A 115,000-nucleotide genomic window follows, 5' to 3' on the forward strand; every position below is an offset into this window, starting at 1 on the left:
TCGCACCGAAATAGCCACACCGAGCCACCTCCATGACTCCCTGCACAATCCCACGTGGAAGCCGTGCACCTGCACGCCAGGTGACTGTGGCCGGCAAAGAACAAGGAAGAAAGAGGCCAACTCACTCTTCTCCGCCTTCAATCTCCCAGGAGTTCCAGAAACACAGGGAGCACGCAGACAAGCCTGAGAAACCCCAAAGAGGGGAGCAAAGCGGAAAGATTGCTGTCGGCACAGAGCAGTCGGGCACAGACACACAACGTGATGAATGGAATTCATGACCACACGCCAGGAAAAGGACATGACTGACCGACCAGCAGAGAACCCGACACAGGGAGGGAGCAAAGCACTTCAGAGAGTCCCTTCTCTTGGGGCGGGAGGACGGGGAACGCGGGGGAATGAGCCGCCCAAACGCTGCGCACCCACTGGCATGAAGCTCGCACCAGGAAGGGAAGCAGACCCACACCTGCCTGAACGGTGACCGAGCCACGGGGAAACGGGCCCACCCAGCACCTCAGGGCCCGCACTCCCCGCTCCTCCTCCCTCCCTCCCTCCCTCCCTCCCTCCCTCCCTCCGGCCTCTGCCCCGCTCACCTCCAGCCTCACGTCCCCAGCTGCTCCATGGAGGCCCACCGTACGCTCGCCTCAGCCTCCAACACACGCCCGGGGGTCCTTTCTCTGAGCCGCTGAGGGCGAAAGCAGAGGAGGCGCCAAGCGGCCGCCCGGCCAATGCTCGCACCGTCCGTCCCCTGAAGCAACCACTGTGCGCTGCTGCGAGGACAGCTCCCTCTCCTCAGGGAGGGGACTGAATCCCCCGCCTCACACACCAGCCTTCTCCCTGACAGGACCCGCTTTCTCTGGGCAGCAGAGACGACGGAGCCGTAAACTGTGGGCCGGTCGGGGCCTCCCTGCTTCCGGTGCCTCGAGAGCCAGGAAAGGCGCGCTGAGGCGCCCGCTCTTTGTCATTGAGATGGAGCTCACCTGCGGACATGAGCGCTCCCAAGCAAGCAGCCCCCCATCCCGGCGGGAAAAGCTGAGCTGTTGCCCACGCCCCTGAGCCAATACCCAATAAGTCACCATGAAAACCAGTGACGCAGCTTCCGTCTGAGGGAAGCTCATAAAAGCAAGGTGCGCCCTCCTCGTCCCCTCTCCACACCGTGGCTGCACTCCTCTCTGGCCACGGCCCGCTCAGCCACCCAAAGAGCCGGCCACACAGAGCAGCGACATAGACGGCCGCAACCACCTCACGTCCACAACGCTTGCCGTCGTCGCCGGAAAACTCCAAGGAACGGAAAGGAAGCACCGTGCGCACTGCAAGCCCATGCCGGGATGCAACCAGGACCCCGTGACCCCGCCGACTGCCCGCCGCATCCGGCAAACCTGGGTAAGATTCTCCGTGCGTGCAAGGGGGACCCTCCGCTGCTTCTGGAGAGCATCTCGCCAAACTCGACCTGCACTCGGTAAAGGGTGGGGAGGGAGGGTGCTCCGGTAACCTAACGAGATAACGGCAGGAACAGCAATGGAGACACGGAGGGGAAGGACGGGCGGCTGCGGCTGCTTCTGGAAACCGATGTGAGGGAGTCTGAGCAGAGACGCTGGGCCACCCCAACGATAGCTGGAGGACCAGGCCCGGGAAGGTAAAAGACCCCCCCATCCTGAATGCAGAGCTCCCTAGTGTTTCTCGGGGCACAAGACCCTGTTTCGGAGGGGGGGGCATAGCTCATGGACAGAGAGGAACTCGTAGGGAAATGCCACCGACCGTGCATGTGAGGGACTGGAACCCCGCCAGGCCTCAGGAAGCAGCACCAAAAGCACTCTTCAGAATGGCACCCAGAAGGCTGCTGGAGACCATGACTCCCAGCGCTTACAACCTGCTCCTGGTAAATGGGGAGCCCTTGGGGGCTGGAACTTCAAAGACCGATGTGGAGGGCCAGGGAAACCTCAGGTAGCGCCACAAGCGGAGGAGGTAAGCCGGAGAAACAGGTGAGTAAGAAGCCCCAGGTGCCCCCTGTGCGTGCTGCCTGAGATGCCTGCTGCTGGATTCCACTGCACCCACCCGTTTGCATGCAGGCCGTGCACCTGTCGCCCTAGCACTCCCGGGGGATGCAGTGATGAACAGGCCTAACCATCCTGACACACATTCCTCCGGAATCCCAGCAGCTGCGTTGGGGGAACAGCCACTGTGAGGTGGAGGAACCCAGTAAGGGAACACATGCTGGAACCAGCAGCAGAGATCAGCACGTCAAGTGCATACCTACCTGAGTTCCTGCTGAAACCTGTTGGGCTTGCAGGAATCTGCAGGCACAACATGCAGAAACCACGCGCGCTACATCGGACACATGTGGGAACGGGGACACCAGGTGGCAGGCAGGACGAGAAAATGTGCTGCACACAACAAAAACCCTGCCATGATCCAGGATCACACTGACGGGGACGGAAACTGCAGACAGGCAATCTGCAGAGATAACCTGACTCACTGTGGTTCACAGGGGGGCCAGCTCCCAAGGATGACAGCAGACCAAGCTGAGGGGGACGATGCGATGGCTTCTTCGGGAATGCAATATGATGATGGCGATGACGTGCAGTGGCTGGGCTCACACCCATGCGCTGCTGAGCAAGGAGGTGAGTGCCTGTATGAGCACGGAGGGAACCACTGGCTGGCCCTCACAGCTGAGTGAGTGGGGGTAGGTCTGCAGCAACAGAGCGGGAGCCACCATTGGGGACAGACAAGAGGCAGACGAACATGCTGGGGTGTTGGGGGAGGAGAGAGGCTGCAAATGTCCGTGGCAGCATAAGGCAGAAAGGCACAGGGAGGAGGCAGGTAGAAGGAGGTGTCTTCAGGAGGAGGAAGAACCAGCATCCCTGGAGTCACAGCAGAGGGATAAATGCTCCCCGAAAAGTCCGTGGGCTTCAGAGGAGCTGACAGGGAAACTGACAGGCGTTGGTGGAGCCTCACACTTGCAGTGCTCACACAGGATTGTGGAGGATGGCGGAAACGGAAGAGCAGCTCCTGGAAGGACAGGCAGAGCAGGAAAGAGGACAGACAAAGAGGTGAGTGGTGGGAGTTGGCTCCAAAGGGATGGAGGGCTGACCTGCACGGCTCCAGGGAGATGGGAAGGCTGCTAGGGGGCTTTTGGGCAGACACTAGCTGAGGCTAGAAAAGGAAACATGGAGAGGCTTGTCAGAGACTGCTGTGGGGAGGCCAGGACTGGCTGTCTATCAGAAAGGTGCAGGACGCAAAGATTGCATGGGGCTCCTGCGGGCACAGCTGCTGACCAAGGCCCATCCCTTTCCACCACATGGAACAAGACTCAAGAGAGCATGATGATGCAGCTTAGGCCAAGCAAATGGGAACCACGGTGGTGAGGTAAGAGGCACCTTCCTTGGATAGGGCACCCTGAAACACAACTGGTCGCCATGGTGATCAAGGGGCACAGGGACACATCACCCTCCACGGGCAAACCTAGGAAGCACTTGTCTGAGCTGCAGCCTCCATTCCCAAGAAGCTCCACCGGACACGCTGGACTCCAAGCACCCCAAGACTGTGCCCTGCCACCCACGGCCTGGCCTCGCAGCAAACCCTTGCCCTCCATGCACCTCCCATGAACCCCTCACCCCAGCTTGTACCACACTCACTTGCTTGCCTGTCTCTGTCCCTGCCCTTCTCCCTGTGCCCACAACCCTTTTGACTGTGGCTCAGTGACTCCAACGAACACTGGGGACAAGATGCTGTGTGAGGCTGGGCACAGGGGAAAAGATAGAGTAGCAAGACATGCAACACACCAGGAGACACAGTAGATGTGGATGAGATGCAGGCAGGGTGATGGGGAGAGACCTCCAGGGGACAGAAGCCCAGGCTCCGGGGTGAGGCAGACACCAGCACATTCCTCCCTCCGTCAAGGTGCAATGGGGACGTGGCAATCGTGGAGGTGGAGATGACAGGGCAGCACTGGGCTGAGGGAAAACGTTGAAGAAACACCCTTGGGTGAGAGGGACACCAACACATCACTTCTATCATTGAGCGCAGCACACTGCAGTGGTGGAATGAACCACGGCGATGGGCAGGGGGGAGGGCGTGCTTGTCCACACACGGGCGACGCGGCAAGGTCCACCAACATACAAGAACTAATGAGACACCCATGAGGGGGCAGTGGGGACAGTGAGAAAAGACACGTGTGCATTGGGCTCAGAAGTCCATGGGCTTCATGCTTTTTGCAGACGCTGCCCAACCACATGGGGCATGCTCAGTCTGCACCCACCATGAACAGGCCTCCAATTCACAGGTTGAAGGCACATGACAGGGAGGAGAGGGGCGGGAGCACAAAGAACTGGACTCACTCAGTGTGAAGACAATGACTTCATTGCTTTTGGAAGTGTGACAGGCTCAAAGCAAACCCACGGGAGTCCACAGGGGAAACTGGCATCTGTAACATGGAGGGCACTGCGTTGGAGAACTGGGAGGAAGCCAAGTGGATGCGGGCGCGTTATCAGAGGAGGTGACTGGTGGGCAGGACGCCCGAGATCATTTCCCAGCGGGGAGGTGAGGGGGCTGCAAGGAGGGTGATGGGGAAGAGACGTCCCAAAGAAAAGGCCTGGCTCTTTGGCGAAACATGCACCAGCACAGCACTAGGGGCGGGACCACATACTGCTATGCATAGAGCAGTGCTGGGATGATGAAATGCAACTACCCCTCCATCGACCACAACGTTGGGGGGGGGGGGGGGGATGAGCGGAATGGTCGCAACGGAGGGGATTCACACTTTCCCGCGCACAGGCCAACATGTGAGGGCCGTCCAGCCCACAGGAATGATTCAGACACGCACACAAACGACACAGGATGGGGCGGGGACCGGCAGCTTCCTTTTCCACAGTGGGCGCTCCACCACGTAGTCCATGCAGCCTCTGTGGTGGCAGAAGGTCCTCTCAACCTCCAGCTTCGGGGCGCATCCTGGGAGGAACTAGCCGGGAGCACAGAGAACGGACTCGGGAGGTCTGAGAAAATGGACTGCGTTTATTTCAGCTCGAAGGAAACCCAAAGAAGCCCGGAGTGAGGCCAGCTCCTCAGAATGACGCGAGTGGCAGGGCCCTGAAGGAGGCTGTGCACGGGGTGGGAACCAGCAAAGCAAATTTCCGGGATGACGTGCATGAGCCCCAGCGGAAGCACTCGGCTGGCTGTGACCAAAGACTACAACCGCACAATTTTCGGGCTGTTCTTTTTTCACAAATGCGCACTGGAGTCGCACCTTTTCAGCCCTATTTGAAGCACACCCGGTCAGGGCGGCAAACAAGCAGCTAAACGCTCTGGCGACCAGGCCCTGAAACCCGCAGGGGATGAATGGAGCGAGGAGCCCCCATGCCAAATATCGGGATGAGCAAGGAGGGGGCGCTTGTGCAAGGTGCCGCTCACATGGACCACATGGGGACTTTTTCGTAGACAGGGGTGCTGCCAGTGCCGACCTTGCCAGGCCTGGCTGGGGACGGGACAAGACGGTTGTGTGTCTGTCACAGACGGCCTAGTAGTGAGGGAGGCAGAAGAGGTGGGGGCCAGTCAATGGCGAACTTTTGCGAGAGGGGGGAGCTTTGTGTTGGAGAGGGCGCCAACAACCTGGTGGTTGCCATTCGGCAGAAATGCGAACTGACTCAATACCCAGCTTTAGCTACGCTGTCCAGTCTGCTTCAAACTGCCCATCAACAGCGAAACCCCGGAGGCGAGGTGGAAGACTGCTCCGTGAAGGGGCCTGGGGACCGCAAAGCCGCCGAAAGAATTCCAGCACTCACAGGACTCTGGCATCAGACACTCCCAGATGTCATGTACACGACCGGTCTTTTCTTTGAAGGGAGTGGTGGGTGGAAGGGGGTGATGCAGGACTTCTGAGCCTTACTCCAAAGAGGGCCATTCACACTCTGGCAACCTTCTCTACAGCTGACCGGGTGGGGCAACCTGTACACCTGCGTGCTCAGCCAGACACCCAGTTAAATTGCAGCACGGACAAAGGCGGTGGGCGGAGTCAGGGGCTGCGCTAGGACACGAGGGGAAAAATTGCCTCACGCACCAACTTTCTGCAACATGTGCTGTTCAGCGAGGGGAGGGGGGCCGTTAGACTTGTTAAAGAAGAAAAGTGAGGAATCAAGTGGAAATCAACCAAGAGACGAATTAGACCTTGGATGACAGTGGGTCAGGTAGGGCTGTGTACAGGAAACGCGGGCAGCAGTTCAGAGACTCTCACATACGTAAAAGCTACATGTTTTAAAATGGACTCCTCAAACAATGAAAACCATGATGCCCAGGAGCATACTCCACCATGCATGTTTCCTTCAATGGCACCTGAGGCTAACACCAGGGTGGACTGACTTAGCAGTGCGTTCTCAGGTGTGCAGCAACTGCTGACCACAAGTGGACATTCTGCTGGCCCACCCTTGAAACGGAAAAGGGTGGAAGGAGGGATACTTGCTTATTAGAAACCAAGGACAGTGGAAGGGAGACGACACATGGACCGAACTGGGTGGGACGGGGGGGGGGGGGGGCCAGCTGGTGGAATACTAAACACACAGCTGCATTGGGGGGTGCCCAGGGTTTTGTGGAATTGGAAGGAACACCAGAGGGTTCCGCCACAGCAGAGCAGCATTCGGAAAGGTATTGCCCACCTTGACACAGGGGTCACCCCTGCAGGCTTCACTAATCACACACACAACCAACATCATGCCACTGAGGCACAAGATAAAATGAGGTGCATACAGTGTAACTGATAGAATGATGATGGCGACAGGAGATGGAGTCACTCAGGGCACATTGGGTGCAGGGGAAACTGTGCTGTTTGCTAACTTCTACACAGAATACAAACCACCCCCAACATTAGGAATCAGGAACCACACTTACCATACTCACTATCAATCGGATGTCTCCAATGTCCTCCCATCCACTCAGACCAAATACCCCTGTTCCATGGATTCGTGAAGACCCAATAGCCCCATAGATACATAGCTGCTCCCCTACATATGTAACTAAAAGTTACCTTCGAGGTAGGAAGGGGAAATGCACAGTAGGCAACCACAGCAAATACACAGAAAATAACTTGACGCTGGGCACATATAGGATAGAAGGTGAGGTGAATGATGACCCTGGAAACATCAAGGGCTTTGGGAAATCAAACCAGGTCTCCTGTGAACAACCACAAAGATAAAAACACTCACCCCAGATGAAACCATGTCCATGAAAACCAGACCCAACAAGACCCTGCAGCCATCCCAGCCCCCTGCATATCACTCACTCTCTGTGAACCATGAGTGGGAATGGACACACAAGGGACTGCCTGTAAGCTTTGCTGAACATGGCACAGGATAATGCAACACTTCCACACAACACAGTTAATGAATACATACAAGTATCCACACAACAGGTAACTACAATGGGCCGTACATAGCATGAGGACAGCCACATAGTCTCTGGCTGTGCTGACAGACCAGCCTGTGTTATACAGGGAGACCACACAAGACATGCTGTCAGCAGACAACTCCATGGATGCATCCCAGACAACTCTCCAGGTATGTCTTCGGGATCTCTGTCTTCTGTCCTTCCAAGGCAGCCATGCTGTTCAGGACCCACCCAACCCATACAGCAAGTTGGAAGTCATAGGGGCACAAATGACAAACCAAACAAAACTATTCGCACACAACAAACAAAGCTGTGCTCACAGGTCCTAAGGCAGACATCATCTCCCCACAGGCACAAGTGGCACAGATTCATGAGGGTTCACACAGAGTCACAGCTTCCCATGAGGTACCCTTGGGGTATTCACAAGGACAACAAACTTCGTTCAATGCTGGCAAGGGGAGTGCATGGGGAGCACAATGCACAAATCCCTCAGACCAACGGCAACCTCCATGGGGAGAACATGGCAACCAGGAAGGGGACAAAGACCTAGAAAAGAGAAATTTCTGTTAGCAGAATCCAGAGACAGCAGGTTCACAGGACTTCAACCACAACAAACCCATTCATGAACCCAAGCCAAGCAAACAGCCCACCCACCCACCCACCCAATACAGGCAGTCCAGGATGATCAAAAGAAAAATGGACCTAAGGGACAGCCCAAACTCTCTAGCCTACTCTACAAACCTATAAATTATCAAACATCAACACTACGACCTTGAAAACAGACTACAACACTTTCAATGACGTTTGGCTCCTTAGTACTGGGATGAGCTCTTCAACACTAAGGTGATGGCTTCCAACTGCCTTCACAGACTGGGATGACGTGGCACACTTCAGCACAACGTAGCCTGGGCTGCTTGCAATGACGGTGGCTTTCCAGAGCTACACAAGATTGGAGAAAACACTCAACTGCAGACACCGATGTCACTCTATGCAACATTAGCATACAAATGGCACCTGCCACCCTCCACAACATCCATCTGTTACTGGTGGACTCACTCTAGGGTGCTCTCTCCTTCACACTCCACCAGGCCCCTTCTACATGCATCTTTTCTACACGATCACACGACACTCAAACCTTACCTGACAATCATGGGAGAGCACATACCAGGATATCACTATGACCACACACAAATGGTCTGAGGGACCCCATGGCCACTGCAAATGCTGGCTCAACCAATACCCTTTCCACGGGTGACAGTCTCACCCACCCAACACAAACAAGAGACTCAACTCCTCCAGGGAGCCAGGAGACTTACAATCAACACATACGGTGGCACAAAAAGGACAAATCTCCCGTGGGTGGCCCTGAAAAAAACGGATGCACGATACTGAAAAGGACAAGGAGCTCACAGAAATAGGTGGGAGACACTGCTTCAGAGAGGACCTGCACAAAGGACCTCCTCAGACTGCACAACCACAGCTATGAGATTCACCTACTAAATCCTCCTCTCCTCCTCCTCCTCCTCCTCCTCCTCCTCCTCCTCCTCCTCCTCGTCCTCCTCCTCCTCCTCCTCCTCATCCTCCTCGTCCTCCTCCTCCTCCTCCTCCTCCTCCTCCTCCTCCTCCTCGTCCTCCTCGTCCTCCTCCTCCTCCTCCTGCCCCCCCCACCACCCCGCCCCCTTCCTCCTCCACAACAATCTGTGCATCTGGGCCACATTTCAAGCAAAACTTTCCATAAAATCCAAACACACAGATTATCTTTCCATTCAAAAAAATCAACATGGCCTCCCGTGGACCTGAACATACAAACAGGAGGGCAACGGAAAAATAAAAGCACATACATGCAACAAAACCACATCTACACATGGCCTGCCTCCTCTCCTACAGGGGACAGACACTGCAACTCCTATCGAACCTACACCATGGAGACGTACAATACACCACATGGACACACAAGACGCTTCAGGCCACAGGCACGAGCTGCACACACTCTCAACAAACCACTGGCTAAACCTCCTGCTCGGGGCACCCAACAGGGACACGCACCTTCTTCCTTTTCACCTGAGAAAGACATGCCCACGCTTCAGCGGGTCGACGTTGGACACGTGAACATCAATAAGCACATACACGGAATTGGACTCACTCAGGAACAACACTACAGGAGACAGCCTTTCTCAGAAAAACAAAAAACACATCCTCATGGGCTCACCGGTCACTCTTTCTGTGCCTCCTTCCGTAAAATCCTTCCACACACAGCATGACAATCAACGCTTCTACAACAGTCCATGGGCCACCTAACCAAACGCTCCTGCTCTCTGCACCTCATGTCACTAGAACCACCTCTCACCGTTCAGAACCAGAACACCTTCTTACCTCTTCGAGCAGAAACACCTCCACCCAACGACACGCTGGGTCACCGCACAGGGAAGCTCCGAACGACAATGACCTCCCATGGATGGCCAAACAGGAACTTCCACCTTCAATATCTGACTTCGCCTGAAAAAAAGCCACAAGCATTTCCATGGCAGCCTTCACCAGAAACGGTGGAAAGGAACCCAAAGCACACAACACACTGTGTTAGAGGTGTTGGAGGGAGGGCACTGTTGTGCGTTTTTCATCGTCCTTGCATGTACTTGGTGCACGGCAACGACACAGGACTGTCACAACTCACCACCACCTTCACCAGTCCACCACGACTCCCTCCAACAGATACCTGCACAGGTCCTGTGCAAACAATGGGACCAGAGGACGACCATCAAAATACCACATGACCGAGGATGACAGCACACACGGAACAACACCGATTTTCCCCACACCCACCATTCCAGGAGGACCCCACACAGAATCACACAAACACACACGACCTGCATCGGCCTACGGGCTCCCACCTACAACCATTAAAAACAAACACATGCAACATTCAACACAAGTCTATAAAATTAAAAATGACAATTCAACAATCTCTCACATCCATCTTTCTTTCTCTGCTCCCCTCCCTCCCTCCCTCCCTCCAAACCTCCCTCCCACATCAAAACCGACTACAACAAGGACACTGCCACGGCACCCACCTGGCCTCTTCCATCACAGCCCACAGCCAGCGGGGACATCGACCTTCCCTCAACCTTCTCACACAGAAGATGTGGGAACCACAGGCAGCGATGGAGGGACAGACAGGCGGAAAACTGGAAAAAAAACACCAAAGTCTGAAAGACCTTTTAGAAAATGGTCATCACACACTCTTACAATTCTACTACGTTAAGGGCACTTGCACACGCACAATGGAGGACCCATGGCCACAATAACACAGCCCGGACAACATCCTCTGTGGCTCAGAAACACGCTTATGCATCAACACTGCACGCACCGACCACCTACATTGCTCCACCACACACCCACAACAGACACACCTCTCCCTCACCACCCACTAAAAACCACACCCCAAAAACAGCACCGCCTGCAGAAGGAAGCACCCAAAACCAACACATGCACCGACTCCCACAGCTACGGGTCAACAAAATCACCACACGACTCAACCACTTACCTCTGCGGGCAACGGGTGGGTAGCCTGCCCCACGAAGAACGCAGGATGACACACGGCTCAGGCATTCAACACCCATCCCATCAGCCGCACAAGGCCTGGCTCAGCCGCAATGCCTGCAAGACACCAATCAGGGGAGTCGCCGGCTTTTAAAGGGTTAGGGTTAGGGTTAGGGTTAGGGTTAGGGTTAGGGTTAGGGTTGGGGATGGGCAAGGGCAGGAACTTTTCGGGGCGGAGACTTCTTCGCGCATACCCGGAGGGGACACATTCCAATGGGCCCACCCAACCTCAACAGTGCCCTGCAGCAAAACCACTGCCCACACGGAAATCACCTCAAAAGCCACTTCTGGAGAAGCCGGGACCAACTCCATGGCTCCATCCAGCAAAACTGCACCTATCCCTCCGTATCCCCTGCTGCTGCCAAACGGCTTCAGCGGCTGGGACACACGACTCCTCACTCCTAGGCAGTCGCATCTCACTTGCCCCATGACACCTACCCTTCTCCATCTCTGCTCACCCTAAAACGGACACCGCTGATGACACCCTAGCCCCGAATGGACCACGGGATACCGCTCGCCGGCCCTGGGACACACAGACCACCTGTCCTTGCAACACACAACACGACCTTCGGCTTCCTGACATCACTCAACTACCAACAGTTGTACCTTCCTTTGCTCCTCACAAACGTCCCTGCCATCACGCATCACAGACACGCACCACACTCAGCCGGCTCTGCCAGCCCACACGCACCTCGGGCCAGTGGACAAGCTCCGTCTGCCAATAGAACACAGGCGAACGCTGGACCCTCTGCACACACACCTCCACGGAAACGAAGGCCGAGACAACAGCCGGCTCCCTCACCAAACACAAAACCTCACCCTTCCTCCCCATTGAAAACCTAATATCATCCAAACATGGACAAATCCCAACCACACAGCACCATCGCCTGCCCTTTCTACATCCACACCCACACTTCCATACCAGCGAACATTCGCAAACCTCCGCCCTCATCACCTCAACAATGGCCCATCCACCGATCCATCGAGCTTTGGCCCTGATAAACCCCCCAGCGCTGGCAGGGAACAAGACCGTGCAAACACATTTCTTGGCCAAATGTCCAAAATGTCCTCTTCTGTTTTGCTTTGGGAAACGGCTGCCTTCTGCTCAATTGGACGCAACAGTGGGTGCACAACAAAACCACACACATGTATGTGACTCACTTCCTTCCCCAAGAATAGAAAACACTTACCACCCAAAATGCAGTAAGAAACATGACATCTTAACACAACAGCTGTCTGTCTCACTCACAGCATCACCAAACACGGACAAACTGGCCACTGCCTGACAGATGGACCTTCCCACACCACAATCAACGACTTCCAATGGAAAGGACGTGGAACACACTGCAAAGGAAAACACTTGGCCAGCGCCTCTCACTGGCTCATCGCACTCAGACTGATGGACCTGAAAACGGACCGGGCTCCCCTCATAGCCCACTCACTGAGGCCCCGACCACACCTCAGGTCGCACCACCAGGCCCTACCACGTGCATGCTCCCATGACACTGACATCCGCCTCACTGCTCGCCTCACAGACCTTCTCATCTCACGGACTAGCACCGCTTGGCCTCGGGAGCACACGGGACAACTCCTTCAAACACAGCCCGCCTCACCTCCACCACCACAGCGCCTCTACCCTCACAACAAACAGGAACGCCTTAGGGGTCACAGATGCATGACCATGAAAACTGGATCAACGACAAACACAAACCACATGCTCCACGAAACAATCTTAACACAAAGCCTATCTCAGAGGACCGTTCTGCTATAAATACATACAAGGACGATGCAAAACACACAACCACAACAAAACCAGGGACACATCTCAAGCACATGCACAGGAACACTCAGGGACAAGGCTGTTGGAAGCAACGTGACCCTCTGTCTGCGGATCCAACGAGAGGACTCAGCGGGTCCAAATACACAATCACGCCCCAAACACATACCTTCTGCACCACAAACCTTACCTTGGTCCTAAATAAACCTCCTCCGCCCCTTCCTTCCTTCCTTCCTCCCTCCCTCCCTCCCTCCTTCCCAGCAACATTAGGACCCTTGCAAATACCCACAGGCACTTCCTCCTTCCAACTCCTGACAACTCGTCTCAACTACTTTGCACCCCGATGCTGCCCTTGCTCTCTCCTTTCTAAGGACCTTGTTTTAGACATTGAACATCACACGACACCTCAATGCATGACTTCAAATCCATGCATGCCTAAGACGTGGGGTAGGAGGGACAAAACAACGTGGACGAAACCTCTGGGCTGAGACTAAAACATAAATACATAAAGTGAGGTGGCTGCAGGACACTTCAGGCTTAACCATTCACACAATCACAATACAAGGAGTTCTGCTCCGAGCCACGGGGCCAGGGCTAAGCCCTCAGGGGGACGGAAAAACGAAACTTCCAAGGGAAAGGAATATTTCACAACAATCTCAGCTCACACACAAAAGAACAAAAGCCTCCATCCACATGCAAATGCATCAGGCTCAGGGAGCACATTGCACTAGAAATTCCTTTGCAATTCAAAGGTTGGCCTCTCAGGCCATCCTTAGGGGGGGCTTTCGGCCTGCCACCTCACACATCACACAATTGCATTGCCAGCTACAAGCGAACCCTGCACAAAACCGGCTCGTCACAACACTGGGGACTGCTGGCCTCTTCCAACACACTTGCCCGGGGAGAGAAAAAAAATACACAACACAATGGACAGGGGGACCGCGGGCCTCAGGGAACATGACAAATGGAAAGACACCTTTTTCCTTAGCACCATCTGAGCTGGGACTCGGTCACACTCAAGCAGCAATTTCAGGGGGGGATGGAGCCAGCCTTAGGCATTTGGGAGAATTGGGGTCCATGGAAATAACACAGGGGCACACACGGGGAGAAGGGACATTACCACAACACAACCAATCCGGGGACACTCACATCTCCATCACACAAGGGAGCATCAACACTCGCATTTGCACAACACAAACGAAATGCAAATAGCCCACAAAGGTCAAGATTTACAAAATAAAGGCAAGCAAGTCCTTCATTTGGGTGGAAAAGGGGAAAGCCCACAGGGAATGAGGGGCGACAACCTCTGGAGGCCCATGGGAGGGTCACCCTTGGAGCCCAGGACTTACTAGAGGAACCAACTCCAAGGGGAATATGGACCCAGCACAGGGAATAGCAGGCACCACGATCTGCACCCTTGACAGGCCAGACAGAAAGGAACCCCCTGGGACCCTTTTCACCCTCCCTACGTGGCAGTCTGCACTTGATCTTCAACACAGCTCCACACTTACTACAACGCTTTCTGTCCGGGAATTCTTTCTACGATTCCAGCAGAAAAAAAATACGGGTTCCAGTACAAAAACGACGTAGCCACGGGATCCCCCTCCCCCCTCGCTTTCATACACCCGCTACCACGGGGCACCTCTGCCCTCAGTGCCCACTCAGGACCCTCACATCGTGCAGGGACGACAAGCCCATCTCTCCGTCACAAAGACACACACACACACATTCCTCCTCAGCGAGGTCTGGGCTCCACCTGCCGGCCATGCTGCGCTCCACATGCTGATCCTCACCTGCATCACAGGCTCCTGACAGGTGGACGGACCCACGGCAAAGGCTCATGGACGCCCGCCCGCCTCTCCAATTGGGAAAAACCCAGACTGGTTCCCGTACATCTCTCACCTACTGTGTGTCCGGCTCCCAAAATACCTTCTTTTACGAGGTAGGTGGACGCAGATGAGCTGAGGTGACATCTCCGTCAGCACACACAGCCCAGGCAGGCTCTGGGATCATTGACTAAAGCTTCTGTGCTGTTCTTCATGGACATGACATTCAGGCAAACAGCACTTGGGGATTTTCAATGGAAACGTTTTAGGAAACGGGGAAGGAAGCGGGAAAATATTGACAGAAACTGCAGCACACTTGGCAGGTTACACAATTTTTTATTTTTTTTAATATATTTTATTGATTTTTTTCAGAGAAGAAGGGAGAGGGACAGAGAGTCAGAAACATCAATGAGAAAGATTGATCAGCTGCCTCCTGCACACCCCCCACTGGGGATGTGCCCACAATCAAAGTACATGCCCTTGACCGGAATCGAACCCGGGACCCTTGAGTCCGCAAGCCGACGCTCTATCCGCTGAGCCAAACCGGTTCGGCAACACAATTTTTTAAAAGAGAAAAAAAACAACAGCACGTGCACAGCTGGGGGTGCTCCACAGCCTCCTGTCGCAGCCGGAACACCACCACGTTCCCCTCCTAAGAACAGGTATCGCCACAGACACACCTGAGGAACAAATGGGGGAGAACTAGAGGTTCATTCTTCACTTACATGGACATGTTCACGGCAACATGCAAAGCGCAAAACCTGGGGTCCTCTTTCTTCACACCTTTGGAAAGTTCCACACCCAGACGCTCCATCGGCACTCTGCAAACTTCCAACCTGACAGGATCCACAAATGTCCCCCCTTTCATCTCCACTCATTTTACAGACCATGGGGAACAGACAGCAAACCCCACAAACACCCGGACCTGGGACCACAGCCACAGCACCAGTCACCGGGCCATGTGCTGACAGCTAAAACACATCATTTTTAAGACAGCGTCCACTTCACCGGCGGAATGGGACACACAAAAGGGCTCAGCACACAAGACACAGGACAGACGGGGGGGGGGGGGGGGGTGGCTGTGGCTCCTGCCTCAGAAATCACAGTCGCGGCAACAACGGGGAACCAACGCTGAGCGGCCTCACCTGGGGCCCCAACACTCGTCCAGGGCACTGTGACACCTCCCGCATCACACGGGGGGGGGGGGGGGGGGTCTCTCCTCACCTCACTCTGAGCCTCACACCCGGCCGGCGCTCTAACCGCTGAGCTGTCAGGGGCAGGTGCAGATCAGATAGTTACGTGACGATTCATAACAGGAGCAACATCACAGTCATCAAGTAGCAACTAAAATCATTGGATGGTTGGGTCACAACATGAGCAACTCTATTGAAAGGGCCACAAGGGTGACAACCACTGCTCTACGTAAAAAATCAATCACGTATATATTTTTTAAAAATAATCTGGACCTTCCAAGCTCTCTCCACCATCTTCTTCAAAGGCTACAACAGGCACAAGAAAGACAGATACGTACATCAACACATACATAAGGTCTCAGTGGGTTCTACACTTCCATGACAAACAATTCACAACATGGAAAGCACAACAACATCTAAACAGCAGCCAGTATGCACACTCTGACCACCACAAAGGAAGCAGGGGGACCAACAGGAGGACGGGGGCCATGAGCGTGGGTCCCCTCAGGCTCCACGTTCACATACAGATCCGAAAACCCCGAAGAGGGGGAAATGGCAGGCTTGGCATGTTCACTGTCACACTGCTTCACCCACCGATTTCATGACCATTTCTTTGGGAATCAAAAGGAAGCTTCACTGGACATTCAACAACACCTTCTGCCTCTAGCCCTGCTGCTGACCTTCCAGCTAAAGCCACGTGACCGTGAACAAAAACTAGACCCACCATTTCAGCGAGGCTGTCAGGGCAGCCATCATGCCATCCCTGGAGCGAATGAGGTCAAGGCTCTGGGTCTGCACCACGTCCCTCCCAGCACTGACAAGGGGTTCGCCACACACTGCTGCACTGAGTGAGCACCCTCCCTGACTAGTATGTTCCTGGGGGTCTGCTTTCCCTACAGAGTGCTGAGGACTTCTGGCAACCTCATGCTCTAGCATTGACAAACACCGGCTACTGCTTCCATTCACTTTTTCAAGTGGCCATTTCACACCCTTCCCAGCCCCCTGGACCACAATACACATGTTCTCCTGCGCCTCTTTCTTTCTTTCTTTTTTTTAATGTATTTTTAATGATTTTTTACAGAGAGGAAGGGAGAGAGATAGACAGTTAGAAACATCGATGAGAGAGAAACATCGATCAGCCGCCTCCTGCACACCTCCCACTGGGGATGTGCCCGCAACCCAGGCACATGCCCTGGACGGGAATCTAACCTGGAACCCCTCGGTCCGCAGGCCGACGCTCTATCCACTGAGCCAAACCGGTTTCGGCTCTCCTGCGCCTCTTGACACCACTTGCTACAGGCCGTTGCCCGTCCTAAACGGAACTTTTACCAGCAGGAACCAGTGCTTGTTCATTCATGAACTTTCTCACTCCACCACCGTTCCATCCAGGACAGTCACTGACTGTGTGTGAAACAAACTGATGAAACACAACACACCTTTCACCATCACAACATGGGGGCATCCAGCTCTTCTTCTTCTCACTCCCTTTTGGAAATACATGATAGAAAAAGGGCTACAAGAACAGCATTGGGTCTTTCCGTCTCTAAAACATTCAGAATCGGCATATGCCCCTTCGAATTCACATCTTGACAATGGCATTAGGCTATTAGGAAACTTCCTCATCAGGAACCTCGACGAGAGCCCTGTGTGTCTGCCTGTCTGCCTGTCTGTCTGTCTGTCCGTTTGTGGTGCTGACATACATCCAGGTGCAAAGACCTGGGTCTGCTTCCACACCAGGGGAGCCAAGTCCAACTGCAGGACCAAGGTTGGCACAGCTCATGGTCTCTCATACACTTCCCTCTCACCCAGGATCTCATAGCACTCACTGGGCACTGACACAACAACAGCACCTTTGCAGGCTGTGCAACAAACAGGGGATCCACTCACTGCCTCCCAGCTCACCTGCTCTGAAAGACAAACATCTCCTCCTTTGGACAATGTCCCCTGAGCCACGTGGTCACCCTCTCTGCTCTGCTGGGTGCTTCAGCATTCCCCACAGCTGTCGTATACCTGGTCCCAGCGTCGCAATTCTTCAGACCAGCTGCTTCTGGACAAGGTTTCTTTTTAGAGGGGAAAGGAAATTGCATCAATGATCCCGTGGAACACGCATACAAAGGGAGTCATTGAGAAAAGGGTGGCATTTCCATGGGAACCTCTTTCCCTGCAATGATTGACGGCTTGGGTGGGTGACCTCAAACTCTCAGACACAACCATTGAGCCACCCCTTCACACTCCCCTTTTCCCACATCAACCCAATCCTGACACAGCACCTCGGGACCAGAGGAAATCTGACCATTGGGATATTGTTTTCTCTGGGTCTCAGCGGACTCGGGAGGACCAGCCTGGATGTATTCCAGGATTAGCCTTGATCTTCATGCCCAGCTTTCTCTACCATTTGTTCCCATTTCCACTGTGCGACATCTCACTTCCTTTGGAAGGAAATGGAAAATTCTCCAGGATGGGATGCTCTGCTGTTTGGGTGCAGATGTGCACACAGGTTTTAAAGTGAGATACTCTGAACATTCATGCACTGGAATTCTCACGATGACTAAGGAAGACAAGTGCTGGGTGTTCTCAGTAAAGTAGTAGACCTTTTGGGGGGACAATAGGAGCAGATTTCACAGTTTCCAGTTGTATTTTAAATCTCTTCTTCTGGATCTGACACAGAGACGGACAGGGAGACAAACAGAAACAATCAGGGGATGGGGGTGCCCTTACCAGGAATCAAGGGCACTTCTTGGTTCACAGGCCAGCACTCAGTCATTGAGCCTCGCTGGGCTGTGTGTTGCTATTTGGAAGACCTCTTTCTACGAAGACAATGCGGCCCTGGCTGGGTAGATTACATGCCAGGGGGATGAGAGCCTTTACCTTGCTGGTGTTCTCCTGCTGCTTGGACCATCAGGCCTGCTTCCATCATCACAGCAGGTGGGAGCTGTGGCATCAGGACAAGCCTGCTTCTACCTTCTGCCTATTGCTTCCTAACAGAATGAAGGTAAACCATGCAGGCTATCTCGACAAGGGGAGCAGTCATTGAGCAAACATTCTGCTCTGGTGACAACACATGACCCCCAACAGTTCCTTGGGCAGCGGTACACACGAATACTTACCAAGTTGCTAAACATTTCCCAAGGAAAACGTTCACACTTACAAAGTTTTTAACATGCTCATTTACTTACACTTAGGAAGGCAACTTTGGACAAGAAATGTTTTCTAAAATGAAATCTGTGTGTCGTACAAATGTAGAATACATCGCACAGATAACTGCTGGCTCTGATTCATTTTTCAGACATGTCATAACTACATACAATAAGTTGGACATCACTTCCCAAACCACTGCTGTGTGAATGGATGTACAAAGGGGGCTTGGGTCTTGGGCAGAGTCACCATGAACTGGTAGGTGCTGGGTGTGGAAATGGAATCCGGGCTTCTGGAGTCAAAAACCACGAAGAAGGTACCTCCGGGAGAATACAAGGAACCAGCACAGTGGCCACACGTGCCCAGATGTCACCTCTCCAGGCCACTGCGGCCTCCGTTAGCTGTCTGTCCCTCGGTCTCTCTGTCCCTCGGTCTGTGTGTCCCTTGGTCTGTGTGTCCCTCGGTCTGTGTGTCCCTCGGTCACTGACAACGGGTTGAGTCTCCTCCCATCTTCTCAGTGTGGGGGACTCTGGGAGCAGCAACACAACGCAGTAGACGGGAGTGCGTGCCGGACCCTCCTCTGTCCATTCCCTGCCTCCTTCACACCTCGCTTTCCCCTGAAACTCCCGGCCTCACCCCCTAAAGCCTCGCCCCTAAAGTGGGGGCTTGGGAAACCCTGCAAGGACCGCGATAGAGTGGCCTCGTCGTGTTGTGTCAGGACCTGGCCACCTGAGGGACACTCGGACAGTTTATTTTTATCTTATACACACATCGCCTTGAAAAACACCAGTGTAGCTGAATGCCCTGCTCATCATGGTGCCTTTCTTTAGGGGTGTGCTGCTTTTTCACGCCCTCCAAATCTTTTCCTTCTTTGTACTTTTTTCTTGTTTATGTTTTCGTTAATTCTGACCAGAGGACATGTTTTTTACAGAGAGAGGGACAGAGGGAGGGACAGAGGGAGGGAGGGACAGAGGGAGGGAGGGAGGGAGGGGATAGAGAAGAAACAAAAAAGCAAACATGAATATGCAAGAGACACATGGATCTTTGGCTCCCACAGGAGCCCAGACTGGGCTGGCGATGAAACCTGCATCCCAGGTATGTGCTCTGGACCAGGAATCCCACCAGCGACCCTTCCCTGGGCATCCGAAGGTCTAACCAGTGAACAACACTGGCCAGGGCCTATTCCTTCTGCTTAGCAGATGAGAACAAATGTCACTCTTTCTTCTGGCAGAAGGCAGCCAATCTAGGATGATCACTCATCATTGATCTTTCTCTCTTCCTTTCTGAAATAGTAGAAATGTATATTTCTAAAAAACCCACTGTGGCCTTGGCCAATGTGCCTCAGTGGGGAGAGTGTCAACCGGTATTGAAGGGTCCCTGGTTCGATTCCCAGTCAGGGCACATGCACGTGTTGCGGGCTCGATCCCCAGTGGGGAGGCGGGGATACAGGAGGCAGCTGATCCATGATTCTCTCTCATCATTGATGTTTCCATCTCTCTCCCTCTCCCTTCATCTCTGAATTCAAAAAATATATATTTTTAAAAAACACAATGGGTTTCAGCACAAAAGGATAGGAAGCAGCTGAGGGGCTGCAGAAACAGCACAAGGTGGACCTGGAGCACCGGCTCAGGAGTCTGTCTCCGGAAGAGTACGCTGCCTGCAGAGAGAGGACCTCTGGGAAGTGTAAGAACATGAACATGCGAAGAGGGGCCTGGCCCCAAGATCATCAGCACAGATGTGCAGTCTCCATCAGCAAGGACTCTGCAAGGAGGGCTCGCACGGGCACAGGGGCCACAGGCTCCCAGGATGGCGTCTTCAGAGACAAATGGGGACTGTTCTCATTCCTCACGGGGAGCTGAAGAAAAGAAGGAACATGGGGGAAAGGCAGAAAGCGGCAGCTCCTCAGACTCCAGCCGTAGCGATGAAGACGCCAGCAGCTCCGGCTCATCCTCCTCGGGGACACCTCTGACTCAGACTCCAACTCAGATGTGTTCATTCCTGGATGGTGGGGCAGACAACGTCCCAATTGAAGACTTTGCCATCTATGTACATGAAGGGCTCTTCTCCCTGTCCCTGTTTATTGCTTTGCTGCTTCCTTCCTTTCCCCTCCTCCTCCTCCTCCTCCTCCTCAATACAGAGTAGGATGCATTGGGAAGCAGGGAATCGGGACAGTCATCTCAATATCAGGTCCACACGCTTGCGAGGAGAGAATTCTCCTGGGAGAAGAAATAGATCTGTGCCTTGGATTGGGTCCCCCTAGACCAGCCGTGGGCAAACTATGGCCCGCGGACCGGATCTGGCCCGTTTGAAATGAATAAAACTAAAAAAAAAAAGACCATACCCTTTTATGTCATGATGTTTACTTTGAATTTATATTAGTTCACACAAACACTCCATCCATGCTTTTGTTCCCGCCCTCCAGTCCAGTTTAAGAACCCATTGTGGCCCTCGAGTCAAAATGTTTGCCCACCCCTGGTCTACACCATCAGTACCTCTCTCCCTAGGAGCCCCAAGTCATGAAGGATTTTGAAACAAACGGTGACATGATTGGGCAGCTGTGAGGAGCACACTGCACTGGACTGTGTATTTCTGAAGAAAGAAGTTTTCCTTTCCTCATTTTCTGTCTGCCAGGGCTGGTCGGGGGCCACCGTGAGCCTGTGACTCCTGCATTCTCTGCAAGAACTCCCCTCTGGACTCTTACGCTACATCTGGTGTGAGAAAGGGGTTGCCATTCTTTACGTGACAGTGGGCAGCATCATGTAGCAGGCGATATTCAGACATGTGTATATAACTCTGACATCTCCAGGAGACTTTCTTACTAATTTCAAATAAAATTGTATTTTCTAAGTTCAGCTGTTTCATTTGAACGAGGGGCTGCATGGAATAAATGTTTTATAATTTGGAGCACTGCTTTCCAAGTAGTGTCTGCATTTGTTCTTGGAAAATCCTTCCTTCTGCTCCAGGTTCAAGTGAATCTCCTAGTTAGCTTTCAGGGTTGATGGATGTATCAGTGGATGTATGAATAAAGGGATAGAGATAGAGATAGAGACAGAGATAGAGATAGAGATAGATAGATGATAGATAGATATATGATAGAGAGAGAGAGAGAGAGAGAGAGAGAGAGAGAGAGAGAGAGGATAGATAGATATAGATAGATAATAGGTAGAGATAGATATAGATAGATAGATAGATAGATAGATAGATAGATAGATAGATAGATAGATAGATAGATAGATGATAGATAGAAAGAAATACAAAGATACCTGGATAGCCCTGGCTGCTGTCCTCGGTGGTTAGAGCATTGGCCTTCACTCCAAAGGGTCTTGAGTTCAATTCCTGATCACGACCACCTACCCGGGGAGCAGGTTTGATCCCTGCCCCCAGTTGGGGTGTGTTTGGGAGGCAACCAACTAATTTGTCTCTCACATAGGTTTCTCTCTCTCTTAAAAGCAATGGAAAAATATCCTCCGGTGAGGATTAACAAAAATAATAAGGTATGTGGATAGATACATACGTAGATACAGAGAAAGCTATAGACGTGGAAATACACACTGTTCTGTTCTCCTGGTCTGCCTGTGGATTACTGTGGCAGGACCACATCTGCGTTTCCATTATTGATTTCACTGCATAACGTGTACTATTATTTGACACACAGTTTCTATCGTCCACTCAGAGTGGACCCAGGAGGAGCGCTGGCTGGTGTGTCTGAGCACCTGGAAGGGCGTCCCTTTTTTCTGATCCACTTGCAGGAGCATCTGAACTGCCTGGTGCTGGCCACGCTGCGGAGGTCCCAGCAGAGAGAGAGGCACAGATGTCAGCCAGCAGGTGGCAGCTGGGCCTGGGGGCAGCCGGGTTTTCATTCTGGATTCCTGTTTGTGTGCGTGTGCGTGTGTGTGCACGCGTTTAATGTTATCAAGTTGAAAAATGCAGAAAGCCCAGAATCAGGTCCAAGTCCCCAGACTCTAAGATACCTCAGATCTGCACCCACTGTAACCGCGGTCGGCAACCGGGGCTCCGCCGACCCATGGGGGGCCGCGAGGTCCGAAAGGTTGGCAACGCCTGCACCCACCGCACCCAAACCTCTCCTGCTGGAAGGCACGAAGGTGTGGCTCCCAAGTTGCACACGAGGTGGCAGCAGAGAAGCGCACTCTACTTATACCCGCATTTTACTGGAGGCCGGCGGCACGAATTCATGCACACTGGAAGGAAATTAATTAAAATATTTTAGAGGCCAGAGAGGCACCGCGGGAGGTTGGCTTCACGGTGCGTCCCCCCCCTCTCACCCAGTCCCCGCGGGCCAAACCCCAGCAGCAAGCTACCCTACTGGTTGGAGCCAGCATCTGCCCCCCCCCCCCCCCGGGGTCAGTGCACGTCACAGCAACTGGTCCAGTGATTGACCTATTGGTCGGACACTTAGCATATTAGGCATAGATAGATAGATAGATAGATAGATAGATAGATAGATAGATGATAGATAGATATAGATGATAGATAGATAGATACATATAGATATAGATATAGGTATAGATATAGGTATATACATATACATATACATATACATATACATATACATATGCATGTACATATACATATACATGTACATGTACATATGACCATGCAGTACTATGAAGAAAGTTTCCACAAACTTCAAAGAACTGAAATTAGATGCAGTATGTTTCTTGTCATTGCAGTTAATCTAGAAATCAGGAACAGAAGGCATCTAGAAACTCCTAATATTTACCAGTTATGAAACAGCCCTGGCTGATTTGGCTCAGTGGATAGAGCACCGGCTTGCGGACTGAAGGGTCCTGGCTTGGGTCCCAGTAAAGGGCACCCCAGGTGAGAGGGAGGTGCCCGGGGGTCACCTTCTCTCCCCGGAAAGCGCTGGGGCTGGGGTTCCCTCCTCCCGGATGGTTGGTCATTTCCGTTCACAGCCCAGAGACCGAGTGATTCACAGGGAGATGCAGGGGGCGGCCGAGGGGGACCCCCTCAGACCCAGCACCCCAGGAGCTGCCCGGGGTGGCGGCGGGGTCAGCGGGGACTCCCCTGCCCCAGGGACGTACCTGCAGGTTAACCTGAGGCCGTGGCTGCTGCTCCCTCATCCCCAGGTCGGGGTGGAGGTTGAAGGTTTTCCCAGTCAGAGGGCAGCCCAGTCAGGGTGGCTCAGTGGTTGGCGTCGGCCTAGGAACCAGGAGGTCACAGCTCGGCTCCCGGTCAGGGCACAGGCCCGGGTTGTGGGCTCCATCCCCAGTGGGGGGCGTGCAGGAGGCGGCCGATCCATGATTCTCTCTCATCATTCCTGTTTCTCTCCCTCTCCCTCTCTCTCTGAAATTAATAAAAATATTTTTAAAAAAAATAAAGACAGCCCTAACCAGTTTGGCTCAGTGGCTAGAGCATCAGCCTGCGGACTGAAGGGTCCCGGGTTCGATTCCGGTCAAGGGCATGTACCTGGGTTGCGGGCACGTCCCCAGTGGGGGGCGTGCAGGAGGCAGCTGATCGATGCTTCTCTCTCATCAATGTTTCTAACTCTATCCCTACCCCTTCCTCTCTGCAAAAAACCAATAAAATATATTTTAAAAAATAAAAAATAGGAAATGAAGACTGGGCGTTTAGGGGAGGATCTCAATGCATGTTCATCAGCTTCATGCTGACGTGCCCACGTGAGCGCACTCCCTTCCCTCCGTCCGTCTGTCCGTGGGTGTGGTGGGCCAGGGACACTGACGAGTTCTGCTCTGTCTGCCTCACTGGGTGGCTGAGCTGTTCGCCCTCTGGATGGGGAAATGCAAGCCATTGACGCTGAGGTGCCCTTGCTGGAGGGAAGGTGGGGTCACCAGGTGCTGCAAGCAGCGGTGCTTCTAGATTTTCTGTGGCTGCAAACAGCTGCTTCACTGTCCGCCTCCGTTTCCGATTCAGGGTCCTGGCTTCCCAGCCTCTCTCAGTGGGAGCCTGAGGCTGGGCTCTGGCTGGCGGGTCCTGAGGGGAGAAGGTGGGGGATGCCTGGACACCCCTGACTTCCCCAGAGGCACTGAGGCCTGGGGGACAAGGTCATGCCCCAGGTCAGCCGGCAGCGATGGGAGACACAGGTGAGCAGTTCTCCGGTTCGGGAGCAACACCTCAGAATGACTCACAGGCAGGGCCGGGAGGGGAGGGGGAAGCGTGGGCTGCGGCAGGTGCTGAGTCTTCCGGCTGCGGGGCTGGGGGTGGGGGCGGGGACGAGGACCCAGATGGGGTCAGGACCCAGGTGAAGGTCACCCACAAACATGGTGCTGTAGCATCACAGGCTGATTCACTCCCAGGCCCAGAGGGCACACGTCCAGGGGTGTCACAGGAGCCCAGGGGTCCCCTGGGCAAAGCCAGGGAGCCCCTCACAGGGCCTCACCCCCATCCCCATCACACCAGGGTGCCGGAGGCCGGTCCATCCTTGCTGCCTGACACAGTGGCTGCTGGGAAGAAACATCTGCACAGCATATGTCCCAAGGGACCTGGCGTATATGGCATCCTGTTCTTAATATGGTTGCTCCCCCTCTTAGCGCTATGGGTTCTGACCAGGGCCACCTCCCTGAGAAAGGTCGTTTCCCCAGGCGGGGATGTTTCCCTGGAGTTAGGGATGAACGGGGCTAGGGAAGGAATAAATCAGTAAAACCCCCTCGTGTTACAGAAATACCGTGTACCACTTATGAGGAACTTGGACTAAGACTGTTGGCAATAGATTTGGGACTTGCTGGGCCCACATCCCGAGGGGTCTGCCCACCAGAGAAAGCACCAAAGCCTATGCCCCTGGAGACCCACCGACACAGGGCAGCCCCAGGGAAGGCCACCAGCAGGGCTGAGAGGACATAACCTTGACTTGGATAATCTCCTTCAGTCACTTCCGTGTAGCTTCACAGTAGAGCAGTCGTAACCTTTGCAATAGAATGGACAGGATTAAAATCCACGGAGCGAGACGGAGATAAGACTTTTGGCAAAGGTCAGATAAGAAACTAGGACATGAAACCAGGAACTGCAGAAGGTCAGGGGAGGACCCCAAACAGATGATGATGTGACTATAGAGGCTTCTAGGGTCAAATGGCATAAATACAGATGTAACAGGGCAATAGAGAGCCTGGCTGTGCTGGTCATCAGAGCGCTGTCTCCGTGTCCTTCATTCTTCGCCGACTCCGTCCACACCTGTGGGAACCCCTGGACCGCCGGGGCTGGACCTGCACCAGGGCCCTGCCATCGCTGGATCTGGGGTCCTGCAGGCCCCCCCCCCCACACACACACACACAAGGCGAGCTCAGCTGGTCAGTGGCCTGGGCTTCCCTCTGCCGGGGCCCCGGGGGTTGAGCAAGTGATCCAGGGATTTGCACAACGTTGGGGCCCTTGTTCCAGCAGGAAGGTCAGGGCAGGACAAGAGCTGGGCGGGGGGTGGGGGGTGGGGGGGCTGCCGGGCCTGGAAGCCTGGACGAGGGAGGGACCGAGGGGAAGGGGGAGGGTCTCTCCTGGGAGCAGAGGGTCCCCGAGGATGGACGGGGTGGGGGTGGGGATGGGGGGGGACTGTGGGGGGTGGGAGTTCAGCTCCCACTTTACTGCCTCCCCCTGGGGCCTGGGGCTGAGTGTCAGGGAGGGAGGGAGGGAGGGGAGGTGGGGGTGGGAGCTGAGTGAAGGGCGAAGAGAGGGGGGAGGGAGGGAGGGGGGGGAGCAGGGCAGGGGATGGAGCTTGACCTGTGTGGGCGGAAAGGAAGCCCAAAGGGGTGGCTGGGCCCCGGAGTCCCCATCAGAGAAGAGTGGCTCCGGGCAGGGGCAGCCTGCAGCTGGGGGGGGGGGGTGCCTGCAGCAGAGGGGAGAGGCCTGCGCCCCCAAACGCCCAGCCTGCTGACGCCCTGAACGTCCCTCCTCCCTCGTCCACCCCGGGGTCTGCCCAGCGCAGGCCGGGTGCTCAGTGGACGGAACAGCGAGTCCCAGAGAGAAGGAGACAGAGGGGGAGGGTGCGGCCCAGTGAGCTGGGACAGGGGACAGGGGAGAGGGGACAGGGGAGCTCCCGGGGGACAGGGGACAGGGGAGCCCCCAGGGGACAGGGGACAGGTGAGAGGGGACAGGGGAGCCCCCGGGGGACAGGGGACAGGTGAGAGGGGACAGGGGAGCTCCCGGGGGACAGGGGACAGGGGAGCCCCTGGGGGACAGGGGACAGGGGAGCCCCCGGGGGACAGGGGACAGGGGAGAGGGGACAGGGGAGCCCCCGGGGGACAGGGGACAGGTGAGAGGGGACAGGGGAGCCCCCGGGGGACAGGGGACAGGGGAGCCCCCGGGGGTGGACGTGCCCGGAAGCGCACTCCCCCTCGGGCGACACACCGGTGGGTCTGGGTCAAGGGCCACTCGGGCCTGAGAGCCGGACACTCGGACACTCGAGGCCGCGCGGCCACTTGGGGATCCGGCCCGGAACCGGCGGGGCCGCGATGATGCAACGCGGAGCTGGGCCGCGTCCTGTTCGCTCCAGGGGGGGGGGGGGGGACACCCAGATGCCAGCGGGAGGCGCGGCCGGCAGCCCCGTCCTGACCGGTGACCTCCTGACCGGTGACCGCGGACCGGACCCGGCGCCACTCGGGACTCCCGCCTGCGCCGCCCTCGGCGCCCGGTCCTCGCGGCCGCGGTCGGGGCTCCGGACGGACGTCCGCCGGTCGGGCTGTGCGGGGGGGCCCTCCCCAGGGCGAGCCGTCCCCACGGGGAACCCCCCCCACCCCGTCCTGGACGCGGGGCTGCGGCTGCGGCCGCCGGTGCACGCGGGCCGGTTCCGGGGGTGACTCCGCCCCCCGCTCCGCCCAGAACCGTCCGGTCCAATCGCCGTCGGGGCCGTGTTTTCGGAAGCGCCGGCCGGACTCCCCGAGTCCCGAGTCCCGGGGGGAGCCGAGCAGAGGCCGCGGACCCGGCGGAGGAGGTGAGGCCCGGGAGGAGCGGGGCCGGGGTGCAGGGCAGGAGGGGAACCGGGGTCCAGGGCAGGAGGGGGACCGGGGTCCAGGGCAGGAGGGGGACCGGGGTCCAGGGCAGGAGGGGGACCGGGGTGCAGGGCGCTGAGCCCGCGGAGGGGGAGGAGGGCGGGGCCCGGGAGGGGGAGGGGGGCGAGGGTCCCCTGCGCTCGGCTGCGGGGCGCCTCCTGCCTCGGGTCGGGGTCGGGGTCGGGATCCGGGTCGGGGTCGGGGTCCGGGTCGGGGTCCGGGTCGGGTCGGGGTCCGGGTCGGGGTCCGGGTCGGGGTCCGGGTCGGGGTCGGGGTCCGGGTCGGGGTCGGGGTCGGGATCCGGGTCGGGATCCGGGTCGGGGTCCGGGTCGGGGTCCGGGTCGGGGTCGGGGTCGGGGTCGGGGTCGGTGTCCGGGTCGGGTCGGGGTCCGGGTCGGGGTCGGGATCCGGGTCGGGTCGGGTCGGGTCGGGCCGGGCGGGAGGACGAGCGGGGACGCGCCGCGCACTCACCTGCGAGCTATTTCCTGACCCGTCACCGCCCGCCCGGCCGGTGGGTCACCGCGAGGCTCACCCGCCCGGGCGGCGCCCCGACCTGCAGGGGGTCCCCGAGCTCAGGGAGGCTCTGACCCCGTGTGGGGGGCTGGGGGGCAGCTCCCCGGTGGACGCCGCGGGGTTCCCCCCCCCCTCCTGAGCGGAAAGGACTGAGCGGCCCAGGAGGCGCCGATCTGGGGACTGACCCCCCCACACCGGCTGCAGGTCCCCCCCTGGTCCCCCCTCTGGGGCCGCGGGGGCCGCTGGGCCCGGGCACAGGCGGAGCTCCTGGGGGGGCAGGGCCCCAGGACGGAGACCCCACAACCCAGACACTCAGCTCCTTCCCGTCCTGGGGGTTGGGGGGACCCAAGGGCGGGGGGCCCTGGACGGGGACACGTGCCACCCACCCAGCGAGAGTGGCCTTGGGCACCTGTCTCCCTGTCTCTCTGCCTGTTTCTGTCTCTGTCTCTCTGGTTTCCTGTCTTTCTTACATCTGTCCGTCTGTCCCTCTGTCCGTCTGTCCGTCTGTCCGTCTCTCCGTCTGTCTTTGTCTCTGTCTGTCTCTCTCCCTTTACACTCTCAACCTCTCAAACCGCCCTGGAGGGAAGTCTGTTTTTTTGTTTTTCCCCCAAAGCCAGTGCCCCAGCACCAGAAGGGCATGGCCGTGCCCCCTCCCCGCCCCCCTCGTCTAACTCCCTGTCCCTCTGTCCGTCCCCAGGTCGCTGGGCTCCCGTGCGATGAGTGGGCAGGTGAGCGCCTCGGGCGCCTTCCGGAGCCTTCCCTGCAGAGCGAACCCGAACGCAGACTGGATGTCGGGGCTGAGCCCGCAGCTGTGGGACGTGCCCCTGCACCACCTGTCCATCCCGGGTGAGGCTGTCCGTCTGTCCGTCTGTTGTTGGGTTTTTTTGTTGTTCATCCTCAGAGGGTGAGGGTGTTTCCCGTTGGTTTTTAGAGAGAGAGGAAGGGAGGGGAGGGATGGAGCCTGCGACCGGAATCGAACTCGAGACCCGTGGGTGTCCAGGCCTATGCTCTAACCACTGAGCCACTGGCCAGAGTGATCACATTATTGTTTTTATTTTAAATATGTTTTTATTGATTTCAGAGAGGAAGGGAGAGGGAGAGAAACATCAGTGATGAGAGAGAATCATGGACCGGTTGCCTCCTGCACGCCCCCCACTGGGGATCGAGCCTGCAACCCAGGCCTGTGTCCTGACCGGGAATCGAACCCGGGACCCTTCAGTCCGCAGGGTTCTATCCACCGAGCCATACCGGCCGGGGCGAAGACCAGCTTTCTTAAACCATTCACATTCGTCTTCTCTCTGCCCTGGAGACCAGGCGTCTGAGATCAGGGGTCCCAGGGCCGAGCTCCCTCTGGAGGGGGGGTCCCCCTGCCTCTCATTGCCTGGGGTTCCTGGCGTCCCCGAGCTGGTGGCCGCCTCTGCCTCCATCCGTCTCCACGTGGCTGCTCCTCTGTGTCTGCGTCTCCTCATCCGTCTCTGACAAGGGCCCTGTCCCTGGAGGGGGGGCGCCCTGACCCAGGACGGCCTCGTCCCCAACCCTTCACTCCATCCCGTCTGCAAAGGCCCTGTTCCCATGCAGGTCCCCCCAGCAGGCTCTGGGAGGACGTGAACTCTGGGCCTCGGTCCGCCCGGCTGTGGGTGTCCGTGGGTCAGCTGTCAGCCCCGTGGGCAGCTCCAAGCTCCCGGGCGGGACTCACAGGCCCGTCCGGTTCGATTCCAGGCAGCCACGACACAATGACCTATAGCCTGAGCAAGAGGTCGCCCGTCTCCCGCTCCGAGTCGCGGCTGCTGCAGCTGCTCGCCAAGCTCCTGCCCTGCATCCTGCAGCCCGTGGTGCTCAAGTGGTCGGTCACCCAGGTAAGAGGCCTCCGTCCGTCTGTCCGTCCGTCCGTCCAGGGGGGCTGGTTCCCGCGTCTCCCCACCCGGCCGACGCCCTACTCTCCAGGGAAACATAGCTGAGCCCTGGCCGGTTTAGCTCAGTGGAGAGAGCGTTGGCCTGTGGACTGAAGGGTCCCGGGTTCGATTCTTGTCAAGGGCAGGTACCTTGGTGCGTGCAGGACGCAGCCAGTTCATGTGTCTCTCACATCGACGTCTCCTTCTCAGTCTGTCCCCTCCCTCCTTCCACTCTCTCTCCAATCCTCGGGTGACGGGTGAGGATTAACAAAAAAATAACAGAAAAATCACAGAAAACATAGCTCTGGCCGACCCAGAACCCTCCCCACAGGGCAGGGGACCAAGGCCATGGGTTCTTGTAGAATCTGCTCCAGCCGGAACGGAGCCGCCGCTCAGGCTACAGCTGCAGGTGTCTGACCCCCTGCACCTGGGCGGGGACTGGGGGTGCCCGGGTCCCCCAAGGCGTCACGCAGGCCCCCGCTTCCCAGAGGTGCACATGCGTGTGAGCTGGAGTCAGGCCTTCCTCCCGGGGTCGCCTCCCGCAGGACACACTGGGAACGTGGACCGGCCACAGCCTTGCTCGAGGGACCCACGCGCGTGGAAAGGAGAGGGCCCCTTACCCGCTTCCTCTAGTAAATGCTCAGAGAGGGACGGAGGGGGCGTCTCCCCCACAGTTTTCGGCAGAGACCCTCCGGTCCACCCTTTATTTTGGGGGGCTGCCTCCCTCCGTGCAGCCCCGCCCCGTAGACAAACTGCAGAATTTAGGGCCACTGAGCGTGGGGAGCAGGGATGGAACCTGCAACCCAGGCACGTGCCCTCGAGCAGGAACCGAACTCGAGACCCTTGGGTGCCCAGGCGGATGCTCTAACCACAGAGCACGGCTGGCCGGGGGGGGGGGGGGTCACATTATTATTTAAAATATGGAAATACATAGCCCGGCCGGACTGGCTCAGTGGTTGAACGTTGACCCATGAACCAGGAGGTCAGGGTTCGATTCCCGGTCAGGGCACCTGCCTGGTTGTGGGCTCCATCCCCAGTGGGGGGCGTGCAAGAGGCAGGAGATCCGTGATTCTCTCTCATCATGGATGTTTCTCTCCCTTCCTTCCTCTTAGAAATCAATAAAAATAGCCCTGACCGGTGTGGCTCAGTGGATAGCGCGTCAGCCTGCGGACTGAAGGTTCCCGGGTTTGATTCCGGTCAAGGGCATGATATTTAATTGATTTTTTACAGAGAGGAAGGGAGAGGGACAGAGCGTTAGAAACATGATGAGAGAGAAACATCGATCAGCTGCCTCCTGCACGCCCCCCACTGGGGATGTGCCCACAACCAAGGTCCATGCCCTCGACCGGAATCGAACCCGGGACCCTTCAGTCCGCAGGCCGGCGCTCTATCCACTGAGCCACACCGGTCAGGGCGAATTTCAGTATTTTTACTTCCTATGTTTTCCTTTGCTGGCAATTCAGATGCCTTAGTCGCTCAGGGCGGCGCAGGCTGTGGGTGGGGACCCCCGCCCCCCCAAGACCCTCCCCCAAGCCTCCAGCTTTCTTTCTGCTCCCCGGTGACCCGCCTCATTTTGTTTGGGGCTCCCCCCTAGACTTTGGGGCTCCCGCCCTAGACTTTCCATGGGTTGCCAGGCAACCAGCACCCGCCCCTCCGCCAGTGCTCCGCCCAACTCACCCTCCGGGCGCCCAGGTGCGGGGGCGGGGGCAGGTCGGGGATCCACATTCCTGACGCCGTTAGGGCGCAGACGGAGCTGGGAACAGCCCCCCCCCCCCAGCTCCCGGGGTGCAGGGGTGGGCGCGGGTGTGGGGGGGCTGACAAGGCCGGGGCTGCAGGGAACCGGGTTCCCACACGTGGAGGCGCCGGGAAGCGCAGTGGCTCCAGATGCGCGACCTGCGAGGTGATGCGTCTGTGACTGAGTTTCCTGCGAAATTCCCGCCGTCACACGTCACGCCGTCACGCCGTCACGCCGTCACAGGCGGGGGCTCAGCCCAGAATATTCGCAGGAAGACGCCCCCGAAAGGGCGGGCGCAGCTGGAATCTTGTCCCAAACACCCGGTGATCACATTCTTTTTCTCTTTAAAATGTGTTTTTACTGATTTCGGGGGGAGGGGGGGGAGAGGGAGAAACACCCAGGATGAGAGAGGATCACGGCTCCGCGCCCCCCCCCCCCCCGCTCGCCCCCGACCGGCTGGGAAGGAGCCCCCACCCGGTGCCCTGACGGGAATCGAACCCTGACCTCCTGGTTCCCAGGTGGAAGCGGAACCACTGAGCCACCCCAGCCGGTTCCCGTTTCAGGTTCAGGGTTCGGGGTCCTATTCGCTCCTTTTCCTGAGGCCCCTGTGGGTGGAGAGCGAGCCCCGCTGTTCCCCACTTCCTGTCTGTGTGTGAACCCCCGCGTGGCTGCTCTGGGGGGGGGGCGGGGGGGGGATGGCACCCCCTCTCTTGCTCCTGTCGCCTCGGTGTGGCTCCCGCTGTCACCCTCGGGAGGACCAGCCCTTTCTCTTCTCCGGGTCCCTGTGCCTTTCCTGCAGCTCCTGGGGGAGGGGGGGGGCAGTGACCTTCCTGGGCACCTCTGACCCTGAGGGGTGCCCTGGGCCCCCCTGGACAGCTGCCGCCCAGGGCAGGGCGGGGGGGGGGGTCCTTCCAGTGAGGCCTGGGGAGGGGGGCCCTGAAGGGATGCCGGGACCCGGGGGATGGGCCTGACCCCAGGGGGGCCGCGGCTGCACCGGCCAGAGTGGGGGTCCCGAGCCTGGGGCCCCCGTGCTGGGACCGACATCGGGTGGCACAGCCCCGGGGACCCCGAGGAGGGAGGCCGCGAGGGGCCCAGAGGGGGGCCGCCTGCCGTCCAGGCCCCGACGCCACCTCCGCCCGCAGGTGCTGGACGTCACGGAGCAGCTGGACGCCGGCGTCCGGTACCTGGACCTGCGGGTCGCACACATGCCCGAGGGCTCCGCCCAGAACCTGCACTTCGTCCACATGCTGTACACGACGCTGCTGGTGGAGGTGGGTGTGGGGGGGCTGCTGGTGGAGGGGGGGCCCTGCTGGTGGAGGGGGGTGTGGGGGGGCCCTGCTGGTGGAGGGGTGTGTGGGGGGGCCCTGCTGGTGGAGGTGGGTGTGGGGGGCCCTGCTGGTGGAGGGGGGTGTGGGGGGCCCTGCTGGTGGAGGGGTGTGTGGGGGGCCCTGCTGGTGGAGGTGGATGTGGGGGGACCCTGCTGGTGGAGGTGGATGTGGGGGCCCTGCTGCTGGATGTGGGGGCCCTGCTGCTGGAGGCGCGGGTGCGTGGCCAGAGCAGCCGGCGAGGCAGTGGCCCATGGCCTTTCCCGGGGCTGTGCTGCCCTCTGGTGGTGGGCGGAGGGCGTGCCCGGCCACCGGTGTTTCTGAGGCCGCACCGCCTCCTTCCTCGGGCTCCTGGGGACTTGGGGGGGGTGGGGGGGCGGGGGGCTGCCCGGGGTTTGCACACGTGGGTCCCTGGCTGTGTCCTGCCTGCAGCGCGGACGTTTTCCGTCCCTTCTCCTCTCAGCTGCCAGACGGCTCCTTAGGTCAGACCGGGACGGGCCTCGTCGGCTCCACAGCCGCCCTCGGTCCCTTGAGCCCCCACTGCAGCCTCGGGGCTTGGAGGGGCCCCCCTGGACCGCCCCCTGCAGGTCACCTGCTGGCTCTCCGTGCTCCCTGGGGCTCCCAGGGCTGCTGTTTGCACATATAGTGTCTCTGTCTGGAGGGGACACATGCACATATATGCACACACTTACACACACATATACTTGGGCACACTGCACACACATGGATGCACGCATACGTGGGTGCACTACACACACACAAGATTGCACCACACACGTGCATATATACACATGGGCGCGCTGCACACTCATGCACTCACTCCCATGCACACTCATGCACACTCATGCACTCACTCCCATGCACACTCATGCACACTCATGCACTCACTCCCATGCACACTCATGCACACTCATGCACTCACTCCCATGCACACCCATGCACACTCATGCACTCACTCCCATGCACACCCATGCACACTCATGCACACTCATGCACACTCATGCACACTCATGCACTCACTCCCATGCACACTCATGCACTGTGCGCACACACACACACTTCTCCCCAGACAATGGCTCGTTGGCCCAGCTCTCTCCCCGGGCAGCTGGGTCCCGCGGGGGCTCGCTCAGGACTTGACCCCTTTGCCCAGTGAGCGTGGTTGGGGCGCCCCTTCGATGACGACAGGCGGCCCCATCTCCTGGGCTGCGTCTGACGGGGCCTCCCCCCCGCCCCCCCCCCCCCAGGACACGCTGACGGAGATCTCCGAGTGGCTGGAGCGCCACCCCCGCGAGGTGGTCGTGCTGGCCTGCAGGAACTTCGAGGACCTGAGCGAGGACCTGCACGAGTACCTGGTCTCCTGCATCAAGAACATCTTCGGGGACATGCTGTGTCCCCGCGGGGTGAGTCGGGCAGCCCCCCACGGCTCCTGGCGGGGGGGGGGGGGGGGCGCGGCCCGGGCTCCTCTGCCCGCGGGTTCCCCGAACGTGGGGCCGAGAGGATCCTGGTGCCGGCAGCCCACTAACACGGCTTCTGGCTGCTTCTCTCTTTTTCTAAAAGTTACTATTTGTGTTGATGTCAGAGAGGAAGGGACAGGGAGAGAGAAGCATCCACGAGGAGAGAGAATCGTGGACGGGCTGCCTCCCGCACGCCCCCGACTGGGGATGGAGCCCACAACCAGGCATGTCCTGTGGGGTCAGGGCACCCAGGGGCCCCACTGACCTTCACCTCCTCTGGGCAGACCCTCCACATACAGCCCCGCCCGAGGCTGGGGGTCAGGGCTTTGACCTGTGAACTTTAGGGGCACAGGTCAGCCCTAGCCCCACCTGCAGTTTAGTGAAGCAGGTGAGTTGGCCGTGGCCGGTGTGGCTCAGTGGATAGCGCGTCGGCCTGCAGACCAAAGGGTCCCGGGTTCGATTCCGGTCAAGGGCACGGACCTCGGTTGCGGGCTCCTCTCGGGCCGGGCCCTGGTCGGGGCGCATGCAGGAGGCAGCCCATCGAGGTGTTTCTCTCACATCGTTTCTCTGCGTCTCCCTCTCCCTCCCTCTCTCTCTGAAATCCACGGGGAAATCGGGGAGAATTAGCAGCAAGAAGAGCAGGTGACTCTGCACGGGCCGGTGCGGCCAGGGCGAGCCCTCCGTCCCCAGGGAGCCGAGGGGTTACATCCACGACTTCATGTCTGTGCACGTCAGCCCTTGTGTTTGGCGTTTGTCCAGGTGCATCCTCTGGGGCCCCCGAAAGCCGGTCCCGGCAGGTTTGGCTGGAGCAGCGATGAGGGTGCTGCCGGGGGACACCCAGCCACTGGGCACCCGAGAGGCACCTGGGGGAGAGGCTGCCCTGTGTGTGTGTGTGGGAGGCGGGGATGGATGAGGAGGTGGGGGGTAAGCAGGCGGGGGGGGGGTGAGCCAGGTGGGGGGTGAGCAGGCCGGGGGGTGAGGGGGCGGGGGGTGGGGGGGTGAGGGGGCGGGGGTGTGAGCGGGTGAGCGGGTGGGGGGGTGAGGGGCTGGTGAGCGGGTGAGGAGGTCGGGGGATGAGGAGGTGGGCGCGTCCACGGAAGAGGGACGCCGTCCGGCCCTTCATGGGCAACACAGCTCCTGGTGCCCCTCTGGTCCGACTGCTGACCGGTGGTCAGTCCTCGATGACGGGAAGCGCATGTCGTGTCCCTGTGATGATCGGGACACAGGCCCCACGCCATCGCTGCCCCCCTGGGCCCCGGTGCCCCCCCAACTCTGTCCCCACCCCCCTTCCCGCAGGAGGTGCCGACGCTGCGGCAGCTGTGGGCGCGGGGGCAGCAGGTCCTGCTCTCCTACGAGGAGGACGGGGTCGTGTCCCGGCACCCGGAGCTCTGGCCGGGGATCCCCTACTGGTGGGGCAACCAGGTGTCGGCCAAGAAGCTGATCCGCTACCTGGAGCGCATGAAGGGCTGCGGCCGCCCAGGTGGGTGCGCGTCCGGGAGGCGGGCGCCGTGGGCCGGACGGGAGCGGGACTGAGAGCTGCCTGTGGTGCGTGTGCATCGGTGACCGAACATGTGTGCACACGCGTGTCTCTGCGTGTGGATACGAATAAGCACCACACATCATACATGTACACACATGTGTGCGTGCACACGGGTGCACACGGGCACACGGGTATACACGGGCACACACGGGCACATGGGCACTCACGTGTACGGGCACACACGTGCCCAGGGTGGCTCCGGTGGACACTGAGCGCCCCCCTGCCCCTGCCCTGCCCTGCAGACGGGCTGTTCGTGGCGGGCATCAACCTCACGGAGAACCTGGAGTACGTCCTGGCGCACCCGGCCGCGTCCCTGAAGAACATGACGCTGCCCAGCCTGCCCCGGCTCAGCGCCTGGGTCCGCGAGCAGCGCCCGGGGCCCGGCCGGCGCTGCACCAACATCATCGCGGGCGACTTCGTGGGCACCGGCTCCTTCGTCAGCGACGTCATCCGGCTCAACGACAAGCTGCTGGCCTGCTGACCGGCCTCCGCGGGCGACGCCGGGGCCGGCCTTCAGCGCCCTGGGCCGCGGCGTCCTGGCCACACACGGGCGAGGAGATGGGTGGCAGGGCCCTCGCCTCCTGGGAACCCCCTGGCGGCCTCAGTGCTTCTGGGTGAATCCAGTGACTTCGAGGATTGGAGGTGGCTGTGGGGTCGCCTCCCCACGGGCAGCGTTCCCGTGAATCGTGGGGTTCAGCTCAGAGGTGACCCCTCACCGGGGGCTGCTGGACGGCTCCGTAGCATCACATGGGCTGGACGGGACCGAGCGCGATGGGATCTACTGAGCAAACCCTTCGTCAAAAAGCCGGGAGCCTGGCCGGTGAGCGCAGTGGTTAGAGCACCGGCCGGGTATCCAAGGGCCTCGGGTGCGATTTCCGGTCAAGGTCCTGGGCTGCCGGCTTGATCCCCGGGCCCGGCTGTGCGGGAGGCACCCCTGCATCGATGTGTCTGTGTCACACCCACGTTTCTCTCTCTCCCCTCCCTCCGTCCGTCCGTCCGTCCGTCCGTCCGTCTGTCCGTCCCTCCCTCTAAATAAATCAGCGGGGAAGTGTCCTCACGGGAGGGTCAACCCCCCAAAATGTAAACAAACAAATAAACAAACAAAAACAAGGACTGTTTCCAATTCCAGTGAAATCAGGGCCCGTCCCCTTCTCCCCCCTCCCCTCCCCGTCCCCCCATCTTGGCCACAGGCTTCCCGGGGCGGCTGCTGTGACTTGTTTCTGGCTGTGAAGGTCGAAGGAACTTCAGGAATCGGGGAGTCTCGTAGGATGAACGGGAGTGGTTCTGAGCACAGGCCCAGCCCCCGCTTTCCCCCCCCCCCCCCCCCCCCCCCCCCCGTTCCCAGCGGCCTCCTGAGCGCTTCCCCACGCAGGTGCACACAGGGGTGGGCGGCCCCTCAGGGGTGGCCGCCGGCTGGGGCTGCCTCATCGCCGTCCCGTCTGCTCAGGCTGCTCTCTCACGCGGCCACGCAGGCCCTCCGGGTCCCCCTGCCCCGGGACACGCAGACACACGGGATCTCCGGGTCCCCCTGCCCCGGGACACGCAGACACACGGGATCTCCGGGTCCCCCTGCCCCGGGACACGCAGACACACGGGATCTCCGGGTCCCCCTGCCCCGGGACACGCGGACACACGGGCCCTCCGGGTCCCCCTGCCCCAGGACACGCGGACACACAGGGTTAGAGGTCCCCCTGCCCCGGGACACGCGGACACACAGGCCCTCCGGGTCCCCCTGCCCTGGGACACACGGACACGCAGGCCCTCCGGGTCCCCCTGCCCCAGGACACGCGGACACGCAGGCCCCTGGAGCTGGTGTGGACCCACGGGGCGCCCGCCTCTCAGGTGCAGTCACGGCAGCCCTGCCCGCGGGGTGCCCGCTGCCCCCGGGGTCCCTCGAAGCCTCGAGCTCAGAGGCCCCGGAGGAGCGTGTCCCGTCGGGGCCGACGGACAGGCGGGTGCCCTGCAGCCAGGACGGGCTCACCCCCAGGAGGGAGGTCCTGCCCCCCTGGAGCCGGGCGGGCAGCCTGAGCGCCCCCTCCCCCGCGTGGACCGGGTGGCACAGCCACGACCACGACCCGCTCCCCACACGGCCTGCAGGGCGGCTGGCCCAGCTCCCAGGCGGCTGGGTGAGGCCGTGTCCCCCGTGGGCGGCTCTTCGGCGCCCCTGTCCGGCTCCTGGGACCCCGCGTGTGTGGCTGTGCGGCCGCTGACACAGGCCCACGGCCGGCAGCTCTCAGCAGCTCGGAGCACCTTCAGCTCTGGAGTCAGGAGTGGGTCCCCGGGCCTGGGGGGCCAGTGTCCTGGGGGCCAGTGACCTGAGGGAGTGACCTGGGGGACAGTGTCCTGGGGGGCCAGTGTCCTGGGGGGCAGTGTCCTGGGGGCCAGTGTCCTGGGGGGCAGTGTCCTGGGGGGCCAGTGACCTGGGGGGAGTGTTCTGGGGGTACAGTGTCCTGGGGGGCAGTGTCCTGGGGGGGACAGTGTCCTGGGGGGCAGTGTCCTGGGGGGACAGTGTCCTGGGGGCAGTGTCCTGGGGGTACAGTGTCCTGGGGGGCAGTGTCCTGGGGAGCAGTGTCCTGGGGGGGACAGTGTCCTGGGGGGCAGTGTCCTGGGGGGCCAGTGACCTGGGGGGAGTGTTCTGGGGGTACAGTGTCCTGGGGGGCAGTGTCCTGGGGGGGACAGTGTCCTGGGGGGCAGTGTCCTGGGGGTACAGTGTCCTGGAGGGCAGTGTCCTGGGGGGGACAGTGTCCTGGGGGGCAGTGTCCTGGGGGGGACAGTGTCCTGGGGGGCAGTGTCCTGGGGGGGGTCAGTGTCCTGGGGAGCAGTGTCCTGGGGGGGCAGTGTCCTGGGGGGGACAGTGTCCTGGGGGGCAGTGTCCTGGGGGGGACAGTGTCCTGGGGGGGACAGTGTCCTGGGGGTACAGTGTCCTGGGGGACAGTGTCCTGGGGGACAGTGACCTGGGGGGGACAGTGTCCTGGGTGGCCAGTGACCTGGGGGGGACAGTGACCTGGGGGTACAGTGACCTGGGGGGGGGCCAGTGACCTGGGGGTACAGTGACCTGGGGGGCAGTGTCCTGGGGGACAGTGACCTGGGGGTACAGTGTCCTGGGGGGCCAGTGACCTGGGGGGCCAGTGACCTGGGGGACAGTGACCTGGGGGGGCAGTGACTTGGGGGGCCAGTGACCTGGGGGACAGTGACCTGGGGGGGCAGTGACCTGGGGGTACAGTGACCTGGGGGGCAGTGTCCTGGGGGACAGTGACCTGGGGGTACAGTGTCCTGGGGGACAGTGACCTGGGGGGCCAGTGACCTGGGGGGCCAGTGACCTGGGGGACAGTGACCTGGGGGGCTGTGACCTGGGGGTACAGTGACCTGGGGGGGCCAGTGACCTGGGGGGGCCAGTGACCTGGGGGGGACAGTGACCTGGGGGGCCAGTGACCTGGGGGTACAGTGTCCTGGGGGACAGTGACCTGGGGGACAGTGACCTGGGGGGGCAGTGTCCTGGGGGGCCAGTGTCCTGGGGGGGCCAGTGACCTGGGGGTACAGTGACCTGGGGGGGACAGTGACCTGGGGGGGACAGTGTCCTGGGGGGGACAGTGTCCTGGGGGGCAGTGTCCTGGGGGGGACAGTGTTCTGGGGGGGACAGTGTCCTGGGGGTACAGTGTCCTGGAGGGCAGTGTCCTGGGGGGGCAGTGTCCTGGGGGGGCCAGTGACCTGGGGGGGACAGTGACCTTGGGGGGGACAGTGACCTTGGGCGTACAGTGTCCTGGGGGGGACAGTGTCCTGGGGGACAGTGTCCTGGGGGGACAGTGACCTTGGGGGTACAGTGACCTGGGGGGACAGTGACCTGGGGGGGACAGTGACCTGGGGGGGCAGTGTCCTGGAGGGACAGTGACCTGGGGGGTACAGTGTCCTGCGTGTACAGTGACCTGGGGGTACAGTGTCCTGGGGGGACAGTGACCTGGGGGGGCAGTGACCTGGGGGGGACAGTGACCTGGGGGGGCCAGTGACCTGGGGGGGACAGTGACCTGGGGGGACAGTGACCTGGGGGGCCAGTGACCTGGGGGGGACAGTGTCCTGGGGGGACAGTGTCCTGGGGGGGACAGTGACCTGGGGGGACAGTGACCTGGGGGGTACAGTGACCTGGGGGGGCAGTGTCCTGGGGGGACAGTGACCTGGGGGGTACAGTGTCCTGCGTGTACAGTGACCTGGGGGTACAGTGTCCTGGGGGGACAGTGACCTGGGGGAGCAGTGACCTGGGGGGGACAGTGACCTGGGGGGGCCAGTGACCTGGGGGGGACTGTGTCCTGGGGGGACAGTGTCCTGGGGGGGACAGTGACCTGGGGGGACAGTATCCTAGGGGACAGTGACCTGGGGGGGACAGTGACCTGGGGGGACAGTATCCTGGGGGACAGTGACCTGGGGGTACAGTGACCTGGGGGGGCAGTGTCCTGGGGGGGACAGTGTCCTGGGGGGGCAGTGACCTGGGGGTACAGTGACCTGGGGGGACAGTGTCCTGGGGGGGCAGTGTCCTGGGGGGGACAGTGACCTGGGGGTACAGTGACCTGGGGGGACAGTATCCTGGGGGACAGTGACCTGGGGGGGACAGTGACCTTGGGGGTACAGTGACCTGGGGGGCAGTGTCCTGGGGGGGACAGTGACCTGGGGGACAGTGTCCTGCGTGTACAGTGACCTGGGGGGGACAGTGCCCTGGGGGGACAGTGACCTGGGGGGGACAGTGTCCTGGGGGGGACAGTGTCCTGCGTGTACAGTGACCTGGGGGGACAGTGACCTGGGGGGACAGTGTCCTGGGGGGGACAGTGTCCTGGGGGGGACAGTGTCCTGGGGGGCAGTGACCTGGGGGGGCCAGTGTCCTGGGGGGGACAGTGTCCTGGGGGGCAGTGACCTGGGGGGCCAGTGTCCTGGGGGGGACAGTGACCTGGGGGGACAGTGACCTGGGGGGGACAGTGTCCTGGGGGGGACAGTGTCCTGCGTGTACAGTGACCTGGGGGGACAGTGACCTGGGGGGACAGTGTCCTGGGGGGGACAGTGTCCTGGGGGGGACAGTGTCCTGGGGGGCAGTGACCTGGGGGGGCCAGTGACCTGGGGGGGGCCAGTGTCCTGGGGGGGACAGTGTCCTGGGGGGGCAGTGACCTGGGGGGGGACAGTGACCTGGGGGGGCCAGTGATCTGGGGGGACAGTGACCTGGGGGGACAGTGTCCTGGGGGGACAGTGACCTGGGGGGTACAGTGTCCTGTGTGTACAGTGACCTGGGGGTACAGTGTCCTGGGGGGACAGTGACCTGGGGGGTACAGTGTCCTGGGGGGACAGTGACCTGGGGGGGCAGTGACCTGGGGGGGACAGTGACCTGGGGGGCAGTGACCTGGGCGGACAGTGACCTGGGGGGACAGTGACCTGGCGGCCCCTCCTGCGTCTGCTCAGCCAGCACCGCGGAGCTCGGCTATGACTCAGCTTCTGCTCCGTCCTCACGTCCTGTCCGCCCCTGACCTGCAGCCGCCCTGCATTCCGTCCCCCTGATGACACTGGGGCACCGGGGAAGGCAGTCACCCCGTCTCAGGCCTGACCTGGGTCACACCTGTGGGTCCCTTTGCCATTCAGGTGACATCACAGGTGATGCGGGTTGGGAGGTGGACGTCTCTGGGGACACTGTTCTGCCACATGGGATTGGGGTGTCCGCGTCTTGGGGGACAGTGTTGTCTGTCACATGGGGTTGGGGTGTGGGCATTTGGGGGACATTGTTCTGCCACATGGGATTGGGGTGTCCGCGTCTTGGGGGACAGTGTTGTCTGTCACATGGGGTTGGGGTGTGGGCATTTGGGGGACATTGTTCTGCCACATGGGATTGGGGTGTCCGCGTCTTGGGGGACAGTGTTGTCTGTCACATGGAGTTGGGGTGTGGGCATTTGGGGGACACTGTTCTGCCACATGGGATTGGGGTGTCTGCGTCTTGGGGGACAGTGTTGTCTGTCACATGGGATTGGGGTGTGGGTGTCCTGGGGGACACTGCTCTCTCACATGGGGATTGGGGTGTGGGCATTTGGGGGACACTGTTCTGCCACATGGGTTGGGGTGTGGGCGTCCTGGGGGCACTGCTCCGTCGGCCACACCTCCCCAAGGTGAGTTTCCAGGCGGCTGAGCTCCCCGCCAGGTGTGGGCGGCAGGTGTGGGCGGGAACAGGTTTGGGGTGTCGTGAGGGCCTGTCGGCTGCGTCACGGCGTCTCACGGAACAAGAACCGCGCCCCGCCCCGCGTGGGGAGGCTCACCCGGCCTCCTGAAGGTCAGGGAGACCAGGGTTCCCCTGATTTCTGTGGGAAACGCGCACCCGCCCGAATTCTAAACCGACTCGGAGACAGAAGTGAGGCTGAAACGAGACTTTTTCTGCCTCCTCGAGAGCAGGAGCCCGAGAGCGGGTGTCCGGTCGGATGGCAAGGGAGCTGCCATCGCAGGCTGCTGATCGGGGGGCGGGGGGTGGGGGGTGGAGTGTGGGGTGGGGGTGCGAGCCCCTCCCGGGTCCTCGGGGCCGAGCGCCTGGGCCGCCTGTTCCCCCGCAGCAGCCTCCTCTCCGCCCCCCACTCGGCCACAGACACGGCGAGGCCTTTTCCAGTTGCCTCCCCTCCCGTCTGGCTGGGGGGCGGGGGGCGGGGGGACACCCATAACCGTTTCCGGGAAAAGCTGACGATGCTGGAGGTGGGTCCGGGCCCTTTCCTACACCCCAGGGAGCGGGTGCTCGGGGTTGGCTCAAGGACCAGCCGGAAACGGGGGGCACACGTCTAAGAAAATTACATGCAAGCTTTCGGGGTGAGGCCAGGGAAGGACACCCCTTCCCTGAGCGTCTCCTTGGCAACACACTCAGCTCGCGGCCTCTCGGAGAAGCACGGAGTGTCCAGGACCGGATGGACCTGGGCCGGTTCTGCAGCTGGGTCCGGGGTGTAGGCCTCCGTCCGGGATGCAGGCGTCGGTCCGGGGTGCAGCCGTCGGTCCGGGGTGCAGCCGTCGGTCCGGGGTGCAGCCCTCGGTCCGGGGTGCAGCCCTCGGTCCGGGGTGCAGGCCTCGGTCCGGGGTGCAGGCCTCGGTCCGGGGTGCAGGCCGCCGTCCGGGGTGCAGGCCGCGGTCCGGGGTGCAGGCGTCGGTCCGGGACCCCCGGCACCTGGAGCAGCCGATGCTGCAGTTCTGCTGCAGGAACCGACTTCCTGGTGTGGACACGAGGCCCGAAGTCTGGTTTCCTCTGGACACGAGGGCCCGGGGGAAGCGGCCGGTGGCAGAACCGTCAGGAGGGAGGCGGTCCCCTCCGTGCGCCCTCGATGCACCGCCGGGCGGGTCGGAGCCCGCGTGTTCGCCCACCGACCTCCGCCGGGACCACCCGCGGGACCTGCGTCCTCCGGGGACCGGCCGGTCATCCTGGAAAGAGCTTCCGGAACCGGCCGTAGGCCGCGTCGCTGATGATGACGGTGACGTCGGCCACCCCGGCCTCGGGGACCACCTGCACGTCCTGCACCGCGGCCTCGGCGTGCAGCCAGCTGGGGGGCGGGGGGCGGGGGGCGGGTCAGGAACGCGGTCGGGGAGCAGGGAGCTCGGGGTGACGTTTGCCCCGGGCACCCGGCCACTCTGACCTGCACGTTCCCGGTGGGTCACCCGCGGGCCCGGGACGCACGTGGGGATGAACTCAGGTGTGAGCTCCACACTGCGCTGTGCGCAACCGCAGGTCCCTGGGAGCAGCCACCGGCCCCGCCCCCGCCCCGGATGGCCCCGCCCCCTTCTCCAAGCCACCGCCCTGCCCACCAGGCCCCGCCCCCTCAGACTCGTCACCCCTCCGTCCCGCAGCCCTAGGCAACTGAGTGCGGCCCCGCCCCTCGATCTGATGGCCCCGCCCATCCCCAGACCCCGCCCCCTCTGCCGGTTGGCCCGCCCCTCCCAGCCCCGCCCCCTCCGCCTTGTCACCCCTCCGTCCTGCAGTCCCGGCCCCTTTGCCTCGTGGCTCCGCCCCTCCCCAGCCCCGCCCCCTCCGTCACGCAGCCCCAGGCACATGAGCTGCGGCCCCGCCCATCCCCAGACCACGCCCTCTCAGACTCGTCACCGCTCCGTCCTGCAGCCCCGCCCCCTCCGCCTCGTGGCCCCGCCCCTCCGCAGCCCCGCCCCCTCCGTCCCGCAGCCCCGGGCACCTGAGCTGCGGCCCCGCCAGCCGCACGCGGAGGGTCAGCACCCGCCTCCCGGTGGCGCTCAGCACGGCGGCCTCCAGCGCGGCCTTCAGCTCCTCCAGGCCCAGCCCGCGGAGCGCGGACACGGCCAGGGCGCGCGGCCCCGACGGCCGGTACCTGCGCGGCGGGCAGACCCCGCTCAGCGAGGACGAGGCCCGAGGCCCCCACGGCCCCACCTGGGACCCGAGTCCTCCCGGGAGAGGAGCAGCGGGAGGGGCAGCGGGTCAACCGGGAATGGGGGCGGGGGGAGCGGGGGGGAATGGGGGCGCGCGGTGCGGAGCGCGTCACCCCAACTGGCCGCTCTGGGGCGGGTGTAGGGACAGACGGGGCTGTGGGAGGGTTAGGGTAGAGCCGGATCCCCGGATGGCGCCCAGGTCCCCTCGGACGGGGAGCCCCAGGGGGAGAGCGGGCGGGGCGGGGCGGGGCCCACTCACCCAGCACCCGGTCCCCGCGGATGGGGAGCCCCAGGGGGACGCCCCGCCCACTCACCCGGGCACCAGGTCCACCTTGTTGTGCGCCTCCAGCACCGAGTCCAGCAGCGGCGCGGGCAGCCCCAGGCCGCGCAGGGCGGCGAGCACGCTGAGCTTCTGCAGCTCGGCCTCGGGGTGGCTCACGTCCCGCACGTGCAGGATCACGTCCTGCGGGCAGAGGGGCTCGTGGCCGGTGGGCGGGACCGGTCTCCCCCCAACTCGGGACCCGCAGGACGCAGGGGGGCTGCCCCAGGCCGGGGGGGGGGGGGGCGCCCGAGACCACAGAGCTGAGCTTCAGGTCCTGCCCCAGCTGCTCCGGGCGCTGGGACTCGGGGTCCCTCCTGTACAGGGACTGGGGGGCTATTCCTGGGACTCAGGGTCCCTCCTGTAGGGAGACTTGGGGGCCATTCCTGGGACTCAGGGTCCCTCCTGTACAGAGACTTGGGGGCCATTCCTGGGACTCAGGGTCCCCCCTGTACAGAGACTTGGGGGCTATTCCTGAGACTCGGGGTCCCTCCTGTACACCACTTGGGGGGCTATTCCTGGGACTCGGGGTCCCTCCTGTACAGAGACTGGGGGCCTGTTCCTGGGACTCGGGGTCCCTCCTGTACAGGGACTGGGGGGCTATTCCTGGGACTCGGGGTCCCTCCTGTACACGCACTTGGGGGGCTATTCCTGGGACTCGGGGGTCCCTCCTGTACACGCACTTGGGGGCTATTCCTGGGACTCGGGGTCCCTCCTGTACAGGGACTGGGGGGCTGTTCCTGGGACTCGGGGTCCCTCCTGTACAAGGACTTGGGGGCCATTCCTGGGACTTGGGCCCCGCTAGGCCTGTCTCCACCCCCACCCGCAGGTGCTGGCCGACCAGCCACCTAAGGGCTTCAGTCAAGCTTTGGGCTGTTGCACCCCCCGTGACACCTTCAATCCGTTCACAATTTAGGGAGCTTCCTGCCCAGTTTTAAACAATTCACGGGCTGGTCTCTGTGCAACAGGAAGATGCAGAAAAGCGACTTGAGAGCCCCACCCCCCGGAAAGGGGCCCTGGTATTTGGGGTGTTCGCTTCTGGGCTCGTTTTCAGGGGAGACTTCCGTTATTAAAATGTTTTATCTCGGAAAAGCCTCAGATTTTCAGAAAGCGGAGGCAGGAGCGCTGCCCAGGGCCGGTCCCCGCAGCTGAGCCTGAGGTGTCCCTGCAGGTGGCGGCCACTCCCAGGGGCACCGACGTCCGGAGCAAGCCCAGCGAGGCCGATGCCACTCACCCTCCTCCGACCTCCCGTCCGGGACCCCATCCAGGGCCTGGCCTGTGTGAGCACCTGGTCCTGTGTGTGTGTGAAGGTCCTGAGTGTGTCCTGTGTGTGTGTGAAGGTCCTGGGTGTGTCCTGTGTGTGTGTGTGGGTCCTGGGTGTGTCCTGTGTGTGTGTGGGTCCTGGGTGTGTCCTGTTTGTGTGTGAGGGTCCTGGGTGTGTCCTGTGTGTGTGTGAAGGTCCTGAGTGTGTCCTGTGTGTGTGTGAGGGTCCTGGGTGTGTCCTGTGTGTGTGTGTGGGTCCTGGGTGTGTCCTGTGTGTGTGTGAGGGTCCTGGGTGTGTCCTGTGTGTGTGTGTGGGTCCTGGGTGTGTCCTGTGTGTGTGTGAAGGTCCTGAGTGTGTCCTGTGTGTGTGTGAGGGTCCTGGGTGTGTCCTGGGTGTGTGTGTGGGTCCTGGGTGTGTCCTGTGTGTGTGTGAAGGTCCTGAGTGTGTCCTGTGTGTGTGTGTGGGTCCTGGGTGTGTCCTGTGTGTGTGTGAAGGTCCTGAGTGTGTCCTGTGTGTGTGTGAGGGTCCTGGGTGTGTCCTGGGTGTGTGTGTGGGTCCTGGGTGTGTCCTGTGTGTGTGTGAAGGTCCTGAGTGTGTCCTGTGTGTGTGTGAGGGTCCTGGGTGTGTCCTGTGTGTGTGTGAGGGTCCTGGGTGTGTGTGTGGGTCCTGGGTGTGTCCTGTGTGTGTGTGAGGGTCCTGGGTGTGTCCTGTGTGTGTGTGAAGGTCCTGAGTGTGTCCTGTGTGTGTGTGAGGGTCCTGGGTGTGTCCTGTGTGTGTGTGTGTGGGTCCTGGGTGTGTCCTGTGTGTGTGTGTGGGTCCTGGGTGTATCCTGTGTGTGTGTGTGGGTCCTGGGTGTGTCCTGTGTGTGTGTGTGGGTCCTGGGTGTGTCCTGTGTGTGTGTGAAGGTCCTGAGTGTGTCCTGTGTGTGTGTGAGGGTCCTGGGTGTGTCCTGTGTGTGTGTGTGGGTCCTGGGTGTGTGTGTGGGTCCTGGGTGTGTCCTGTGTGTGTGTGTGGGTCCTGGGTGTGTCCTGTGTGTGTGTGAGGGTCCTGGGTGTGTGTGTGGGTCCTGGGTGTGTCCTGTGTGTGTGTGAAGGTCCTGAGTGTGTCCTGTGTGTGTGTGAGGGTCCTGGGTGTGTCCTGTGTGTGTGTGTGAGGGTCCTGGGTGTGTCCTGGGTGTGTGTGTGGGTCCTGGGTGTGTCCTGTGTGTGTGTGAAGGTCCTGGGTGTGTCCTGTGTGTGTGTGTGAGGGTCCTGGGTGTGTCCTGTGTGTGTGTGAGGGTCCTGGGTGTGTCCTGTGTGTGTGTGTGAGGGTCCTGGGTGTGTCCTGTGTGTGTGTGTGGGTCCTGGGTGTGTCCTGTGTGTGTGTGAAGGTCCTGGGTGTGTCCTGTGTGTGTGTGTGAAGGTCCTGGGTGTGTCCTGTGTGTGTGTGAGGGTCCTGGGTGTGTCCTGTGTGTGTGTGAAGGTCCTGAGTGTGTCCTGTGTGTGTGTGTGAGGGTCCTGGGTGTGTCCTGTGTGTGTGTGTGAGGGTCGTGGGTGTGTCCTGTGTGTGTGTGTGAGGGTCCTGGGTGTGTCCTGTGTGTGTGTGAGGGTCCTGGGTGTGTCCTGTTTGTGTGTGTGGGTCCTGGGTGTGTCCTGTGTGTGTGTGTGAGGGTCCTGGGTGTGTCCTGTGTGTGTGTGTGGGTCCTGGGTGTGTCCTGTGTGTGTGTGAAGGTCCTGGGTGTGTCCTGTGTGTGTGTGAAGGTCCTGGGTGTGTCCTGTGTGTGTGTGTGAGGGTCCTGGGTGTGTCCTGTGTGTGTGTGTGGGTCCTGGGTGTGTCCTGTGTGTGTGTGAGGGTCCTGGGTGTGTGTGTGGGTCCTGGGTGTGTCCTGTGTGTGTGTGAAGGTCCTGAGTGTGTCCTGTGTGTGTGTGAGGGTCCTGGGTGTGTCCTGTGTGTGTGTGTGAGGGTCCTGGGTGTGTCCTGTGTGTGTGTGTGGGTCCTGGGTGTGTCCTGTGTGTGTGTGAAGGTCCTGGGTGTGTCCTGTGTGTGTGTGTGAGGGTCCTGGGTGTGTCCTGTGTGTGTGTGAAGGTCCTGAGTGTGTCCTGTGTGTGTGTGTGAGGGTCCTGGGTGTGTCCTGTGTGTGTGTGTGGGTCCTGGGTGTGTCCTGTGTGTGTGTGAAGGTCCTGAGTGTGTCCTGTGTGTGTGTGTGAGGGTCCTGGGTGTGTCCTGTGTGTGTGTGAGGGTCCTGGGTGTGTCCTGTGTGTGTGTGTGAGGGTCCTGGGTGTGTCCTGTGTGTGTGTGTGAGGGTCCTGTGTGTGTGTGTGAGGGTCCTGGGTGTGTCCTGTGTGTGTGTGTGAGGGTCCTGGGTGTGTCCTGTGTGTGTGTGAGGGTCCTGGGTGTGTCCTGTTTGTGTGTGTGGGTCCTGGGTGTGTCCTATGTGTGTGTGTGAGGGTCCTGGGTGTGTCCTGTGTGTGTGTGTGGGTCCTGGGTGTGTCCTGTGTGTGTGTGAAGGTCCTGGGTGTGTCCTGTGTGTGTGTGTGAAGGTCCTGGGTGTGTCCTGTGTGTGTGTGAGGGTCCTGGGTGTGTGTGTGGGTCCTGGGTGTGTCCTGTGTGTGTGTGTGGGTCCTGGGTGTGTCCTGTGTGTGTGTGAGGGTCCTGGGTGTGTGTGTGGGTCCTGGGTGTGTCCTGTGTGTGTGTGAAGGTCCTGAGTGTGTCCTGTGTGTGTGTGAGGGTCCTGGGTGTGTCCTGTGTGTGTGTGTGAGGGTCCTGGGTGTGTCCTGTGTGTGTGTGTGTGGGTCCTGGGTGTGTCCTGTGTGTGTGTGAAGGTCCTGGGTGTGTCCTGTGTGTGTGTGTGAGGGTCCTGGGTGTGTCCTGTGTGTGTGTGAGGGTCCTGGGTGTGTCCTGTGTGTGTGTGTGAGGGTCCTGGGTGTGTCCTGTGTGTGTGTGTGGGTCCTGTGTGTGTCCTGTGTGTGTGTGAAGGTCCTGGGTGTGTCCTGTGTGTGTGTGTGAGGGTCCTGGGTGTGTCCTGTGTGTGTGTGAGGGTCCTGGGTGTGTCCTGTGTGTGTGTGAAGGTCCTGAGTGTGTCCTGTGTGTGTGTGTGAGGGTCCTGGGTGTGTCCTGTGTGTGTGTGTGAGGGTCCTGGGTGTGTCCTGTGTGTGTGTGTGAGGGTCCTGGGTGTGTCCTGTGTGTGTGTGAGGGTCCTGGGTGTGTCCTGTTTGTGTGTGTGGGTCCTGGGTGTGTCCTGTGTGTGTGTGTGAGGGTCCTGGGTGTGTCCTGTGTGTGTGTGTGGGTCCTGGGTGTGTCCTGTGTGTGTGTGAAGGTCCTGGGTGTGTCCTGTGTGTGTGAAGGTCCTGAGTGTGTCCTGTGTGTGTGTGAGGGTCCTGGGTGTGTCCTGTGTGTGTGTGTGAGGGTCCTGGGTGTGTCCTGTGTGTGTGTGTGTGGGTCCTGGGTGTGTCCTGTGTGTGTGTGAAGGTCCTGGGTGTGTCCTGTGTGTGTGTGTGAGGGTCCTGGGTGTGTCCTGTGTGTGTGTGAGGGTCCTGGGTGTGTCCTGTGTGTGTGTGTGTGTGTGAGGGTCCTGGGTGTGTTCTGTGTGTGTGTGAGGGTCCTGGGTGTGTCCTGTGTGTGTGTGTGTGAGGGTCCTGGGTGTGTCCTGTGTGTGTGTGTGTGTGTGTGTGTGAGGGTCCTGGGTGTGTCCTGTGTGTGTGTGTGTGTGTGAGGGTCCTGGGTGTGTCCTGTGTGTTGGGGGGGGGGTCCTGGGTGTGTCCTGTGTGAGCACCTGGTCCTAGATGTGTCCTGTGTGTGGGGGGACCCAGCCCGGCTGGTGTCCTGTGTGTGTGGGGACCCAGCCCGGCTGGTGTCCTGTGTGTGTGGGGACCCAGCCCGGCTGGTGTCCTGTGTGTGGGGGGACCCAGCCCGGCTGGAGTCCTGTGTGTGGGGGGACCCAGTCCAGGTTGAGTCCTGTGTGTGGGGGGACCCAGCCCAGCTTGTGTCCTGTGTGTGTGGGGGGACCCAGCCTGGCTTGAGTCCTGTGTGTGGGGGGACCCAGCCTGGCTGGTGTCCCATGTGGGGGACCGGCCCCCACTGCGTTGTGTCAGGGGATCGGCCCCTGGCCCGGCACCGCCAGCCGCCCGCCCGCCCGCCTGCTCACCGAGTGGGCCACGTCCTGCAGGGTGGCGGAGAAGGACGCGATGAGGCTGTGGGGCAGCTCGGACAGGAAGCCGATGGTGTCCATGTAGACGACGGCCAGGCGGGACGGGAGGGAGCCCGCGTGGGCGGTGACGTCCAGGGTGGCAAACAGCTGGTCCCGGGGCTGCATGGCACCGTCGCCCGTCAGAGCCTTGATCAGCGTGGTCTTCCCTGCACGTCGGGGACAGGACACACGTCGGGGACAAGGACACACGTTGGGGACAGGACACACGTTGGGGACAGGACACACGTTGGGGACAGGACACACGTCGGGGGCAGGACACACGTCGGGGACAGGACACACGTTGGGGACAAGGACACACGTCGGGGACAGGACACACGTCGGGGACAGGACACACGTCAGGGACAGGACACACGTCGGGGGCAGGACACACGTTGGGGACAGGACACACGGGGACAAGGCCATACGTCGGGGACAAGACACACGTCGGGGGCAGGACACACGTCGGGGACAAGGACACACGTCAGGGACAAGGACACGGGGACAAGGACACACGTGTGTGAGAGTCGCCCACGCCCCCTGGCTCCTGCGGAAGGAGGCCCAGTGTCTGTGTGACAGCAGGCCCAGTACTTGCACTTCTGGAGGGTGAAAATTCGGACGCATATACATATGGTTTTTAAAAAATCACATTTATCGACTTATCTATTTCTCCCTGTATTTGGTTACTTGAGCTATACTTACATACCTACGCTAATCCTCACCCGAGGATATTTTTCCCATTGATTTCTAGAGAGAGGGGAGGGAGGGAGGGAGGAGGAGGAGGAGGGGAGAGAGAGAGAGAAACATTGATGTGAGAGACACATCAATTGGTTGCCTCCTGCCTGCACCTGACCTGGGCCGTGCTCTAACCACTGAGCCCACTGGCCGGGCACTAATGACTTTTAAGCCTGGATGTACCCTTGGTGACCCCGGTGGCCCTGTCGTCTTTGTGGGTGGGCCCCCTAAAACACAGCAGCCACACAGACAGGCAGGACCCCCCTCCTCCCCACCACCGCTCACCGCAGTCGGTGTACCCCACCACGGAGACCCGCTCACCGCAGTCGGTGTACCCCGCCACTGAGGCCCGCTCACCGCAGTCGGTGTACCCCGCCACGGAGGCCTGCTCACCGCAGTCGGTGTACCCCGCCACGGAGGCCTGCTCACCGCAGTCGGTGTACCCCACCACGGAGACCCACCCACCAGTCAGTGTACCCCGCCACGGAGGCCCGCTCACCGCAGTCGGTGTACCCCGCCACGGAGACCCGCCCACCAGTCGGTGTACCCCACCATGGAGGCCCCCTCACCGCAGTCGGTGTACCCCACCACGGAGACCCCCTCACCGCAGTCGGTGTACCCCACCGCGGAGGCCCGCTCACCGCAGTCGGTGTACCCCACCGCGGAGGCCCGCCCACCAGTCGGTGTACCCCACCATGGAGGCCCCCTCACCGCAGTCGGTGTACCCCACCACGGAGGCCCGCCCACCAGTCGGTGTACCCCACCATGGAGGCCCGCTCACCGCAGTTGGTGTACCCCACGACCGAGACCACCGGGAACTCCCGCCGCCTGCGCTGCCGGCCCAGCAGCTGCCTCTTCTGCCGCAGCCGCTCCAGGGCCCTGCGGATCTTCATCTCCTTTTCCTTCATCAGACGCTGCTGCACCTGCACGAACGACTCTCCTGGAAACAGCCAAGACGGGGAGTCGGGGTGCAGACGGGGAGAACGGCAAGGCCAGCCGTGTGCCGGGCCTGAGGGACGCGGGCCGGGGCGCCCACGGCCCCAGGCAGCTGCCAGCCCAGCACCTCTGCTCTGAGGCCCAGCTCTGCCCGGAGAAAGGCAGTCTCGCCACCCGGCCGGTGTGGCTCAGTGGTTGGGCGTGACCTAGGAACCAGGAGGTCACAGCTCCATTCCTGGTCCGGGCACATGGCCGGGTTGTGGGCTCCGTCCCCAGTGGGGGGCGTGCAGGAGGCAGCCGACCCATGATTCTCTCTCATCACGGGCATGTCTCTCTCTCCCTCTCCCTTCCTCTCTGAAATCAATAAAAAATATTAAAAAAAAACAAACAAGAAAAAAAAAGGTGGCGGCACCTCCAACTTCTGCCGTCTCGGAGCCCCGATATCCTCAGTGGACTGAGTGGTTCCCCCAACATCCTGACCCCCAGAACCTGGGAACGGGTCCTCCTATGGGAGCGGGGTCTTTGCAGGTGGGATGGGGTGAAGGGTCGGAGACGAGGCCGTCCTGGGTCAGGGGGGGCCTCCCTCCAGGGACAGGGTCCTTGTCGGACACAGAAGAGGAGACGCAGACACGGAGGAGCAGCCACGTGGAGACGGAGGGAGGCAGCGGCGGGAGGGGGGTAGGCGGCCACCAGCCCGGGGAGGCCTGGAGCCCCAGGAGCTGGGAGACGCAGGGGGGACCCTCCCTGGAGCCTCTGGAGGGACCGGCCCTGGGACCCCTGGACCTCAGACGCCTGGTCTCCAGGATGAGGGGAGGGGCGGGGGTGAATGTCTGTTGCTCCAACCCCAGGTCTGGGGTCCTCTGTCGCACCCGCCCGAGGCCCCCTGGGTCCCTGCTGGCTCGATGTGTCCGCGGACCAGGCGCAGGCGCAGCCGGGCCCCAGCAGGGTCGTCTGGGGCCTCGTCCCCTCCCCAGAGGCGGCCCTTCCTTCCCGCCCCCGAGACGCGCCCGGGGCACTCACCCGACCCCATGATGTAGCGGGAGTTGCCTCCGTGTCCGTCCAGGCGCGCGAGGTCGTGCTTCATGTTGGACCTGCCGTGGACACAGCAGCTCAGTAGATGGAGCGGATGCGGAGGCCGTGGGGGGGCGCGAGGGGGCGCCTCACGCCGTCCCAAGTGAGGGGGGGCAGAACGGGGGGCGGGTGTCTGATAGGGGGGAGTGCACCGGGGTCCCCCCTCCTGCATGGGGTCCCCCCGCCTGCGTGGGGTCCCCCTCCTGCGTGGGGGCCCCCCTCCTGCATGGGGCCCCCCTCCTGCATAGGGTCCCCCCTCCTGCGTGGGGCCCCCCTCCTGCATGGGGCCCCCTCCTGCATGGGGTCCCCCCTCCTGCGTGGGGTCCCCGCTCCTGCTGGGCCTTCGCTCTCAGGGACACAGGGTCGCACAGGGACGGGCCCTCCTGGAGGGGAAACCCCAGCAGGCGTCCAACAAGCTATGCTGCCCCCCCCATGAAGTCCATCAAGAAAGACCCGCCCCTCAGCTCCCGCCCCTGAGACCCCGCCCCCTGTTTCAGCCCGAGGCCACGCCCCCTACACCCGCCCCATTAGTTCCAGCCCCTGAGGCCACGCCCCCTACACACGCCCCATTAGTTCCAGCCCCTGAGGCCACGCCCCCTTAGCTCCCGCCCTCAGTTCCAGTCGCTGAGGCCACGCCCCTGCTCCCTGCCCCATTGGTTCCAGCCTCTGAGGCCCCACCCCCTCTGCCCCCCAGAGGCCACGCCCCCTCTGCTCCCGCCCCGAGTCCTAACCCTCTGCCTCCCTTCCCCTCAAGCCCCGCCCTATGGAGTCCATCATGAATGCCCGCCCTTAGCTTAGCTCAGGGGCTCAGCGTGGACCAAGGAACCAGGAGGTCCGGGTTCGATTCCCGGTCAAGGGCACAGGCCCGGGTTGCGGGCTCCATCCCCAGTTGGGGGCGTGCAGGAGGCAGCCGACTGTGATTCTCTCTCATCACGGATGCTTCTATCTCTCTCCCCCCTCCCTTCCTCTCTGAAATCAATAAATATATATATATATATATTTTTTTTAAGAAAAGAGAAAAGGAAGGGGGCTCCTGTGTTGCGACCCCCGGTTCGGTGCCCGGTACCTGAGGAGGGGCAGCTCGGCCAGGGCCACCTGCAGCCGCGCCTCCTTGGTCCGGGCGTTGCAGCGGAAGATGTGCAGGACCACGGTGAACCGGTCGAACACCTGCACGCGCCAGGCGGCCTCCAGTTCTTTCTAGAAAAGGAGAGAACCCGGCCGGTGTGGGTCAGTGGGTAGAGCGTCGGCCTGTGGACTGAAGGGTCCCGGGTTCGATTCCCGGTCAAGGGCACAGGCCTGGGTTGTGGGCTTGATCCGCAGTCGGGGGCGTGCAGGAGGCAGCCGATCCGTGATTCTCTCCTCATGGATGTTCTCTCTCTCCCTTCCTCTCTCTCAAATCAATCCTGTGTAATAAAAGGCTAATATGCACATCGACCACATGGTGGGACGAGTGATCGCTGTGACATGCACTGACCACCAGGGGGCAGACGCTCAATGCAGGAGCTGCCCCCCGGTGGTCAGTGCACTCCATGGGGAGTGGTCCTACGAGGGACCCCCCCCCCAAATGTTGCGCACTGGGCCTCCAGTAAACACATAAAAAAGGAGCCCACCCCATCCCCAGACCTCAGGTGAGGGGGTGACCCCAGGCCCCAGCCAGGGAGTGGACAGCACCCCGCGCCCCGGTACCTTCGTGGGCATGGACATCCGCTCCACGTTCAGAAAGACAGCGGTGACCTCTGACAGGCTCCTAATTTTCTCTAAGGGACAGAAGCCTGTCAGGGGCTCCGCCCCACGGGCACCATCACCCTTTGCTTGGCTGCGTCCCCAGGAGGCTGGGGTGTGGACGGGGTCCAGGGGAAGCCGGGGTCCGTGTTCAGGGCGCGTGGGTCTCACAACACACACGGAGGGGACGTGACCCCGGGACATGACCCCGCGGGGAGGGGATGCAGCTAAGACTCGGGGAGACAGGCAGGGTCCTGCCAGCTCCATGCTCTGATCATGAGCCCACAACTGGGTGGGCGGGGCTGTCAGGGGTCCCAGGAGAGCGGGGTTCACGGGCAGGACCCACATCAGGCGATGAGGCTGGGTGGCTGGGAGGGGGGAGGAGGGAGGAGAGAGGGGGGAGGGGGACACGGGCAGCCGACCCACCCGTCAGCTGCTCCAAGGTGCCTTTGCCAAAGATGAGCTTCCGGTCGGGCGCCTTGGTCGGCACCACCATCGTCTCCACCACCGACCAGTGGTCCAGCGTGTGCACCAGCGCCTTCGCCTCCGCCACCTGCCACTCGGCTTTGGGGAGAGACGCGGCTTCAGGGGCGGGTAGGAAGGGGTGCAGCCCCGGCCCCTCGGAGCCCTGCGCCCCACAGGGACCCCCGCCTACAAGCTCCAGCCTCAGAGTCCAGCACCAAAGCTGGAGCCTCAAACTTCCACCCTCGGAGCTCAGGGACTAGGGGTCCGGCCTCTGAAGCCACGCCCCCTCAGATCCCCGCCCGAAGCCACGCCCCCTGAGCTATCCTCCGAGTTCCAGCCCATGAGGCCCCGCCCCCTTGGCCCCCGCCCTATGAATTCCAATCCTCTCCATCCCTCCCTCAAGCCCCGCCCTCCGAAGTCCATCATGAGAGCCCCGCCCCTTAGCCACCTATCCTATGAGTTCAGCCCTTGGCATCCCCGCCTCCGAGGCCCCGCCCCTCAGCTCCCAGTCGACTTCCAATCCCCGAAGCCCCGCCCCAGTCTTCCCGCCATCGGAGCCCCGCCCCATAAGGTCAATTCACCGAAGCCCCGCCCACACGGCTCGTCCTTGCTCCCGAAGCCCCGCCCTATGAGGTCCAGCCTTCAAACCCCGCCCGGATTTACAGCCACAGAAGCCCCGCCCCCGTGAGCCCCGCCCTCGAGGCCACGCCCCCTCCCCGCCGGGTCACCTCGAGTCAGCGTTGGCTTCCTCGGTCCCCCCTTGATCTCGGGGTGAACCAGGCACACGCGCTGGGTCCCCGAGGGCAGCAAGGGCTCCCTCCGCAGCAGTTCCTCCTCCTCTTCCTCCTCCTCCTCATCTTCCGGCTCCTCCTCCGCCTCCCCGGCTCCGCTAGTCCCGCCATGCGCCCGCGGCCCGCGGCCTCCGCCTCCGCCTCCGCGCCCCTGCAGGCCCCCCGCCTTCCCGGTACCGAAGGCGGCGAGCGCGCGCCCTGGCCAGGGCGGTGGCGGCAGCGGCGGCGGCGCGGCCCTCGGAACCGGGCGGCCGCGAACCAAGCGGGAGAGCCAGGCCCCCCGGCGGACGGCGGCCCGCAGGGTCCACATCCCGCGCGCGGCCGAACGCCAAGGGGCGGGGCCTCGGGGGCGTGCTTCCGTGCGGGCTCCCCATTGGCGGGCCGTGTCACGTGCTCGCCGCCGTGTGATTGACGTGCGGTCGCGGTGTTCGGGAGACGGAACGCGGGGCGCTAGGGGACCCTCGAGGGGGCGAGGCTCCGGCCCCCTGCTCTCGGCGCCCGGTTTGACATGGTTTCCATGGTTACCGGCGGGCTGTGTCGGAACCGACGGGGACCGGGCTCTGCAGACGGTACCTGTCAAGGATGAGCCTAAAGGAAATGGGTCACGTGCTAGACTCGGCCCGGCGTTGGCAGGGAAACCGTGGACGAGCTTGGAAAACGTGGGAGCATTTTGCTCCAGGAAAAGGTGGCACCTTCCTGCCGATCGGCCGCAGGTGCAGGACCGGAAATGAAAGTGACTCGGCGACCACGCGGAGCTGCCGCGTGAGGTTTGGCCGTGTCTGTGCTGGTCCTGCCACGGCCGGGCGCGCGTTCGGAGGCAACCAGTCCATGGCCTCCCCCTCCCTCCCCCTCCTTCACTCTCTAAAAATAAAATAAAATAAAATAAAATAAAATAATAATAAAAATAATAATAATAAGTGTTCCCCGATAAGGATTAATAATATTGGAGGAGTTGCTGGGTTGCGCTATTTACCTTTACTATTTTTTAAAGACACGGAGGAATTTTATTTTACTTTTTAAATATATTTTTAATGATTTCAGAGAGTAAGGGAGAAGGAAAGAAACATCAATAATGAGAGAATCATGGACCAGCTGCCTCCTGCGCGCCCCCCACTGGGGATGGAGCCCGCAACCCGGGCCTGTGCCCTTGACCGGGACTTGAACCCTGACCTCCTGGTTCCTAGGTCCACGCCCAACCACTGAGCCACACCGTCAGGCTAATTTGGGGTTTTAGCGTGAACCGGAGCCTTTTAGTCACACCGGAGGCTGCACGGGGTGGGGGTGCGGAGGACCCGGCCGGCTTGGTGCCCGCCAGGGGGAGCGCTGGGCGCTGAGTGCGGGGGGAAGGGGAGGGGTGGGGGGCGGGGAGGAGGAGGTGCACGGGGTTAGGGGGCCGGTGAGCAAGGGGGTGGAGTTGGGGCGCCCTGGCACGTGCGGGACCTGCCCAACATCTATCCGCGGGGCGTCCCCCGAGCGCACCCGCTCGGGACGCACCAGCCGGGCTCCCGCCTCAGTCCCGGGGTTCCTGGGGCCGCGGACGGGCCGCGTGGGGCTCCCCGTGTTCATTCACCAACGTCTCCCGCGTCCAGCGGAGGAAACGTGTTATGTGTCCGCTTTCCCCGCGTGAAACGACACAATTGTCCGGCCGCCTGTCCCCACTTGAGGCCAATCCAGCGGCGACGGGGGTGACCCTGTAGGAGCGTTTATTCTCTCTGCGGGCAGCGGGGGGCCCAGGTCACCCACAAAAACCTGCTCCGAGCCCCTCGCTACTTGGCTGGTTATCGACACACGAGGGAGAAGGCAGCTCCGTGCAGCTGCGAGAAAGTGTAACAGGAAAGGGGGGAGGGGAGGGGAGGGGGAGGGGAGGGCAGGGTCTGCAGTCCCGCCTGCAGGAGCTCTGAGCCCGATGACAAGGGGCTCACCTGTGACGTCACCCGCAGCTCAGCCCGCGCCCGGGGTGCCGGGCTGGAGAATGGACAGCGGCTCCCGGAGCGGTCAGGCCACGGCACAGCCACCCGGTCAAAGCGCGCCCTGTCCTTGTTTTTTTTTCCTCTAAACGTGTTTCCGTTCTGAGCCATGGACCCGTGGAGGCATCTCATCCTTTAAAAAAAAATTTTATTGATTTCCGAGAAGAAGGGAGTGGGACAGAGAGCTAGAAACATTAATGATGAGAGAATCATGGATCAGCCGCCTCCTGCACGCCCCGCACTGGGGATCAAGCCCGCAACCGGGCATGTGTGCCCTTGACCGGAATCGAACCCGGGACCCTTCAGTCCGCAGGGGGACGCTCTATCCACTGGGCTACACCGGCCGGGGCAGCATCGTATCCTTTTACAGCCTCGTCGCACCCGCCGAGCCCCGGGGTCGGTAGGAAAATTCCGTCTGTAGTTGGTGCCGGAAGAACCGTCAGCCGAGGGGGTTCTGTCCTCAGGACGCGCCCCTCCCCGTCGGGGCAGGAGCTGGAGATGCGCCGCGCAGGGCGCACGTGGTCCAGGCGGGACGGACCTCGGAGACCTGGTCCCGCTGGGCTCGCCTTCCTCCCGTGGGGTCTCCGGAGCCTGCGGTGGGGCCGCTGGGGTTGGGGGGCTGGGGGATCCCTTTGCCGGGGGGCGGGGACCCCGTAACTGGAGGTGAAGAGCCCCCTGTGGGGGACGTGGGAATGTGCGTGCACCGGAGAGGTGACCGGGCCTCCGAGGGGCGCAGGGCGCGCCAGGTGTGGGGTGGACGAGGGCAGGTACCAGGGTGTGGGGGCAGCAGGGGGTGTGGGGGCGGGGAGGGCTGCGGCTGGGGGGGCACCTGGGAAACCAGTGGGCGTGGCGCTCCGGCTGGAGACGTCACAGAGGCTCATGGGGGTGACGCCAAGGGCCACAGGGGCATGGAGATGGGGTGCAGCGGGAGACGGGGGACCTGCCCGTGGACACCCACTGGGCGCCCCACATCTGCTGGTTTCCCGATTCCCATAGCGCGAGCAGCGCGCAGGGTGAGTCCGGGCAGGTGTCTGGTGGCGACGGCTGGGCGCCCGGAGGTGGGGGGCGGGGGTGCGGGGCCTGGAAGCCGGGTCCCCGTGACCCTGGGGTCAGGGTCTGTGGGGCGTGTTGGTTTCCCCCAATTTCTCTGCTGAGGTCGCAGGTCCCGGAGAGACCCCTCCCCTGGATGTGGTTCCGAAACCCGAATGAGGGGGTGCTGTTCTGAGCCATCAGTGGGGGGGGGGGGCCTTCTCCTCTTTACAGTCCTCCCCAGGGGGTGTTTCCCCATTGACTTTTAGAGAGAGGGGAGGGGAGGGGAGGGGGAGACATCGACTGGAATCGAACCTGGGACCTTCTGTGGGAGGGGGTGCTGTAACCACTGAGCAGCACCAGCCAGGGCCTTCCCCCGATGAGAAGGGGACAGGACCACGGGGACCAACTCCTGTGGGTCCAGGGGCTGCCGGGAGGGCAGAGGCCCCCCGCTGGGCGATGCCTCAGCCACGCTCTGCGGCCTCCGTGCAGGACACAGCCGCCCGGGGAGGGCTGAGGCCACCAGGTCATGTCTGTTCCCCGGGGCGGGTCCGGGCCCGTGTGCATGGGGGGGGGGGGGGGGGGCTCAGGCCAGGAGGCAGGCAGGCGGGAGGCTGGAAGGGACTTTGGCAGGAGGGGGAACCTGCTCCCGGGCAGAGAGGAGGCTCAGAGCTCCTATTTTAGGTTTTCCCAGGAGAGGGGGTCCCTGAGTGGGGGGCACGCGGCTCAAGGGGAGTGTCTGACCCGCAGGTGTCGGCCCTGGGCCAGTCCTGTTTCTCCGTCCCCAGGACCCGGGATCAGGTAAGACACACCCGTGCCCCCAGGGGGGACCCCACATCCCGGGACCCAGGGATCAGGTAAGACACACCCCGTGCCCCCAGGGGGGACCTGCTCCCAGGTCCCAGGCCCTGAGATTACGTAAGAAACACTTGGTGCCCCAAGGGGGGACCCCACATCCCAGGACCCGGGGATCACGTAAGACACACTCTGTGCCCCCAGGGGGGACCCCGCATCCCAGGACCCAGGGATCAGGTAAGACACTCCGTGCCCCCAGGGGGGACCCCACATCCCAGGACCCGGGATCAGGTAAGACACTCCGTGCCCCCAGGGGGACCCCACATCCCAGGACCCGGGGATCACGTAAGACACACCCTGTGCCCCCAGGGGGGACCCCGCATCCCAGGACCCAGGGATCAGGTAAGACACACCCTGTGCCCCCTGGGGGGGACCCCAGGTCCCACGACCCGGGGATCACATAAGACACATCCCATGCCCCCAGGGGGGACCCCATATCCCAGGACCAGGAGCCGCGGGGACGGGACCTGCACCCCAGGCCCCCGAACCTCTGTGTCAGGGGGGCCCTGGGCTGCTGGCTGGGTGCGAGGAGCCTAAGGCTGAAAACCCTCAAGTTATTTATTCGAAAATACAAATGTGATCTCGTAAAACGTTTTAAAATCGCTCTGCACAGCAAATAACAGTTCACTTTACACGGTCTGTACACTCAGGAGGACGCGGCCACCTCAGCGCCCGTGTGGGAGGCCCCGTGCCCGGACACGCGTGCAGAGGGACACGCGTGCAGAGAGCCGCGCGGCTCCAGCTCGGGCACTCGGCCGAGGTCAAGCAGGGCATCCCGGGCTGACGCCGGACCCTGGGGTGCGAACCGTCCTGGGCCCGTCTCTGCAAACACCTCCCCGGGGCAGCCAGCCAGGGCTGTGGGGGTCCCACCGCGTCCCCGGGTCCGGGGCGCCTGCTCTGCCCGCCAGGGGGGCGGGGACACAGCCTCCGGGGACCCCCTGGGACCGGCCTCCGTGTGAATAAACAGGTCGCCGTCGCACACGCAGCTCACGTCTGTAGAAGCTCAGCCACCCACACGCACACGCTGTCCCCCCGGGGCCGGGCCGTGGACGCCCTCAGGACGCCCGGGCTCAGGACTTGGGAGTCAGGACGGCTGCAGCTCCTCGTCGGCCTCGCAGTCGAACAGGTGCACCGCGCCCAGCGCCGGCGCCTCCAGGAAGGGCCTCTGGGCCAGGGCCGTGCGCAGGCCGCCCAGCTTCTGGTCCACGGGGCTCAGCTCCGCCTCGTACCTGGGGGGGGGGGGGGTGCGGTGAGTGCGGGGGACATGGGGGACACGGGGGCCTGGACTCGTGAGGAGACACGGGGGGGGGGAGTGGGGACACTGGGGGGGAATGGGGGCCCTGGACTTGTGAGGGGACATGGGGGGGAGTGGGGACATGGGGGGGTGAATGGGGGGCCCTGGACTGAGGGGACATGGGGAGTGGGGACACGAGGGGGGAATGGGGGCCCTGGACTCCTGAGGGGACGTGAGGGGACACGGGGGGGAGTGGGGACATGGGGGGGGAATGGGGGCCCTGGACTCGTGAGAGGACATGGGGGGGGAGTGGGGACACGAGGGGGGAATGGGGGCCCTGGACTCCTGAGGGGACGTGAGGGGACACGGGGGGGAGTGGGGACATGGGCGGGAATGGGGGCCCTGGACTAGTGAGGGGACACGGGGGGGAGTGGGGACATGGGCGGGGATGGGGGCCCTAGACTAGTGAGGGGACACAGGGGACACGGGGGACACAGGGGGGTCCAGAGTCAGGGATCCCAGGGAGGATGCCGGCCTGGGCGGTGCCTGCCATCAGGGGGCCGTGGAGCCGACGCCCACAGGCCTGGAGCTGCCCCCCAGGGCCCCGGACACCCCGAGGCCAGGCGGACCCCCCCCTGCAGGGGACCCGCCCCCGGCTGCCGTTCGGCCGCCAGGTCTCAGCCCCACGAGCAGGACCCCCGGGGGGCTCGGGGCCCGGCTGCCGGTCGGATCGGGGACGGGACGCAGGCGAGGACCCTCGGGGGCAGGACAGTCCCCCGTCCGGGGGCCGTGACCGTGCGGACGGGAGGCCGAGGCCCCACGAGAACCCAGACGGAGGAGGGACGGACGGAACCGAGACCGAGGAGCCGCTGGCGCCCACCCGGCCCGCCCGTCGGTGGTGACAAGGACAAGCAGGACGCGGCCGGGCTGCCCACCCATCGCTGGTGGTGAGGACCCGCTGGTGCCCGTCCCGGACTCGCAGGGATGGGGGGGGGGGGGCCGCCCCGAGGGGAGCACCCCGACCCGGGCCCAGAGCCGCGCCCGTCCGGGGCGAGAGGAAGACCCACCCACACGAGGGGACGACCCTGAGGCTTCGGTTCAGGAAACGCCCAGAACTGAGGCAGGGGCCCCCCAAGGCCGCCGCCCAGAGAGTGAGGACCCGCCGTCCCGTGCCCAGGACCGTGCGGTCGAGAGGGGCCCTCGTCCGTCATCCCTGGGTGCTGGCCCCCCCTTGTCTCCCAACTACCGCCCCCCCTTTATCTCCCCCATCCCCCCCGTCTCCCCATCCCCCTCCCCTGTCTCCCCCCCATCTCCCCCCTCCCCCGTCTCCCCCCTCTGCTCACCCGTCCTCCCAGGGCTCCCCCGCAGCCTCCTCGGCCACCAGCAGGTCGTACTCCTCGGCCGCGTACCGCTCCCAGTCCGACAGCTCGGGGCCCTCCGCCTCCGTCTCCTGCGGGGCCCGCGGGTCACAGGGGGACACGGCCTCAGCGCCTGGCCCTGCGGCTCCGGCCCCCTCCCCCCCACAGGGCCCCCCCTTCCTCACCCCCACAGGGACCCCCCCTCAGGGCCCCCCCTTCCTCACCCCCACAGGGACCCCCCTCCCCCCTCAGGGCCCCCCCTTCCTCACCCCCACAGGGACCCCCCTCACCCTGAGCAGGGACCCCCCCTCCCCCACAGGGACCCCCTCACCCTGAGCAGGGCCCCCCTCCCCCCCACAGGGACCCCCTCACCCTGAGCAGGGACCCCCCCCTCCCCCCCACAGGGACCCCCTCACCCTGAGCAAGGACCCCCCCTCCCCCACACAGGGCCCCCCCTCACCCTGAGCAGGGACACCTGCTCCCTCTGCTCGTGGTCCAGGTACTTCTCGATGTTGAAAAAGGTGTCGAAGAAGATGTGGGCCAGCCGGCAGCGCTTCAGGTCCCGCAGCGTGATCTTCCCTGGGGGGGTGTCACGGCAGCGCCCTCAGGGTCTCCCACCCGGTCGCACCCCAAACCCCGGCACAACTGCGCTTCCTGACACCCCCCGAGACGGACGGACACACGGACGCGGGAGGGCGTCCAGCTGAGGACAGGGTGGGGGTGGGGGGGTGGGCCTGGACATGGGGAGGCCTGGGGGGGCCAGAGGGGAGGATGGGGCCTGGATGGAGATGGGGGGAGCCTGGGGGGACAGAGGGGGGATGGGGCCTGGATGGAGATGGGGGAGCCTGGGGGACAGAGGGGGGATGGGGCCTGGATGGAGATGGGGGGGACAGAGGGGAGGATGGGGCCTGGATGGAGATGGGGGGAGCCTGGGGGGACAGAGGGGGGATGGGGCCTGGATGGAGATGGGGGGGACAGAGGGGAGGATGGGGCCTGGATGGAGGTGTGGGGGAGGTGGGGGGACAGAGGGGATGCCCATGCACATCCCACATCCACAGGCAGAACAGGAAACAAGAGAAACTGGCCACCAGGGGGCGCCACAGCCCTGAGCTGCTGGGACCCGGGACCCAACAGGAGGGAACGCAGGGCCCCAGGGAGGTTCGGCCCCAGGCCCAGATCCACCCCGAGACGGCGCTGAGGGCACAGACGGCCCCTCGTCTGTCTGTCCGTCTGACCTCAGGGGTCCTGGGACCCTCCCGGTGGCCCGTCCAATCCGTGCCCCCCCAGAGGGTGTCCCCCCCCAGGGCTCCCCGGGCGCGGCCGACCTGGGCTCTGGGGCTGGACCAGGTCCAGCATCTGGCACAGACAGTCCTCGAAGGGCAGGGCCTCGATGCCCATGCTGTCCAGCCGGCGGCTCTGCTCCTCGTAGAAGTGCTCCAGCTCGAACATGGACAGCGCCCCGTCCCCGTCCAGGTCCATGCAGCGGAACCAGTACTCGATGCTGCGGGGGCGGCCGTCAGCCAGCGCCCGCGACACCCCCCCCCAAGGCCCTCCCGGGACCCCCCTCCCAGACCAAGGCCCTCCGGGACCCCCCTCCCGCGATCCCCCTCCCGGGATCCCCCTCCCAGACCAAGTCCCTCCCGGGACCCCCCTCCCAGACCAAGGCCCTCCCAGGACCCCCCTCCAAGACCAAGGCCCTCCCGGGATCCCCTCCCAGACCAAGGCCCTCCCAGGACCCCCCTCCAGACCAAGTCCCTCCCGGGACCCCCCTCCCAGACCAAGTCCCTCCCGGGACCCCCCTCCCAGACCAAGGCCCTCCCAGGACCCCCCTCCCAGACCAAGTCCCTCCCGGGACCCCCCTCCCAGACCAAGTCCCTCCCAGGACCCCCCTCCCAGACCAAGGCCCTCCCAGGACCCCCCTCCAAGACCAAGGCCCTCCCGGATCCCCTCCCAGACCAAGGCCCTCCCAGGACCCCCCTCCCAGACCAAGTCCCTCCCGGGACCCCCCTCCCAGACCAAGTCCCTCCCAGGACCCCCCTCTCAGACCAAGTCCCTCCCGGGACCCCCCTCCAAGACCAAGGCCCTCCCGGGACCCCCTCCCAGACCAAGGCCCTCTGCCACTCCTGACCCTCCGGGGACTGAGTCTGCCTGGCGATGGCCCCCAGTACTGATCCCACCTGGGACCGACCCCCCAGTACTAATCCCTCCTGGGACCGATCCCCCCATGGCTCCCAGGGGCACCCCCCGAGCAGGACAGGGCGCAGGGCGCTCGCCCACCTGGTGGGGGTTCTCTTGTCCTCCTCAGAGATCAGGAACCACACGAAGTCGGCGTAGCTGATCTTCCCCTCCTTCTGCACCTTCCGGCCCCTGGAGCCGGGCAGCAAGACGGACCGTGGGGAGCGGCTCCAGGAGGAGCCTGTCTGCTGCTGGGAGCTCGGTCCCCGGGTGGGGGTTGGGGGGGGCGGGGGGGGCCCTGGACCCGGTGAGTAGTGACGGCCGGGGCCTCGCTCGCAGCCTCTGGGGCGGCCCAGGGTCACTCAGGGTCACGCAGACGCCCGGGCCTGACACGCCAGCACCACGGTTCCCTTACTAACGACTCACGTGGCCACAGCGTGTCTCCTTTACGACCCGTGGCCCTGGGTGCCAGGCGTGTCCTCACCTACCGCCCTGGGTGACAGGTGTGTCCCCGTGACCTCAGGGCACCAGGGTCCTTATCTATGACCTTGAGTGACATGTGACGGTCATTTGTCCCGTTGGGCCCTCAGGAGACGCCGGAGGGAGAGGGAGGCCGGGCTGGACACAGAGAGGGGCCGACCGCGGAGGGAACGCGCCTGAGACGTACCGCGTCACGGCTCCCGAGAAGATCCTCTCGATCATCTTGGTGGAGATGGCTGGGGGGGGGGGGGGGGGGGGGGGAGGAGACAGGGTGAGTGCCCCGCACTGTGTGGGGGCATCTGAAATGCCGAGGCCGGGGTGCACCCAGGCCCCCAAATGGCCCCCCACCCCCCGCTCTCCAGGCCCAGGGCTGAGCCGGCCGGGAGGCACAGGAGAAGCTGATGGGCCCACGGCCCAGAGGGACCCAGAGGGACCCAGAGGGGCAGGTCTGCAGCCACCCCTCAGGCTGGGCCTCCCTTCCAGACCCTGCCGGTGCGGAGACGATAAATGCAGCCCAGACCCTGGTGACGGGGAGGGAGAGCAGGGGCAGCGGTGACGGAGGCCCCGACGGTCATCGAACGAGACGTATCCTCGTCCTGGGTCTGACCAGGTGGGGGCGGGGCTGGTCCCGCCTGAGGCCTCTCCTTGGCGTGTAGACGCCGTCTCCTCCCCGTGTCCTCACAGGGCCGCCCTCTGTGTGCCTGTGTCCTCACCTCCCCTTCGAATAAGGACTCCCATCCCCCCTGTGCACACACCTGCCCGTCCCCTGTGCGCACACCTGCCCGTCCCCTGTGCACACAACTGCCTGTCCCGTGTGCGCACACCTGTCCGTCCCCTGTGCACACAACTGCCTGTCCCGTGTGCGCACACCTGTCCGTCCCCTGTGCACACAACTGCCTGTCCCGTGTGCGCACACCTGCCCGTCCCCTGTGCACACACCTGCCTGTCCCCTGTGCACACACACCTGCCCATCCCCCGTCCCCTGTGCACACACACCTGCCCATCCCCTGTGCACACACACCTACCTGTCCCCTGTGTACACACCTGCCCGTCCCCTGTCCCCCGTGCACAGCTGTCCGTCCCCCGTCCCTAATCTGCCGTGTCCCCCTCGTCCCGCTCACCGTGGTCGTTGTGCCGGGCCAGGTCCTGCTGGCCGATGAGCAGGTCGTGGTCGGTGTCCAGCTCCCAGAACTTGCAGTAGATGACGTAGAAGTGCTCGTAGGAGAAGAACTCCGTCAGCTGGTTGATGTCTGCCTCCTCCTCCAGCAGCGCCACGTTCTGCAGACACACCCGGGCGTGGGCTGGGGTCCCAGGCACGGCCTCCCGCGGGGGGTGGGGGGATGGGGAAGGGGGTGGGGGGGTGGGGGAGGGGGCCCCAGAAGCTCACAGGGAGCTGAGCTCAGGACCGTTCGGGACCCGTTCAAGGGTCAGGAGCTCAGCGCTGGATCAGGGCCGCCCGCCCCCATGGACGGTGCTGGGGACCCGCACACAGGCAAGCCTCGTCCTCATCCCCCGAAGCCCACACCCTCTGCGTGGGCCACTCCCAGGCCCTCAGCTGTGCCTCCTGGGCCGGCGGAAGGAAGGACAGATGGACGGACGGATGGGAGGAAGGAATGATGGATGGGCAGATTGATGGAGGGAGGGTGGGTGACGGTGGACGGCTGGTGGGTGGGTGCTAGCCCTGTGCCCCCACCGGCAGAAGGAAAGACGGACGGATGGAAGGAAGGGAGGTGAGGGTGGGTGCTGGCCCCATGCCCCCCCCCCCCCGAAGGAAGGAAGGACAGACAGACGGGTGGACAGACAGGTGGGTGCTGGCCCCATGCCCCCCCCCCCCCCGAAGGAAGGACAGACAGACGGGTGGGTGCTGGCCCCATGCCCCCCCCCCCCCGAAGGAAGGAAGGACAGACGGGTGGACAGACAGGTGGGTGCCCCTCCCCCCCCCCCCCCCCCGCAGCCCCACCTGCAGGAAGGAAGGACGGACAGACAGACGGACAGATGGGTGGACAGACAGGTGGGTGCCCCCCCCCGCAGCCCCACCTGCAGGAAGGAGCTCCTCCGGAGCTCGGCAGAGGTGATCCTGCCGGACCAGGACCTGTTGACCGCGTAGAAGATCCGCTGGATGACCTGCGGGAGGGGGAGGGGGCAGCTCAGCGCGGGGGCTGCAGGGACCACGGTGCCAGCAGGGGGCGCCCGCTCCCCACGGGTGAGGCTCGGCCAGGAGGAGGCACCAGGGAGGAGGCACCAGGGGGCAGGGGGCGGCCTCCCCACACGAGGGGGGAGGGGGCTGGGCTCACGGCGCTGCTGACTGTGGACACGAGGCCGGACCACGGGCTCTCAGAGCCCACGGAGCCCACGGAGCCCGGGGAGACCCGCTGAGCCCGGGGAGACCCGCTGAGCCCGGTGCTTGGGGCCCGGAGGCCCGCCCTCATCACCGGGGGCCTCGGCGGGGACAGACGGCGGGGACAGACGCCGTGCACCGGGTCCTCCCTCCCGGGGGGCGGCCGGCACTCACGGTGGTGATGTAGCGCGAGTGGAACTCCGAGGCCGCCTTCAGGAACGCCAGGCCCGGGTGCGTGTTCACCACGTCCTGCAGGGGCCGGCGCCGGCATGAGGCACCCAGAGCCCCACAATCCCCGCTCCCCCCCCCCCCGGGGGCTCCCACACTCCCCCGCTCCCCCCCGGGGCTCCCACAACCCCCCGCTCCCCCCCGGGGCTCCCACACTCCCCCCCCCCCCGGGGCTCCCACACTCCCCCGCTCCCCCCCCCCCCCGGGCTTCCCACACTCCCCCGCTCCCCCCCCCCCGGGGCTCCCACACTCCCCCGCTCCCCCCCCCCCCCCCCCCCCGGCTCCCACACTCCCCCGCTACCCCCCCTCCCCCCGGGGCTCCCACACTCCCCCGCTCCCCCCCCCCCGGGGCTCCCACACTCCCCCGCTCCCCCCCCCCCCCCCCGGGCTCCCACACTCCCCCGCTCCCCCCCCCCCCCCGGCTCCCACACTCCCCCGCTCCCCCCCTCCCCCCCCCCCGGGGCTCCCACACTCCCCCCGCTCCCCCCCCCCCCCCGGGCTCCCACACTCCCCCGCTCCCCCCCCCTGGGGGCTCCCACACTCCCCCGCCCCCCCCCCCGGGGCTCCCACACTCCCCCGCTCCCCCCCCCCTGGGGGCTCCCACACTCCCCCGCTCCCCCCCCCCCCCCCGGCTCCCACACTCCCCCGCTCCCCCCCTCCCCCCCCCCCCGGGGCTCCCACACTCCCCCGCTCCCCCCCCCTGGGGGCTCCCACACTCCCCCGCCCCCCCCCCCGGGGCTCCACACTCCCCCGCTCCCCCCCCCCTGGGGGCTCCCACACTCCCCCGCTCCCCCCCCCCCCCCCCCCCGGGCTCCCACACTCCCCCGCTCCCCCCCCCCTGGGGGCTCCCACACTCCCCCCCTCCCCCCGGGGCTCCCACACTCCCCCGCTCCCCCCCCCCCCGGGGCTCCCACAGGCCACCGCGCCCTGCACCGCCCCCCCCCCCCAGCAGTGTGCCCGCTGCCCGGTCACGCTGCCCAGTCACAGACGTGAGGGGAGTGAGACCAGGGGGCCCACGGGCCGAGGGCCGGACGGGCTAGGGAAGCACCTCCCTCCCTGTCGAGCTCACGCACACACAGGGCCACCCCTCCCACTGGAGACCCCCCCATAGGAGAACTAGTCCCAGGGACACCCCGTGCACCCCGAAACCCCGAGTGTGAGTGGCACACGGCCCTGGACCCCAGCAGCAGCATCTGCTCAGCCACGTCCTCTGACCCCGCGACCTGGTTCAGGGAGCGAGCCAGGCCCAGGGGCGCTCCTCCCTCCTCCCTCCTCCCTCCTCCCACGGACACCAGCCCACAGGCCAGGGTTTGGGGGGACGTGTGTGCCCTCCGTGCACATGACGTTTGAGGGGCTGTCCCTGAGCCAGCTCCCACACTCCACCCGGGCAGCACGAGGGGGGGGCCCGAGGGGGAGCCCGGCTCCCAGCCTGTGTGGTCTGCGCGCTGAGGGCACGGGAGAAGGGGGAGGCGGTGGTGTGGATGCGGGGTGAGGTGCGTGCGGGTGTGGGCACGGGGTGCGGGCACGGGGTGCGGGCACGGGGTGAGGCCGGGGAGGACCCACCTGCAGGAAGGGGACGAAGTCCTCCTGCACCAGGTAGTTGCAGCCCGGGCTCATGAGCAGGTGCACGAACCGCGTGGCCTCGTCGTGGCAGTTCTGCAGGATCCTGGGCAGAGGGCGGCCTGTCCTCACTCCTGGGCGTCCACGCACCGCCCGTCCAGCAGGAGGGGCCCTGACGGAGGGCTGGCCTGGGCCCCCTCCCCTCCTCTCCCGCTCCCCAGCCCATCCCACCTCCGCCCCGCCCCGCCCGGAAGAGGCCCCGCCCCGCCCGGAAGAGGCCCCGCCCCGCCCGGAAGAGGCGCGCACTCACTTTCTCCACATGGCCACGAACTTGTGGACGGAGACGGAGCCTGTGCGCTCTCCGCCGGCGGCACAGAAGAGCGGCCCCTTCCAGTACAGCGGGCAGCCGCAGGCCTGCGGGGGGGCGGGGGGGGGGTGAGCGCTCCGTCCGCTCCGCCCCCACCAGGGAGACCAGGGCGCAGAGCGCAGGGTGGGGAGCGCTCCTCCACACCCCCCCCACCCCGCACCCCGCACGGGGCGGCTCAGATGGTCACGTGATGCTGGGACACACCCCGCCCCCCCTCGGGGACAGACGAGCAGGACAGCAGTGGACCCCGGCGGGCCCAGGTCAGGAAGGAGGCGGCTGTGAGGATGGAGACTGCGACAGCGCGCGCATCACACGTCGCGGACGCAGCCAGGACTGAGGCTGGGACATGGGGGGGCAGGACTAGGAAAGGGGGGACACCCAGCCGTCCAGCTTCTCACAACAGCAAGAGAAGGTGGGAGACTGAAGGCGGACAGGAGAGACAGCCAGACGGCAGGGTCCACGGGAGGAAGCCACGGCCGACAGCCCGCGGGTCAGGGCAACGCCGGGGCCTGGAGGCCAGGAGGGGGTGGGGGGGCGCACCCCCCAGGCCCGGGGCAGAGGCTGTACATGGGGACCGCCCCCCTTCCCTGCATCTCCTCCCTGTGCCCCCTGTGCCCGCTGTGCCCCCTCACACAGTCACGTGTGGAATCGGCTGTCCTGCCCGGGGCTGGGCGGCGGGAGCGTCAGGCTCAGCACAGGCGGCGGTTCAGTCCCTGGTCTGGTGGGGCCAGGACGGGGGCAACCGCACCCGCCCCCACAGCCAGGGCGGGACCCGGGCCCACACACGTGGTCAGGAGGTGTGTGAAGCCGCCAGGCAACGGGGGGTGGGACACACACACACACACACACACACACACACACTTCTCCATGGCTGAGGTCCACACGCAAACATGTATGATGGCCCGCCTCCCCCGTCTGCAGACCACTCCCCCCCCCCACGTGAGGCACAGCCCTCGGCAACCGGGACTACCACCTCCGGGACACGCAGCAGGTCCCACGGGGACACGGATGAACCCAGACGCAGCCGAGGGCGCGGGGCCTGGTGTGCAGGCCCACACGGGACACGCATGCATCACCCAAGAAGAGGGTGGGCGGACCCACAGCTCCATCAACACGAAAGACGTCTGCAAACCCAGCCAGGGACGGGACGGGAAGGTGCGCCCCAGTCATGTTACCAGCGGACACGAGAGGAAGCTGGAAACGGCCCTGGTCGGGCAGCTCGGCGGTTAGAGTGTTGGCTCAGGCACCGGACGGTCTCGGGTTCGATTCCCAGTCAAGGGCACGTACCTGCACATTTGACCCCCGGCCCCAGTCGGGGCGCGTGTGGGAGGCAACTGATCGCTGTCACATGATGTCCCCCTCACCCCCCCCCCCGTCACTTCCACGCTCTAAAAACTCGATGGAAAACAGACTCTTGGGTGAGAATTAGCCAGAGAGAGAGAGAGAGAGAGACAAAGACGAGGGCAGATTCATGGGACGAGTCACAGTGACCCCTGGGCTGGGAGAGGCCGGAGGGGACCCGTCCAGCAGGCGGGTCACACGGAGCAGAAACGAGGACGCGGGAGGGAGGGCCCCGGGGCAGGAGCCTCAGGATCGAGCATCACAGTCGAGAAGGAGGAGCCTGAGTGTCCAGGGTGGACCAGGCCCGCGGTTCTCAACCTGTGGGTCGCGGACCCTTTGGGGGTCGAACGACCCTTTCCCAGGGGTCGCCTGAGACCGTCCCGCATCTCGGATATTTCCGCGACGATTCGTCACAGGAGCAACATGACAAGTGATGACGTGGCAACGAAAGTGATTTCATGGTTGGGTCACAACGTGAGGAGCCGTGTTAAAGGGCCAGAAGGTTGAGAACCACTGGACTCGGCAAATGCGGTTTTAGGAAAACGTCCCCCACAGGCTCCGGACTCGGAATCCCAGGGGAGCGCGTGCTGGGGGGGGGGGGGGGCGGGCAGGAGGAGGAGGAGGAGGAGTGGCCGGGAGGTGGAGGGCAGGGACATCATCCCCCTGCGGCCAGGGAGTCGGGGGGAGAGGGAGGTGCCCTCGTTAACCGTGACCGTGACCACGGCCCTCAGGCACCTGGACAGGCAGGAGGAGGTGCAGCTCTCGCCTGGCAAACTCGACGACTTTCACAAACGCTGTCCCTCCCGAGACGGGCAGCCAGCCAGCGCCCCAGGCGCCATTCCCACCAGGTGAGCGCAGACCCCGGCCAGGGACGCCTGCCGGAGCCGCACAGGACTCCCCACACCTGACAGTGATGGGGTGCGGCCTTGTGGGGTGACCACAGGGTCACACGGGCGGTCACCCCGGGACGCGGGACCCTCCTTACGGAACACGCTCCCGGGACGCGGGACCTCCTTACGGAACACGCTCCCGGGACGCGGGACCTGCCTACGGAACACGCTCCCGGGACGCCGGACCCTCCTTACAGAACACACTCCTGGGACGCGGGACCCTCCTTACGGAACACGCTCCCGGGACGCGGGACCCTCCTGACGGAACACGCTCCCGGGACGCCGGACCCTCCTTACAGAACACACTCCTGGGACGCGGGACCTGCCTACAGAACACGCTCCCGGGACGCAGGACCTCCTTACGGAACACGCTCCCAGGACGCCGGACCCTCCTTACGGAACACGCTCCCGGGACGCAGGACCTCCTTACGGAACACGCTCCCAGGACGCCGGACCCTCCTTACGGAACACGCTCCCGGGACGCAGGACCTCCTTACAGAACACGCTCCCGGGACGCGGGACCCTCCTTACGGAACACACTCCCGGGACGCGGGACCTGCCTACAGAACACGCTCCCGGGACGCAGGACCTCCTTACGGAACACGCTCCCAGGACGCCGGACCCTCCTTACGGAACACGCTCCCGGGACGCGGGACCCTCCTGACGGAACACGCTCCCAGGACGCGGGACCCTCCTTACAGAACACACTCCTGGGACGCGGGACTCTCCTTACAGAACACACTCCTGGGACGCGGGACCCTCCTTACGGAACACACTCCCGGGACGCAGGACCTCCTTACGGAACACGCTCCCGGGACGCGGGACCCTCCTGACGGAACACGCTCCCGGGACGCGGGACCCTCCTTACAGAACACACTCCTGGGACGCGGGACACTCCTTACGGAACACGCTCCCGGGACGCGGGACCCTCCGTACGGAACACGCTCCCGGGACGCGGGACCCTCCTTACGGAACACGCTCCCGGGACGCCGGACCCTCCTTACAGAACACACTCCTGGGACGCTCGCACACGGCGTGACATGTCACACACAAGCTCCACGGCAGCGTCACCGCCACAGCTGACAGCTGTGAAAAGGAGGGACCCTCCTCACGCGAGCTCCTCGCCGCACAGGTCACTGTCCACGGCCGGTGATGCCCACCCCCCCCCCCATGGCTCCCGTCAGCCACGGGCACAGGGTCTTAGTGACGGTGCGAGGCGCAGCCGCTGCTGCCGGCCATTTGCTCCCGTCGCCGTGGAAACCAGGCCGGACGAAGGAATTGCCAGGCAGCTGGGAACCGGTATCATGAACGCAGACGCAGAACCGGCAGCACGGGGAGGGGTCACCGCTGACCAGGCACTCGCTGCAGGAAGGCAGGTCGGCTGGACCCCGAGGGGACCGGGTCCTGGGGTCCGTCCACGACTCGGCAGGATCAGACGGACACCGGGCCCAGGCGGAGCCCCTCACAGACACAGCGTCCTTCCCGGGGCAAACGCCAGCAGCCGGGACCGGGAGGGGCGTCACCTGACGAGGGGCAGGACTGAGCCCCCCACCCCACGCTCACACACACGCTCACACACACACACTCATGATGCTCGGGGGGAGGCCGGGGCAGGAGTGAGCCCCCCCCACGCACACACACACACCCACACACGCACACACATGATGTTGGGGGTCGGGAGGACGGGAGGTTCCCCCGGACGAACAGCCGGAATCTCCAGGCTTCCACTCCCGCCAACAGGAGCCGCGGGATGCAGCCCGAGTGCGATGCGGACGAGGACATAAAAGGCACCACAGCCCGGCCGGGTGGCTCAGTGGCCGAGCGCCGACCTAGGAACCATGCGGTCAGGGTTCGATCCCTGGTCAGGGCACAGGCCCGGGTGGTGGGCTCAGTCCCCAGCAGGGGGCGTGCAGGAGGCACCGTGACAACACAGGTCAGGGTGAGTCGACCCACCGTGACCTTACACGGACGGTCACCGTGACAACACGGGTCAGGGTGAGTCCGGACCCACCGTGACCTCACACGGATGGTCACTGTGACAACACGGGTCAGGGTGAGTCTGGACCCACCGTGACCTCACACGGACGGTCACCGTGACAACACGGGTCAGGGTGAGTCCGGACCCACCGTGACCTCACACGGACGGTCACCGTGACAATACGGGTCAGGGTGAGTCAGGACCATGTGACCTCACACGGACGGTCACTGTGACAACACGGGTCAGGGTGAGTCAGGACCCACCGTGACCTCACACGGATGGTCACTGTGACAACACGGGTCAGGGTGAGTCAGGACCCACCGTGACCTCACACGGACGGTCACCGTGACAACACGGGTCAGGGTGAGTCTGGACCACCGTGACCTCACACGGACGGTCACCGTGACAACACGGGTCAGGGTGAGTCAGGACCACGTGACCTCACACGGACGGTCACCGTGACAACACGGGTCAGGGTGAGTCAGGACCATGTGACCTCACACGGACGGTCACCGTGACAACACGGGTCAGGGTGAGTCTGGACCACCGTGACCTCACAGAGGTCACTGAGACAGACATAGGGCACAGGAGAGGGAAGCAGGGGGTGGACCCGCATGCGCTGGGCTCAGGCGACACGTGAGGAACCTGCCTGAGGAGGGAGGTGAGGGCTGCACCTCCAGCTGAGCCGCAGACAAACGCCAAGGGGCCGGCACACGGCTCCCTGCGGCACAGGCACCCGGGGAAGGAGGTCGGCCGGGTAGTCCCCCAGGGACAGCGCAGACGCTGAAGAACCTGCTGCGTCCGCACGTCCACACGGCGGCCTTAAGCCACACACGCGGCTGGAAGGAAAGCCCAACCCCAAGACGGCGACAGTGACAGATCCGGGCGCGGCGACCATCACACGCGTGGAGGGAGGTCCCTGTTCACGCGCCCAGAACTCCAGCGGGCGGGGGGCCCGGGTCAGGATGGCAGACAGGCCTGGGAGCTCAGGGACCTCCCTGAGAGCCGTGAACGTCACCCTCCCCACAGGGGGAGGGGCACTGATGCGTCTGCTCTCCCGTGTCCGGGACAGAACGGGCGCGTCTGCCCTCCCGTGTCCGGGACAGAACGGGCGCGTCTGCCCTCCCGTGTCCGGGACAGAACGGGCGCGTCTGCCCTCCCGTGTCCGGGACAGAACTGGCGCGTCTGCCCTCCCGTGTCCGGGACAGAACGGGCGCGTCTGCTCTCCTGTGTTTAGATAAAACTCACGCCAGGTCCTGCGTGTTGGCTGAAGGCCTGAGGCGGGCAGGGCTCAGACCCCAGCCTGGCCGTGAGGATGCACAGCCATGAACAGGCCGTGCCAGCCGTGGGGACCCACCTTGGCCACTTTGCCCATGTCCTCCATGGTGGCCCGCTCGTGCGGGAACTGGGCGAAGGTCCGCTCGATCCTGGCGATGATGGCGTCGCTGTCCGCCGTGCCCTGCGGGCGGCCCCGGGGGAAGTAGAAGGTGGGGATGCTCTGGCTGGCGGCCGGCGGCCGGGGCTCCTCCTTCTTCGTCTGAACCTGCGAGGAAGACAGGTGACACCTCGGTCAGAACCTGGGGCGGGAGACTCCTTCTCCACACGGATGCGCGATGGGGGGCGCGGAGCCATCTACAAGTGCACGCGCCAAATCCACCTGGCCAGGATCTGCCACGAGAACGGAGCCATGCACACCTGAGCTGACACAGGTGAGGGGACCACAGGAGCGGACACACCTGAGCTCAGAGAGTGAGTGCCACCTGCCAAGGTTGCTAAGTGGTTAGCGTCAACCTAGGAACCAGGAGCCACGGCTAGATTCCCGGTCAGGGCACAGGCCCGGGTTGCGGGCTCCATCCTCAGTGGGGGGCGTGCAGAAGGCAGCCGATCGATGAGTCTCTCTCATCATGGATGTTTCTCTCTCTCTCCCTCTCCCTCCCTCTCTGGAATCAATAAAAATATATTTTAAAAAAAGAAAGAAAAACAGCCACAATAAAATGAAACAAAAAGAGGATCCCATCCAAGGAGCAAACGACTTTCCGACAGAAGCAACAGGTCCAAGAAGCCGGAGGGAGGGCTGCCCACCTGGCCCTCCACCTGCCGTGAAGATGCCGTGAGAGGAGCTGGGAAGTATGTGCACACCAGGAGAAAGAGCACAAAGAACTAAAAGCAAACAGGAAAGAGGGAGTCTGCCATCAGCAGACACCGATCCACAGAAATGCTAGGGCTGTGCCTCAGGTTGGAGCAAATACTCCCAACGGGAGGCCCAAACTGCAGAGGGACGGACAGCCAGGAAGCGGGTGGAGACGGGGTGAATCAGTCACGAGAAAGTAACTTATACATACACATGCGGCCGGCGGCCGGGACAGGCACAGGCACCCAGAGCTCCAGCGGGGGGGGGCGGGGGGCCGGGTCAGGATGGCCCAGTGCACAAAATTCACGCATGGGTAGGTCCCTAGCGGCTGCTGGCCGGGGCCTTCCTTCGTTCCGTGCTGCCCCCTGGTGGTCAGCACACGACATAGCAAGCGATCAAACTCCTGGTTGGTCGAACGCCCGAGGGGACACTTTGCACATTAGGCTTTTATATATACAGATATGTGTGGTTTATTGCTTTCAGAGAGGAGAGGGAGAGACATGGGTCAGCTGCCTCCTGCACGCCCCCTGCTGGGGATCGAGCCCGTAACCCGGGCGTGTGTCCTGACCGGGGAATCGAACCGTGACCTCCTGGTTCAGAGGTTGATGCTCAATCACTGAGTGCTGGGCACGGTATTTCCAACATAGGGTGGGTTACCGGTGTGTAACCCCATCTGTGTACGGACCCCCACAGGGCAGGCAGAGACGTGGACGTTGCTAGCACGGCCCCCACCCCATGCTGAGAGGGTGGGTGGTGGGACCTGCAAGGACCCTGAGCCGCCCGGCACCCGGCACCAGGGTGAGCGCTGGCGGGAAAGGCAGGGACCCAGCAGAGAGGCCGAGCCCAGCTCCCCGGCCCAGCACCGAGCTGACGGATGAGACACAGAACAGGCCGGTGCGGACACGGGGGATTTACGGGCTTAATCTCCGCGACATAAATAGCCCGTGTCCCGGCAGCTGCGGAACACATTCCTCTCCTGCACCCGGCGCCGTGGGGAGCGGCCCCACAGGCTCAGCAGATTGGAGGGACCGTGCCCACACGCCCGGCCGCCGCGATGAGGCTGCAAAAAATCAGCAAAAATACGTGTGTGTGCACGTGTGTGTGCACGTGGGTAAGAGCAGCTCCAAAGCGGCCAGGGCCTCAGACAGGAAGCCATCGAGGGCTGAGGGTTTGGCCTCGGCGCTGCCCGCAGCCCTACTCCGCGCCACACGCCGCCCCTGCGGCCGCACCGGGCGGGGGGAGGACACGCCCGCCTGCCCAGCTACGTCCCGTCGCCTTCCCGGGAATGGCAGTCACGCCCGGGCTCCCGGCATGGGCTGCAGGCGCGTGCACACCGACCACAAACGAGCGCCCGTAAAGCCGTCTGCTGGTTGGGGAGCCGGGGCCAGGCGTGCAGGGGGGCCCCGAGACGTCCTCTGGGGGTGCCCCCGGGAGCCCAGCCTCAGAGGGCAGCCCCCGAGGGTCCCACGTGCTGGACACGGGAAGTGGGCTCGCTCCACCTCCAACCACAAGGGCTGTGCAGCAGGAGCACACGGGTGGCCAGGAGGCCAGGGGGGTGCAGGGACGGCCGGGAAGCTCCATGGTGCCCGGGGCAATGCCCGCCTGAGCCAGGTGAGCCGATGCCCCGGACCCCATGAGTTCAGCGCCCACGGGGACGGCCCTCCCCACCCTGATGGGAGGCCCTGCACACGGGACGGGACGGGGAACAGAGTGAGCAAAGCCGGAAGGGAGGGCGAGACAGCCGGGCGTGCGGACGTTTGTTTACAGGCCTCGTCCAGGGGAGGGCCTCTCGGAGGAGGTGACAGGAGCCAGGACAGCGCCCCGGGGACAGGGCCGCACCCCACGGGGCTGGGGAAGCGCCCCGGGGACAGGGCCGCACCCCACGGGGCTGGGGAAGCGCCCAGGGGACAGGGCCGCACCCCACGGGGCTGGGGGAAGCGCCCAGGGGACAGGGCCGCACCCCACGGGGCTGGGGGAAGCGCCCAGGGGACAGGGCCCAGGCGGAGACCAGGCCTGGCTGCCCCATGGCCCGGCCACAGGGACCTCAGCTCTGCTCGTGGCCCACGGCCTGAGCACAGGTCCGGCGGCAGGACGGACGAGCACCCACAGTGACAGGATGGATGGACGGGAACCGACGGCCAGAGGATGGACGGACGGGAACCCAGGGAACAGACAGACGGACGGGATGTGTGCAGGTCCCTCCCTGCTCGGCACTGGGACCCGCTGACCTGTGACCCTGGGACAGGGACTCCCGTGCACGGTGGTGGCAAACACGGACCCACGGTCACGCCCCGAGGCCCTCTGGCCCCGGACACAGCGGGACACACCTGGCGGCAGGGCTGCCCCCATCAGGTCTGGAGCCCCCGTCACCCTCCACCTTCTCCCGCCCCCCGTCTCCCGTGACCGTGGGATTCTGTGGAGGCCACGGGGGGGCTCCCCCTCACAGTCTGTGGCCCCTTAAGGGCGTTCATGTGCTCCGACGGACACAGACTCTGGAACCCCTCAGAGTCGCGGTGAAGTTCACAGCCATCAGTCACGGAAGGACAGACAGACAGACAGACGGACGGACAGGGCCGCACGCACCCGTGTGCCGCATGTGAACATCGCTGAGCCCCCGTGAACCCCCCGACCCGGCCCCCGGCCCCCGAGGTGAGTTTCCAGCCCCTCGTGTGTCAGCGGCTCCACCACAGGAGGGGGGGGGCGCGCTTTCTAAAGAGCTCGGTCCCTGCAAACTTCAGAGGACGTCCTCCAGGCCCGACCTCCCGGGAACGGGCGAGGGGCAGGTGTCACACACGCGTGCACACACTCGCAGACACACGCACACACGCGTGCACACACGCAGACACAGCAGACGCGGCACCTGCTGGAAGGCCTTGAGCCTCTTCTTGAAGCGCGAGGGCAGCACGAAGTCGCAGCCGCGGGCCAGCGAGGCGAGCTCCTGCCGCAGGTCGGGGTCCTGGCGCAGGGACAGCTCCCGCAGCCGCATGTCGGGGCGCATGGGCCGCCCGGGCCGGGCGCCGGGCTCGCGGGGCGGGGGCTGGGGGGGGCCGGGGGGGCCCGGGGGGTCGGGGCGGCAGCCGCTCCGGGCGGGACGGGCAGGGCGGCCGGGCTCAGCGCGCTCCATGCGCGGCCAGGGCCAGGCGGGCGCTGTGGGGGCCGGGCCGGGGCCGCACGCATTCCACAGGCTGAGGGCACATGCTGGGGCGGGGGCGCCGGGAGCAGCTGAGCAGGATGGGCGGGCGCGGCGGTGGTGGTGGTGGTGGTGGTGGTGGTGGTGGTGGCGGCAGCGGCAGGAGGGAGCCGGCTCCCCGCGCTCTCCTGCGGCCGCCGGGGCTCCGAGACCACACGTCCGACTGTCCTGCCTGTGGCTGAGCAAGTGAGCAGTCGGAGGGACAGCTGGTCTGAGACGTGGGCCGTCTGGAGGGAGGGGACAAAGGGTCCCTTGGCTCCTGGGAAGTGAAGTCCCTCCGTCCGTCCATCCGGCACAGACTGGACCCCTCAAGGAGCTGGGCGGATGATGGGTGCTGGCCCCTCCCCAGCACAGAGCCGGTCAGCCTGCGCCCGCCCCTCCCTGCAGCAGAGAGGAGCTGGAAGTAAACTCGGGCCTGGCGCTCCCTCCCCCAACGGGGAGGCGGGGAGTGGGGGGGGGGGGGCACTGGGCCGTCCACCCCGACACGTGCCCTGCAAGGCAGAGGACAGCGTGGAATGTGACCCGCGATTGCCCTGCAGACGAGGGGGTGGGGCAGGGGTCAGAGGGACCTGCCCAGCTCACAGCCCAGGCGTCCGCTCCCCTCCCGCCGGGAAGGAGACGGGGCCACGCTGGGCACCACGGGCAGAAAGGCCCCCCCAGGTCCCGCCTGGAGAGTCCGAGGGGAAAGCTCCCAGCAGTGACGGGGGAGCCACACGGGCCCAGGGCAGAACCCGGCACCTGGAACAGAACCAGACCCTGAAGGACGCAGCACAGAAATAACAGAAATGACGCCGCCTGGGAGGGAAGGGGTTTGCAATCGAAGGGAGGGGAGGGGAGGGAGGGAGGGGAGGGAGGGGAGGGAGGGAGGGGAGGGAGGGGAGGGGAGGGAGGGGAGGGAGGGAGGGGAAGGAGGGGAGGGGAGGGGAGGGGCGTGCCCTCCGGCCCTGAAGCGGCCGTGGAGGTGGCCCTGCACCTGAGCGTGGGCTCGGCCGGGTCGTGGGCGGCCGCCCGGGGCTGGCGCAGGGACAGGAGGACGAGCCATGACGTCCGGGCGCCCGGCCAGCCTGGAGGACGCCGCCCGGGACGCCCTGCCCCCGGGAAACGGCCGTGGTGAGTGGGGAGGACGCCGCCCGGGACGCCCTGCCCCCGGGAAACGGCCGTGGTGAGTGGGGAGGACGCCGCCCGGGACGCCCTGCCCCCGGGAAACGGCCGTGGTGAGTGGGGAGGACGCCCGCCCGGGACGCCCTGCCCCCGGGAAACGGCCGTGGTGAGTGGGGAGGACGCCGCCCGGGACAGCCTGCCCCCGGGAAACGGCCGTGGGGAGTGGGGAGGACGCCGCCCGGGACAGCCTGCCCCCGGGAAACGGCCGTGGTGAGTGGGGAGGACGCCGCCCGGGACAGCCTGCCCCCGGGAAACGGCCGTGGTGAGTGGGGAGGACGCCGCCCGGGACAGCCTGCCCCCGGGAAACGGCCGTGGGGAGTGGGGAGGACGCCGCCCGGGACGCCCTGCCCCCGGGAAACGGCCGTGGTGAGTGGGGAGGACGCCGCCCGGGACGCCCTGCCCCCGGGAAACGGCCGTGGGGAGTGGGGAGGACGCCGCCCGGGACAGCCTGCCCCCGGGAAACGGCCGTGGGGAGTGGGGAGGACGCCGCCCGGGACGCCCTGCCCCCGGGAAACGGCCGTGGGGAGTGGGGAGGACGCCGCCCGGGACGCCCTGCCCCCGGGAAACGGCCGTGGGGAGTGGGGAGGACGCCGCCCGGGACGCCCTGCCCCCGGGAAACGGCCGTGGTGAGTGGGGAGGACGCCCGCCCAGGACGCCCTGCCCCCGGGAAACGGCCGTGGTGAGTGGGGAGGACGCCGCCCGGGACGCCCTGCCCCCGGGAAACGGCCGTGGTGAGTGGGGAGGACGCCCGCCCGGGACGCCCTGCCCCCGGGAAACGGCCGTGGTGAGTGGGGAGGACGCCGCCCGGGACGCCCTGCCCCCGGGAAACGGCCGTGGGGAGTGGGGAGGACGCCGCCCGGGACGCCCTGCCCCCGGGAAACGGCCGTGGTGAGTGGGGAGGACGCCGCCCGGGACACCCTGCCCCCGGGAAACGGCCGTGGGGAGTGGGGAGGACGCCGCCCGGGACGCCCTGCCCCCGGGAAATGGCCGTGGGGAGTGGGGAGCACGCCCGTCCGTAGGAAGTGTGGCCGGGTGCCGGGCAGAGCTCACTGGGGCTCCGGACCACGGGACCCCACGACTCCACGGGGACCCCCCCAGGCCCCAGGAGCCCACGACTCCACGGGGACCCCCCCAGACCCCAGGAGCCCACGACTCCACGGGGACCCCCCCAGACCAGAGGAGCGGGCCTGCTCACCCCGCGGCCCAGCCTGGCCGGGCGCCTGCTGCCTCTGTCCCGACTGACCCGGCCCCGGCTGTGGTGCCCGAGGCCCCGGGGCCGCTGCGGACAGGGTCTCTGGTTCAGGGTAACGGACAGGGTCTCTGGTTCAGGGTAACGTGCGCCCAGTGACCGCGGTCGGGGTCCGTCAGGCAGGAGCCGCACAGCTCACGCCCGCCCTGCCCCACGGACGTCTCGCCGCAAACCCAGACTCTCACCCCAGAGAAACGGGAACGTCCTCATCTGCCCCCGTCTTTGTTTCCCTTGGCTAACCGTCACCCAAGGACGTTTTCCGTGGATTTCCAGGGCGAGTGGGAGAGAGATCCCCCACACGTGTTCCGACCAGGCTGGGGGTCGAGCTTGCAACCTGGGCATGTGTCCTTGACCGGACTCGAACCCGGGACCCTTCGGTCCGCAGGCCGGCGCTCTATCCACTGAGCCACACCGGCCAGGGCTGAGGACTTTCTTTAAGTGTTTTCCCACGATCAACGCAGACACTGAGCGCCCGGCAGGAGGCTCGTCACGGCTGCCCTTACAAAGGAGGAAACCGAGGCACTGGGTGAAGGGGGACGAGGCGACGGGCAGGCCCGGGACAGGCAGGCAGGGCCCTGGGCTGGACGGACCCGGGGACCCCTCCCTGGGGGAGACCCCGTTCCAACAGGGCAGAGCCGGTCGGAAGCGAGAAAGGGGCTCACGATTCCCAAAACCGCTCAGAGGCTGGCTGCGGAGGGGGAGGGGCGGGGGGGCCCTTCTCCAGCCGTGGGCATCGCGGCCCGTGGGCCCAGGGGTTGAGCACCGACCTAGGAACCAGGAGATCAGGGTTCGACTCCCGTCGGGCACATGCTGGGCCTGCAGGCTCCACCCCCAGTGGGGGGCGTGCAGGAGGCAGCCGGTCCATGATTCTCTCTCATCACAGATGTTCCTCTCTCTCTCTCTCTCTCCCTTCCTCTCTGACATCAATAAAAACATGTTAAAAAAAATAAAGGTCTGACTCAAACCAGTTCCAATAAACTGATGCAACGAAAGAACAAAAAACAAACACACGTGTCCACACACCGACCAGCCGGCCACAGTCCCTCACCGGATGGTTCTGGGTGACTCGGCCTGAGGCAGGCCCAGGGCCCCGACAGGCACGAGTGCGTGTGCACACGGGAGGGCAGGCGGGGACTGCAGGGAGCTGTGGGACTGACACGAGGTGTGTGTGCACACGGGAGGGCGGGCGGGGACTGCAGGGAGCTGTGGGACTGACACGAGGTGCGTGTGCACACGGGAGGGCGGGGACTGCAGGGAGCTGTGGGACTGACACGAGGTGCGTGTGCACACGGAGGGCAGGGACTGCAGGGAGCTGTGGGACTGACACGAGGTGTGTGTGCACACGGAGGACAGGGACTGCAGGGAGCTGTGGGACTGACACAGGTGCGTGTGCACACGGAGGACAGGGACTGCAGGGAGCTGTGGGACTGACACGAGGTGTGTGTGCACACGGAGGGCAGGGACTGCAGGGAGCTGTGGGACTGACACGAGGTGTGTGTGCACACGGGAGGGCGGGGACTGCAGGGAGCTGTGGGACTGACACGAGGTGCGTGTGCACACGGGAGGGCGGGGACTGCAGGGAGCTGTGGGACTGACACGAGGTGCGTGTGCACACGGAGGGCAGGGACTGCAGGGAGCTGTGGGACTGACACGAGGTGTGTGTGCACACGGAGGACAGGGACTGCAGGGAGCTGTGGGACTGACACAGGTGCGTGTGCACACGGAGGACAGGGACTGCAGGGAGCTGTGGGACTGACACGAGGTGTGTGTGCACACGGAGGGCAGGGACTGCAGGGAGCTGTGGGACTGACACAGGTGCGTGTGCACACAAGAGGGCAGACGGGGACTGCAGGGAGCTGTGGGACGGACAGGAGGTGTGTGTGCACACGGGAGTGCAGGCGGGGACTGCAGGGAGCTGTGGGACTGACACAGGTGCGTGTGCACACGGGAGGGCGGGGACTGCAGGGAGCTGTGGGACTGACACGAGGTGCGTGTGCACACGGGAGGGCAGGCGGGGACTGCAGGGAGCTGTGGGACGGACAGGAGGTGTGTGTGCACACGGAGGGCAGGCGGGGACTGCAGGGAGCTGTGGGACTGACACGAGGTGCGTGTGCACACGGGAGGGCAGGCGGGGACTGCAGGGAGCTGTGGGACGGACAGGAGGTGAGTGTGCACACGGAGGGCAGGCGGGGACTGCAGGGAGCTGTGGGACTGACACGAGGTGTGTGTGCACACGGAGGGCAGGCGGGGACTGCAGGGAGCTGTGGGACTGACACGAGGTGCGTGTGCACACGGAGGGCAGGGACTGCAGGGAGCTGTGGGACTGACACGAGGTGTGTGTGCACACGGAGGACAGGGACTGCAGGGAGCTGTGGGACTGACACGAGGTGTGTGTGCACACGGAGGACAGGGACTGCAGGGAGCTGTGGGACTGACACGAGGTGTGTGTGCACACGGAGGACAGGGACTGCAGGGAGCTGTGGGACTGACACGAGGTGCGTGTGCACATGGAGGGCAGGCGGGGACTGCAGGGAGCTGTGGGCTCGGTGGGCGGGGCCTGCACTCGGGCGCTGTGAGTGCGCTGACCTCTCTCAGGGGCGCATGGAGCTGCAAATGGCAGTGGCCCCGCGGGGCAGACGGGCGCTAACACTGACACAGCCTTTTCGTGTGTGAATCCTGGAGGGAAGCAGGAGAGCTAACCCCGTCACTGCCCTGACAGCCCGCGTGTCGGTCTGGTTCCCGCGTGGCCCTGCTGGGCTCTCCCGTGGCAGCGACATGGACGCCCACAGAGGGCGCACGGACAGTCGTCCCAGGTAGAGAGAGCTGCCAGCATCTCAGGAGGGCACCCAGCATCGCGGGAGGGCACCCAGCATCGCGGGAGGGCACCCAGCATCTTGGGAGGGCACCCAGTGTCTCAGGAAGGCACCCAGCATCGCGGAGGGCACCCAGCAGGGAGGGCACCCAGGTTGGAGGTCACGTTCCAGCCGCCGTGAGGCTGGAGGCAGCCCAGGCACCCATCCGTCCGTCCGTCCGTCTGTCCGACTAGGGCCCTGAGCTTCGCGCAGTGGGCACGGCCAGGGTGGGGCTGACACGGCGGCGCTCGGGGAAGGTCACACGCCCTCGGCCCCGCTGCCCAGGCACTCCCCACGGCGTCTCACCCTCGGCGAGGACAGGACACCCCCCTGTAAACGGGCGAACTCTGAACAGACGCTCCTGTACGGACCAGCTGTGTGCAGCCGCTCGACATCACTGAACTCGGGTGGGAATGGAGCCGGAGACGCACACGTTGGGAGCACGGCTCACCCAGAGGCCACGGCTCACCCGGAGGCCACGGCTCACCCAGAGGCCACGGCTCACCCAGAGGCCACGGCTCACATGGAGGCCACGGCTCACACGGAGGCCACGGCTCACCCCAAGGCTGCGCCACCCAGTGCTGAGGACGGGGAGACTCCACCCCGCTGGACGCAGCGCACACCTGCCGGGGCACAGCACGGGCGTCCGGCCGGCTGTTCTTCCTTTTCCACTTACACAAACCACAGAACCCGGCAGCTCCACGCCGGGTCCGTCTGCCCACGAGACACGGAAACGTCTGCCACACACAGACCCACAGCAAGTGCAGCAGCTCCAGGCCCAGCAGACAGAGGCCCCAGACAGACAGACAGACGGACGGACAGACGGACTGAGCAAGTTTAGAGAGAGTCCCACTCAGAGATACAACCCAGAGGCCCCCGACTGTCACCTGATAGACAGACAGACAGACAGACACACACACACACACACACACTGGCTGGTCCACACTCTGCCCAGCCTGAGGCTGCAGGGCAGGAGACACTGGACGGGGACGGGGACGGGACCAGGGCCCCCCAGGCACTCGGGACACGGAGGGGGTTAGGGGGCAGCGAGCACGACCAGACACCCAGCACCCCCGTTCCACACACACCCAGGTCCATGTGGACGCAGACAGGGGGTGGTGGGGGCCGGGGGTGGGGGGCAGGCTGGAGGGGGTCGATGGGGGGGAAAGGGGACCTATGTAATCCTTTCAACAATAAAGATTAAAAAATAAAAAAAGATCGAGGGTGCAGCCAGGCCGGCCCGCGGTGGCACGGCTCCCGGAACGGCTCCGATCAGGAGGGATTCCCCAGGACACCGGCCCCAGCAGGGCCGCAGAGCTGACCACAGGCACCCGTTCCCGGGGTCACGCTCTCCAGCACCAATGTTACAGTCCGATGGCTGCAGCGGTCGGGCCCAGACGCACCGGATGTGCGAGGCCTGGCCGCCTCCTCGCACACGCACCCAGGCTGCCGTGTCTGCGCAGGGCTGGCCTGCAGGCACGCCCGGTCCCCGGGGCTCCGTCACGGGTCCCAAGACACAAGGCCGTGCCTCTGGGTGGTGTGGGCGCTGCCGCTGAAACCCCCTTAGCGGCCCAGGAGGGACGCCACCTGGCCCTGCTCACACAGCCACTGCCGGGGGCAAGGGAGGGTTCTGGTACCAGCTCTGGCCACGCTGAGGCTGGGTAGGGCTGTGAGAAAGGGGACCGGCCCGAGGTCAGGGGTGGGCCCATTGGCTGAGCGTCCCCAGAGATCCAGGCCAGCCTCCTTCTGGGCGTACAGGTTTTCCACTTCAAATTGATCCTTTTGCAAAGAAAATCCACCCTTTTGCAAAGCAAATCCATCCTTTGCAAAGAAAATCCACCCTTTTGCAAAGAAAATCCACCCTTTGCAAATCCTCAGTTACTTCAAATTTTTTTTTTTTTTTGCCAATTTCTCTGCAGGCGGCTGTGGGAAGTGGATGAAGACGTGATGGAGGATGTGCAGTTGGTTTGGGACAAGGTTACCCTCCGCCAAGCCCAGGGAGTGTGTGCCCTCGTTGGCCGGACGAGGCGTCCCTCATCCTCCGACGATGAATCCCACGGAGGTTTCTTCAGGAGTTAGGGTCTGCGTGAGAAACGTTTGGCAGGTCCTTCGCCCATGAGAGTTTAAGGCAGTGGTTCTCAACCTTCCTAACGCCGCGACCCTTTAATACAGCTCCTCATGTGGTGGCGACCCCCAATCTCATTGTTACAGATTGAACATCATTAAAGCACAGTGATTCATCACAAAAACAACGTGTAATTACAGATGTGTTTTCCGACGGTGTCAGGCGACCCCTGTGAAAGGGCCGGTCGACCCCCAAAGGGGTCGCGACCCACAGGTTGAGAACCGCCGGTTTAAGGGATGTTATTAGCCATTTTGTAGCAATTATCACTCCTCAAGGTTGTCACAACTGCTTTATGAATATGTATATGAAGCTGCCACAAGCAGCGGTGGGAGAACGATTATAAGGGAAATTGACAAGCAAATAAGTATTTCTGACGCTGAGAAAGTGTTGTGTGTTTGTTACTACGTACGTGCAATAAAATACTTAACTGTCACAACAACTTTGCATAACATCTATTTTTGTTACAAAACTTGAACTTATTTTAGTGGGAAAATTTGCTTTGCCAAAGGGTGGATTTGCTTTGCCAAAGGGTGGATTTGAAGTGGAAAGCCTGTATCTGAGGGTCTAGCCAGGGTGTCTCTGAAGCTGCTGCCAGCTTCCCCCCGGACACGTCCTTCCCAGAGAACGTCCTGGATCCACGAGAGCGTATCAGAAACCCACCAATCACTTCCGGCCAAAGGCTTCTCCTTGGACGGACTCCGCCTGTCCCTGACCCCTTAGCAACTGCTTCATTCTGGCTGGGAACCCCGTAGACTAAGTGATTCCAGTCGTGATGAGCTTAGTGCTGCTCCCACTGAAAATGTAAAATGTGGCCGTAGCCAGTTTGGCTCGGTGGATGGAGCATCGGCCTGTGGACTGGAGGGTCCCAGGTTCGATTCCGGTCAAGGGCATGTACCTGGGTTGTGGGCACATCCCCAACAGGGGCCGTGCAAGAGACAGCTGATCAATGATGTTCCTCTCTCATCGATGTTTCTAACTCTATCCCTCTCCCTTCCTCTCTCTAAAAATCAATAAAAACACTAAAAAGAGTATGTTAACCGCAAGTTGCAATAGGCTGTTCCAGGTATACAACACGCACCAGCCACACCTTTTCCTACAGCACCAGGAGGCAACATCTCAACAAACAGACCCTGTGCTAAGCGGCAGGAAGGCCCGGACCATATGCTCAGTGATGGAGCGTCGGCCTAGGAACTGGGAGGTCCCGGTTCGATTCCAGGTCAAGGGCACAGGCCCGGGTTGCAGGCTCCATCCCCAGTCGGGGGTGTGCAGGAGGCAGCCGGTCCATAATTCGCTCTCATCATGGGTGTTTCTATCTCTCTCCAACTCTCCCTTCCTCTCTGAAAAAATCAATAAAATATATGTTAAAAAATACATTTTTATTGATATCAGAGAGGAAGGGAGAGGGAGAGATAGAAACATCCATGAGAAGAGAGAATCATGGACTGGCTGCCTCCTGCACGCCCCCTACTGGGGATGTGCCCGCAACCAAGGTAGGTGCCCTTGACTGGACCCGAACCCGGGACCCTTCAGTCCGCAGGCTGGCGCTCTATCCACTGAGCCACACCAGCCAGGGCTATAAAAATGTATTAAAAACATTTTTAATTGGAGGGAAGCACCCTTTTTCTTATGACCCTGCTGTCCAGCCCTAATGATAGGAGACGAATCAGGGCTGAAACCTCCAAGTTCAGCAGTCGATCCACATTAAACTGCTGAGACGTCACCAACTCAAACCAACGCAGACCCCTCAAATCGAACCCCCAAATTACAGCCAACGGGGGGCTCTGTCGAGGGTAAGAAGACGTTGTTGCTGTTCATCCTCACCTGAGGATGTATTTTTTCCATTGCTTTTTTAAAAAATATATATTTTATTGATTTTTTACAGAGAGGAAGGGGAAAGAATAGAAAGTTAGAAACATCAATGAGAGAGAAGCATTGATCAGCCGCCTCCTGCACACCCCCCACTGGGGATGTGCCCGCAACCCAGGTACATGCCCTTGACCGGAATCGAACCCGGGACCCTTCAGTCCGCAGGCTGACGCTCTACCCACTGAGCCACACCGGTCAGGGCTATTTATTGCTTTTTAGGGGGAGGGGCAGGGGGAAGGGAGACACGTTGACTGGTTGCCCTGGACCCGACCCAGCAGGTGCGTGACCTTGACCTAGAATTGACCCCGCGACCCCTCGATGCGGGGCAGGCGCTCTAACCACCAAGGAACACCTGCCATGGCAGGGACCACGTGTTCCCAGTATGTGTGGCTTTTGGGGGTAAAAGAAGAGGATACACGGATGGGTGTTTGCGCGTCGGACATCCCCACCGGCCTCCCGGGCACCTCCCCCACGTTGCTAGGCGACGGGAGTCACCTGCGCCGGCGTCCAGGAGCCGGAAGCGGAACTTACCACTCGGGTCCCTGCGGATCGGCGGGTCCCTCGGACGTGCGGCCCGATCCTGGGGCTCGAGGCGGCGCCCAGGGGCAGCGCGGAGGACGCGGGGGCCGGGCCGGGCGCCGGGGGCGCCGTCGGGGGCGCGGGCTGCGCGGAGTCGCCGCTGCCCAGGTCGGCGCGGCCGGGCGCCTGGATCCTCCGCAGACAGTCGCGGAGCATGGCCTGCGTGCCGGCCTCGCTGAGCCAGCACAGGAACAGCTCGTCCACCTTCATCTTCAGCACCGGCTGCAGCACTTTGCCGGGCGGCATCGCGGACGTTCGGCCCCGGCGGCCCGTGTCCTCACGCCCGGCGCAGGGTCCGGCCTGCAGGGGGCCTCGGGGTGCAGACACGGCCGCCCGAGGGGCTCCGAGCCCCGGCGGGGCGTGCACCCGAGCTCCGCGGTGCAGGGGCGCCGGCCGGGCTGGGGTCGCAGGCCCGGGTCCGGGTCCGAGGTGCAGGGGCGCTAGGCGGGGATTGCGAGTCTACGGCTCAGGGCTTTGGAGGAGGCGGCGGCCGGCCTGACGGGGGCCCGGGGTCCGGGAGGTGGGGTCACCCGCGCCTCGGGGGGCTGCACAGACTCGGGGTTTCGGGCGGAGGAGGACGTGACAGACGGCGGCTCAGGGCAGCTTCAAAACGGCCGCGCCGGGCGCGCTCCCAAACAACGTCGTCTACGTCGCGCGTCACCGCGGCGCGTGGCGTCATCACGTCGCTGCACGCCGGCACGCACGTCTCCATGTTTGCAGAGGTAGCCAGCTGCCCCGGTGTTGCCGGGGGGCTTTGGTGGCGCCAGGTGGCGTTTAGGAGCTGGGGTGGAGGCGCGGATGGGGGTAGCGGCCGCCCCACGCCAGGTTTTGGAGCTTTTAGGCTTTCTTTAGGGGAGCGACCCGCGCCGGCGAGGCAACCCTGGAGCCTGGGAGGTGCGAGCATGCGCGGTGCGTGCCCACAGACAGCGAGCTGGAGTGCGAGGGGGAGAATGGGCATGCGCGGTGCGTGCTTGCCAGGGTCTGGGTGGGAGGGGGAGGTGGCGGGTGGATCGAGCCTGCGCACTGCGCACCCACTGAGGGAGCCGGAGGCCTGGCGGAATGCGAAGAAAGGGGAGGGGAGGATGGGCATGCGCACTCCGTGCTCTCCGTCTTGGGAGGGGGAGGGGGAGGAGGACGGTGGAACGAGCATGCGCACTGTGTTGCCCACAGAGCACAAGCTGGAGGCCTGGCGGTGGGCGCGGAAAGGGAGGGTGAGCATGGGCATGCGCGGTGCGTGCTCGCCTGGGTCGCGGTGGGAGGGGGAGGAGGCCGGTGTATCGAGCATGCGCATTGCTTGCCCAACGGGAGCGAGCTGAGGACTTTGCGAGGGGATGGGCGGGGGAGAATGGGCATGCGCAGTGCGCGCCCACCGGAGCCAGCGGGTTGCGCGGTGGGTGCCCCCCGGGAACGGGAGCGAGCATGCGCGTTGCGGGGTCGGGAGCGAGCGCGAGCCTAGGGCTGCAGTTTTGAGCTCAAATGGGCAACTTCTGACCACGGGAGCCTCGAATGCGTTAATTTTGTTTTTCAACCAATAGCGATGGGGTGGAGGCGTGCAACTGTTTCAAACGCCGGCCCCTTAGGATGAGAATGAGCTGCTTGTGTAATTGCAAAAATAAACGTGTTCCGATGGAGGGAGGTTCACGAAATGACCTTTCTGTGCCCCCTGCGTGGCTTCTTTCGACGATCCCTGTAACGGGGCCGGTCACCCATCCGCATCTCACAGATGCACCTTTTCCCTTTACTCATCTTTTTAAGTTTAGTTCGATTTTTTAAATAAAATTTTACTGAAGTGTTTGCTTGGTTTGGCCCCTTTTTGGGGGGTCCTTTGGGGTCTAGTGGGCTGGGTGCTGCTACTTGTCAGCAGGGAAAATGTGTCGCCAGACTCGTGGAGTAACTCATTTACATATGGTTTTGGCCCGGCTGGTGTGGTTCAATGGTTGAGCATCGACCTGTGAACCAGGAGGTCACGGTTCGATTCCTGGTGCGGGCACATGCCCGGGTTTCGGGCTCAATCCCCAGTGTGGGGCGTGCAGGCGGCAGCTGATCAATGACTCTCTCTCTCTTCCTTTCTTTTTTAATTAGTTTGTTAAAGTCATTTTTTTAAATATATACTTTATTGGTGATAGTATTACAGATCTTCCATTTTCATCCCCTTCCCCACCTCCCTCCAACTCCTTCCCCCTCCCAGCCCTCAGTTCTCTACCCTATTGCCCATGTGCATGGGCTATACATGTCCTCCTATCTAATACAGAGGGGAATATGCTAATTGACCATCACGCCCTCACAAGATGGCGACACCCAGTCCCCTCAGCCCGACAGGGGAGGGCAGTTCGGGACGATCATGCTGGCAGGGCAGTTAGGCATCAATCAGGCCGGCAGGGGAGCGGTTAGGGGGCTATCAGGCAGGCAGGCAGGCGAGTGGTTAGGAGCCAGCAATTCCGGATTATGAGAGGGATGTCCGACTGCCGGTTTAGCAGTTGGACATCCCCCGTGGGGTCCCAGATTGGAGAGGGTGCACGCTGGGCTGAGGGACAACCCCCCCCCCTGTGCACGAATTTCGTGCACCAGGCCCTTTAGTCTATATATATAAAAGCCTAATATGACAATTGTCCCCACGGGAGTTCGACCGGGAGACCGATCGCTGGCTAGGATGTGCGCTGAACTCCAGGGGGCGGTGCGGAACGAAGGAAGGCCCCGGCCAGCAGCCAGGAGGCCCCCATAGGCCCTGATCGCCGGCCAGGGCTAGGGACCCCACCCGTGCACCAATTTCGTGCACCGGGCCTCTAGTAAGGATTTAAGTTCTCTGGTTTATCTCTTCTCGTCCCCGCAACCTCACGTGTCGGTCTGTTCCATGCCTCCCTGCTTTGGGTCTTACTTTGTTGGTCAATTCATGTTGTTCATTAGATTCCACAGACGAGTGAGGTCATGGGATGCGTGTCTTTCTCTGACCGGCTTATTTCCCTCAGCACCATGCTCTCCAGGTCCCTCCATGCCGTCCCCCCCTCCTCTCCGAAATCAACAACAAACATAGATATTTAAAAATAAAATAATACGCTTTTATTTTGCAAACAGAACGACCTCAAACTCAGTGTGTATGTCACAGCCAGTGGGACAGCGCCGCGGGCAGCGGTCCGGTGACGTCCCGCCCACGAATCAGGACGCACACGCCTGTCTGTGCATGAAGCTGTCAACCGCTGCGGAGAAAGCAGACACCCACACCGCGTCCGTCCGACTTTATCACAGACAGACCTCTTGTCCGAGAACAAACGCCCCTTTCACGCTGCGTCTGGAATGAGCTGCCTGTGAGAGTCCCATTCATCCGCGGTTTGGAGGGAAGAGGGTTTGGGGGGCTCCTGCACAAGACAGCTTTATCCGCCCGGGTGCAGAGGGGCGAGCCCAGGAGACAGAAATAAACGGCCGGACGGAACACAGACAGCACCTTCAGTCTGTGCTGGCACAAAGAGGGGCTGTGGGCCTGGGGGGCCCCGCCCGCCCCAGCGGGAGCAGGCGTCTGCCCTTTGCATGTGTGAGAGCTTAGCTGGATCCTTGCGGTAACGCAGGGAACGTGCAAACCTGTAAAGAATTTGTGCGAGTTTATTGCAGCCGAACTGTCGACAGTTGCCGGAAGCAGGGTCTCAGCGGATCGAGATCATGCTCCGGAGAATGGCGGTTTTCCACCGTGTTTTATTGTTTAGTATATTTTTATTGATTTCAGAGAGGAAGGGAGAGAGAGAAACATCCATGATGAGAGAATCATGGACCGGCTGCCTGTTGCATGCTCCCTACTGGGGATCGAGCCCACAACCCGGGCCTGTGCCCTTGACTGGGAATCGAACCCGGGACCCTTCAGACTGAAGGCTGATGCTCTATCCACTCAGCGAAACTGGCTAGGGCAGTATATATATATATGTGTGTGTGTGTGTGTGTGTGTGTGTGTGTGTGTGTGTACTAGAGGCCCAATGCATGAAATTCATGCAAGAGTAGGCCTTCCCTCCCCCAGCTGCCGGCACTGGCTTCCCTCTGGCACCCGGGACCTGGGCTGGCTTCCCTCCAGCCCCGGCTTCGTCTGGAAGGAGGTCCGGAATGACATCCAGAAGTGCGTCTGGTCTAATTAGCATATTACCCTTTTATTATTATAGATATGTAGATTTCATAGAGGAAGGGAGAGGGAGAGAGAGAAACATCCATGATGAGAGAGAATCATGGACCGGCTGCCTGTTGCATGCTCCCTACTTGGGATGGAGTCCACAACTCGGGCCTGTGCCCTTGACCGGGAATCGAACCCAGGACCTCCTGGTTCAAAGGTCGACGCTCAACCACTGAGCCACGACCCTGTTGTATACGTTACAATCAAAAGAGGAGATGTTAGTGGGTTTCATGAAATCCGTTGCTGATAGATTAGTGAGGCGGGAGAAAGCAAAGTGGGGGGTGGGGGGGGAACTTCTGGGATTGGATGAAACGGAAAATGATTGACACTTCCTTTGGTTAGGTGAGTGCAGGATAGTCAACAGTCAACAATGCAATAGCCCTGGCTGGTGTTGCTCAGTGGATAGAGCGTCGGCCTGCAGATTGAAGGGTCCCGGGTTCGATTCCCGGTCAAGAGCACAGGCCTGGGTTGCGGGCTCGATCCCCAGTGGGGGGCGTGCAGGAGGCGGCCGATCCATGATTCTCTCTTATCATGGATGTTTCTCTCTCTCCCTTCCTCTCTGAAATCAATAAAAAAGAAATAAACTGTGAAAAAAGAGAAAGTGTCTTCACATTAAAAAACAAACAAACAAACAAAAATGAGGGGATTTGTGGTCTCTGCCCTGGCGCATCGGTTCTGCCCCGAAGGGGCCGGAAAAAGGGGAGTGACAAGTGACCCCGACATTTCAGGGGTGTCCTCTCCTGGATGCAAATCGACAGTCCGCTCAGGAGAAATCGGAGTTAGTTGATCTTCGTCCGGGGAGATGCTGGCGGGGGCCATGACGGCCTGAACTAGAAACCGCTTTTAATGGAAAGGTTTCCATTCCAGACCATCCTGCGTGCTTGCTCTCGGTCCCTCGAGTTTGCAAGGTCTCCGCTGGGCCAGTCGGGGTAGCCCATGGCCCCCTTTTCCGGTGGGCGGGTCTGGGTGCCCCTTAGGAAATCCATCTTCCTGGTTTCCCATTTCTGCCGGCTTTACTGCTGACGGATGGCTCCCTGTTCAACATGTGGGTTTCGTTTGTGGCTCCGTCGGCCTGCCTTTCATGCAATCTTTTATTTTTTTAAAATATATTTTATTGATTTTTTACAGAGAGGAAGGGAGGGATAGAGAGTTAGAAACATCAATGAGAGAGAAACATCAATCAGCTGCCTCCTGCACACCCCCCACTGGGGACGTGCCCGCAACCCAGGTCCATGCCCTTGACCGGGAATCGAACCCGGGACCCTTCAGTCCGCAGGCCGACGCTCTATCCACTGAGCCAAACTGGTGAGGCTATTTTTTATTTTTTAAAATATATTTTTATTGATTTCAGAGAGGGAGGGAGAGATAAAAACATCAATAATGAGAGAATCATCGATCGGCCGCCTCCTGCACGCCCCCCACTGGGGATCGAGCCCGCAACCCGGGCATGTGCCCTTGACCAGAATCGAACCCGGGACCCTTCAGTCCCCAGGCCGACGCTCTATCCACTGAGCCACACCTGCTAGGATCTTTCATGCAATTTTAAATTGGAGGAACCCAGTTGGGGTGGCTCAGGGCCTAAGCGTCGACCTATGAACCAGGAGGTCACATGCCCGGGTTGTGGGCTCCATCCCCAGTCGGGGGCGTGCAGGAGGCGGCCGGTCCATGATTCTCTCTCATCATGGATGTTTCTCTCTCCCTTCCTCTCGGAAATCAATAAAAATATATTTTACAATAAATTGGAGGAATGTGCTCTTTTCCTGGGCCCGTGCAGGTGAACGGCAGACGCATCCCGTTATTGGAATATTGTCGCCGAAACGCTTCCTTCCCGTGAACCCAGCACCCCGCCCCCTTCCTGCCGGCCCCCCGACCGCCAGGGCCCAGCGCCTGCTTTCCTGATCCTAAGCAGAGTGGTTCTCTGTGCCGGGTTTAGAGAGACGACAGAGCCATGAATCACAGGGCCTTTGAAGATTTTTTTTTTTTTCCAGCTATGACCGTTTTATAGCCATGGCTTATGGGCTATCGCTGAGCTGCAGCCGGAACCAAGCATGTTAAGTAAAATGCCAGGTGGGCCTGGTCATTTAAAAAAATAATTTTAGCTGGTGTGGCTCAGTGGTTGAGCCTCGAGCTATGAACCAGGGGGTCCCGGGTTCGATTCCCGGTCGAGGGCACAGGCCCGGGTTGCGGGCTCGATCCCCAGTCGGGGGCGTGCAGGAGGCGGCCGATCCATGATTCTCTCTCCTCATGGATGCTTCTGTCTCTATCCCTCTCCCTTCCTCTCTGAAATCAATACAAATATATTTTAGAAAATCAATAAAAACATATTTAAAAACAAGACAAAAAAACTAACTTTATTTTGATAGAGTCCATTCTGGTATGCTTGGTTTATTTGTTGATTTATCTGAACCCTTTTCCATTGATTTTTAGGGAGAGTGGAAGAGAGAGGGAAAGGCAGCCAGAAACACAGCCGTCGGGTGCCTCCTGCACACGCTCAGACCAGGGCCCCGGCCGGGGAGGAGCCTGCCACCGCGGTCCGTGCCCTTGACCGGAATCGAACCCGGGACCCTTCGGTCCACAGGCCGACGCTCTATCCACTGAGCCACACCGGCCAGAGCAGGGTTGTTCTTTTCTTTTTCTTTTCTTCTTACTGTTTGTGATGAACCATTTCAGACGTCCACCTACGTTCTGTCCTCAACGTCCCCCTTTTAAACTGTGATGGTGGGGCCTGGGGTGTTCAGAGGTCCCTCTTGTGACCCTGAAAGGCTGCACTTTTTTCCCCCATCCAGCTCCCCTCTGAAAGCTTTTAAAATATCTATATATATAAAAGCCTAATATGCAAAGTGTCCCCTTGGGAGTTCGACCTACCCTGAGTTGGATCACTTGCCACGACGTGTGCTGACCACCAGGGGGCAGCGTGGAGCACAGGAACACCCCGGCCGGCAGCCACTAGGGATCCTGCCCATGCACGAATTTTGTGCATTGGGCCTCCAGTGTATAAATAGATAGATGATAGATAGATAGATAGATAGATAGATAGATAGATAGATGATAGATAGATAGATAGATGATAGATAGATAGGTAGATAGATGATAGATAGATAGGTAGATAGATGATAGATAGGTAGATAGATATAGATAGATAGATGATAGATAGATAGATAGATAGATAGATAGATAGATAGATGATAGATAGATAGGTAGATAGATGATAGGTAGATAGATAGATAGATATAGATAGATGATAGATAGATAGATGATAGGTAGATATAGATAGATGATAGATAGATGATAGGTAGATATAGATAGATAGATGATAGATAGATAGATAGATAGATAGATAGATAGATAGATAATAGATATAGATAGATAGATGATAGGTAGATATAGATAGATGATAGATAGATAGATAGATGATAGGTAGATATAGATAGATAGATATAGATTGATTTCAGAGAGGAAGAGAAACATCAATGCGGAGAGAATCATTGATTGCCTCCTGCAAACCCCGCATTGGGGATCAAGCCTGCAACCCGGGCATGTGCCCTCGACCGGGACTCGAACCCGGGACCCATCCGTCCGCAGGCCGACGCTCTACCCACTGAGCCACACCGGCCAGGGCTCTCCAAGCTTCGTATCAGCTGTGAGTCCTTCCCATCGGCTCACGGCCTCCGCCCGCCTTTCCTCTTTTCAACGGCCCCGCAGCCTGTTTGTGCTGCTGGCACGCGGCCTAATTACACTCGTTAGAACTGGGGCTCCTCACGCCCCAGGACAGAGATGAATAAAACAGTTCGTGGCTGCCCAGATCCCGTGGCGTCACGGGGAGGGAGACGGGGGATTGAACAATTAGGCCATTCGATGGGCAATTACCCAGCTACACGTGGGATTAAGACAGAAAACAAACATGAGGGAATGAGTGACTGAGGGGGCGGGGGGCGGATTGCCTGGTAGACGCCGTGGTACTCAAGTGGAGTTGTTTGCTTGCTTGTTTGTTTTTTAAAAAAATATATTTTATTGATTTTTTTACAGAGAGGAAGGGAGACGGATAGAGAGCTAGACACATGGATAAGAGAGAAACATCGATCAGCTGCCTCCTGCAGCCCCCCCCCCCCCCGCCACTGGGGACGTGCCCGCAACCCAGATACCTGCCCTTGACCGGAATCGAACCCGGGACCCTTCAGTCTGCAGGCCGATGCGCTATCCACTGAGCCACACCGGTCAGGGCTGCTTGCTTGTTTTTTTATTGGATAAGAGAGAGAGAGACATCGATTTGTTGTCCCACGTATTTATGCATTCATTGGCCGGTTTAATAATATATATATATTTAAATTTATTATTTATTTTAAAAAATATATTTTTAATGATTTCAGAGAGGAAGGGAGTGGGAGAGAGATAGAAACATCCACGATGAGAGAGAATCATGGATCGGCTGCCTCCTGCACGCCCCCTACTGGGGATCCAGCCAGCAACCCAGACCTGTGCCCTTGACCGGAATCGAACCCGGGACCTTTCAGTCCACAGGCTGACGCTCTAGCCACTGAGCCACACCAGCCAGGGCAAAAATATGTATATAAATACACTAGAGGCCCAATGCACAAAATTTGTTCAAGGGGCTTCGCCCTCGCAGCCCCACCCCCCTGCCCACTGGTCGTTCCGGAAGGTTGTTCCGCCTGTGTCCGGTCTAATTAGCATATTAGCTTTTTATTATATAGGATTTTTTTTATTGATTTCAGAGAGAGACAGGGATAGAAACATCCATGATGAGAGGGAATCACAGACCGGCTGCTTCCTGCATGCCCCCCACTGGGGATGGAGCCCACAACCCCCGGGCAGGTGCCCTTGACCAGGAATCGAACCCTGACCTCCTGGTTCATGGATCGAGGCTCAACCACTGAGCCACACCAGCCGGGGCCCTGCCGACGCCTTTAACTCATCCTGGCTGCTCCCCGATCCCCCGGGGAGCCAGTCAAACCCTTGACAAATGCCTCTTTGTCCCCCGCTGCTCCTCGCTGCCACTTGTTTGTCGAAATGAAAGGTGCGTTGAAAAATGCCCCCTTTTCCCCTGTTCATCTCTAATTGAATCCCCCCCTGACCCCGGCTCCCCCAGGGCGGTGTCTGGGGCTTGGAGGGGGAGGAAGAGCAATCCCGTGTTTGGGTAATAAAATTCCCTTCCTTGCCTTCAGCCACCTTCAACTCAATTTCCTGTCCCCGGAGACGGCGCGTAGAGAGGACAGAATCCAATCCCTTATTCATCGGGAAAAGGCCCCGATTTAATCTGAATATTTAGCGGCTCAGGGGCCCGGCCGGGGTGATGGATGGCGTATGGAAATGCGTCTGGTCCCCGTAATCAAATGGTTGGTGCTCTGGCACCGGGAGGAATAATGAAGTCTGTTCAATATGCCCATAAAGCGCGGAAATGCACATTACGGCATCTTATTACCTCGCCCCTAACAGCCCCATCGCCGCCGAGATGAAAAGAGGAGAGAGAGAGAGGGGGGGGGGGGGAGAGAAGGTGGTCACAGGTGAGGAATGAATGTAGGTGACACCAGGGGAGACGCAACAGCCGCTCCGAGCAAAAAGCCCGCCGCTGTTTGGGGGGTGAGCATCGCAGGGAAGGGGGGCTCCCGGCTGCCCATGGACGGGAGGGGGTGCAGGACCGGGGGTGTTGGGCCTCAAACCCTGTCTGTCGGGCCCACCGTGAGTGGCTGAAATGAATTTGGCAATTGGAACCCACAGCCCCAGACTCTGGTGTTTAATTTTAAAAAAAAATAAGAGAGGAAGAGAGAGAGACATGGAAACATCAATGATGAGCCCTGGCCGGTGTGGCCCAGTGGCTAGAGCCTCGGCCCTGGGTCTGAAGGGTCCTGGGTTCGATTCCCGGGTTGCGGGCTCGACCCCCCAGTAAAGGGCGTGCAGGAGGCAGCCGGTCCATGATCCTCTCTCATCGTGGATGGCTCTGTCTCTCTCCCTTCCTCCCTCTGAAATCTCTAAAAACGCATTAAAACAAGAAGGATCGTTGCCCCCAGGAAAGTGTGTATATCATGTTGCGAATCCGTGGCGACCGTCCGTTTAGTTTTAGAATAAGATTGTGGCGCCTGCCACCGCGGGCAGAGGGACAGAGAGGGTGTCTGTTTCGCTTTTTAGAAAAATATATATTTTATTGATTTTTTTTTTACAGAGAGGAAGGGAGAGGGATAGTTAGGATCATCCATGGGAGAGAAACATCGATCAACTGCCTCCTGCACGCCCCCCACCGGGGATGTGCCCGCAACCCAGGTCCCTGCCCTTGACCGGAATCGAACCCGGGACCCTTCATTCCACAGGCCGACGCTCTACCCACTGAGCCACACCGGGCAGGGCTGTTTTGCTTTTTTTAAAAAAATTTTTTTTTTTTACAAAAAGGGAATCTTTGCTGTGGATCCTCGGGGCGGGCAGGTCAGGTCAAGGTCAAGGTCGGTCAAGGTCGCTTTGCGCGCGCTGCGCCCCCATCCGCGCGCCCTGCGCCCCCATCCGCGCGCGCACCCAGGGCGCCCAGCCGCTGCCCAGCCCGCGGCTCCTGGACGCCCCGGACCCGACCCGCGCGGGAGAGTTTATTTGCGGCCACAGGACACACGGCGCAGATTTCAACGCCCCCAAAGCGCCCCGAGGCCGGACGCAGCGCGGAGGGGCCGGCGTTCGTCGGACACACCCCCGCGCCGTCACCCGTCACCCGATATCAGCGCGCGCCCCGCGGCTCTATTTCGGGGCGGCAGCTGGCGGAAGGCGGCGCCCCGGGGGTGGGGGGCAGGGTGGCTATTCCGGGTGGAGACGCGGGCAGGCCTTGCCTGCTGTTACCATTACTATTATTATTATTATTATTATTATTATTATTATTATTTTAGATTTCCTCCTTTTGGCGCAGGAAACCTCTGATTTCAGGGTGGAGAGCTGGAGGCAGGGACTGGGGGGGTCTCCAGCCAGACTGATATCTGCAAAGTTGATGCTTAAAAAAAAAAGATTTATTTCAGAGAGAGAGAGAGAGAGAGAGAGAGAGAGAGAGAGAGAGAGAGAGAGAGAGAGAGACATCCACGAGGAGAGAGAATCATCCATCGGCCGCCTCCTGCACGCCCCCCGCTGGGGATGGAGCCCACAACCCGGGCAGGTGCCCTGGGCCGGGAATCGAACCCTGACCGCCTGGTTCCTAGGTCGACGCTCACCACTGAGCCACCCTGGCCGGGGCAAAAGTCTATTTTTTTAGATGAACCCCTGGGGATACTGGCCCTTCACTCCTATTCCTTCTTTCATAGGCTGACTCAGTTTCCCCTCTGAGCTGGGGGCGAGGCTGGCTGGAGGCTGGTGGTTCCGGGAAGCGTGAGTCCTTGTGGTCAAGGACTAAATGAACCCCTCCCGTCTCAGAACAACGGGGGGTGACCCACCCGCCCAGCTGTTTGTGGTCAAGCCAACACCCCCCCCCCCCCCCACACACACACCCTCACCCCCAAGCCATGCGTTTCACCTACATGGACTCGGAATAGCGGTGAGTTGGAAGGAGAGAAGTCTGGCTTTTTTTCTTTTCTTTTTTTCTCGTCATCTCCACACCCATAGATATTAGGGATGGACGCTCCTATCACAAGGAGACGTTATCCGAATTCTGGAACGTTCTCAGGAGAGCTGGGGCTGCCAGAACTCGGCCCTGCCCCTCCTGGGGTTGGAGAAGGGGAGTTGGAGAGAGCCAGGCGCCCCAAGTTCTGATGGTCGGTGTTTGCCAAGTTGGGAAAACGTCCCCCCGCAATCTCACTAGTCACTTCTGTGATCCCTGTCCCCCGACTTCGGAATAAAATACTATTCGTAGCCCGGCTGGTGTGGCTCAGTGGTTGAGTGTCGGCCTGTGAACCAGGAGGTCACGGATCGATTCCTGCCTGGTCAGGGCCCATGCCCGGGTTGTGGGCTCGCTGTCCGGTGAGGGGCGTGCAGGAGGCGGCCGGTCCGTGATTCTCTCTCATCATGGATCTCTCTCCTCCTCTCCCTTCCTCTCTGAAATCAATAAAAATATATTTTTAAAAAATGCAAGTTGAGCCCTTTTGGAATCAAGGCTCAGTTTGGACAGCTCAGCGGGGAGGCCCGCACCCGAGAGGGCGAAGGCCTGCTATTAAATCCCTTTATCATCTCCCTGCGGCTCGGACCTAGAGATTGTCACAAGTCACGGCCACGCGATTGCACCCTGCAAACGGCACCGTTTGGATCTGTGGCACCTGCATGTCCCGATGTCTCAGGGAGAGTCGGCGACCCCGGCCCCTGCTTGTCCCCGGCCCAAACTGGATTCGTTCCAGACGTCACAGCCGGGGTTCGAGGAGGGAACCGGAGAAATATGACCTGGGATCCACGACAGCTGTTTCATTACTTCTCCCAACGACGGGGCCTGATTTAATAAATGGAAGAATTTTTTAATCAAATCATAAAACAGGATGTATACACTTTATTATCGATTGCACGTTCGTAAAAAAAGAAAAAAAAAATACGTTCGCAATAAAGCCGGCCGGCCTGCCCGTCTCGGGTTCCATTAGGTAATTTCATCTGTCTAACTCTTACTTTATATTGTTTTCTCTTTCTTTCTTTTTTTTTTTTTTATGACTTCATATTACAGGACGTCGCCGGAGCCCAAAATTGAATAGCATAATGTTTCCCTTTTTTCTTCCCGAGACAAAAAAGAAACGCACACACACACACCAAACAAACAAACAAATGTGCTTTGGGTTTCCAGGAGGCCGTAATTCCAGACAAAAACTTCATGATTTTAATGGGAAGAAAAAAAAGTTCGACCAAAGGAAAAAAAAAAACACAAAAAACGCCAAAGCTTTCAGGGAGCTTGATGTTTGCTTTGATCTGAAACATTGTAGCGGCATTTGTGCAACATTGTAGCGGCGTTTGTGAAACATTTAATCTGAAACATTGTAGCAGCATTTGTGCAACATTGTCGCAGCGTTTCTGAAACATTTAATCTGAAACATTGTAGCAGCATTTGTGCAACATTGTAGCAGTGTTTCTGAAAAAAATAATCTGAAACAGTGTAGCGGCATTTGTGCAACATTGTCGCAGCGTTTCTGAAACATTTAATCTGAAACAGTGTAGCGGCTTTTTGTGCAACATTGTAACAGCGTTTGTATGACATTGTAGCGGCGTTTCTGAAAAAATAATCTGAAACATTGTCGCAGCGTTTGTGCAACATTGTCGCAGCGTTTGTGAAACATTTAATCTGAAACATTGTAGCAACATTTGTGCAACATTGTAACAGCGTTTGTATGACATTGTAGCGGCGTTTCTGAAAAAAATAATCTGAAACATTGTAGCAGCATTTGTGCAACATTGTCGCAGCGTTTCTGAAATCTGCTTCTCAAAATAACCAGAAAGTGCTTGGTGGCCGGGCAATAGCCTGTTACATGTTTTATTATTTTAGTTTTTAATATATTTTTTATTGATTTCAGAGAGGAAGGGAGAGAGAGAGAGAAACATCCATGATGAGAGAGAATCAGGGACCGGCTGCCCCCTGCACGCCCCCTACTGGGGATCGAGCCTGCAACCCGGGGAATGTGTCCTGACGGGGAATCGAACCCGGACCCTTCAGTCCACAGGCCGACGCTCTACCCACTGAGCCACACCGGCCAGGGCTTGGTTACATGGTTTCAATGAAAGGACTTCATTTCCTTCCCCGGCACGTTACTCTGTTCAGATGAATGAAAGTCGATCAAGGGGCACCTGCGATTATTTTTTCAGTGGACGAACTCGACGGCAGACGGTTCCAATCTCACAGCTCCCCGCCCCCCCCCACCCTGCCCCCCTTCACGTCCCACCTCTGTCTGGATTTTTCGAGGTTTCTTCACGTCCCCCCATCACATCCGCACACTCTTGGCTGCCTCCGGTTCTCAGGTCTCGGGAGAAAGGCTAGCGTCAATGTCACTCTATGTTGAACACAGGACAATGGGCCCTGGCCGGGGTGGCTCAGTGGATAGAGCACCAGTCCACGGACTGAAGGGTCCCGGGTTCGATTCCGGTCGAGGGCACGTACGTGGGCTGCAGGCTCGACCCCCGATCCTGGTCAGGGCACGTGCGGAAGGCAGCCCATCGATGTCTCTCTCACATGAATGTTTCTCTCTCTCTCTCCCCCTCCCTCCCACTCGCTCTAAAAATCAGTGCAGCCCGGCCGGTGTGGCTCAGTGGTTGGGCATCCACGGACCTAGGTACCAGGAGGCCAGGGTTCGATTCCCATCAGGGGCTCAGGCCCGGGGTGCGAGCTCCATCCCCGGCGCGGGGCGCGCAGGAGGCAGCCGGTCCCCGATTCTGTCTCCTCATGGATGTCTCTCCCTCTCCCTCTCCTTTCGTCTCTGAAATCAATAAAAGCCTATTTTTAAAATGAACACGGACCTATTTGTCATGGACACACCCGCGTGGGCTCAGCCAGCGTTTTTCTTGGAAGAAAACGACCTCAAACCCTGCACCTGCCACCGGCGCGGGGAGCGGGGGCTGCGGGGAGGCGCGCGCCCCCTGGCGGACCCGCGGGGGATGACACCCGCGGCCTTCCGAGGGGCCGTGTCCGTGGGGACCGCGCTCTCGGGGTGCCCCGCGGACGGGAGCCTCCTCCCAGGGTCCCCCCGACATGTGCTGCCTGCGCCCCCCGACGCTGCACGTGTCGCCGCTGCATCTGTGGGCGCCGGGGCCCCCGTGTGGGCGCGCACCTGTCGCGGGGCAGCTGGCGAGGCCGCCTCGGGGGAGCCGTCCTGTGACTCTGTTTACCCGTCGCCATGGCAGCCGGGGCGGCATTTCCTGTCTCGGTGACATTCCCCGGTGTCCTGGGAGGGGGGCCCGCGCCCGGTCCCCGGAACCCGCCCAGCCCTGACCTGCGGATGCCCGAGGAGTGGGGGGACGGGGGCCCCGGGGTGCTGGGCTCAGACCTGGATCCAGTCAATTATCTCCGTTATCCATGCGCTCATTAATAATCTGTCTGACCCTCTCTTTTATCCGTCCATCCATTTATCTATCTTTCCATCTATCTATCTATCTATCATCTATCTATATCTATCTATCTATCTATCTATCTATCTATCTATCTATCTATCTATCTATCTATCTATCTATCATCTACCTCTATATCTATAACCATCAGCCTATCTATTGTCTGTCTATCTATCTATCTATCTATCTATCTATCTATCTATCTATCTATCTATCTATCATCTACATCTATACCTATAACCATCAACCTATCTTTGTCTATCTATCTATCTATCTATCTATCTATCTATCTATCATCTATATCTATAACCATCAGCCTATCTATTATCTATCTATCCATCTCATCCACCTATCAGACATCTATTTTATCATCTGTATTTATCTATCTAATCATCAGTCTATCTATCTAGCTAGCTACATCTATATCTATCTATAACTATCAGCCTATCTATTATCTATCTATCCATCAGTCTATCTATCTATCTATCTATCTATCTATCTATCTATCTATCTATCTATCTATCTATCCATCAGTCTGTCTATCTATCTATCCATCTATCTCATCTATTATCAAAACATCTGTCTAGCTATCTAATATATCATCTATATATCTATCTTGCATTCATTTATCTTCTATATATCTCTATCAATCATATATTCATCTTATCTATCTATCTATCTATCTATCTATCTATCTATCTATATCTATTTATCTACTAGAGGCCCAATGCACGAAATTCGTGAGAGACTAGCCCTTCCTTCCCCCGGCTGCCGGCACCGGCTTCCCTCTGGCACCCGGAACCCGGGCTCCCCTCGAAGCCCCGGCTTCATCCGGAAGGTCGTCCGGGAGGACATCCGGTCTAATTAGCATATTACGCTTTTATTGTTACGGATCATGTGTTTATCTTTATCCATGCATCCATCCTTCCACCCCATATATCTGTCACCTATCATCTACCCACCTATCCATCTTATATATTATCTCTCTACATAGCTCATCTATCAGCCACCCATCCATCTCACATTGATCCATCCATCATCCATCTATCCTTCCAGCTATCATCTCTCATCTACGTATCGATCTGCCCACCATCTATTTATCTATCCCCTATGTATGTATGTATGCATTTACCTGTCATGTATGGATCATCTATCTATTACCTGTGTATCTCTAGCATAGCTATTACCTATTATCTATTGTCTCTATTATGTGCATGCGTGTGTGTGTGTGTGTGTGCATGTGGGTGTGTGTGTTCAGGGGGCGTTTGAGCAGAGATGTGGACGTCGAGGGGAAAAGTATCAAGGCTCTCACGGCAGGAGGAAGTCAGGTCTTACGGACGTCGGGGTACGAGGCCGAGGTGCACAGATGGGGGAGGGGAGCAGGTCATGGGTGTGTTTGTCTGTTTATTTTAAACATATTTTTATCAATTTCAAAGAAGAAGGGAGAGGGAGAGAGAGAGAGACAGACACATCCAGGATGAGAGAGAATCACGGATCGGCTGCCTCCTGCACGCCCCCCCACTGGGGACCGAGCCCGCAACCCCGGGCCTGTGCCCTTGACCGGGACTCGAACCCTGATCTCCTGGTTCCTGGGTTGACGCTCTAACCACTGAGCCACGCTGTGCGGCCTGACACCTTTTCCCCATGAGACTCAACATGGGTGCCCTTTCCGTGGACGGACATGGGGGTGGGCTCCTGTGGCCCCATCGGTGTGGTGTCTCCAGGGAGAGAGAGAGAGACACCGAAATAAACCTGGCACCCAGTGTGGGGCGCGCAGGAGGCAGCCGGCCAGCGATTCTCTCTCGTCACGGATGCGTCTCCCTCTCCCTCCCTCCCTCTCACTTCCTCTCTGCCATCCACGCCATATATTTATCTACGAAATAAAAATGGAAAGGCAGCCGCTGGGGACAGCTGGGACAGTCTGGCCGGTCCCCGCAGCCAGGCCGGCCGCACCCCACATTCCAAACCCCCTCCAGCCCCCCCAGGCTCCCAGGGCCGAGGACTATGAATAGCTGGGGGCACAGAGGGCGGCCGGCTCACCTGGTGACAGCATCGCCCTCACACATTCCCGGGGCCACATTCCCAGGGGAGCCGTGTGTCCATGTAGACGCCACTTTCGCCTTTTAAAGGCACGGGGAGCCATCCGACCCCGGGCACCTGGGTGCCTCGGTGCCCACAGCTTGCCTTGGGGGCCAGGGCTCCACCCACACCACGCCCGCCGGGCCCGGGCCAGGCTGCCCGCTGGAAACGGTGACCCCAACACCTGTCACCACCGGCCGGCGGCCAGCATGGGCCTCAGCCTCCGGGAATGTGGCCCCCCCAGAATTAGGGAGGGGCCGGCCTGCCCACAGAGGGGGCAGAAAAATGACACATCCTTTCCCTCCTTTTTATCAAAATTTGTCCGGTCCTGGTGTCCGCACGCCCCCAAGGATCCAGCTGCCCCAGAGCTGCACGTGAGGTGGACAGGGGGCACCCCCAGACACCCTGGGGTTCAGGTCTAACAGCAAGAGGACGTTGGCATCTGAGGCTGGCCCCCTCGCCCTCCGGCCTCCCAGCTGTCGGGGGGAGCTGTGTTTGTGTGGTTGCTGGGCACGCGGGGGTTATAAATAGAGGGGTCAGCTGGGGCCGCGTAGGGCTCAGCGATGCCTCCAGAATAAACGGCTCCTGATTCCCGGGAAGCCAGGAATCATCGGCACCAGTTTGGTGCCTTTTCAGGAGGATTTTTTTTTTTAAAAAAATATGTTTTTATTGATTTCGGAGAGGAAGGCAGAGGGAGAGAGACAGAAACATCAATGAAAGGGGAAAAAAAATGAGAAAAATATATAAAACATTCAGGATGAGAGAGAATCATGGACCGGCTGCCTCCTGCACGCCCCCGACTGCAGATCGAACCCACAACCGGGGCATGTGCCCTGACCAGGAATCAAACCCTGACCTGGTTCGTAGGTTGATGCTCAACCACTGAGCCACACGGGCCAGGCTGGGGTCTTACTGTATAAGGCACAGATCCCATTTGTGCGTCCTGTGTCGCTTTAATTTGCATGCCCCCGGCACGGAACCTAACAGGGTTCATGACTGACCCCATGACCTGAGCTCCTCCCAGAGACCCCGCCTCCATGAAGAGCCCGTAGTCCACAGCGCCCTCATCCTCGCTTTCCCGGCTGAGCATCGACCTGTGAACCAGGAGGTCAGGGTGCGATTCCCGGTCAAGGGCACAGGCCCGGGTTGCGGGCTCCATCCCCAGTGGGGGGCGTGCAGGAGGCAGCCGGTCCATGATTCTCTCTCATCTTTGATGTTTCTCCCTCTCCTTTCCTCTCTGAAATCAATAAAAACATATTTTTTAAAGGCATTTTCTTTTTTAATTTTTTTAAACATATTTTATTGATTTTTCACAGAAAGGAAGGGAGAGGGATAGAGAGTTAGAAACATCGATCAGCTGCCTCCTGCACACCCCCCGACTGGGGATGTGCCCGCAACCCAGGTACATGCCCTCGACCGGAATCGAACCCGGGACCCTTCAGTTCCCCGGGGCCGACGCCCTAACCACTGAGCCACACCGGCCAGGGCCAAACCACCCCTGTAACGCCCGACGACCAGCCACCCAGACCCTCTGGGCCTGGTCCCTCCCCCGGGGGCTTGTCAGCCGGCCGTGGGGCTCCGCTGGGGCGCCCGTAAATGTCGGCAGCTTCCCCGCCCATGAGCCCTCGGAAACGCACTCCTGGTTTACGAGCTCGTAAAAGCGTGTTTAAGAGGCGGGCGTGTGGGGGCTCCGTGCCCCTGGCTTCCCGGCCTGAGGTGCTGGAGGGAGGCAGGGGGGCTGTTGACCTGCGTTGGGGGGTGCCCCTGACGGAGGACGGAGGGGGGGGCTGGGGCTCAGGACTTGCAGTCATTGTCACCTTGAGGTGCTCAAGGTCACCGGGTGCTTCCTCTAACCCCGTCGGCCAGGATGACGGCCAGAGGGCTCTCCCGTCTGCATTATTATTATTATTATTATTGTTGTTGTTGTTATTACTAGAGGCCCGATGCACAAAATTCATGCAAAAATAGGCCTTCCTTCCCCAACTGCTGGCGCCGGCTTCCCTCTGGCACCCGGGACCCCAGCTTCCCTCCCAGCCCCAGATTCGCCCGGAAGGTTGTCCGGAAGGACGTCCGGAAGGTGATTCGGCTGTCTGGTCTAATTAGCATATTATGCTTTTATTATTATAGATTATCACCATTACTAGAGGCCGGGTGCATGAAATTCGTGCATGGGTAGGGTCGCTAGGCCTGGCCGGCGTTCAGGGCTGATCTGTGGGGCGACCAGTGGGGCAATCGGGGGGGCCCCTGCAGGCACCCGCCTTGGTTGGCCTGGCCCCGCCCACTCACTGCCCCCCCCCCCACTGTCAGTCACCTCCCTCTGCGGGGAAAATGGTGGGCGATTTGGGGGGCCCCCCCACTGGCACCTGCCTTGGCTGGCCTGGGGTCTGCGGGCTGGGGGCAGCTCCTGTGTTGAGAGTCTGCCCCCTGGTGGTCAGTGCGTGTCATAGCAACCGGTCGATCCGTCATTTGGTCAATTTGCATATTAGGCTTTTATTATATAGGATTATTATTATTATTATTATTATTATTATTATTATTATTGACTTCAGAGAGGAAGGGAAAGGGAGAGAGAAACATCCATGATGGGAGAGAATCATGGCCGGCCGCCTCCTGCACGCCCCCCACTGGGAACAGAGCCCGCAACCCGGGCATGTGCCCTCGACCGGGAATCGAACCCAGGACCTCCTGGTTCACAGGTCGACGCTCAACCACTGAGCCACACCGGCCGGGCTGGTTTACTTAACAGAATTGCCCCGACTTTACTCATTTCCTTGTTTGCACAGGACATTTTTATGACACTTATTTTTGGAGAGGCAACAAGATACAATAAAAAAAATCGCCTTCCCCGTGAATGAACATAATAACGGCGTCGGGGGTTCCTTCCAGGCCACGTCCGCTCCCGGGAGCTGGGAAAGGCACATCTAGAAACCGCGTACACGTCGTCCAAATAGCAAGTGGCTCCCTGCAGGCCCGTTTCTGGGGCATTTTCCCTCCTCTGTAATCCTCCAGGCCATATAGCAGGATTCCCGTTCCTGTACAAACGCCCCGAATTCCCCACCCAGGCCTTCTGAGCTCTGCGGCTTTGTTTGCTTTGTGGACCTTGAGGTAAAAATATAAAATCCCTAGAAATTGCCCCGTTATGTCAGCAACGGGCCTTTGAAAAGCATTGCATGGAAAGAAGTATAAGTTTCCTTTATTAAACTTAACAAATCCTACCCCCTCCCTTTTTGTTGAATCCCAGTGGCTATACCAAATATCCTTAGACTAAAACCCCAGGATTACAGATTTTTTCAAAAAATATTTTTAATGATTTCAGCGAGGAAGGGAGAGGGGGAGTGAGAGAGAAACATCCATGGGGAGAGAGAATCATGGACCGGCCGCCTCCTGCACGCCCCCGCCTGGGGATGGAGCCCACAACCCGGGCCTGTGCCCTTGACCGGGAATCGAACCCGGGACCCTTTAGCCTGCAGGCCGAAGCTCTATCCACTGAGCAAACTGGCTATGGATATATATATATATATATATATATATGTAAATAATTTCAGTGGCTGCCCTGACCGGTGTGGCTCAGTGGATAGAGCGTCGGCCTGCGGACTGAAGGGTCCCGGGTTCGATTCCTGTCAAGGGGATGGACCTGGGTCGCGGGCACATCCCCAGTGGGGGGCGTGCAGGAGGCAGCTGATCGATGTTTCTCATCGATGCTTCTAACTATCTCTCTCCCTTCCTCTCTGTAAAAAATCAATAAAATATTATTTAAAAAATAATAATAATTTCAGTGGCTGAAAATATCCCAGCATGCCTTTCCTGAAAATATGCTGCCCCCACAGACTACCCAGTGGCCACAATCGCCCCCATCGGTCCCCCCCACGGCGGTGTGTGTCCCCCCCAAACAGCTCCACGCGGGGGGGTGTGTCCTGCAGGAGAAAGCGCGCCACCTCTGGCCGACACCGGGATTGCACTGGACGCCTGGGGTTGCAGTTCCCCGCGCGGCCACACGATGGCAGTGCGACCCACGGAAAGGCCGGGGACCCCGGCTCCTGCGGTTTGAAATCACTTACTCTCTGCACCCCTTTCCCAAAACCTTCCCGGGCTGACCCCTGACCCCCTCCCCGCCCCCCATTCGCGCGTTGGAGGCGCCTGGTGTTTGGTTTGGTGCGTGACGCTCATTACAGATCGGATCCGGCCCCGCCCCCCCAATTCCTGATGGAGTCCAGTCTGCACCCCTCAGCCCCTAATTCAGAACTGATGTTGCAAAGCCCGCAGGCTGTTCCCAATAAATTGCTGTAACTCCAGCTGCTCTGCCGACGTTTCCCCCAACACAAAGGCGGGCTGGGTTTCACCGTAATCTCGCAGATTAGGCTAAAACCGAGGGGCGCCAGGGGTCCCCCGACACCCCCTCCCCCCCGTCTCTGCCCCCACGGCCCATAACAAAGGGACACACACACACACACACACACACACACCCAGGCTCCTAACGGTCAGGAACACGCCAGGCAGGTTTTTTTTTCTTCCTTTTTTTAAAAAAAATATATTTTTATTGATATTAAAATCAAATACTTGATTAAAATCAATAATTAAAATCAATAATTATTAAAATCAATAATTAAAATCATCATTTATTGATGATCAGAGAGGAAGGGAGAGGGAGAGAGAGAGAAACATCCATGAGGAGAGAGAATCATGGATCGGCCGCCTCCTGCACGCCCCCGACTGGGGATCGAGCCCACAACCCGGGCCTGTGCCCTTGACCGGGAATCGAACCCGGGACCTCCTGGTTCATAGGTTGACGCTCAACCATTGAGCCACACCAGCCGGGCCCAGGCAATTCTCTTGGTGCTTCCAGACATGGGAACATGGCCCGGTCGGTCCTCACGTCCCCAGAACTGAAGTCGGGGGGCTGACATGAGCCCCAGACCCAGGTCTGTGAGGGGACCCCCCGGGTCCTTGTCTGGGAACTTGTAGCTCAGCTTTGCTCTGCAGACCCCAGTCCCCGTGTCGTTCCCGAATGACAGCTTTGTGCTGTTTCATCCAGAAATTTTTTCTTTAAATAGAAATTGTCCGACCGGTGTGGCTCAGTGGATAGAGCGTCGGCCTAGGAGCCAGGAGGTCCCGGGTTCGATTCCCGGTCAAGGGCACAGGCCCCGGGGTTGCGGGCTCGATCCCCAGCGGGGGGCGTGCAGGAGGCAGCCGGTCCATGATTCTCTCTCATCATGGATGTTTCTGCCTCTCTCGCTCTAAAAAAAGAATAAAAACACATTTAAAAATAAAGAGAAATTGTTTAAGCGGCCACAAAAGTACAAGAATACCTTCTTCTAATTTTCCCCATAGGTTCGCGCTTTGCGAACGCCCGAGGACATATTGTTACTCGTTTTCCATGGTGGCAACCTTCATGCATCGCTGCCAGCACAGGTCTGTTCTAGTTTCTCAGAGGCGGGGAGCAGGATCGACTGGAAGATGATGGCCCATATCTATATATATCTTTTAAAAATATGTTTCTATTGATTCCAGAGAGAGGAACAGATCAGGGGAGAGAGACAGAAACATCCGTGAGGAGAGAGAATCACGGATCGGCTGCCTCCTGCACGCCCCACCCTGGGGATGGAGCCCGCAACCCGGGCATGGGCCCTGACCGGGAATCGAACCCGTGACCTCCTGGTTCCTGGGTCAGGGCTCAACCGCTGAGCCACACGGGCTGGGGCAGGGAGAAGTATTTTAGTGGCTTTTCCATATCCCATTGGACAAATGCAGGGTCCTTGTCAGACGCAGAAGAGGAGACGCAGGCACAGAGGAGAAGCCACGTGGAGACGGATGGAGGCAGAGACGAGAGGGAGGGAGGCGGCCACCAGCCCGGGGACTCCAGGAGCCCCAGGCGCTGGGAGCAGCAGGAGGGACCCTCCCTGGTGCCTCCAGAGGGAGCAGGGCCCTGGGACACCCGGTCTCCAGGATGGACAGGAGGGAGCAGGGCCCTGGGACACCCGGTCTCCAGGATGGACAGGAGGGAGCAGGGCCCTGGGACACCCGGTCTCCAGGATCAACAGGAGGGAGCAGGGCCCTGGGACACCCGGTCTCCAGGATCGACAGGAGGGAGCAGGGCCCTGGGACACCCGGTCTCCAGGATGGACAGGAGGGAGCAGGGCCCTGGGACACCCGGTCTCCAGGATGGACAGGAGGGAGCAGGGCCCTGGGACACCCGGTCTCCAGGATGGACAGGAGGGAGCAGGGCCCTGGGACACCCGGTCTCCAGGATGGACAGGAGGGAGCAGGGCCCTGGGGACACCCGGTCACCAGGATGGACAGGAGGGAGCAGGGCCCTGGGGACACCCGGTCTCCAGGATGGACAGGAGGGAGCAGGGCCCTGGGGACACCCGGTCTCCAGGATGGACAGGAGGGAGCAGGGCCCTGGGACACCCGGTCTCCAGGATCGACAGGAGGCAGCAGGGCCCTGGGGACACCCGGTCTCCAGGATCGACAGGAGGGAGCAGGGCCCTGGGGACACCCGGTCTCCAGGATCGACAGGAGGGAGCAGGGCCCTGGGGACACCCGGTCTCCAGGATGGACAGGAGGGAGCAGGGCCCTGAGGACACCCGGTCTCCAGGATGGACAGGAGGGAGCAGGGCCCTGGGACACCCGGTCTCCAGGATGGACAGGAGGGAGCAGGGCCCTGGGACACCCGGTCTCCAGGATCGACAGGAGGGAGCAGGGCCCTGGGACACCCGGTCTCCAGGATGGACAGGAGGGAGCAGGGCCCTGGGACACCCGGTCTCCAGGATCGACAGGAGGGAGCAGGGCCCTGGGACACCCGGTCTCCAGGATGGACAGGAGGGAGCAGGGCCCTGGGACACCCGGTCTCCAGGATGGACAGGAGGGAGCAGGGCCCTGGGACACCCGGTCTCCAGGATGGACAGGAGGGAGCAGGGCCCTGGGACACCCGGTCTCCAGGATCGGACCAGGAGGGAGCAGGGCCCTGGGACACCCGGTCTCCAGGATGGACAGGAGGGAGCAGGGCCCTGGGACACCCGGTCTCCAGGATGGACAGGAGGGAGCAGGGCCCTGGGACACCGGGTCTCCAGGATCGACAGGAGGGAGCAGGGCCTGGGACCCCTGATCCCCACCAGCTCCAGGTCCTCCTTGGCCGTTAGCTACTCCCTGGACGGACACTCCTCTCACTTGTTTCAACACAGAAGCAAGACAGAACTCCCCCATTCGCGCCCACCTGGTGCCGGTGGGCATGCCTGGCTCGAGCCTGGCCCAGGCCACGGCTTCCCGGGCGGATCTCAGAGGGGAGCCCCGAATTCACCCAGGCAGACCCCCGGGCCCCCCTCGGACCCGCCTGCGGAGCAGGCTACCTGTGGCGTGCCGGGGCGAGCGGCCTTTTGAAGTGGAGACGGGCGAGGAGGCAAATACCTTTAAACATTTTTAAGAAACCCTAATTGAGGAGAACATTAAAGGAGACACGCGCCGCGTTAATTGGTCTGTTTGCCGCATAATTTGGGCCCCGGGGACCCAGTCCCGTACCCCCTGCCAACGCAGGAGGACTCACATGTTTAATTCAACGCGTCTTCTATTTAATTACCTCCAGATAAGGTGAGCTGGGGGGGGGGGGCCTTTATTATGGAACTGGGGTGTCTCGCCTGCCGTAAGATAAATAAATTAGGGCCGAAGGAAGGGGAAAGGGATTTTGTGTCTCAAATACTTGATAAAAGCGGTTTTTTAAAAACAGAAATGTATCTTTATTGATTTCAGAGCGAGCAAGGGAGACAGAGAGACAGAGAAACATCCGTGATGAGAGAGAATCATGGACCGGCCGCCTCCTGCATGCCCCCTACCCGGGCATGTGCCCTTGACCGGGAATCGAACCCTGACCTCCTGGTTCCTAGGTCGACGCCCAACACTGAGCCACAGGAAAGAAGCGATTTAAATGCTCCACTTGGCACACATTTGGGGCCTTGTCTGGCCATTTCCTCCTCGTCCCTTCGGAGAAGGGCCTCCGGAGTCCAGGCAAACCCACGTCAGGAAGCAAAATCAGCCCAGCCTGTGTGGCTCAGTGGTCAACCTATGAACCAGGAGGTCAGGGTTCGATTCCCTGTCATGGCACATGCCCGGGTTGCAGCTCCATCCCCAGTGTGGGGCGTGCAGGAGGCAGCCGGTCCCTGATTCTCTCTTTCATCCTGGATGCTCTCATCCCCCTCTCCTTGTCCCTCTCTCTGGAATCAATTTAAAAAAAAAAAGTAGCCCTGGCCGGTGTGCTCAGTGGGTAGAGCCTCGGCCTGCAGACTGGAGGGTCCCGGGTTCGATTCCCGGTCAAGGGCACATGCCTGACCCCCAGCAGGGGGCGTGCAGGAGGCAGCCGAGGCATGGTTCTCTCTCCTCATGGATGTTTCTCTCTCTCCCTCTCCCTTCCTCTCTGAAATCAATACAAAATATATTTTTAAAAAAAGAAAAGTAAAATTAATGCCTCCCCGCGCTCCCTCCTTGGCGCCTCGTCCCCACCCCGCGGGAAGCCGGCCCCCCGAAACGGTGCCAATTTTTAGCAAAAGTTTGCAGCCCGTCTTTCCGAACGTTCTGTCTTCTTCTTATTTTTCTTTTTTTTAAGGAAAAAGGAGAGAGAGAGAGAGAGGACCCCCACCCCCACCCGCACCCCACGCTCCTCCCGTCTCCCTG

General features: G+C 61.5%; 3 protein-coding genes and 2 long non-coding RNA genes across 10 annotated transcripts; 2 read left to right on the top strand and 3 right to left on the bottom strand.

Annotated features, from left to right (window-relative positions):
* Positions 1-6,547: 6,547 nt before the first annotated feature.
* Positions 6,548-11,026, bottom strand: LOC118657304. The gene is made up of 5 exons (XR_004967979.1): positions 10,910-11,026; positions 10,437-10,550; positions 10,040-10,092; positions 9,742-9,864; positions 6,548-7,914 (listed from the first exon to the last, which is right to left on the bottom strand). It is a non-coding gene; the product is annotated as an uncharacterized LOC118657304 (long non-coding RNA).
* Positions 11,027-26,982: 15,956 nt separating this feature from the next.
* On the top strand, positions 26,983-37,437 carry PLCXD1 (phosphatidylinositol specific phospholipase C X domain containing 1). 2 transcript variants are annotated; one of them, XM_036311157.1, is made up of 8 exons: positions 26,983-27,000; positions 27,699-27,810; positions 29,079-29,227; positions 30,101-30,237; positions 33,151-33,279; positions 34,578-34,733; positions 36,084-36,267; positions 36,570-37,437. In XM_036311157.1, the coding sequence occupies exons 3-8, from the start codon at positions 29,098-29,100 to the stop codon at positions 36,806-36,808; spliced, it is 975 nt and encodes a 324-aa protein (XP_036167050.1). In that variant the 5' UTR covers positions 26,983-27,000; positions 27,699-27,810; positions 29,079-29,097; the 3' UTR covers positions 36,809-37,437. The 2 variants fall into 2 exon arrangements, with proteins under 2 accessions (XP_036167050.1, XP_036167051.1); XM_036311158.1 differs by lacking the exons at positions 26,983-27,000; positions 27,699-27,810; positions 29,079-29,227 and adding an exon at positions 32,109-32,331 and having other exon boundaries at positions 30,102-30,237.
* Positions 37,438-43,107: 5,670 nt separating this feature from the next.
* On the bottom strand, positions 43,108-56,523 carry GTPBP6 (GTP binding protein 6 (putative)). Of its 3 annotated transcripts, none has more exons than XM_036311149.1 (10): positions 56,115-56,523; positions 55,348-55,485; positions 54,886-54,956; positions 54,266-54,396; positions 53,149-53,219; positions 51,974-52,115; positions 50,419-50,627; positions 45,027-45,175; positions 44,502-44,654; positions 43,108-43,859 (listed from the first exon to the last, which is right to left on the bottom strand). In XM_036311149.1, exons 1-10 carry the CDS (start codon positions 56,485-56,487, stop codon positions 43,122-43,124), a joined length of 2,175 nt encoding a protein of 724 aa, XP_036167042.1. In that variant the 5' UTR covers positions 56,488-56,523; the 3' UTR covers positions 43,108-43,121. The 3 variants fall into 3 exon arrangements, with proteins under 3 accessions (XP_036167042.1, XP_036167043.1, XP_036167044.1); XM_036311151.1 differs by having other exon boundaries at positions 43,588-43,859; positions 51,974-52,132; positions 56,115-56,521; XM_036311150.1 differs by lacking the exon at positions 54,886-54,956 and having other exon boundaries at positions 51,974-52,132.
* A 4,039-nt stretch (positions 56,524-60,562) lies between these two features.
* PPP2R3B (protein phosphatase 2 regulatory subunit B''beta) lies at positions 60,563-89,408 on the bottom strand. Of its 3 annotated transcripts, none has more exons than XM_036311140.1 (13): positions 89,083-89,408; positions 75,335-75,520; positions 69,712-69,815; positions 69,405-69,507; positions 67,788-67,862; positions 67,313-67,399; positions 66,397-66,553; positions 65,463-65,511; positions 64,898-64,987; positions 63,946-64,121; positions 63,081-63,199; positions 62,606-62,712; positions 60,563-61,257 (listed from the first exon to the last, which is right to left on the bottom strand). In XM_036311140.1, the coding sequence occupies exons 1-13, from the start codon at positions 89,374-89,376 to the stop codon at positions 61,113-61,115; spliced, it is 1,692 nt and encodes a 563-aa protein (XP_036167033.1). In that variant the 5' UTR covers positions 89,377-89,408; the 3' UTR covers positions 60,563-61,112. The 3 variants fall into 3 exon arrangements, with proteins under 3 accessions (XP_036167033.1, XP_036167032.1, XP_036167034.1); XM_036311139.1 differs by lacking the exon at positions 89,083-89,408 and adding an exon at positions 78,969-79,700 and having other exon boundaries at positions 69,405-69,523; XM_036311141.1 differs by lacking the exon at positions 89,083-89,408 and adding an exon at positions 78,969-79,698.
* On the top strand, positions 80,227-87,121 carry LOC118657303. Its single transcript, XR_004967978.1, has 2 exons — positions 80,227-80,408; positions 86,480-87,121. It is a non-coding gene; the product is annotated as an uncharacterized LOC118657303 (long non-coding RNA).
* Positions 89,409-115,000: the final 25,592 nt, after the last annotated feature.

Source organism: Myotis myotis, unplaced genomic scaffold (assembly GCF_014108235.1).
Source record: "Myotis myotis isolate mMyoMyo1 unplaced genomic scaffold, mMyoMyo1.p scaffold_m19_p_50, whole genome shotgun sequence".
Lineage (NCBI taxonomy): Eukaryota > Metazoa > Chordata > Mammalia > Chiroptera > Vespertilionidae > Myotis > Myotis myotis.

Excerpts from the sequence above, each read along its gene's own strand:
- PLCXD1 (XM_036311157.1), top strand. The coding sequence starts at position 29,098 with ATGAGTGGGCAGGTGAGCGCCTCGGGCGCCTTCCGGAGCCTTCCCTGC. Across the intron at positions 33,280-34,577 it reads ACACGACGCTGCTGGTGGAG|GACACGCTGACGGAGATCTC; the intron begins GTGGGTGTGGGG and ends CCCCCCCCCCAG. Across the intron at positions 34,734-36,083 it reads ACATGCTGTGTCCCCGCGGG|GAGGTGCCGACGCTGCGGCA; the intron begins GTGAGTCGGGCA and ends CCCTTCCCGCAG.
- PPP2R3B (XM_036311139.1), bottom strand. The coding sequence starts at position 79,285 with ATGCGTGCGGCCCCGGCCCGGCCCCCACAGCGCCCGCCTGGCCCTGGC. Across the intron at positions 67,863-69,404 it reads ACTTCGTCCCCTTCCTGCAG|GACGTGGTGAACACGCACCC; the intron begins GTGGGTCCTCCC and ends CGGCCCCTGCAG. Across the intron at positions 64,988-65,462 it reads TTCTCGGGAGCCGTGACGCG|GGGCCGGAAGGTGCAGAAGG; the intron begins GTACGTCTCAGG and ends GCCCGGCTCCAG.
- GTPBP6 (XM_036311149.1), bottom strand. The coding sequence starts at position 56,487 with ATGTGGACCCTGCGGGCCGCCGTCCGCCGGGGGGCCTGGCTCTCCCGC. Across the intron at positions 54,397-54,885 it reads GGATGTCCATGCCCACGAAG|AAAGAACTGGAGGCCGCCTG; the intron begins GTACCGGGGCGC and ends CTCCTTTTCTAG. Across the intron at positions 43,860-44,501 it reads CTGGCGGGGCCGCAGCTCAG|CTGGCTGCACGCCGAGGCCG; the intron begins GTGCCCGGGGCT and ends CCCGCCCCCCAG.